Genomic DNA, 132,971 nt, shown 5'->3' on the forward strand with positions numbered 1-132,971 from the left:
GATAAAAGAATTGCTGTTTCTAAACAACTCATTTGAGTACCTTGGAAACATCCAATAACCGTGAGTTGCTAAATTTAAACTGGATGTGGGTGAAGCAAATATAAAAGATTGAACAAATATTATAAAGATCTAAAAGCATTATTTTCAGAGAGCTTCATAAATGTCTTAAAATTCTAGTTCCCTTGTAAAAAAAAAACCACAGCTAGAATTCACAGAGGATTTGTTGGGGGCCAGAAAGCCCATGTGGATTACCATCAGTAGACTCCTCCTTGGAAAAGAGAGATTGCCAATTGGTGTGCACCTGGGTATTTTAAAATAGGATAAATTAATATGATACTAATATATTATTCTTCATGATTCCCAGCCTTAAATAGTTTTTTGATCAACTCACTATATATAGGTCTCTTATGTGAATGATAAGAAAGCTTTTTTATGTATTAGACACTAAAACATCATTTCTAAAAAAAAAATCAATAAAATTACATTTATATGTAAGTATAAGTATGTATGCCTTTATGTGTAAGGCATGTGGTTTTATAACATATTTATTTTTATCATATAGAGAGAGATATAAGAATAGTGATTTTCATGATGTTTTTAGTACTTACCTAGAACATTCCATCCTTAATGTATTGAATCTGGCTCACATTCGATTTTAGTACAGGTGGATACTGGAATGAAACAGACTTTCTAGGTGAGAATTACAGGTTCTAAATTATATGTCCCAGAGGAAAGAGCACTATATACAGATAAAAACTCCTTGTCAGCTTCAAGGTTTTTCTGTCTTAAGTGGAGCTCTCAGGCCTTTGATTCCACATATGTTTTGATACATTCCAATGCCATAGCATAGGCTTGACCAACACAAAAACTTATACCATGGTGGAAGAATTCTTTGGTAATTTTTAACATGACATTTTCAAGGTCTGTAAAACAGATTCTTGCAGAGTTGACTATGACCTCTAATACTCACATCCTAGTCCTTGAATCTAACTTTAGAAATCCAAGTGTATTAAAAGCTGTCACCACAAATGGCAAAAAGCTCATAAAACTTGGTTTACTTCCCAAAGTAAATTTATCCTCTAAAGTTTTGTTATTTTGGAACTGTGGATTGTGTAAACTTCTGCTTAAACAATCAAACAGCTTACGATCTTCACTGATTTACTGAAATCCATCCAAGAATCCAGGACATCTTTTGGTTAAGTTAAACAGAAAGCAACAGCTGCTTCTTGAGCAGAGGGAAAAAAAAAAATCCCTCCTGAAAAAGAGGAGTAAGGGAGGGGGAGAAGAAGAGGAAAAAGAAAGTAACCAAATGATGGAAACAGAAATGTGTTTGCTTTTACCTTAGAGGGTGCTGTCAGCCAGTCAGGTACTCTAACATCTATGGTTTTAATTGCAAATCTTTTGGTTAAGATTTGAATCCTAAATCTTAAAATTAAGAAGGGTGAAGTACACTATCTTTCCTTTATCTTTCTACTGTTTGGTATTCAAATACAATTTGCCATAATAAAAATCCACAACGTTCTGTGTTAACTTGGTTGTCCCATTTAGAATCTGTTTCAAATACTTAAAATGGTTAGCAAGATAAAAGGTTTGAATTACATATTTTATAAGAACCATAATCCAAGGTAAATGCAATGTACTACTGGAATTGGCAGTTCTGACTCAATGTCTGCTAGTTTGTTGTAGTGGCTTTGTTCCTACACATTTTCATGTCTCCACACCAGCCAATAAAAATTTTGGAAATCCATTCCCTCCCTTTTAGACTGATTTTGCGCTTTTGCTCAGTGAAGAACTATTGAAGAGAGAACTTGAGGAGAATTCATTGTTACAGTTTCATGTCACCCTGAATTGTAATTAGTAAGATAAAGTTCAGAGGCACACGAATATTTGCTAAGTCTTAAGACACTTCTGAAATTGTTCATTTTCTCTGTGATTAAAACAAATGAGGCACTGGTATTAAGAAGCGCCCTGGGTCCTTAGGGTTGGCTTGTTTTATTTGTTTTCACCTGAAAGAAAAGTCTTTCAACTGCCAAGTGTCCTTTACTAATTGTCTTCTTTGTCACCATTCCGTTGGAAAAATATCTCTATCAATAAAAAAGGATAAACTATTAGAAGTTATAATATTGGCTTTTGGCTATTGGCTATTGGCTTTTCTGATTATCACTACTCGGTATTTTGACTTCTATACAGAATAATAACAAGTATAAAATCTCAGCATATGAAAAGGCTATTTAGAAAGGAAATACAATGTTCAGTAAATAATACCTTATGATACCAGTCTTGTGTGTTTCCACTGCCTCAGAGGTTTTATCTGTGCATCTTAAACTGTAAAATTCTAAGTCTGAAAATTTCCCTCTCCACATGCTGTTTTGGGGTTGTTTACTTAGTTCAATTGATGCAATGTCCTTATCTAAGAAATATACTTTTATGAGTTTTGGGAAGCATTTGGCTCAGTCAGTTAAGTGTTCAGCTCTTGATTTCAGCTCAGGTCACTATCTCGGGGGTCCTGGGATCAAGCCCTGACTCGGGCTCTGTGATGAGCGTGGAGCCTGCTTAAGATTCTCTCCTTCCTTCTCTCTCTACCTATCCCCATGCTCAAGCACACGTGCTCTGTCTCTCTCTCTCTGAAAAAAAAAAAAAAGAAAAAGAAAAAGAACGATGTATACTTTTGTGAGTTTCATTCATAATGTAAAATTTTTGTATGTTACTTTTAAAATATTTTAGTATTAAAATGATATCTTCCCTTATTTCAAACTTGAAATTTTGTCTGTATCATGTTTGAATATTTAAAAAAAAAAAAAAAACAGTAGAAAACCACGGACTATGAGTTCAATTGGCTTGACATCTAATCCTAGATCAGTCATTTCTTAGCCAAATCACTTGTCCTCTTCTAGCTTCTGGTTTTTTCTCTTGTAAGATGATGGTGCCAAAACACTCAGAGTATTCTCCGAGGTCTTAATCCCATGATTCTCTGACACTCCAGGACTCCATGTGTCATTTCAGATCTTTTGTGATATTATCACTATTTTAAAAGTAGCTTTAAGGATAATGAAGGCATTGAAGACATTTTTAAAAACTTTTCTACAAATTTATGTGAATGAATTAAATACATTTTTAAAAAGTCTTTCAGAAATTACAGCATAAGCACTTACTGCAAGTTAGTTTGTCAGGTAGCACCTCATTTGCCTGCCTTTTCAATGCATTTGCAGAACTGTGTAATAATTCCAGAGTGCCATATAAAGAAACTGGGCACTTTTGCAATACTCCATAATTAAAAGATAGCTGTACTAGTTGGTGGTCCAATTCCTACAACAGTCCTGAAAGGCATTTGCTTTCATCTACTAACTGGCTACCATGGTGGTAACAGATGACTTTTAAACAGCTGTCACAAGCTGAAAACAAAACAAAATAAAAAAGCCACCCTCCCACACTATGTACAGACAGCTTGCCAATAGCTGAAACAAATCCTAAGATCATTTTAACAAACAACCTCGCCTCCCATTTTTTTTCCTTTTTTTTTTTTTTTTTTTTTTTTGGTTATTGTTACAATTAAATAGAAACTCATAAAACTCAGACAAGCTGGTTTCATGTTTCTTGCAGACCTGAACTGCCTACATTTTCTAATGGGATCACAGCAATTAGTGGTTTCCAGATGCATTTAAAATGTGTTAAGTGCCTGCAGGAATTGGCTTTTAACACACACAAGTCTTCAAATGCTTCAATCTCAAGAATCTACTATAAGCCCCACGAGGTACTATGAAGCCTATATAATGTTTGAACAAAGTTGGGTGCTTACACTGCAATTAATGGGAAATTTAAAAAATTCTGTGTCTTACATACAGTTTTCTTTTTACTTCCTTCTTCTCTTTTAACGGTCACATCACCAGTTCCCTTATTATCCGAAAATCATAGAAATAATGATCAACTTTCATTAGAGAAAAATCTAGAATGAATGGTGTTCTGAGAAGAAAGTTCTTGGTGTCCTTGGGTCATTAGGACTCCTGGAAAACTCATTCCTGGACTGTGGCTAATTGAACCCCAAACATGTCAGTCTGACAACTTTAACAGTTGATGACTCGTCCGTTGAAATGTCCAGCTTTCTTTTACTTGCTCCTGGACAATTTCTCCCTGTCATGAGGCTCTTCTACAACCGAAAGACTGAGTCTTTATGTTTATACCTAGTGTTTTACCTTTGGTTGAAACTAGGCAGAAGGCGACTTTGTGGTCTGTTTTCTCATAACTGGCAGTGCTGAAAATAAGACATGAGAATAAAAACATGGCTTTTGATGAAAAATATATTGAACAGGTGGTTTTCTTCTCTAGTCACTGACATGGTTACCTTCCCTTGAGACCCATCCAAGCCTCACGTCCTTCATATTTTTTTTTTCTTTTAGATTCCATGTGGACGACACATAAACAAAAATGAGAAACACGAAGAGAAACTGGTAATGTTCACCAATCAGCTGGAGGATTCTGAAAGGTAATATGACATTTGATTCAGAGGATATATGCCTATAATAATAATGTTCTAACTGAGCACTTCTGCCATCAGACACAGATGATGAGTCCACCAAAAGTGGATGAGAACCTAACCGGATCAAACCACATAGGGTAGATAAGAAAAAGAGGGGGGATAACAATGTGGATTACTTGAATATATTTTCTTTCGTTGCTCTCTCGGGGGCAAGAATCTATGGTAGGTCATGGAATTTTTTGTTTATTTTTTTAAGTATTTGGTAAATTTACCTTGGCAAGTTTGGACCTTAAGATAATTTCTCTTGAATAGCAGAAATTAGCTCCTAGAAAACAACTCTAGTTCATTAATAACATGAAGTGATCATTATATCTTCTCTCCTGAGTTAATAACTCCTTAGCTGAGGGATAGGGTGAGAAATTTACTACATCAAAAATTCCCATCCTCTGTCACTTTCCATATTCTCTCAACCCTTTATAGATTTTCTCAAGCTTTCTATTCATTGACCCACATAGATTTTTATTTGACTTTTTATATGGCACCTATTAGGTGCAAGATATTTTGCTTGCTACTTGCAGAAGATGAGTCAGATACTGACCCTATCATCTAGCTTGCTTGCTGTCCAGAAGTGAAAAACCAGACACATACCTCAGTATATTATACCTTCAGCATTTGCCTCATAAGTAAGGCCTATATACACTTCTCTGAGAAATCAGGGGAAGGTGAGAATCCTAGTTGTGGCCATAAAAAGATGCCAGAAGAAGGAGTTGTCTGGCCTGACTTCTAGCAAAAGAAGATGGGAAAAAAGATGAAAAAGAGAAGGAAGAAGTGTTTCAGGCTCAAGGCAGAATGTGTACAAAAATGTCCTCACAGGAAAATGAGGACTTGTGTAGGGACCAGTAAGCAGTTCATTCTGGCTTCCACATCTGGCATGTAATACAAAACACATCTTGAGTGAGAGACTAAATAGCCAGCAACTTTCTCTGTCTATAAAGTGTTTCTCTGTCTATAAAGACAAAACTTCTTTCAAGTTAAAGTTAAAGAAATAATAAAACTCAGGTTCATAAGCCGGTGTTTCTCAAATTAGTGTTCTCATAACCTGTAGGTCTGGAGACACGTGTTCAGGGTTCTTGGTCTGTGAAAAGCTACTCAAGAAAAGAGGTCCATATGTCTTCCAGTATGGGAATCATGACCCCATATGAGGGGAGGGAATTTTGAACAGGGCATTGACAATAGGGTAATCTGGCAACAGTGCTTACAATTGGCAAGGAGGATGATTAGAAGCTTGAATAAATATGGAAATGTCAATTCCTCCCATTCCTCTCAACCAGTGTCTATAACAAGCATGTTAGTCTTTAACTGTATAAGTTTAGCATCTTAATTTGTACTACTCTTTGTTATTCTATAACTGTGCTGTGTGTATAAGTCTTCTCTGATAGATTTAATCTATCTTATCAGTCTTCTCTGATAAAATTTAATCTATCTCAAGAGAAAGAACTCAACATACAGCAGTATAACCCACCATAGGTCCACAATAAGCACTGATCTATTTCATATAGAATTTTATCAAACGTAAGTAAAATACAAAATGTACATCACAGAAGTACTCTGGGGATTAACCAATTATACTGACAACTCTAAGATACTAGAGATATTACAGAAGCATAGAATACAACCTACAATGTTGAGTGATTTCTAGGAAAGCTGATACCTTACTCTCCTTTGATAGAAGAGGTCCATGTTTGCCATATTTTACCAATTTAAAAGAGAAAGAAGAAAAGTGAGGAAAAGAAAGAAAGAAGGAGGGGAAAGAGATGGAAAGAAGGCAGTCAAATCCATTGTTCCTGTGTTTTGAAGATATGTATATCCTTAGCATATCCACTCTGAAGAGGTAGAGATTAACCTCCTCACCTCCCCCCACACCATTGTCTTCATGTGGAGAATTATAAGGACTCCATGGGTTCCTGGGTCTTACTCTGTTACCTCCTCCTGCAATGCACAGGCATGTTCAGATTCTCTCCATTTACTAACGATGAAAATTACACAGAATTTAGTAGTAACGTATTTTTTTCTCAGTAGTAAAAAAAAAAAAAAAAATGTGTATTTCTGAGAGAAAGGGGGGGTAGGTCTTTAACAGTAATTTGAAATGTTCAAGAGATAGTTTTCAAGTTAACCTTTCAAGGTGTATATGACTCAGGGTCCAGAAGAAGTGTGAATGGATGAGGCAGATAACTGCAGGCTGCGTCTCTGTCTCAGGGGAGGTGAGAAGGAAAGAAGGAAAAAGGGAGATGAGAAGCAACAGGGCAGCAACAGCAGTGCTAATGCTGAGTCATCGTTCCCTTCCGCTTTCCTAACCCGACTCCCTTCTAATTGAACCGTTTTAGGCTCTCCAGGGGTAAAATTTGCCATCTCTTCAAGTACTACGTGGTGATACTATGGATGTCATACCAAACTTCTTTGCAAAGTAGAAGTAAATAGTAGAGGTTTTTATGGATCCCAGGGAAGGATTATCAAAGTAAATACAGTATTTTATAGTTTTTTATCTCCCTTTAATAGGATCTCAAAGCATCTTTGTTTTGGAGTACTCTCATAATGCTAGCTCCTCATCTTAATTTTTCTAAGGTAAATGTTTGTCTGTCTTAAAGTTTATTTTAAGAAATGTGAGTATTTTTAAAATGAATTATGTGTTCAGAAAGTTATAACTTAGCAAGGAAAACTACTATGATTCATTATAGCCTCGTGTAGAGGTAATCTCAGAAGAATAAAATGAATGTTAAATTCTCATGAATTGCCTCTTTTACCTGGCATTAAACTTATTCATGATGGCACTCTTTCAGCCTATTATTAAACATGATTGAATACAATCTCAGTCATTCATTGCCTTCCCAGCACGATGTACAGGTTTTAGATGCACTTAAGGAGCTTCTGTGAAGTTCAGAGAACTCAAATGCCATTATGCAAAACATTGGTGTACTTTAAGAAAATAAAGCAAAGAGACTCAATTACTACTAAATTTGTGGTTCAGGGGGGAAATGTAACTAGCCAGTCTGTTAGCTTTTCGATTAAAAAAGACAAATAACCCCCCCAAAAAATAATAAAAATAAAAATAAAGCAATAGTTGCTGGGGTTTTGGTTGGTTTTTTTTTTGTTGTTGTTGTTGTTGTTGTTGTTGTTGTTTTTAACCATATGAATAGTATACTCCCCTCCAGATGCAGTATTTGGCAGCCAAACAGCTGCTGGCTATTAAATATCCCTTAAAATTCCATTTTTTGCTCATAAAGGGAAGAGAAGTACAGGGACATTTATGGGGTGACAGGCAGATGTTTTTGTTAGAGCAAGACTATGTATTTGGTAAGAGAAAGCTAAAGTGATCTCTTTCATGATATCATAGCATTTTTACAATTCTTTTGGCTTCTTTGTTTTTAACTTCCTTCTTACCTGACCCTGAATTAAACTATTTTGGAAAGGCAGAACAAAAGACCGCTTGCACAGTTGCCGTCCACATTGAAGAGAGGTTAGTGGTACCATCTACTTTCTCAGAGAGACGTAAACTATTTTCTGTCCCCTCAGATTGTTTCATCAGGTAGAAGAGAAATGATTTTGAAGTGTTGAGTATTTTTAATGACTCACAGAACATCACAGGTCATCATAATTTTTTTTCTCATAAATTTTGCTAATTCTTAGTCATGCTTTAAGTAGTTTCAATATTAAAGTTCATGAAACAAATTTGTCAGTTTTTCATAAATTATAGATATTCAAACTAGTAAACATCAAAGTCATATTGGATTTCTGGACAGTATCTCAATTATGTGTTTATGTGTAACATTAAATAAAACTAATTTTTTACTAGATGTATAAATTCACAGATATTTAAGACTAGGGGCTTTTGGAAAACTTGTGTTTTCAGCCAGACTCTATAAAGCACATTTAGGAAAAGCTTCTTCCATGTAAACAACCCCCACGGGATGAAAACAGACATTTCATTTTCTGAGGCCTCGCTTACACAGAATGCCTAAACAGATATCCATAGTATGTCTTCTGTTCTGTTTTTGACACTTTATGCCTGCATAAACTCTTTGATTCAATGCAACAAGCACTTGAGAAATTCCTACTATGTGCTAAGAAGTGCTGGGGAGATGCTGGTGGAAAGAACACCAAATTAGAATTCCCCAAAGAATCTACTGAGTGAAATAAGTCAAGCAGAGAGAGTCAATTATCATATGGCTTCACTTACTTGTGGAGCATAAGAAATAACACGGAGGGCATTGGGAGATGAACAGGAGAAGTGAGTTGGGGGAAATCGGAGGGGGAGACAAACCATGAGAGACTGTGGACTCTGAGAAACAAACTGAGGGTTTTGGAGGGGAGGGGGGCGGGGATTGGGTGAGCCTGGTGGTGGGTATTAAGGAGGGCACGTATTGCATGGAGCACTGGGTGTGGCGCATAAACAATGAATTTTGGAACACTGAGAAAAAAATTAAATTAGATTTAAAAAAAAAAAAGAATCTACTTATTAGTTATCTGGGAAGGACGGCTTCTGCTTCTCAGCATGAAATGTGTGTATTCAGAGGCTGTCTCTGCCAGCTTTTACCTCAACAGAAATGTCTTTGATATTAACTGTGGAGGGACAGAGCTTGCTGAGCAGGTCACAAATAACAAGCAGTTAGCTGAATGAGCTGTATATTAGTCTTCTTTTTCTGTGTGTGCCAACTCTTCGAGTTGCCTTTTTTGCTAAAGGCTTCAGAATTTAAGCTCAAGGCATCTCCTCCAATGTGCTAATTAAATCCACAGATCCTTCTAAGGTGGTACAGTCAGTTTCCATGGATCAAACTTGACACAGTTTGAGCTGAATAACATGATGGAAGATACTGCATTAGCAAAACTCTGGTTTTCAGGGCAATTTGGAAATAACAAATTCACGACTCTCTTTGTGCTGTTTGGACAGGAAGTCACGTAAATATACTATGTGATGAAATAATGAAAAAAATAAAGGAACTCAAATTTGGAAAATTCACTTTATGTTGGTCTAGATCTTTCTCTCTTAATCTTTAATATAAATTGAAAACTTAAATGCCCTCAGCAAATCAGGTTTTTTCAACCTCTGGTAGGTTTCTACTTCGAAAACTCTCTATGTCTATTCAAACATAGGTTTACTTTAGAGAGTAGACAAGTTATGAGCAGAATTTGATATAAATTTTTATTCCCCACTTTTAATCATTTATATCATTTACTAATTTTTATTTTGATACAGTACTCTGGCTGTCGCTTTATATTCGGAATATACTGCTCTGTTAGGATTGCAATTACTTACTTCATACATCACCTCGTTTTCCAAGGCAACTAGACTAGAGATTTCACATCCAGAAAATATTTCTAAGATAGAGACATCTGCTTTCCAAAACAATTACTTCCATTGCTTTAACCATGTAAGTTCCATTATTCTCTTTATATTACCAGATCAGTGTTTTCCGTTGTTGTAGAAAATACCAGCACATTAAAAAACAAAATAAAACATATTTTTTAAAGATTTATTTATTTATTTATTTGAGATGGGGAGGGGCAGAGGGAGAGAGAGAGAGAGAGAAAGAATCCTCAAACAGACCCCCTACTGAGTGTGGAGCCCTACCAGGGCTGGATTCCAGGTCCCTGAGTTCTGAGCCAAAAAATCAAGAGCCGGCTGCTTAACCCACTGAGCAACCCAGGTGCCCCAAAATAAAACTTATTTTAAGATTGAAACCATTTGGCTTGCTTTGCCTTTAAAAAAAATGTTTCATTTTACTTTTTACCATATCACCCTTTATATTAGAGCACAAACAAGAAAGGAAACATAAATATTAGCAGCAAAACTTAAGTTTCACAGCTTTTCCTGTCATTATTAATACTTGAAATACTGGAATACGACACCGTTGGGGTGCTATTATTCATAATCAGACTTAAATTTGTTTACTAAGACTTGGAAAGTCTTTTCACATCTATATCTAAATTTGGAGTAGTTTAAAAGGGTACATGGAAAAGTAAGCTTTGGTGTGTGATTCTTGGTTTCTTCTAGTGGTTTCCATATCTTATCTGCTGAATGGTTAGTTGCTTTGTATAGGAAAAGAGCTGGTCACAATGTATAGCACATGGTACGTGCCCTGAAAACATTTGCAAAATGGGGGGATACAGTGGAGATTAATTTAGCCTGCAAGGTTGCTCTACTCTTATGCTAAGAAGAACCATTTTCTGGTCATTACAAATTAACCTGCCACCATGCCATCTTCTTAGCCTCCTTGTCTTTCTCTTTCTTTTTGAAGTTAGTTTTTGTTTTCTAATTACAACATTAAAACATTAGCTCTAAGTCAGTTCTTTCTGTGTATGGCAACTTTCAGAGTTCCTGTATTTATGCAAAACATCTTCATGTTTAAAATACAGATGGAAAAAGAAAAAAAGAAAAGAAAAATTGGGTTTAAACCCACTATCCCAAATAGCTCCTGATAGAATTTTACAGATGTCTCTCTGTCTCTCCATTTTTTTCTTTAAAAATAGGACCAGAGGGGTGCCTGGGTGACTCAGTGGGTTAAGCCTCTGCCTTCGGCTCAGGTCATGATCTCAGGATCCTGGGATTGAGCCCCAGATCGGGCTCTCTGCTCAGCAGGGAGCCTGCTTCTCCCTCTCTCTTTGCCTGCTGCTCTGCCTACTTGTGGTCTCTCTCTCTGTCAAACAAATAAATAAAATAAAATAAAGGACCATAGCCAAAGGTTTTTTTGAAACTCTTTTTAGTAGGTGTATTATAAATATTTTCCCAAGTAAATATTTATCTCAATATATCTAGTTATATAATGTTTCAATATTTATTTATTCCCTGTTTGAGACATTAGGTTGAATTCAATCTTTTACTATCAGGAAAAAAAAATGCTACAACAAGTACACTTGTATTTAAAATTTTTGTGTACATTCACTTTTGTTTTTTTGAGTAAATTCCTTTTTTTTTTTCTTTGTTTTTTTTTTGGAGAGAGAGAGAGAGAGAGCAGAGGGAGGGACAGAGGGAGAGAGAATCTCAAGCAGACCTCCTGCTGAGCATGGAGCCCAACCTGGGGCTTGATCTCAAGGACCTTGGAATCATAATCTGAGCCAAATAAATCGAGAGTCTGAGGCTTAATTGACTGAGCCACCCAGGCACTCCTTTGGGTCAATTCCTAAAAGTGGATTATTGACTGAAAATTTAGAAAAACTTAAGGCTTTTGATATGTACTGCACAATTCTCTCAAGAAAAATAACACACACCAGTTTACCTTCTCTGCAGGAACAAAGAGAGTGATTTCTTCTACAGTATTGTTATTGCTCCAAATATTATTCACTGTTGGACCAAATACCTTACTATGGTCAAAATTTCTTCCCTAAGAATATTATCCTTTTCTTCAGTTAGAAGTTGCTCTCTTACTTGACTTGGTTGGCTTTCTAGATGTCCTCACTAAATCAAATAACCTACCTATGATATTTTCTCTACAGTAAATCCCAGCAGACCCTGTTTTTTAACACCCTCAGTTCTTGAATGCCATTCAGCTCTCCAACCTGGAATTTTCCTTACCACCTCAGAATTTCCAATCGTTGCTTCTTTTTTGGCCATTCCGTTTTTCTAGTGAGGATTTTCCCAAATGTGTAGTCTTGGGACACATGACTGGTTAATAGGTATTTAGAGCAAAAGTGAGGGAAATGATCTCAGGCTACTACAGTTGACCCGGTAGATTTTCGCGCAGCCTCTCACCCCCACCCCTCCGTATTCTCCTCTGTGCCTTCTGTCCCTGAATCCAGAGGCTTTGGTTTTATCTTCCCAAAAGAATCAGCCTCTGGCCACACAAGGGATGTTAAAGACAGTTGCCAGGCTGCAAACGTCCACGTGGGAAGAGACCTCAGGGATTCAAATGTTCCAAAATCAGACACCAAATCAATCCCCTTGTTTTCAACTTTTTCCTCACTCCTTTCAAAAGCTTAGCCTCTCAAGGACTCTTTGGGGCAAATTGTCCTCACTTCCTGGTGGCTTTCTCTCTTTAAAGAGACGGGTTTTATTTTTTTTTTAATTTATTTTTTATTTATTTACAGCATAACAGTATTCATTATTTTTCACCACACCCAGTGCTCCATGCAATCCGTGTCCTCTATAATACCCACCACCTGGTAACCCAACCTCCCACCCCCCCGCCACTTCAAACCCCTCGGATTGTTTGTTAGAGTCCATAGTATCTCATGATTCACCTCCCCTTCCAATTTCCCACAACTCTCTCCTCCTCCCTAACTCCCTATATCCTCCATGCTATTTGTTATGCTCCACAAATAAGTGAAACCATATGATAATTGACTCTCTCTGCTTGACTTATTTCACTCAGCATAATCTCTTCCAGTCCCGTCCATGTTGCTACAAAAGTTGGGTATTCATCCTTTCTGATGGAGGCATAATACTCCATAGTGTATATGGACCACATCTTCCTTATCCATTCGTCCGTTGAAGGGCATCTTGGTTCTTTCCACCGCTTGGCGACCGTGGCCATTGCTTCTATGAACATTGGGGTACAGATGGCCCTTTAAAGACGGGTTTTAACTTCCTGTGTCCCAGTAATGCAATTTCAACCTCTGCTTTTCTTCTTTGAGAAACTGATTGAGAAAAATCTCATCTACTGGTGTCTCCTCTCCCAATTCTCCTTGTCATTGTGGGTTAATAGAGTTTCAAGAATTCATTTGTTGGGATCTTAACAGAGCTCCAAGAAAAGAGTTTAATTGGTATGTATAATCTACCTTTTTTTTTTTTTAACATTTTATTTATTTGAGAGAAAGAGAGAGAGCATGAGCAGGGGGAGGGGAAGAGGGAGAAACAGACGCCCACTGAGCATGGAGCCTGACACAGGGCAACATCCCAGGACCCTGAGATCATGATCTGAGCTGAAATCAAGAATCTGCTGCTTAACCAACTGAGCCACCTAGGTACCTCTGTACTATCTACCTTATTGATATAATGCTTATCTGATTGCCACAGAAATAGAGTATGTTCAAGATCAATTTTAAGAATTAGTTTATAGGGGCACCTGGATGGCTGAGTCAGTTAAGCATCGTTTCAGCTTAGGTCATGACCTCAAGGTTATTATCTCAGGGTCTGGAGTTCGAGCCCTGCACTGGGCTCTGGGCTCAGTGTGGAGTGGACTTCAGAGTCCTTCCTCCTCCCTTCTGTTCCACATCTGCATTTCCCCCTGCTCATGCTCTCTCTATAAATATATACATATATTTATATTTATAAGTGAGCCCAGTGTTTAGGTACCATCTGAGGTTTAATGTTTTCTGACATTTTCAAATTAATGATCAGAAATAGGTGAACTATCAAGTGTACTCACTTCCAACTAATTTCCTAGAGTGTTAACTTGTCTCATTTAATGCTTCGAGTCTGAATTTTGCCTCACTGATTTCAAACCCAGCATTTTCCTTGCCTTCATTCGTCTGCTATGTCTTAGCCCAGTCCTTTCCTTCTGGCCTCTCAGAATCACTTGTTTTTGGAGTGTCTGTTCTTCAGCAAAGATTTGTTTTGCTTTGTAAGCCACACTGAAAATCCTGTTTATTAAATAGCCAAGTTAATCCCATTTACATTTGTTGATATTACCAGCATGTTTGCTCTCAATTCTGTCTTATTACTTGATGTCAGTATTAATATTAGATTTACTTTATTTCCTCCTCTTCTTAATCTGTTGATTTTGCTAATTTTTATTACTTACTTTTGCATTTACGGAAGCTTGTATTTAATTTTAGTAGTTGATTAACTAGCTAATAACTCTTTAAATTCCCTTTATCTTTTTTCCCCCTTAATTAGGCTTCTATGATTTGTTAGACTTAAATGATATTATTTGACTTCTACCTATAATCTATGCAGCAATCAATGAACTTATTCTAGTTTCTACTTTTTCTCTTCTCCAGTTTTTTTCAGCTACTTTTACTTTGTCAAAACACACACAATTTACATAAGACTTTTTCATACTTGTTCTTACCTTTGTTTGAATCCTGGATGCATTCTTAGATCTATTATTTTAATACTCATCAACAGTCCATTTGCCAAGATTTCCTTTAGTTTTGATACATATAAAACAGTTTCGCTGGATACAAAATTCTTTATTCATACTTCCCTAAATAAAAAAAGTCATTTTTTGTCATGTTTTTGTTATGTTTCGTTCAAGAAACTTTCATAAGTTTCTTGGTTTTTTGTTTGGAATTTTTTCCAATTCTTTAAAAGTAAACAGTTTTGCTAGACTCTGTCTTATAATTTCCAAGGCATAAATTATAACAATAATATTAAGATTTTATTTTTTTCTTTGGCTATAGTTTTAATAGTAGTTCTACTCCATTGTTTTATTTTTCTTATTGAGGAAAATCCAATGTATATATGATCTGTTTTGTTGTTCTATACCTAGTACTTCTTTCTGATCCTTTCATTTTAGTTGTGTTCCCTTACTCTAAATCTCTTATTAGACTTGCACACGTCTATTCTCCCTAGGATACTTTGTAATTTGGGCTTCATGGGTGAAATTATTTTTCTTTTTCTTCAATTTCTTTCTTGAATTTGATCATATCTCAATTTTTTTTAAAGATTTTTTATTTATTTATTTTACAGAGATCACAAGTAAGCAGAGAGGCAGGCAGAGAGAGAAAGAGAGAGAGAGAGAGGAGGAAGCAGGCTCCCTGCCGAGCAGAGATCCCGATGTGGGGATTGATTCCAGGACCCTGAGATCATGACCCAAGCCGAAGGTAGAGGCTTTAACCCACTGAGCCACCTAGGAGCCCCAATCATATCTCATTTTAAATTGTGCTTTTTGTTCACTTCTGTCCTGAGTTTTCTGAATTTATGATTTAAGGTTGTCTTTTACATCTATGAATACTCATTTAGAGATGTTTAAATTGTTGAGGCATGTGTTTTATTGCAGTTTTCCTCTGTTTCCTGTTTCTTTTTATTAAAGAATATTTCCATCAGCTAAACTCCTTTAATTCTCATTTTCTATTTTTTTTCTTTCAGTTTTTAATGGGCACATCCCATGATCCTGAACTGAGGATAGGAGTTGTTTCTTTGTAGATATGATGAGTGTGTATTACTAGGTTTCTTAGTTCAAGAGAACCCTCTTCTGCTGATAAAGATAAATGATTTTCCTTTGGTAGTTGGTGTATTCCTGGTTGTTGTATATTCTGATTTTATTTCCATGGGGTTCAGTTCCACAGCTTGTTTACTTATATCCTTTCACCACCAAATTCCACAGGGCTTTTCTCATCCTCCCCTCCTCAGTCATGCCTTCCCAAGGTTGCCACTGTTCAAGAGACCTTGGCTTTCCAGACTCCAGAATGGTGAGAAATACGTTTCTCCTGTTTAAGTAACCCAATCTGCAGTATTTTGTTATGGAAGCCCGAGCACCTGAGATACTTATTTATGCTGCAGGTGCTTGTTATGGATTTTATTTCCCATTTTGCTGATCTGTAAGGATTTGGGAGCATGTGTGGAGCAATTTGGATTAGCAGCTGCTAATATATAATAGGTATTTAGAAGTCCAGGTAATTTGTATTCTTTAGAGAACCATAATAACTTTTAGTAGCAATCCTACGATTACCAAACCTAGCTCAATTCAAGACTATTAGAAATTAGAACATTTCTAAGGAATTATTTCATCTCTATATAATGGTAATCATTGTTTAATTATTATATGGTGTAATTTATTAGGAGATGGTGAAACCCCTTATCATCAATGGCCCAGGGTCACTCACACCTATCTCTTTGTGCAAACTTGAGAGCAGAAGTTCTTATTTACTGACAAGTAAAGGGCATCCACTATTTCAATCTCACCATTTAAAAACTGTATTGTGGTTCAGAATGTGGTTTCTTGAGTCAGACTGCCTGAGTTCGAATCTCACATTTTAAGTAAATTACTTAATCTCTCTAAAATTTTCATTTTCTCATCTTCCCAATGGGGATAATCATAGTTCTGAGGATTAAATAAGATAATACATATAGAACTTCTGACACATAATAAGCATTCAATTGCCATGCAGATCTATTTAAAACAACCAATTACAACCAAATTAGGCTATGGTATATTTCTAACTTTGCTTAGAAATATTTTCAAATTTCAGTAATTTTCTTAGAAGCAGTCATGTAAGATTAGGTATAGTTATATGTAATATGAAAATTTGTTACTGGCTTATCTCTTACAATAACAAATGTATTATAAGAAACATCTAAGACAGTTCTTGGCCCATAATGAACTTCAATACATATTTGTTGAGGGAGTAAATAAAAATCACCTAACAAAATGATTAACAGTTATTTATCTCACCCCACTTGGGATCAAAGAATAGATGATCCTGATTCTTCTGCAGTTATTTTATGGAGACTCAGAGGTAGAAATAAGTATGTGTGAGATTTGTCATAATTTTATTGATCTGAATTTATAAGACTAATCTGGAGACTTATCTCCTCTGGGCTCACTAATCTTTCTATCATTATAAAGAATTTGGAATTATTATAAGCATTATTTATACCCATTGTGACATCTTTCTTTTCAATAGCAAATGAGTGGTTTTTGCACACCAGATTTTCCAAAGCCAACTGGGTATTTGGCAATTTAATTCAATTCTGACACCAGCTCCCTTGAGTTAGCAGAGATGCCACAAGTTAGTGGTTTAGTACTGCAAAACTGAGCCTACTTTGAACTCCAGTCACAAGCTCCAGGGGCCACCTCTGCTTCTGACTGACCAGCTATAAATTTGGGGGTTCTATAATTCCCTCCTCAGGTTCAATAATTCATTATAATGGCTCACAGGACTCAAGCAAATATTTTAATTACATTTACCGGGTTATTATAAAGCATAGAACTCAGGAACAGCCAAAAGGAAGAGACACATAGGTAAGGTATGGGGAGGTATGCCCTCTCTGGAACACCAGACTGAAGCTCTCTAAGAGTCCCATCCTGAGTCACCTCATTAACAAATTAAGTGTGGCCAGAAGGAGCCCCAATTGATTAATAAGACACTCTCATCACTCAGGAAATTCCAAGGGTGTTAGGGGTTCTGCCAAGAACAAGGGACAAAAACCAATATATATATATATACATATATATATGTATATATATATATTTGTTTTGTTGTTGTTGTTGTTGTTTGTTTGTTGTCTTGAGATATATATATATATATATATATATCAAGACTTTATTTATTTGAAAAAGAAAGAGAAAAAGAGAGAGAGAGCAAAGCAGGGGCAGGGGCATAGGGAGAGGGAAAAAAAGACTCCCCACTGAGCAGGGACCCTGATGTGGGGTTCCCTCCCAGGACCCTAGGATCATGACCTGAGCTGTTTGCGGACTTAATGGACTGCTGCTTAACCGACTGAACCACACAGGCACCCCAAGACCAAGTATATTTTTTATTAGATGACACCCATTTTTTTGTTCCTTTACTCTGGGTGGTAAACTATGCCCCAAATCTGCATGTTTGGGGCACCTGGGTGGCTCAGTCTCCAAGCTTCTGCCTTCAGTTCAGGTCATGATACCAGCGTCCTGGGATCAAGCCCCACATCAGGCTCCCTGCTCAGTGGGAAGCCTGTGTCTCCCTCTTCCACCCACCCTGCTTGTGTTCCCTCTCTCACTGTGTCTCTCTCTGTCAAATAAATAAATAAAATCTTAAAAAAAGAAAGAAACTGCATGTTTGTTATTGTTTTCATTGACTAATATCTTAACTCAGTATTAGAGCAGTTAAATAAAACACTTAAAAACTACCTGACTTATGAAATAGTGTAAAGAGGAAGATTTAAAGGAATATAGCACTTACATAGAATTCGTTGCTTAAGCCATGGACATTTAACTATCATAAGTCATGTATTAGTGTATCCTGGTTTCGACCAAACTTCAGTAGATTTAACCTTAATTAAATTTTCTGATTTTTCTGAGACTTATAAATTGCTCTTTGTGATTTTAGAAGTTCTTGCTTTGTAATGATCGAACTCTAATATCTTCTTTATATTCTAGATTAAAATACATCATTGACCATTGTTTTTTATTCATATTGTGCTTGTTTTTCTTTATACTTTTGAACACATCTCTGAACATTCAGGGTCATTTTCAATTGTCAGTAGTTAACGATGCTAAAAAAGAGAAAAAAAAAAACAAAAACCCAGACCACATTCACAAAGATATTCTCACTAATATACCCTCCATGACTGTTCTTTTCCAACAAGATTTTCCTCTACCTGACCACCTTGTTTTGTTCTTAGCTCTTTGCCCTTTGGAGTCAATACTTAAATCTATTTGTACTATGAGTCAAAATGTCAAGAGGCAACCCCATAAATACAAAATTAAACAGTTCTATAGCTCAGGGGCTTCGTATAAGAAAAAACCTAGAGTAGGTCCAAGCCTCATATTTCAGCACCTTTAAATAAATTTGTATTTAAAAGATCAAAATACTCAGTCATGTGTCTATGATAAAATGTTCTGACAATAATGAATAATTTGCATTATTATCTTAGTATATGTGCTGCCGAAGCGAGCACAATAATTTGCATTATTATCTTTAAGAAAAAAGTCAAACATGATTACACTTAACTTACCTGCAAATCAGGCAATAACCACAACTTCCTTACTGTGTTAAGGTGAGAATTATATTTGGTCAAGTCTTATTCATTTGCTTACTCAACATATCTACAGAAATGTCTTTGTAGAGATGTCTAAAAGATACCTGAAACAAGAGGCTCAAAAAAAAACAAAAACAAAAAACCCTCCTTCTGTAAGTATCCCAAATTGCTCCTCCCTCAGTCTTCCGTCTCTCAATAAAGGGCAACTCCATTTTTTTGGTTGCTTATTCTCTGTCTCTCTTCCCCTTCTCCTTTCCTGTCCTACTGGTTAAATTCAAATTACACCCAGAATCCAATCTTTTCTCTCCACTTCCCCACTAACACGCTGTCCAAACCATTTGTGCCTCTATCTGGAGCACCACAATTATTTTCTAAATGGGTTTGTGCCTTTTCCCTTACCTCCTTAAACCAAGCAACCAAGGGATTGTTTCAAAATAAATCACATCATTTCACCCCTTTGCTCAAAAACCTCATCTCCTCAGAATAAAAGCCAAGACTCTTTTTCTTTAGTTGAAGTGTAGTTACATTAGTTTCAGGTGTACAACATAGATATTCGACATTGTTATGCTCACCAGGAAAAAGCCATGTTTTTTTAATGCTCACCACACAAGCCCTCTTTGAGCTGACTCCCTTTTATTTCTAGTATTATGAGCTACAGTCCCCCTCCTAGCTCCAGTCATATCTTCCTCCTTGCTATTTGAGGACATATCAGATAAGCTCTAGCCTTAGAATCTTGGCACTGGCTACCTCGACAGGAAATAACTGTTTGCCCAGTAAGTTACATGGCTCACTCCCACACCTCCTGCAAGGCTTGCCCAAATGTCCCCTTCTCAATGAGCTCTGCCTTTGATCACCTATATAAAAGTGCAATTCTTACCTCCTCAAGCTAATACCCATAGTCCTAATCCCATTTATATTGCTTTGTGTTTTTTCTGTAACTCCTATACCTGTGAAAATGCCCACTAAACAAGGAACTAGTGCAGATGGGAAAGGAGAAACACACATAAGGAAAGTCAGTCAAGAACCAGAAAAAACAATTATAGAATAGAACAAGCAAATAAATAATAACCATATTGAAATATGATCAACATCACTGATAATTAGGAAAACAAATTAAAATAACACTGAGATATCCATTTCGGCAAAGATATTAATACATATAGAGCTGACTTCATTGCACGAAAATAAGAAGTCTTACACATAGATGACATAAATGAAAATTACTATAACCAATTATTAAAGAAGCATTATTAAAAGTTTGAACATTCAGGGATTAAGTGTCAGGCTTCGGCTCAGGTCATTATCTCGAGGTCCTGGGATTAAACCCCGTGTCTGGCTCCCTGCTCCGTGAGGAGTCTGCTTCTCTCTCTCCCTCTGATTATATCCCCCTGCTTGTAGTCTGTCTCTTTCAAATAAATAATGATAATCTTTAAAAAAAAAAAAAAAAAGTGTGACTATTCATACTCTTTGACCCAAGAATCTAACTTTAATAGATAAAAAAAGTATCATATATAAGTATCAGTATATAAGAGTATACCTAGACAAACACTTCTTTTTTAAAAAAATATTTTATTTATTTCTTCAAGAGAAAGCCCAAGGAGGTGGTGGGGCAGAGGGTGAGAGAAAGGCAGGCTTCCCACTGAACAGGAAGCCTTTGGGGCTTCATCTCAGGATCCCCAGGATTATGACCTGAGTCCAAAACAGAAGCTTATCTGACTGAACCACCCAGGCAACCCTAGACAAATATTTCTATTACAGATTGATTCTAGTGAAATTAAAAAAAAAATAGAAACAACTAGCTTTTCCATTATAGGTGAGTAAATAAATTTGGTCCATTTATAATTTTCAAGTAATATTTGGCCATTAAAAATCATTGGTTAACACTATATGTATGAACCTGAAAAAAATTTCAAAGTGGTACAAAATAACCAAATAATTAGCACAATGATGTGTAATATGAGTATATTGTTATTTTAAAAAAGAAAGGAAGAAAATACATAAATTTAATAAATAAATATCATATACACTTACATATTTGTTAGAGCCTAGGAAAAAACATGGAATACTTGTGTTAATATTAATTATTATAGTAAGGTAGAACTCAGGGAAGGATACAAAAATTATTAACTTTTTCTTTTTGTCTTCACTAATGTCTGCTTGTTAAAATGCATGCACTTTTATAGCATAAAAATATCCAATAAAAAAAGTGTATTACTTGAAAATGCGTAGCCCAATACTTTAATCAATATGTAATAAATCTACATATCATACCACATTCTCAAAAAGAAAAATGATGACATTTTTAAATCAAGCATGTGCTTTCAACATTGAGTTGATCTAGGATATTTCCTTTGATTTCCATATGAAGAAAATGAGATCCTCATGCACATAGCAGTTTCTTGGTATCTGGCCACTGAATAAATGAATAGATGAGTTAGTTACTAAGCAAAGAAGAAGCTAAGTACTTGCCCAAATAACAGGTAGGTAGGGGCAGAGGTACATCCGGAATCCAGACCTTCCAATTCTGGGTCCAGAGCTCTTTCCATGACCACGTAGGCTTGGACGAGCAGCAGGGAGAAAGATGTATTGCCTGAAGCAGTGATAGACTTATCCGAAGATTTATAAATATTCTACCTCTAAATTCGCCTAAGGCAAAAATCATAACAAGGAACGATTAACTACGTTTTCCTCTAAGAAAGCTAGTGACATTTTGTTTTGGGTTTTTGCTTTGGTGTTTTGTTTTCTGAAGCATGCAAAATAGTGCTTAGAAATTAATTTTAAACACATGAGACAGAAAACAATACCTAATAACCAGATGTTCTACTCTGGAGCCTGCTGTTCTGTCAGAAGCAAGCCCGTGACCACACGCCATCTTGCATGGTTTCTTTTGTGGGGCCTCCTGTGGTCCTTTCCAAGCACTAAATAAAGCATTAATATGGCTACCCTGTTCTCTTTTGTGGAACATTTGATTAGCACCTTTTCTGGACTTTCCTCACACCCCAAAACTTCCTCTCTTGCCCCCTACTCATTCAGGCTCATCTGAAGCATCCCCTGACGTAGCTTAGAGTCCATTCATAAATTAACCATAGTTACTACAGCCACCAAATTTCCCCCTTGACCTTCAACTCCTACTCTTTTCCCCAACACACAGTTCCACTTTTACTAATATTCAGAGTCTGTTACCAAAAAGTGACCTTTACTTTCACTCCCACCTAGCAGATCCAAAGAACAGTTTCACTTTGTGACAATCTCCTCTGGGTTCGTTCTACCTAAGATACACGATTTTCCAGTACAGTTCTGCTTTCTCTTTTGAGTCTGAGCAGAGAACTTGGAATGGCCAACGAGACTGGAGTTCCAGAAATCCAATGGATGAAAAGAAACAAAAAGCTCTCTAAGGGAATAGAAACAAAACAAACAAACACACACTCACACACACAAAATCTGTTTAAGAAAGGCTAGCCAGTGTGCCTGTTTGCTGGCAGTAATTCCCTGGTCATTAAATCAATCATGCCCTGAGCGTCAGCCAGAGCTCTCTTTTGAATTAGAGTTCTGTCATAGGCAAAGGAATTTTCAGATGGGCAATTCACTGGTGGTTACCAAAAGCGCCGTGGGAGCTGGAAGCCTGCTGGTCAGGGCATGTGTGCTCAGGGATCCCTTTATGCATCCAGAGACCGCCAGTGGCTCTGCAGCTGCCAACTGTCAAAACTGTGTGTAAAGATGAAAAACGTTGCTCAGAAGCGTGGAAAATCCCCTCAGCCTGACAAGTTCTAACTAGGTACAGTTTTGAGAAATTGGGTCTAAATAAAGCCTGCTGAGGGCCCTACTATAATGTTTTTGAGAAATCTTGGACTGTAAAGTGTCCTATTCTTAATTTAAGATTATGCAAAGGGGATTTGTAATTTTCATAATGTCGTTGTTGTAAAAATTCTTCTGCAGTCATCCTAGTCACCCTTCGCCAGTGCTTGGTACTCTCAGGTGTGATCGGTGTTACCTGTTGGGTGAGAACTGGCACAAGGAAGTTCTTCCCCTCGTCTGTATCCATGTGGGGCTAGTAAAGGAGCCGAAGCAAAGTGGTCGCAACGCCTCAACATACAAACAGAAGAGATGCCTATGTCACCCCAGGTAAGGGCTCTGCCTCTGACTGCCTTTTCGGAGAGTGGACACGGTTGCCTGGGCACCACCAGCCCATGGAGTGCCTTCGTGTAATTGAGAAACAGGTGCTCCTCCTTCTGGGAATAAGCAGCCCAGTGCAGAGCTCTTAGAGAGGCAAGTGGAGAACCAGGGAGATCCCAGCCTTCCCTGCCCCCTCAGTCGGGGCTCTGATGCAGCAACCAGAACCATGCACCCTGTAAGTGACCCTGACAAGTTCCCTGCCCCAGAGTCACCTCAGAAGGATTGAGTTCCCCTAGCTTCCTTTCCTTGAAACATTCTTCTCAAGGCGTCTCAGTCTGGCACACACCATCCGTTCCAGCTGAGTGTGGGAGAATTGGGGAGATAAAAATCAGTTCAGTTATAAATTTAATCTCACATCTCTCAACTTGTCGTGGGTTGAAACATTTAATCGATGGTTGCCGGTGACATTTTCTAATCCATTTGACGCCTAGACTAGCTCCTGACCGGGACATGTGGAGTTCTGTGGGTTCCCCGGCCAGCACAGGGGAGCAACATTCTTTCCTCAAAGGCTTCCCGCTCCCCTTCTTTTACTCTTAAATAAAAACTGCTGTCAATAGCTACCACAAATATTTTACTCAACTCCTCCTAGCTCTTGCCCTGCATGTTCCCTGAGGTTATGCATGGAGTGGGGAGGAAGGGGCCATCCCCATGAGCTCTTCCCAGTTTTCTTGTCCTCCACAGGGTCTCTTGATTTTCTTTCTTTGTTTTGCTTTTGGCTCAAATGTCTATCTCCTTGCCCTCATCCTTGCCCAGTGCTTTCACCTGGGGCTGCGGTGGTGTGTCCTGGCGTTCTCAGAGTATTTTATTTTTTTGGAGCGTTTCACCAAATCCCCTCTCAGGTTTTCTACAATTTTTTGTCTCTAGCTGTCATAGAGGATTTGTACCCTTTTCAAAAGAATTTTTGGAAAGTTTTACAGGTTAAAGATATTATGTTTCTTAGGAACCTCCCTAATTCTTCATTTTTATTTAAAAAACTTAAATACTTAAGAGTTTTGTGTATATTTTATGACATAAACTCTAGGGTCTTAGTGCAGACCTTAGTCGCTTTTGAGAGGGGTTGTTCTCATAGCATATTCCATGATTTTGTTAACATTCTTCTTGAAACTACTTATGTTTTTCAAACAGGTATACTAAAATTTTAATTATTTGAAAGTAATTAATCTTCTGATCAGTATTCCTGATCCTCACTGGATCTTCTGAGCCATGTTTATTAAGCAAATTCACTATAAATTTGTTTGGAGGTCAGGTAATTATTGTTATTTTTATGAAATTCTGGAATGTAATCTCCGCAACAGCAGAGATTTTCTTCTTCTTTTTTTTTTTTTAAGATTATTTATTTATTGGACAGAGAAGGAGAGATCACAAATAGACAGAGAGGCAGGCAGAGGGGGAGGTGGGGAAGCAGGCCCCCTGATGAGCAGAGTGTCTGATGCAGGGCTCCATCCCAGGACCCTGAGACTATGACCTGAGCCAAAGGCAGAGGCTTAACCACTGAGCCACCCAGGTGCCCCTTTTTTTCTTTTTTGTTCATTGATATAATGTGCCAACCAGCAAGAAGAGCGTCTGGCACATAGTAGGTGTTCAATAATTATTTGCTGAATGGATGAGTGATAAAATCTAATCATTCTCTTTTTATTTTGCTTTTTTACCTCTGTAAAGCTGTGAAGATGATTTCATAAGCAAACAATATGTTTTGGGTTATATTTTCTCTGAATGTAGTTCCTTACAATGAAAGTCATATACCACTTTTCATAGCTACCCATAAACTTAGTATCTTTCCTGTAGTTTATTGTTTTTCCTTTAGCATTTTGGTTTGAAAGGTTTTAAAAATGTCATTGTCATTGCTTCCTTTTTCTTTCCTATAATTTACCAAAAAAACCCAAAACCAAAAAACAAACAAAAAAAATGAAATCTTTCCTAACCTAGATCCTTAAGAGAAACCAAATATTTATACTGAACCAGAAATATATCTAGTACCTACATCCTTCAGTTCTTTTTTAGAACCCCTTTTTAAAAACACGACAAAATATTTTTATTGCTACTCAATTTTTAAAATTGCTTTTGTCTACTTGCAATCTTAGTGAAGTTTTCCCATGTGTGTTTATTCAGTGAAGCAAGATCTGTCCTTAGGGAAAGGTTTCTTTCTATGACTCAAATTTATTTTCATACTAGTGGATCTGTATCATGAAATTCTACGGCTCGCAGATAAGGCCTTTGACTTTCTAATATGGCTCTTCATATTAATTAAATTATTACTAGAAATCCTCACATCTCTTTCTTGATGGCGACCATATTTTGAGGAAGATTCCTAAATTTGCCCTCAAATTCCTTCAGAATCTTTGGGTGAATCCCTTTTTTTTTTTTTTTTTTAATGTGTAGCTGTGTCATAAGACTTAGAATAGATCCTACATGTGCTTGAGCTTGGACTTAGGTGTTAAGAAACACCCAAAGTCTTTAACAGGAAAGTCAAAAACCAAGTTTCTTAACTCTGAACAGTCACCTGTTCTTCTATTTTTTTAAGTTTTTATTTTAATTCCAGTTAGTTAACATACAGTATTTTTTTAGTTCCAGATGTACGATATAGTGATTCAACACTCCATACATCAGCTTTTACATTGCCCTGATAGTTTCACTCTCTTCTGTTTTTTTCCTGTCTTTGGGGTTTAAATACACTGTATTTTATTAACGTTTATTAAGCTCCATAATTTAAGCCAAGTTGGCTCATGTTTATTCTTGAATATTTTAAATTGAATTCCTGTCCTGCCTACGGATGTCTTTACTAAAGGAAAGGCCTTTAGTACTCTAATGATACATTAATCAGAAAAAGCAAAATATGAAAGTTAATATACCCTTAGCCCCAATTTTAAAAATACATATGTGTATCTAAAGAAAATATTTATTCAAATTTTCTGCATTAAAGTTGTATTCTTATAATTATCGTAAAAATATTTATTACAAAAGATTAAAATACTTGTTATTCCTATTTATTCAGCATATTTGAGACTTGACATTGTTAGATATTCATACTTACATTTAGCATGAATATATATCTTTAAGCAATTAATTTTTTTATCTGCAAAACTAAATTCTTTTCTCTGCATATTTATGATTTCATTTTTCTGAAAATAGTCTGACCAATGTTGTGGTTTTCCAAATCTCACTGGAATTATGAATCTAGTTTTTTTGTGTTATGCTCTCCATGACATAGTCAACCACACAAAACTATTTCCTGTACCAGTCCTGATTTTTCTGTTCTTCAGGACCTAATCTTGCATGTGAACCTTTCTTTTATACGTGTCTTCTTCTTTCAAATGATACTTGCTATGGGGGTGGGGGAACAAATTTTGAAAAGATCTACCTTTACCAGTGTCACTATGATCTTTCTAATGCTTTACCTTTGGCAGTGAACACATAATCCTTGCTCAGTGGAATGCAAGAGTTAAGAGGGTAAATGATCTCATCTCTGGGAACCTCAGTTTCCTCAACTGTAAGACGGGGAGGCAGCTCCGACCTCAAGAGGGACTTTGGATTGAATGAGATAAAGCACATACAGTGTTCAGTACAGTTCCGGACTCAGTAAATGCTGCCATCCCCATGACTAGCCTGGATGGGCAGGCTATGTTTGTCATATTTCAACAAGTGTCCCTGAGTGAGGGTGAATGTCCTGTCTTTAGTAGAAGGCTACTGTTTCCCACCCCTCCTGTCATCACTTCTCAAAACAATGTCACCTTCCCCACCTGTTGGTCCCTGTTTTCACTACAGAATGCTACCTGGCCTTTGAAGATGCTCCTTTTTCCACTGGATATCTGAAATACCAGTTATATGGGAGGTTCACTAGGTTGCCATATATTCTGATCTACCCAATTTTAGTAATTCCTGTTCTAGTATTGTGTGTGTGTGTGTGTGTGTGTGTGTGTGGTTGCACTTACACAAATACTGCATTGCTTTAATGTCAATCTTGTAAAGATGTATTAAGAACAAAAATTAATTTTATACCAAATAATAAAATTATTTTGCTTTGCTGGTTTCTTTCATAATCATGACCTTTGAAAATTCACTCTTAATTCAGTGGTTTGATATTTTGTAAAAACAAAGAGAAGCCAGTGGTTGTTTTTTTTTTTTTTCTCATTTCACCTACAAATAAATAATCCATTCTCTACACTCAGAAATGACTATATAAGATTTGTATAGTGTTAGAGCTTTTGCATCTAAAAATAATATGGTGATAGGGGCGCCTGGGTGGCTCAGTGGGTTAAGCCTCTGCCTTCGGCTCAAGTCATGATCTCAGGGTCCTGGGATTGAGCCCCACAACGGGCTCTCTGCTCAGCAGGGAGCCTGCCTCCCCCTCTCTCTCTGCCTGCCTCTCTGCCTACTTATGATCTCTCTCTCTAACAAATAAATAAAATCTTTAAAAAAATAAAAATAAAACAGTGATAAAAACTCATTATAAACATCTGTGATGTTCTCCAATGTCAAAGGTCTCATCCTTGTATAAAAAAATTGTAATTATTGAAAGGAAAAATAATTCCCTTTATGCACATTCCTTTCTTTATGAAACGCATCCAAAATGATGAGGACACTCTTGGTTGATTTTGAAGGATAATGGACCTTACACAAAGAAATTTTACGGAAATATTTGTGGAATCAAATGAGAAAAAAATGCCTTTCTAAGACTTTTGTTTTTTCTAGTGTGTATGGATTTTAGCACTAACCCACATTTCCAAAAGTAAGTTTCCACAATATGAGTTCAACAGAGCCTATATATTTATTGTAAGTCCACAAGGAGGTGAAATGCCAGCTATTACAGAGCAAAGGTGAAGACATTCAAAGTTTGGGGTTTTGTTTGGTATTTTGTGTGTTTTTTTCCTAACTGGGTTTTAAATACTATGGTGAAAATAGCTCATTTGTTTTTCTGGAATGGCTAGAAAAGACCATCAAACTAATATGATTCATACAAATGTTCTTCCTCTGTATTCTTTTACAAAACACTTAATCATCTTGCTTTGTTTTGGTTTGCACTAATTTCACAAATCTCAAAGAAGATTTATTGGCCTGTGTCTTAGTGTCCACTGCATAATGAAATGCTAATTTCATTTTATAAAATGATTTCAACATTGAGCATAAGATAATTTATGTGTCAAATCAGATTTTATTTTGTAGGTTTAATATTTAAGTACTTTTTTTTTTTTTAAGATTTTATTTATTTATTTGTCAGAGAGAGAGGGAGAGAGAGCGAGCACAGGCAGACAGAGTGGCAGGCAGAGTCAGAGGGAGAAGCAGGCTCCCTGCCGAGCCAGGAGCCTGGTGTGGGACTCCATCCCAGGACGCTGGGATCATGACCTGAGCCGAAGGCAGCTGCTTAACCAACTGAGCCACCCAGGCGTCCCTTAAGTACTTTTTTACTTTGAAATAATTTCAAACTAAAAATTTCTAAGTGTACAAAGATCTTTTTACTCCTGGGCCATTCAGAAAAAAATTACCCCTGGATGATTTAGTTGGCATTTCCTACAACCAAGAACACTTTTCTGTGTAATCACAAAATAATCCCCTATCCACGAGGACAACCTTTACCTCTACCCTCTGAGGCTCAGTATCCGGGGTCTGCTAATTTACCTGACAAAGGCTGCTTAACAAAAGAAAAGTAATATACACGTACTAATGTTTTTATTTGCACAGGAGTTCACAAGAAAACAGGTGAAACTTAAAGAAGCAGTTAGATTCGGGAGCCTATAGATACTTCTTAACAAAGGAAAGAGGTGTGAGCATCAAGGGAAGATAAATTGTAGGGAAATGAATAGGAAATATATGGGGGGACCGTTGGATGATAAAGATCATTTCAGTCAGTGTGTTTATTTATTAATTTCCATGCTGGCTCTCCATTTCTGTGGATAAAAGTCTCTCTTCCCATCCTGGTAGAGGAGAGGGGTGAAATTTATGCCACCGTCACAAAGGAAAATGCATGCTCTGCTTTTAGGGAGATCAGGGAGGACCGAGAGGTCTTCCTGTATTTGTCTACTCATAATTGCCCTCAGCTTCAAATCATCCTATGTTAAAGTGAAATAAAAAGCTACACGTCAAAATCAGAAAGTGAACCAAACTGATACAATACTACCACCTAACCCTCAGACCCATTTCATTTTTTGCCAATTTTCTGGTTCATACCCTTCATAGAAAACAAACCAAAAAAAAGGATGCAATCCAAGATCACACACTGCATTTATTTTTCATGAGTTTAAGCCTCTTTCAGTCTGAGATAGTTCCCCAGTCTTTGCTTGACATTCATGATGTGACACTTTATAGGCCTGATATTCAGTAGAATGTTTCTCAGTTAGCTTTTGTCTAATGTCCCTCATAGTTAGATGCAGATTATGCATTTGGGGCAGGAATATCACAAATGTGAAGCTGTGTGTTTTTAATGCATCCCATCCGATGGTCACAGTTTAAATTTTTCTCATTACTGGTAATTTTAACCCTTATCATTTGGACTAAGGTGATGCCTATCAACATTCTCCAAAGTGAAGTTATTCTTTAGTATTTCCTCCAGTATTCACTAAGTATTGGGGTGGGAGATCCCATGCAATTATGTAAATATTCTATTCTTCATCAAAATTTGAGCCACTACTGTTAGCATCCATTGATATTTCTCAATTTGAATTGTTACTGTGATGGCTGTCAAATATTGATTTTCTTTTTTTTTTTTAAAGGAATATAAAACTAAATATTGATTTTCTAATACCATAGTTTCTTTTACATTTATTAGTAGGCATTCCAATGTAAAGAAAATATTTCTTTTGTTCCCATTTCTGTTCATTTTAAAATTTGTGTATGTATAAATTAGTGAGTTCCTATTTTATTTAATGAGACATAATGCATTCTTATCATTATTTATTTTAATGCTAAAATTGTCCCATTTGTTTTTTTAAAGATTTTATTTATTTATTTATTTATTTGTTTATCTGAGACTGAGAGAGAGAGAGAGAGAGAGAGAGAGAAAGCCAGGGAAGAAGCAGAGGGAAAGTGATAAGCAGACTCCGAGTAGAGTGCAAGAGCTAGATGCGGGGCTTGATCCCTTGACCCTGAGCTCATGACTTGAGCCAAAATCAGTTCAGCCGACTGAGCCACTAGGCATCCCTAAAATTGTCCCTTTTTTTTTTTTTTAAGATTTTATTTATTTGTCTGAGAATAAGAGCACAAGCAGCGGGGAGGAGAAGGCTGAGGGAGAAACAGACTTCCCACTGAGCAAGGAGCTTCATGCCAGACTCCATCCCAGAATCTGAGATCATGACCTGAGCCAAAGACACTTGACCCACTGAGCCACCCAGGTGTCCTAAAATTACTCCATTTTAACCAGTCTTCTGAATACTTATAATTTTTGGCACAAGAAGATACTCTAGGTTCATCAATTTCACATTCATATGAACATTGCAAAGACAAAAAAAAGGTAAATAGAGACTATTGCTCCCTTTAATAAACCAACTAACCATTATAGGAGGAAATCTATTTGGTGTAAGTCTATTTACATGAGTGTTAAACAATGATTGCAACATAAAACAAAACAAAACTTTACTAAAAATTGAATACAATTTTTATTAGGACTTTAAAAAGAAAATAAACAGACGTAAGCTACAATTATCACACATGTGTACACTACACATCTCTCCTCTCTCCCTCTTCTGTAAAATTCAAAATGAAAATGTGAGCAACCTCAGAAACTAGTTTCTACCTGAACTGAATGCAGAGTGCCCTCTAGAGGCTTTATTCAATCAACACAGTCTTTCCAACAGAGGAGGAACCTACTTAAATTTCTGTACGTTTTCAGACACAGTTCTCAGAAGATCCATAGGATTACCCCACACATGATAATAGCTGACCATGTGATAATTCAGCCTATTAGGTACCGCCTTAAGAAAACATGCAAGGGAGCTAACAAAAAGTCGTCAGGTACCTGATGAGTTAGACAAAAGAATTGGAAACGTGCTGTCAGAAGATACCAGAAGACATTAAATTCTCATATGTCAGTTTGCGACCTTTGGAAAAACTGTTATGAAATATCCCCAAATTTCTGACACGACAAATGTCTTCATAACTTATTCCATCACTTCCTTAATGTCCGTAGACAGACCAGTGTGGATTCCGATGAGCAAGCTGCCTCACTTGCCAGTTTTCACTTGGCTCTGCATCTCTGTATGCTGTAGGCCACTCCAAATCCACAGATGGCTCATAAATTAAAACCAAGAATGGCAACCATGCTTTAATGAAACTCCAAAACAGATGTGAAAAAAAAATCACATTTAAGCAGATATAGTTTACATAAGTATCATTTAATGATCATTTAGAAAGATCATCTATTCTAAAATTTTTATAAAGCTCTGGAATTTAGTGTCTAAATTACTTAATACCTCAGGTATTGACATTAAAAGCATCTCTCGCCATCTTTGATATAATTTAAAAGAATTTGAATGAAATCATTTCACTAATAGCTGCTTCTTTAAAATAGAAAGTCCTTTCAAATATTTGTCCCAATGAAGTTCAGCTTTAGCAACAGTGATTTAAGAGAATAGTTTTAAGGTGATACTGCTTTGTTGTTTGATGGTAACACTTAGCTAAACACATGGTCAAGAAACATCATTTGAGGTACAAGAGGAGGTATTATAATTAATTAGATATGACTCAAAATTTAGTCTTTCAGTCTTCCTAGTCACAAGTTGATGTTGTGTAGAGATTTGAGAGATACTTTTTTAGAAGTTAAAGGAAAACCACAGTCAACACAAGAATGTGGTTACATCAGATGAAAATCCCAGGCCTAACTTACCTCTTTTGTTTTTTGATATGGACTCAACTGTAAAATACACCAAAATATTCCTGTTGAAATTCTTATTTATAAGGGAGGTAAATTCTTTCTTCTGCCCATTTTAGGGCTTGGCTGGGGCTCTGTAATGAAAGTTTACAAGAGAAAAATATACAAATGTTTCTGTGATATGGGAGCCCTTCTGTGGAAATGAAGAGCCAAAGAAATAGCGAAACCTAAATGCTTTTCTACTAGGTTGAACAAAGAGAAGGTTTTGTGGAAATGTAAAATATATAGCGAAGCTAAAGCAAAATCAGAATTATTTTAACAAGGTCTGTTTGTGGAGAATTCGCTCAGTCTTCCTGGCCTGGGTAATAGGAATGTTTCTTTTCCCGTAGTAGAGGGAGGGCATCTTTCAAAAGGAGTCTTATCTCAGTTTTCGGGAAGAAAAGGGGAGATCCGTATTCCTTCCATCTGCTGTTTTCCAAGTGACTTTAGTTCAAAAACAATCCTCATGCTGGAGTGGCATATTTTGGAACGGGATATTCTGCCACCGTTCAACATGAACCAAAAAAATATGATTTTTCTGTGCGTGAATATCTAGTTTAATTTGTTCTCTTCCAGATGTTCATCAAGAAGTCAATATGAGAATATTCATACTCCAGAACAATATTTCAAAAGCACTGACTAGGTAATGCAAATGGTAGAGTAAGTGCCAAGGTCTTCTTGTCTCGAAAAGCAAGGCTTAACTTGCTTTTCATAATGGTGCTTAGGGACAAAGTTTCCTATCACCTCAATCTTTAAGATTATTCACTTTTTATAGTCTGCTTCTTGAAGAGAACGAAACTTTAAACAAACAAACAAACAACCCTAATGATAGTATCCCATATTAAAACAAAAATAACAACAAAAATACCAAGGACTCTTTGCTTGCCTCCCCTCCCCCCACCATCAGTCCAAAAACCTGTGAAGCTGTGATCTTCCTGCAGCCTTGTCCAAGAGGGCATTTTGTGTTATTTATAACTCTGTGATAAATGATAGGCAGAATAGCAATGTTTGTTTGACTTCTTTCTCTTCTTCCTTTCCCACTTCTTGGATCCTTGCTCCCTAGGGTAGAAAAACTCACATCTCAACACAGAGCGCTCTTCATGATGAGATCTAGTGTGGTATCATTTTCCTCTCGTCAAAACTGAGAGAGTGTTAGTAAAGAATTGTGCTTAATACTTGCTTTTGAACCCTTATTTATGTTTCTTCTCAAGCGTTGATGTGACTGTGAGTTTAATTAATTAACTGGAAATTGCCACTCAGAAATATCTCCTGAGCCCTGCCTACTGATGCCTGAAACTACACTTTGTAGCAAAAAGTTGTGTCACTTTCACGGTATTCATAGCTGTAAGTCTTTGTCAGCTCCTTTTCTCAGAGGCAAATGTATTGACATGAGGAGGGAAAAAATAACATAGGTATCGTCATGGAGAAAAACACTCTAAAAAGGACAGAGGGACAGCCTATACATGACTTTTAATAAAAGCTTCTTCAGGACTACCTTCTATCTTTGCTGACTTAAGATCTAGTTGTTCTTAACTATTTGTTCTCTAGTGCAATATTTAATAATCCTGGCATGGATCTGTATGTAGATGGATAAGCAAGCTAAATCTGTCCTTGCCTCCAGAAGCATATAATCGAATGGAGAATACATGTAAGTAAGCAAACACACAATTACAATAAAGCGTAATAAGCTTTGTAATGGGAGAAAGGCAGGTTGTGATGGAAATACAGAGTTGGACTATCCCCTGCAATCTACGATTCAGTTTCCCTCCCATATTTAAGGTGAGAACCGTAGGGTGGCTAACATTAAGCCAAGCAAGGAGGCCAGTGTATGCACGTATTAGAATATTTCCCGAGGCTATATCCTATCTCTGTCCTTCTGCCCTTGTGAAAGAGAGGGCTTCACCTGTACAGAACAGCTCCAGTGAAGAGCCAACTCAGTAGGGTAACTGTTAGGAGGATGTGGTTTCTACATAGCTTTGCTCACTGGTGCCCTTCCGTGGCCTGACCAGCACTTGCCGCAGCTCTGTATCTCTTCTCCAACCTGGCTTCTCTGTGCGCATGCTCCTCGTGGGTGCAGCCCAGGAGCTCTGTCTTGGGTAGGAGGTGCATTAGTTCAGCAACCTGGCACATTTCGAAAGCAGGGAGGAGATAGGTAGGGATCTAGCCAGGAATGCAATTTGAGGGCTATAACAGACTCCATGTTTCTAAGAAATAACCCCGTCCTCTGGACTTCAGTATCAGGCATACCAAGACCACTTTTAGACAGTATTTAAATTATTAAACCACATTACCTTGAGTAAAACTTTAGAAATATTCATTCTTGCCTTAAGCCAATGCTACTTTAAAAACTCTCTGAGTAATCATTTTCTCTTCTACTACCTTCTTAAGCCACAACTGTTGAAGTTCTCAACTAAAATAATTAAAACACTGTGACTTATTCATTTAGCACACATATACATATTACAAAGTAATATATTACATATCACATATTACATATTATAATACACATATTACAGAGTAATTTGTTTCTCTCCACATTGGCCAGGACCATACTCAGAGTACTAATATAATAACAAAAAGTAAAACCTAAAAAGTTACTCTTTGATTATACTCTTTTAGACAACACTTCTCATTCCTGGGTCACCAAAGATTACAATTCCCAGGCTTTGAACATCTGGAAGCATTTCCATTAGAGAAGACCCACTATCGACTTTTCCTTGTCTTATATTTGCAAATGTGCTTTGTTCTTCAAATTCTTCCCTAAAAGGTCTTGGCTTAGGAGGTAAGATCAAAGCACAAAATGTGACCTTGGCAGCAGGCTGGGAGGAAATGTGGACATTTGAAGTGGGCGAGTATATGTGGAGGAAGGAAGAACATTAGTGTCCTTAATTCTTGCCCTGGCTTTGCAATCCATCGCTTAACCCCTCTGTGCCTCATTTGTGTGTGTTCTACTGCAGGAGATGAATGAAATGAATTTCAGGTTATTTCCAAGATTGTAGTTATTTGTTTTGTCTATTGAGTAAAATAATGTTCTTCAGGAATTTACACTACTGGCCAATACCAATGATGCAACCGTAGCAAATAACCATCAAAACCAAGTCTGGTGGATCTGGATTGCACGCTCACCATGAGTCATTATAAACAACTAGAAACTTGATGACTTTGAAGTATAGATATCCAGTGATATTAACGTCAATACACAAAAAGTTGAAAACAGGATCATCATACAGCGTAAAGTGAACTTCTGTTCATGGTTTTAATTCAACTCATTAATTAATGATACCCCAGAAGATAAGAAGACACATTCAAAGAGCATTTGAGGAGCTGGGTAGTTATAGGCAATTTGATGAAGGAATGTTAGAATAAGATGCTAAGATATTAGTTAATGCCCTACAAAGCAGGAACCCATAACCTTCGGGATTATCTTTTCTAACAGAGAGGTTTCTACAAATGAAAAATGTCTAAGCTCTAATCAAATAGTAAAATTTAAATAATGAAATAATCCTTGGATAAGCTTATTATTAAACCATGGCATTCAAAGACATGCTCTATACTTTGTTTAACTGGATAATTTTTTTAAGGCCTCTGTACTGGAGACTTTTGAATGTGTAAAAGAAGTCTGAGGGCTCCAAATATGCCTATTTGGTATATAGTTCACTTCTTTCCCTATTTTCTGTGGTTGCTCACTGGGCAAATCATTTTTTCCTCGTGGCAGTCTAGGGAAAATCAGCTCACACATCATACATAATTTAGGGAAACTTTTTTTTTTTTTTTAAGCTTCATTGTCATACTAGATTAACTTACTATCCTACTGGTAAAATCTGATTCATATTAATACCATTTCTATTTACTTTTCTATGTTGGTTTGTTTTTGCATGTGAAAGGTAGGAATGAGGGATAATAATTCAGGAGATTTATATTCATGTGATTTTAAAATAAACTATGAATAAGTCAGAGTCCAATGGGGATTTACTAGACTTCATTGAATTCAGTCAGGCTCACCTCAGAGAACTCTGAGCTTAACAATATTATCTCTGTAATTCTCTGTTCACTTGTGATTTAGCAGGGAAGCCAAGTCAAATAAAAATTTTAGTAAGAGTGTTTGAGTCAAAGAGACATTTATGAATTTCTGTACTTTCTTCATGGTAAAAAAGAAATTAAAGTGTACTCTTAGAGAAAACCATGCTGGCATTTGATTTTTTACAATGTTCACTCATGACAATAATTTAAGTCGGGTCAGTAACTTTTGGCTTTTTGGGGGAAGTCCAGAACTTGATAAAAACTATAGATCTTTCCTTTAGAGGGAGACAATGAGCATATAATGCATCTATTATTTCATATTCAATTTTATTTGGGATGATTCGTGTACCACCTGCCTCTCATCTATGCACCCTGGTCAAGAACCCACAGCTTAGAAAAAAGGAGTCACATTGAAGATAGATCATAGGTGAGACCCCTGATCCTCATACCTTGTCTCCTAAAGCTCTCCTAACATCTGACTTTGTAAATCAGCTTCATTTCACTTTAGACCCCAGTAGGTTGTTTTCTTTGAAGCTGAAGCAGACACAGTCAGCAAGATGGAAAACCTCAACTCAATTATTTGGGGATAACATAGCACTCTTACAGTCTTGCTGTGTTGACAATTCACACCATAGAGTGAAATGTCCTGGGCTCCAGAGTGCATCCTTATCCTGCCCCTTATAATGAGAGACCTTAAGAAAGGTTTTTTATTATTGTTGTTTTTTAAGATTTTATTTATTTGAAAGAGAGAGAGCGTGCCCACACGTGAGTGGGAGGGAGGGGGAGAGGCAGAAAATCTCAAGCAGAGTCTGCACTGAGTATAGAACCAGAAGTGGGGCTCAATCTCAAGACCATGAAATCATAACCCTGAGATCATGACCCGAAATGAAACCAGGAGTCAGACACTCAACTGACTACCACCCAACTACTCCAGCATTTCTTTCCTAAGGCTCAATTTTCCCATGAAAAATAGTAGTGATTAAGAAATAGGGACTGGAGGGGCGCCTGGGTGGCTCAGTGGGTTAAGCCGCTGCCTTCAGCTCAGGTCATGATCTCAGGGTCCTGGGATCTAGCCCCGCATCGGGCTCTCTGCTCAGCAGGGAGCCTGCTTCCTCCTCTCTCTCTGCCTGCCTCTCCATCTACTTGTGATTTCTCTCTGTCAAATAAATACATAAAATCTTAAAAAAAAAAAAAAAAGAAAAAAGAAATAGGGACTGGAGTATATGTAGGTCATTGGAATCATAAACCTCAATCTGATCAGTGGGGTAGAAGTAGAAACAGGAAACAGATCCAAAAGTGAGGATAATATATACCCAGTAAAACTCACGCAGGATCATGTAGGCTTTGTTCTATTTGTATATAAAAATTTGGTAGAGTGTTATTCTTTTTAACACAACTCTGGACCTAGAGTTGAAATGTTATATTAAAACTATAACTATGGTGCATGATCATCATTACTTAATGATCTAAAGAGAAAAGCAGAGTTTATCAACTTTAATTGATTCTTCCTCTCAACTATCACATTGTTGAGCCTAACAGAAAGAAATAAACCTTGTTAAGTACTGTTTTGTTTTGTTTTTTTTTTTTGAGAATAAATCTAAGGCCAGTTGAAATTCATGAACTAAAACAAATTTCACTAATAAATGATTTTATCTAACAAATTCTTATATTAAAGAATAATCTAAGAGATTTGCTAAGAATGTTGTAAACCCAAATAGCAACATGGCTATCTTTTATCCAAGGTGTGACTAAACTTTTTGCTTACCTTGTGAATCAAATTGGATTTTCGTGTGTGTTTTCTAAATTATTTTTCTTTTCAGCAATATGCTAAATGTATTTTTCTTACTTTCCAAGCTCGTTTGTTAGAGCATTTGGTAGCTGGGCAGCACCCTCAGAATGAAAAGAGTGCTCTCAATTATAGAGCACCTACAGCAGGGCTAGCCCTGGGCTAACCCTTGTACATGTTATCACTAATCCTACCGACAGTCTTACAATGTAACAGTATTTCTCTCTTCTTATAAACCACACCAAAAATGTTCAGAGAAGCTAAGGGACTCTCAAGGTCCCATCATTAGGTTCAACTCTTAAGGCTTATACTCTACTTTCCACTGCATCTAATGCTTCTTTCAGAGGCTTCGACTGTACCTTCTGAGGTATACTCATTATAGTGACAACAATGGCCATAACAATGCCACTGAGAAATAAGCTCAAGTCCTCACTGCGGTAAGCTCTCTGGAGTCCCACCCCTTCCTGTGTTCTTTCAGTTCCCAGGTGGGGTCCTGAGCACTCAAGCCCTGTCCCTGCCACAGTGGTCAACACTGAGACCCACCAGCTCCATATACATGACCAGGGGCTCCTTGCCTCTGGTCACCACCACATGGTTCTCTTCCTTTTTGCTGTCATTTCTCCTCTTCCTGTAGCACAAAGTCACCACATGGAGGCTCATTCTTCACCAAGTCCACCTTGGGGACCACCACCCTCATAAGACCCTCTGTCTTTGGCTATTATTCTGAGCCCCACACTCAAGAGAGAGAACAAGGTCCCTGCTCAGAAGCAAAACATTTACTCACTTGTCCAAATCAAAAAGGAAGTGGTGGCTGTTGGCATCTAACCATGTTCACCATTAAAGTTGAGACAGTGTGAGAATCAACACCATGTGATTGTTTCTGTGAAAAGTGAGTACCCTGCAATAGTGAATACTCAATGAATTATCGCTGAACATTGAAGAATGCACATAATGCAAGTATAGAAGAACAAGGCAGGGGAACCTGGGTGGCTTGGTCAGTGAACCATCAAACTCTTGATCTCAGCTTTGGTCTTGATCTCAAGGTTGTGAGTTCAAGTCCCAGCATGGAGCCTACTTAAAAAACAAAAAAATAAACAAATGAACAAAATACAAGGCAGCCATGAAGACAGTAATAACTGAGCTCAAGCGTTCATTAGAAAGCAACTCTTAGGGTTTGAAGTGGCGGGGGGGTGGGAGGTTGGGGTACCAGGTGGTGGGTATTATAGAGGGCACAGCTTGCATGGAGCACTGGGTGTGGTGAAAAAATAATGAATACTGTTTTTCTGAAAATAAATAAATTGGAAAAAAAAAAAAAAAGAAAGCAACTCTTAGTGTTTCCTTGCTTCATGATTTATGTCTCAACTTTATCAGTCTTATGAGTTTGAGGTTATTCACATACATTTTAAATAAGCATTATAATTTAGTGGCTAGATTTAAGGTTAGGTGTTGTGAGTTAAATTTTATCACAGAGTCACATTTATTTAATGACAGATATTTATTGAGTTCGTATTATGTGCCAAGGAGCAGAGCAGCTGAATAAAATCAAAGGCCCTTCTTTTCTGGGGCATATATGGGAACTCTGTGGGTGTCAGAGGGAACAGAAAATACATAAAAAATCAAAATAATAGAAAATTCTAAGAAGATAATGAAACAGAATTAAGGGATAGTAGTGATAGGTATGAAAAAGCTATTTCAGATGCATTAGTCAGAAGAGGTTTTCTTGTTAAAGTGATTTTTGAGGCAGAACCTGAGTGGCAGTGGGGAGCAGGTTTTGTGGAAGTAATAGCAAACACCAAGTCCCCAGAGTGGGCTTTGTGCTAGCATGTTCTGTACCCTGTGATGGGGCAAGCATGGAAGGTTTAAAAAAAAAAAAAAAAAAAAAAAAAAAAACAGGTAGGAGGGGAAGAGAAAATGAGCTCAGAAACATAGCAAGGGAGCTAGATCATCTTGGGGCTGGGTGATAATGGGTCATACCAAAATGGTGATCCTGTCTGGGGTTTGAAAGGGCTTAGGAACATGTTTGCCACAGAGGGATGTTGTGACAGAAAGTATTGTGAGCTGGTGATAGGCAATTCTGGTTCAGATTTGGTCTGAAAGCTGCCTCAGGGGCTTAACCTTTGGTTTAGTTCAATCCCAAGGCTATTTGGGACTCTAATATGAAGGATTTGAGGGAGTTTTCAAAGGAATTTTGCTACTCTTTTCAGAGGGTTGTGGGAAACAATTGCAGACTCAATGTCATGCATATGTAACAGTTTGGGCCATGAAGAATTTTACCCTAGACCCAGTCGCTTGTAATGTACAATGACATCATATGTGGGGCATGAGGTGCAAGTTCACAGCCTGAGAGAAAAAATAAATATAAACATGAAGGTCAGGGTGCCTGGGTGGGTCAGTCATTAAGCGTCTGCCTCCAGCCCAGCTCATGATTTCAGGGTCCTGGGATTGAGCCCCACATCAGGCTCTCTGCTCCTCAGGAAACCTGCTTCTCCCTCCCCAATCCCCCTACTTGTGTTTCCTCCCTCGCCAGGTCTCTCTCTCTCTCTCTCTGTCAAATAAATAAATAAATAAAATCTTTTAAAAGAAAAAATAAATACAAAGGTCAAGATCTATTATTTAGGGATTTTATATCACAGATAACAGAAACCAAGCAAAGCTAGATTATATATAAAAACAAAAAGACAGAGATAATTCACTATAAGGACATGGAATGGTTCCCAGAATATAAGGGTGGGAAGGCAATTATGCCTTAGAAAAGGATTATTCAGAAATAGAAAATTGTCAAGACTCTTTCAATCTCCCAGCCCTGAATTTTCCTACCCAGAGCCCTCTCTGCACACAGAGGAGAATCTCTTGGCTGGGATCAGTTGTTTTCTCTTGGTTCAATCAGTTACAACCAAAGAAGTGAGGTAAAGAAGTGAGGTCAAGAAGTGTCAGCAGGCATGACTGTCAGAGTCTGCTCCTAAGAGTCACTCCCAAAGAAGGTGGCAGGTTGGGCAGACAAGCCAAGTAACCTCTTCCACATCGGTCTACACCTAGGTCATCAACTGATGCATTTATTTTATGTGAAGACTATTTGCAAAAGTACTCCTAAAAGATTTCCTGCCCCAATCTAAGGGTAATTTTTAACCATTAAGAAATTATAAGGCAGGGGAAAATATATAAATATATATAATATATATGTATATAAAGAAGAATCAATGTATACATTTTTCTTGTGAATTGTGTTTTTAGTGAGAATTTTTCTCTATCACATAACATGGGACAGATAAGACAGAAAGATAAACTTAAGTCAGAAATTTTGGTTTAGGTGCATCTGGGTGGCTCAGTCAGTTAAGCATCTGCCTTCAGCTCAGGTCATGATCCCAGGGTCCTGATATGGAATCCCACACTGGGCTCCCTTCTCAATGGGGATCCTGCCTCTCTCTCTGCCTTCCACTCCCCCTGCTTGTGCTCTCTCTCTCTCTGTCAAATAAATAAAATTTAAAAAAAAAAAAGAAAATCTAGTTTAAATCTTGGTGTTATTAACTAATGGTCATGGCAAGGTGAGCAATTCGTTCTAGTTCTCATAAATGATAACCATTGGACTAGATTCTTTTTAAGGTAATTAATCTTTGACTCTAATATATTATTTCCATTTGGTAGCAAATAATTGCTTAGGCATATGTTCTCAGGTTAATTGCAAACATATATCAAGAATGGTTAAGAAACAGGCTTTACATCATCATTGATAATAACCAAGACATGGAAACTACCTAACTGTCCATCAGTGATGAATAGATAAAGAAGTCGTGGTGGGAATGTGTGTGTGTGTGTGTGTGTGTGTGTATAATTTTTTTAAAGATTTCATTTATTTATTTGAGAGAGAGAGAGAGAGAGAAGAAAAGAGAGAGCCCAAGTAAGGAAGAGTGGGAAGGCAGGGAGACTGGTGTGGGGCTTGATCCCAGGACCCTAAGATCATGAACTGAGCTAAAGGCAGACGCTTAACCAACTGAGCCATTCAGCTGCCCCATACAATAGAATATCATTCAGTCAGGAAAGGAAACACAACTATTTGTGACAACATGGATGGACCTTAAAAGCATTATGCTAAATGAAATAAGTCAGACAGAGAAAGACAAATACTGTATGTACTATGTGATCTCACTTATATGTGGAATCTAACAACAAAACAAAACAAAATAAAACAAAAAAACACAATATGGGAAAACCCCCACCAAACTCTCAGAAAAAGAGATCAGATTTGTGGTTACCAGAGCAGGTGGGGGAGTGCCAACTGGAGGAAGGTGGTCAAAAGATACGAATATGCAGTTATAAGATAAGGACTAGAGATGCCATGTACAGTATGATGACTAGAGCTAACACTGCTGTAGGATATATGGGAAAGTTGTTAAGAGAGTAGATCATAAGAGTTCTCACCACAAGGAGAAATGTTTCTTTCTTTTCTTTTTATTGTATTTATATGAGAAGATGAATATTAGCTGACCCTATCTCGGTAATCATTTCACAATATATGTAAATCAAACCATCATACTTTAACTTATACAGTAATCTATGACAATTATTGCTCAACATAACTGGAAGGAACAAATAAAAAATAAAATAGTAAAAAAATTTAAAAAAAATAGTAATAAAACATATGCACAGGCACATGCACATACAGAGGCTATAGAATCCTATAGATTTGAGTTTTCTCTTGGCCCTGCCAGCATCTGACTTTGCATAAATTCGTAAGTTGGTTAATTTCCTAAATCCAAGTTTGGTTAACTGTAAAATGTGGGTATGGGTGATACTTCAATGGACTCCTATGCCACTGAGTAAGAAACTGTAGGTCACCCGGTTCACTGTAAGTGCTCAGTTCTGGTCATTGTTATCAGACTGTGAAAATGCCTAAATTTGTCTACATCTTACTTTATCATTTTGTATAAATGTGCAAGAAAGTGAAAATTAAACTCCCGTGTTCCTTGAAGTGTTCTAATGGCATGGACTAATACAAAATGAGATCAGAGATTGGGAGACTCTAGAAAGGTACTGTATACCTCCATGCCATTGAAAACTCATTGTACCCTAAAATAATTTTTAATTGGCTTTATAAAATGTGCCTTTCCCATTCCCCCCTGCGCAGATGTGAAAGCATGGAATTGGACAATAAAATCCGAGATCTGATTGAGAGGAATGCTTCTCCCGATCTTAAAGGGGCGACCCTGGGAGCCACACCAAGTCACAGAAATTCATGTTCCCTAAAGGTAAGAAACCACCTTTTTTTTCTACGTTTTCTCAAAACACTCTTCAACAGTGTGTTCACCCAGAAGAATTTATGGGGACAGTCCCCAAATCATTTACAGTAATGTACTTCCTTGATGACTGAGAGGATAAAGTCAACCACTATAAAACCTCTCTTACACAGTCACTTCCTGTTACTGAGGAAACCCTTCAGCAGAAACACTTTCCCATTTAAAGTGTGATGCCAGGCAGGCAAGTGTTGCTGCAGGGAAGTAAGGAAAAGCTCAGGCTATGAAAAAGAATGTCAAATACAGCAACATCTCTTTTTGGGGGGAGTTAAGTCACCCAATTTGTGTAAACATTCTTACATTGGATTACTAAAATCAGTACAATTCATTGTCTTTTTTTAACATTTAAAAAAAATTTTAAAGATTTTATTTATTTGAGAGAAAGAGAGAGAGAGAGCGCACAAGCAGGCAGAGTGAAAGAGGGAGAAGGAGAAGCAGACTCTCCACTGAGCAAGGAACCCAATGCAGGGCTCCCTCCCAGGACCCTGGGATCATAACCTGAGCTGAAGGCAGACGCTTAACTGACTGAGCCACCCAGGCACTCTACATTGTCTGTTTTTTAAAAGAAAAAACAGGCTTTCCAAATAAAAGGAGTTGTCCAACTATGAATTTCTTCTTGTTTCAGGATACTTTTGTATGGTGCTTCACAGAAGCAAATAAAATTCAAGGGTAAGGTCAGGTTAGGAATCTTGAGGATGACTTTCTTGAATTGCATCATAAATGACCACACGAACTCAAGCTCTGTAGCCCTCCTGATTAGAAACCATCTCTAATGATCTTTTCAACTATAAAAATCATACAGAGATTTTTATAGCTTGGATCTCATAGACAAATATTTAATTATGCACCTAAGTTGCTTTCATACACTTATATCTTTTTCTCTTAAAGGAGACCCTGGAATTAAATAAGGTTTAAACTCTGGACCTCAGTGAAATCTCTTGGCCCACCACTCCCAGAGAACATCTCTTAGCATTTGAGATCTGTGTGTCTCTTTTTCTCATACAGACACACACACACACACACACACACACACAGTTCGTTGAACCTACCTGTTTTCTCTTTAAAAATATGCTGCAGATACACCTCTACCTCTTTTTTCATTCATTTAATAAATATAGAATTGTGTGTGTTTGGTATCTACATACTTTTTCCTGTTTAGAAACTCACCTTTTCCTGACAAAACAGTATCTTTTTTTTTTTTCGAGATTTACTTATTTATTTTAGAGAGAGAAAGAGAGAGTGCACAAGTCAGGGGGAGGCGCAGAGTGAAAGAGAAAATCTCAAGCAGACTCCTCACTAAGCACGAAACTGGGCTGTGGGGCTCGATTTCACAATCCTGAGATCATGATCTGAGCCGAAATCAAGAGTCGGACACTTAACCCACTGAACCACCCAGGCGCCCCAAGTAGTATCTATTTTTAAAGAAAGAAATGAGTGTCTGTGGATGGTTAGAGCCATGGAAGGCTTATTTCTCCTTTTCTCATCTCACCTCTTCCTCTGAACCCTCATACATACCATTTCTAACTCCCAGTTAGGATTTTCCTCCTTCATGGAAATGTATGCTTTTCTCAAGTAGCTTTCTTGTCTACGTTATGACGAGAGTTTGAATCCCCCTCCAGTACCCTGATCCTCATATGTTTTGATTATCAGCCCCTGAGACCCATTTGCTCATGGCTGACTTCCTCCCAACTCTGTTCATTTTGTCCTCTGGATTTCTCCTCTTATGGTAAAGACCTCTTCTACATCCTCATCGTCATCCTCTTGGTAATTAGTTCCCCCTATTTGGGGAACTTACCCAAAACTTGTTATCCTTCTTTAACATACTGCTTCTCCCATCAATTCCCTGATGAAATTTGCTCATTTTCCTACACACCACACATCCAGGCAAAGGGCTGCAGATTCCAAGCTGATGGTTTGCTTTGCTGTGTTCTTTCTGTTTGTTTGTTTGTTTGTTTTTGGGGTTTTTTTGTTTGTTTTTGTTTTTTCCTTGAGAAGTATGAGATCTGGAGAAAAACATCTGGAGAAAGTGAAAAGGTGAAAGGTGAGATCCAGTATTTAAGGAATTTGCAGAAGGTATGGCACGAACAGTGGGAGATGAAAGAGAGGAATAAAATTGCATTGAGTTGCTGAATAGCTGTGAGGACAGAGCTGAACTTGTCCTATCACCACTCGGTGATAGGACAAATCCCTCCATGGCATTTGGGCTCCTGTATCTTCAGTAACTCCATCACCTCTCACCAGCTTAAAATATGCTTAGCACTCCTCCACTTTTAAGCATGTGTGAGATCCCATATTATTTTATGGATAATGTTCTAACTTATTCTTGCGCATCATATCCAAGCTTATTGATCGGGACATTCAAAACTTTTCAGCCCCTTATCACATCACTAATAAGCTCTGCCCTGAAAAACCCAATGGTCATTTTGCATCTGATTTTTCACTTGCTCTCTCATGCATTTGATGCTATTTCCTAATTCAACCTTTTAAAACAGCTATAAAATCATCAACAGCTATAAAATCAATCTCTCATTACCCCTCCCTCTCCAATACATACAACTTTTTTTCTCCAATCTTCCCTTTTCATTCACCTTCACTGGCTTCACTTACATAATGTGCCTGTGTTGTATTAGTGTTACCCAGGGATCTATACGTAGTCCTTGGCTCATTAAACTACAAAATATATGCCAGTGACTCCACACACATATAGCTTCCTAAACTTGGAGTTCTTTTCTTCATGTACATCAATTTCACTCAGTAGTTGCAAAATGAATTCAACATATTTCCTGTTAAAACTGCTTGCTTTTTCCTCTCTACATTTCCTGCACTAATGAATGGATCATTTTTTTTATCCAGTTATCCAAACTCGGGTATAATCCAGGGCTACCAAGCTGTCCAAACCCAGGAGGCATTCATAGAATAATGCCAGTCTTCACCCTGGACCCTCAAGTTCTTACCTCTTTTACCTTGGTAAAATCTTTGGACTTCATTTTTTTTTTCCCTTCACCCTTTCTACTGTGCCATGGTTTGGATATTCATTATCTCTTGCTTAGACTATCCCCAGGAGATGCCTAGTCGCCCTTCTTAAGTTTTATTCCACATTAATTCATATTTACCAATATGGATCTTGCTAATGTGCAAATCCTTAGAACTTAAAAGTAGACCATCTTACCTACATCATAAAGTCTAAATGCCTTGGCTTAATACATAAAATCCTCCAGGGTCTAGTCCCTACTTATATTTAGAATAAAACAATAGGGAGAGAATCTAGTATTTGTAGGTCAACTACCATGATAGGTATGGAGGTATTTTATATTATGTTTGATATCTATAACAACACTTAAATATGGCTATCTTTATCCTCATTTTCCAGATTCCCTTTTTGTGGCTCCATGGTGTGAGGTAGGAGCTTCATAGTAGGTTCTGGGAGTGGGGAAACTCTTTCTTGTGGCTTTTGCCCCACTTTTATCTTCTTAAACAGTGATGCAGACCCAGAAGGGAATATACTTCTCCCATTTCATAAAGGGGAAACTGAGGCATTGAGGAACAGACTTTTGGACATGGTTCTAGCAGCTTCCATCTAAGCCATTTCAGGTTCCCAGTGCTCCTATCACCTTCTTGTCATTCTCTGGTCTAAGAGACCAGACAAAGAAAAAGCAAAACAAAACAACAACAACAACAACAAACTGTGCTTTCACTCTCTCTTTGAGAAAAGTTTCCCAGGAACAACCCCTGGGAGTCTCTCTGCATCCCAACAGACTTCAAACACATCTTCCTCAGTTGTTGTCTGAAGGTATCTTCAAAAATTTCATTGCTTGAATGAACACAGTTTAGTTTCCAGTTGGAATCTCAGCTGAATTACTATTTATCCAAAAGAACTGTACAGGAGGGAATCCTACATTCAAAACAAAACAAAAACTTTTGCATTCTCACTGAGATATCTATAGGACTGAAAGAAGTATATGAAAATTTATTTTTGGTGTAAGACAAGGGTAGCCAATGACAGTGAGACTATGGAGGGTGTCTCTCATTTTCCACTGAATGAAGTAACCATAAGATCAGTAAGATCCTTTCCAGGAGCAGAAAATAAATTTCTTTATAACTTAAGAGATAGGAAAAAGTGTAGCTGAATGAAAGAAATGATTTAATGAAAGGCCCCAAGACATATGTCAAGTTCCCTTTTTCGCTCAAGAAAATGAACAGACTGACTCATTGCTGTGAGGAAACAGAAAAACATTATTGATGAACATGAGGAACTCCATAAGTATAAGAGCATTTTTTAATATTTGGGAGAGTTGAAATAGACAGTTGGTGAGCAAAGAGCATTGAAGGTCTTGTAGGCAAAAGAAAAATAATTGCCTAAGTGATGGGTGTCTGAGTGGCTCAAACTCTTGGTTTCAGCTCAGGTCATGATCTCGTGGGTCATCATCTCATGGGACATGATTTCCTAGATCATTAGATCAAGCCCCAGGTGGGGCTCCATGCTCAGCAGAGAGTCTGCTTAAGATTCTGTCCCTCTCCCAACTAACATGCATGCATGCACTGTCTCTCTCTCCCTTTCTCTCTCAAGTAAATAAATAAATATCTAAAACAAAATGATCTAAGTGAGAATAATATTCATATTCCAAAATTAATGTTAAAAATAGAAGTGACACTAAACCAAGACATGACCCTAACACTATAAGAAAATTAATGTATGAATATTCTTTTGTGACCCTGTAATTGTCAGTCTTAAAATACAATAGAAAGGGGGAGGAGAATTGAAATGCATTTGTCCAAAAAATATAGAAATAAATTCTTGTAATTTATTGTAACTCTTGGAAATAAAAATGCAATTTGGGAGTAAGAAGAAAAGCTATCCAAATTTTTAAAAGATCCACTAGAATTGAATTTGTTTAAGAAGTTTGTCTTGTCTTTGGATTCGTCTTCCTTTTCCTCTTTTTTTTTTTTTCTTCTGTTTTTAAATAAGAGGCAGCACCTGAAATTGGTTTTCAGTAATTTTGGCACAAGCTGAGGAAGGATTTCCCGGTAACTAAGAATAAATTCTAGAACTGGACATTCTTCCCAAAATAAAAGGCCCTGGGAAAGTTCTTTTGATGATTCAGAGAGCAATATAAACTTATGACTCTTGGAAAGATTATAAAAGAAAAACTTCCTACAAAGTACAGTAAGTTGACACACGTTTTCTGTAACCACATTGTTGAAAAAAAAAGTTTCCCTTTCCTTATTTCCCTTTTTTTAAAGCTAAACTAGTATTCTTTATCAAAATGCAATTTTGAAGATCAAAATATTTTCTCATTTGTAAAATGGATAATGATAAAAATATAAAGTAAGTGAAAATGTGAAAGCAGTTTGTAAGTATAAAGGGTTAAATGAGCGTTATTGCCATCATCACCATCATCATCTTCTTCTTCTTCATTATTTTTATGCTAGTAGGATGATCTTGAGCTCCCCCAATCTTTTTTTTTATTTTTCTCAAATAATAACTAGCTGCTTCTTTGAATCCCATTATCTAATTTCAGCAGTGATAGCTGTGTAATTTTTTTTAATGTATTATTTATTTGAGGGGGGGAGGGTCACAGGGAGAGGGAGACAGAGAATCTCAAGCAGGTTCCTCACTAAATGTGGTACCTGATGTGGGGCTGGATCTTAGAATCCTGAGATAATGACCTGAACCCAAACCAAGAGTCAGACACTTAATGGACTGAGCCATCCAGGCACCCCTCCAAGCATTATCTTTATATACATATGCTTTTTCTTAATTATACATACTTATAATTTATACTTAAAAAATAGCATCCACATTTATGCATATGATGTTGGTATGTATTATATCAGGAAGGAAGTAATCTCTTTTACCTGAAATGTCCAAGCTAATTACTTGTGGATTATGAAATGACACAGAAGCATTTCCATCCTCAATGGAGTGGTCCCTTGGATCTTCAGATTTATATTCAAAAACCAGAACATATGTGAAAGACCTGTCTGTTTTATTCATCTTTATATCTATAGTTAGCACAGTACCCAATCCATAACCCATAATCAAGAAATAGTTGTTATAAGAATGCATACATGAATGAAGATGAGGAAACACATGAGCAAAGTATGAGAAAAATAAAGTGATCTGCACTGATATAGCATGATAAGAAATTAATGTTCTCACTGAGAAGAGAAAAAAATTTAATTCAAGTAGGATTATAGGATTTGGAAGCTAAATTTCTCTTTGCAGATGACTAGTTATTCATAGTAGAAGTTAATCTCTAGGCAAGTGGTGGTGGAAACTGGTAAGATTTTGTTTGGATATAATCTCCAAGGTCAAGCCAATACATATCTAGCCCTCAAGAAAGCTCAATGACCTTGAAACTTTCCTGAATTCTATTCCTTAATGGCTTGGGCTCCTGAATGATGTTTTGTCCAATAATTTTCAGCTGTGTTATTTGTATCTTGCCCATATAGATAAAAGGTTCTTCACGGGGAATAAACATGGGGGGTTAAGTGAACTCTGGTAAGGGTTCAGCTACCCACATGTCATACAATGACCATGGCCATGTCACTTAACATCTCTGAATTTCAACTTAATCCTATTATCATCAAAGATAACTCTCCTGACAACCTCATAGAGTTGTTATAAAGTTCAAATTAAAGCAAATATAATGTTCCAAACCACAGAACTCATGTATGCAAAATATGTATATTTTTGCTTTCTGAACTGAACTTAGTTTCAGTCTAGGACCCCATCCTGTCTCTTACAAGATAAAGTAATCTGCTTGGCTACAGAGAATGTCAGCCACTTCATTGTTTTCTCTGGCAACTGACATTGCAGGCCTTCTCTCAACTCCCTCCTTCTCCCCATAATGGCACATAAGGTCTGTGCAGCCAATTTTGTGAAGTAATCAAGGTGGAGGAGGATTGTCAGAAATAGCAAATAAAAATGTCTTGTATTTTCTGGCAAGTTTAGGGTGAAAGCATTTAGGCTACAAAAAATCCACCATCCTACAATGCCCTTGGCACTAATGTAAGCTCCTCCTTATGGTCTTTTCATTGGCCCATATCCTTGGTGGCAGTCATTGAAGCTTACACCGTGCTCATTTCACCTCTTATCCTCGGGGCTATATATATGGTAAATACTGCGAACTTCTCAGTTAACCACTTTTTCATTCTTCTCAGAAATGTAGGAAATAATCTGGCTCTGCTTCCACAGCCCTTTGGTGTTGAGCTGTCTCAAGACCTAGACATGCCACAAAGTCTCAGCTGGGTACCATGGTGGTATGGAGAAATTCTTTTCAGGACTGGCCCTTTCTCCAGACTTAACCCAGGGGATGAGGCTGAAACTGTCTCTGTTCTTAGCCACAATCTGAGCACTTGGATAGATGATGGATGAGTCCGTAGAAGTAGGGGAGTGGAGCTCCATTTCTTCCCGAGCCCTCACAATCACCCAGATACTCTTACTCCCTGATCTTTTCTCATTTTCCCTCAGGCCATGAAACCTTGAAATCTATTCTTCAGTGAGGGGGTAGGAGTGGAAGAGATAAGGAAAAGGTTATATTGACTTCTCAACTACCATCTTTTCTATCAGTTCTTAATGGCAAAAGGTTTATGCCGGGATTCTGTCTTTTTCTCAAGCATTTTATTCTGAAAGTTTCAAATATATAGCCAAGTTGAAAGGATTTTATGATATACACTGGTATATCCACCACCTAAATGTTGCCACCAACCTTTTACTATACTTATTTACCACGCATCTCTCTACCTATTCACCCCTCTTTGTATGCATTAATCTGTGTTATTTTTTGAGGCATTTCAAAATAAACTGCACAAGAGGAATTCATCTTTAAAAAGCTTTTAAAGATAATTTTCAGAGAAAAAAAATAGCTTTTGCAATTCAAAGTTTTGGTCTTCAATATGGTCCCTAGAGTTTGGAGAGTCTATTTTGAAAACCAAAGTTTAGGTACATCTTGGTGACTCAGTCAGTTAAGTGTCTGCCTTTGGCTGAGGCCATGCTCCTGGGGTCTGGGAACTGAGTCCTGGCATAGAGCTTTTTGCTCAGTGGGGAACCTGCTTCTCTCTCTGCCTGCTGCTTCCCCCACTTGTGCTCTCTCTCTCTCTGACAAGCAAATAAATAAAATCTTAAACAACAACAACAACAAAAGAAAATCAAAGGTTGAACAGGGACCGTTTTTCTCTTTGCATTTAATGGCAAACTTAATCAGCCCTGGAGGCAGAAGATATCATTAACCAAGCAGAGAAAGGATTAGTTACAGAAAACAAAGAGCAGCGCCTATTTGGAGGGATCATGAGTTAATCAAGATATTAACTTATCTCAAAAGATGTGATAAAGCCCTGTGCAAATGTAGGAAATGTTATTGAAGACCACATTTATGCCTTTTAAAAATTCCCACATAGCATGTACAAGTATTTATATTGCTTATTATTAAATAGTAACCAAGATTAAGAGAAAAAAAACCTTAAATGGGGATTTATATGGAGGCAAATATATAGAGAGATCATATAACTAAAATAGAGAAGGATAAAATATTTACCTATAAAATGAATAAAAAGAAAATACACAGAAATGGAACAGTTTTTGTTTTTTTTTTAATGGTTGATGCCCCTACTCGATCTTTTTTGATTTGGAGGCAGAATATATGGCTTTGTGTGACTGCGGTCATTCTCCTCCGGGCTGTATTCTTAGAAGTGGAGGTGTGCTATAATTTCCTACTGAAGACTCATGCATAAACAGATACATTCAATAAAAATGGATGGTTTCACTACTCTGGAGTCTGAAGGTACTATGTTAGTACCCAACGTTCAAGTGAGAAATATTGACCCTACCTTCAAGAAGCTTCCAGCCTCTCAGAAGGGAAAGGTACATAAAATTAATGACTATTTTACTGTAAATGCTCGAGTTGATACCTCACAAAGCACCCTGGCATCACCAAGGAGGAAATAACTAATGGCTGTGAAGAACCAGGGCTGCCTTCACAGGGAGGGCTGATGGTCCAGCTGTCTCAGATTCCAGGCTGCTCTGTGCTGTGCTGAAAAACCTTCAGATGTGGAAGTCTCATAGAGTCTGCAGCTGCATAAAGACTGCAGACTAACCAGCAGAAACCACTTTGCCCTAGGATGTATCTGATATGCACCAAACACTAAAAGTATATAGAGAGAACAGACTTCAAGCAAGTCTCAACTGCCAGAAAGAATTGCTTCAGAGTCAGAAGCTGGAAGGACAAAACCAAACCCCATCCCCCATGATGTTATGGAATTTGGGACACCTCCCTCACCTAACTCTCCTAGTCCAAACCCAAATTTGGGGTCTGAAGGAGAGGTGGTTTCCTAGTTTGGAGGCTAAGAAGTTGAAGGCTTTGATCCTTAGATCTTTTATAATCTCTTCTGAAGATAGCTGATTCAGGAACATTCTTGATTTAATTTTGGGTAGCAAGGAGACTATGTGTGTCTGAGCATTATGTGTCCTTGAGTAGGCACTAAAATAATTGGCATGATCTTAGATTTGAGAAACATGGAATGAACACAACAGACAAAAATTATTATCATGAAGTTTACATTCTAATGGTGGGAAGCCACAAAGAAGAAAAATCTATATTGTATTATACATAGCGGTATGGAAAAATCCGGCAGGGAAGGTAGATAGATAGAAAGTGCTGGGAGGGAAGGCAACTTTAAATCAGGAGGTCAAGTAGGAATTCAAGAAACAGCGGACATTTAAGCAATCACCTGTTGAAGGTGAAGGGGTGAACCCAGTGGATATTAGGGGAAAGGTAGTTCTTGGCAGGGAGAACAAGGAATGTGCCTGCCAGGTTCATGGAGCAGCAGTGAGGACAGGACACAGGGCAGAGCGAGCAGAAGGAAGAACAGTGAGAAGTCAGAAAAGTGCAGGTGAGGCCTTGTGGGCCCCTCTGTGGAGTTCTACTTTCACTCTGAGTGTTCTGTGCAGAGAGGTGTCATGAAATGACATATTTTTAAAGATTCACAATAGCTCCTATATTGATAATAGACGGGGGGAGGCGCAAGAGGAGAAGCACAGAGGCTGTTAGGTTATTGCGTCTATGGCATGAGCGTGGCTTGATCACTTCAGAGCTGCTAAGCACCTTGCCCAGGTTCACATAACTAGTAAACGTGGAAGCAGGATATGACACAGAGACAGATTTCAGCCACGACTGGACATTCTTTGAAACTGTGTACGTGAATAAAGTCAGGACACAAACACTAAAATTCCCATTTTGAAAAAGTTATCAAAAGGTACATTTACTTCACCTTTGCTGCTCTCGTTGAACTGGGAAGCCTCTAGGCTCTTGGGCCCATGCGGGGCTCTCCTTTCTGGTATACTTTCAAAATGTCTACAGAATGTTCTGATAAATTGGATACAGGTTGGAGGGAAAGAGGAATCAAATATGTCAACTCTAAGATTTGTAACATGGAGCATGAAAGGTGCCATTGAATGTGATGGGCAAGACAAGTTTTATGTGGAAGACCAGGAAATGGGTTTTATACCCAGTGGAGAAAGAGATGCATCCAAATAGAGATGACAAGTGCATGATTAATATCGGAGTGAGGCTGCTTCATTCTGTGTGCCCTAGACGAAGTGATGGTTAAATTGTTGAATATTTGAAATATTATTTTTCATTATATCTATAAGGAGGTATTGCAGTTGTGGTACATAATGTGTATATCCAGGTTTCTTTTTATGAAAAAGATATTTTGATCATGTAAAATTCCTTTTCTCAAGGGTCTTCAGTGGCCCCTTATGGCCTATGCAATAAAGTCAGAATTTTTGGCTATGAAATGTAAAGCCTTTCACAATTTGATCCAAATCAATGTTAGATGAGCTCTACTTTGGTTATATTGGGCTTGTTAGAATCCTTCATACTTGGGTCTGTCCACCTCCATTCTGTTTATGTTGCTCACATTATAGCAGTGTACCTCAGCTTCCACCACCTATCAAAATCCTACCCACCCTTCAAGACCCAGCTGAAACTGAAGCTCCTTCCATAACAATTAAGGCTGAGAATGAGCTCTCTCTCCTCTGAATTCTCACAGACAGGTGTGTGTGCACACACACATATGTGTATATACATTAATTTCATTAGAAGCAGGGACCTTTGCTTATTTCCCTTTGGCATCCACTCAGAGTCAAGTGAAATCTAAATGATTGATAGCCCTTCTTTTTCTCATATTATTTGTTGTACAAATAATATGATCGATATCCCTACCTTTAAGATCATATTATTATTAATATCTAAACTTTTGTATGTTTTACCAAAGATAGCAAGGGGGACACAATTGTGCCCCAAGGAGGAAAACACTATTACAATTGTCATTTTACAAATGAGGAAGTTGAGGGATGCCTGGATGGCTCAGTCTGTTAAACATTTGCCTTCGGCTCAGGTCATGATCCTGGGGTCCTGGGATTGAGTCCCACCCACATCAGGTTCCTTGCTTAAAGGGGAACCTAATTGTGCCCTTTGTCTCTTTCTCTTTCACTCTCTAACAAATAAATAAAATCTTTTAAAAAAATTTAAAAAAAAAAAGGAACAAGTGGAAGTTGAGCTCAGAGGCCTTAAGGATCATGCCCAGAGTCACAAGTGGTGAATGGAAAAGCCAAGTTATAAGTGCAAATGAACGGACTCCAGTCAGACCTTTGCATTCCCCGTTGAGGCTCTCAGTCCTTCCTGGATAGCACACTCACTTAAAAATTTGTGCAACAGGTTCAGGAAGCAAAATAGGGTTTCAACCTTCATTCTAAAAGGATAGTTAAAAAAAAATGTTTATTTTACCTGATAAAGAATGCCTCGAAGCATTTATAGAAATGTGATGATCTCTCTTAGAATAGTTTTGAGAGAATTATCATCAACTCACATGATAGTTGCAAACCAGTGACTGGTAGTTCCTTGGTCCTTTTTCTTCACCATATCTCTTTTTGTTCATTCTTTTCCTCTATGTAATATTTTAGTCACTTGAGAAATGAGGACTCTTCAGATTCCACTTAGAAACATGGAATGACATGTCTTTTCCTCTGAGGGTTATTGCAGCTAGTAAGACTTGTCAGGAAACAAAGTCTGACTACAAGCCAGACTCTGACATGGTGCATGTGAGAAGGCTGGAGGTGAGGTAAGGAGGGCATGTGTAACAGAATAGATCTAGCTTATTTCTCAGGCTGCTGTAGTGCAAGTTCCTTTTTTCTCAAACCAAACTGGGGGCTCTCCGGAAGAGCCGTTGTTAATTCATGAGTTACCACACTGTTCTCTGGAGCTAACTGAAAATCCGTTTGCTGTTAAACTGCATAGCAGAAGAGGCAAAGGAATTGTGATGAAAAATGCAAAGGCAGAGGACTTCCAATCCACAGAGCCATCATGCCATGTTGTGCTATAACGATGAGTGTGCATTGGGAGAACTATACAAAGGAGACCCAAAAGTCACCAAGGCCAAGGACAGTACTTTCTGGCAAGAAATGTCCTTTCCAACCACCCCTCTAGGCTAATGTTAGCATATCCACTGGTTTTATTATTACCAAGAACACAGATGAGGCTGAAGTGAACCTTGAACAATATACATATAACTATTGTAGGGGAGGAGGATTGGGAAAAAATATTTTCACATTATAGTTTGTTTTCTTCATTTTTGATGAGCGGGTTTTAGTGTTAATGAAGTGTCAGTCTCCAGGGAATCTCTGCTTATATCCCTTAAAATCAGATCATATGTGAAATCTGAACAATTTGATTCCCACCTGCATTTTTGGATATTGCCTTAAGGAAACATCACTCTATTTCACTAGAGTGCACCCCTAGGACAGACCAAGAAACCAGGAGAAAACAAAACCATGTACATATACATATAGACAGCAAAAAATCTATAAATTTGTCATGTAGATATACCTCAATTTATTCATTCAGCAGAATGTGTTGAACACATGCTGTGTGTCACGGTGCTGTAGGCACAGAGGCAACCATGGAACCATGCAAATAAACTATCTTAAATACTAAGTAAGGGCTCTGCTTGGTTGGTAAAAGGAGGTCAAATAAGATCATGGGCAAGAGAAGCATTAGCCAGGTTTTCCAGGTCAATTAGTTGGAGCGGGCCCAGAGGAGGGAATGTTCTGGGTAGAGAAAGCAACATGTATTAGACATATGGCTTATTTCAGGAAATGAAGGGGATTCAGAATGGCTGGAGCACAGTAAGAGCTGGGAAGTGATGGAAGATATGAAGAGAAAAAGGACAGCCAAATTTGGGCACCCACTATTCTCTTTTAAAGAGTTTGAATTTCAGGAGTTTTAGGATTTACCCCACATATAAGAGCCCATCCCATAGGAAGGTGTAAAGGAAAATGTAAATTAAGTGATTGACTATAAATTCTTTCTTTTGCTTTCTATATTCTTGGCTGGTTTTTTGCTCCCTCTCCTCCAAGCCCAGAATGAGGTCTTCTGCTCTACCATGACACATTTGTGTAGCTCCAAGCATCCATCTTTTCACGCTTTTATCGCCATGACCCAGGATTCCATTACCTCAATGTCCAGTAAAAGGATACGTCAACTAGTTAACACTAAGATATTAGTGACAAAATGACAACAACAACAAAAACAAAACAAAACATTGAACTGCAAATGAATCATGGAGAAAATCTGGACTTGATCTATGGAAAAGATAGTCTTAAACTTGAGAACCGAGTTTAAGCTTTCTGCCAATATAAAAGATAAGCTTTGCAAACAATAGCCAGGTTTTGTTGTAATGGATTTTCTCTTTTAGTCCCATAGGAATTAGTAGCACTTACAGAATTGCGAATGACTCATTAGGTACAACATGGCTCAGTGCACAGTTAGAAGGCATTGCCAGAAAATCTGGCCTTAAGGGAAGCAAGTAACCGAGTTGTCAAAAAGTCAACAGTTACCTAATTCTCTGGGAAATACAATGAAGTTATAGAAGTTTGGCTACTGAGGCAAGACTTGGTTTGCCCAGGCTTTCTGTGGTAACTTCCTCCTCCAGTGGGAGAAACTGCCAGTAAAGGAAGAATGACAATTTACTTACCATAGGCAAGGCTAATAGGCTTGTCTTAGTCACAGCCTGCCTCCTTGAGACATCCTGGGAAATCCCTATCGAGAAGAGAAGAAAAGTTAAAATCACAGATGCTGTGCCGATGACCTTATTCTGTGTAAATCGTATACGGATTCACTTCTCTTCATTTTTAATGAAATCTATGACTGTTATTTTCTGTCATGAGTTAACTGTGTTGTCTTTTTAAAATTGTACATATTTGATCTCACTTTAAAAAATACACAGGAAACATTTTCTTTCTCTTTATCTCTCTGTCTTCCAAGACCTCAGGAAAAACAGCTTCCACGGCACATCTTGCACAGGGAACAACTAGAATGAGTGCTGCAGAAGGTTCTATGGAGCATGCAGAGGTAAGAACACATTTCTAGGGGATGAGTTGTCCATCTCTAGCATCAACTGCATTTCCTATGGTTCATGAGCCAATGATGAAAAAGAGTAGAAATGGCTAGTTTGTTTTCTTTAGGTACTATCTGCTACATATTTTTAATCAATGTTATTTAACAAAGGAAAAGTATCTGGGTGACCCTAGCATTTCCTTTGGTTCCTCTGAGCTACATTTCTTCTTGTACTGGTTTACAAAGTCCTTTCAGTGGTCTCCTGTGGACTCCATATTTTACCCTTGTTTTAGAGAAATTTGGTTCAATGTTAAATTAAAAAAAACAATATTCGTATAGTTGGAAATAAAAGAGTATGTATGTACAATTAATACCATAATTTTGTTGGGTTACTGGTTACTGTAACAGAGACTTACTACATGAATGAATGAGTGAAAATGCTCTCTTAAAGTTCTTTTTAGAACTTTTTAGAACTTTGGTTCTTTTTAGTTCTTTAGAACTTTTTAGAACTAGTTTTTTAGAAGAATTTTTAGAACTTTAGAACTTTACTACTAGTGTAGAATCAAACCAAGTGATTTAGATATTTAGATAGTTAATTTAGCAGTGTCAGAATTTGAGTATCTTAGAAGCTCTTTTGGGTGTTATGGTGAATGAGAGAGAAATGCCCAGATACTTTAAGCACAGATTACACTAGACAAGGAATAATTGTTTTGTAAGTGGTCCCTTAGTAGAAGCAATGACTGAAAATCTTTGTATTTATTGAAACATCAGATACCTTCATAAGTAACTGGAAAGCAAAGCAAATACAAATGGAAATTTCTCCCAAAATTTTGTGTTTGATTGACTTTGCTTTGTTTTAATACATACCTGAGACATATGAACCATGGTAACATGTTGATTAATTTCCAGAGAAACCTCTGGTAATATATTTATGGCATGTAAGAAATTCTTATTACTGTGCTTTCTCTCTCTCTTACAGATTTAGGATCTAGTTTTTCAGTAACTCTTATTTATAAAATAAAAACTAAAGTCCAAATGTTTTATAATTTCTTTGCAGAGAAAATTATATATGACAAAAAAAATACACACTATATAATTACTTTTAATCTGGATTCCCAGAAGCCTGGGTCATACAAATGTTTGCTGGTGGCAGAAGTTTGGTTTTTTTGTCTATATCACAAATAGAGAGGAGATTTTTTGAGGACCCCAGATCTATGCCTCCAGGCATAGTCTGGAACAGGAGAAACTTGAACTTTAGTATGAATCACTATAACCTCTGAAATTAATTTAAAATAGAAATGGATAAGTAGGCTGAGCACAGAGGGTTTTTAGGGCAGTGAAACTATTCTGTATGATACTGTAACATCATTATACATTTGTTCACATTGACAGAATGGGCAACACCAAGAATGAACCCTGATGTAAACTATGAATTTTGGTGATGTGTCAGTAGAGGTTTGTCAATTGTAAGAAAAACACTGCTCTGGTGGGAGTTGTTGATAACGTGTGCATAGGTATGGGAGCAGCAGGCATATGGGAAATCTCTTTACCTTCCACTAGATTTTGCTGTGAACCTGAAAATTCTCTAAAAACTAGTTTATTAAGAAGAAAATGGAGTGCTATACTCCCCTTTCAGAAATTCTGTTTCAGCGTTCATGATGCCCTATGTTTAGCAAGCTCCCAACAGTGACTTTTATCTGTTCTTGTACTAAGAACCACTGGTTTGGAATCTGGTCTCACTGACTGTCTGCTTTGCCGAGTTCAGGATACCCTAAATACAGTTTACTCATGGCACTTTCCAAATCAAATGTACCTAATAGTCTGTTCTGAAGCAGAAAGAGTCTAGACTTCCTAAAAAAGGGAAAGCCCAGTTATAAGACCAATGTATTGTCACCTGGACTTTGATGTTCCTTTTGGAACTCCGCCAAATCAGCTTCTTGAGGTCAGACACAAGCATGGTAATTCTAAACTTATTGACCCCCCCGCCGAAGAATATCTCTTTTTAAATGTGGCCCTAATTGTTCATGGGTCTGAATAAGAAGAAGCTAAGAAAACTAAGAACAGTGTCTATAGAGATATAAAGTATCATCTAGCCCTAAAACATCGAGTGAGATACAGATAAGTAGAGAAAAGATAGAAAAAGTTTTATAAATCATTTCTAATGAAAAAAATCCTGGAAGTCCCATGATGATTGTAAAAGAACACATCCTATAAATATTTTTGGCAAAGGCTGACACATGTTGAAAATATTTAATTGTTCATGAATATCTGTAATCAATTTCCAAAACTACTGAGTCTAAAACTGAATAGCAGACTTTGGACTGTCCTCATCACCAGATTCGTTGTATTGTTTATATGACTTGGAGATGAGATGGTAACAAGACTATTGAGTTAGTATAGAGAAAACAGCACTTAAGTGAACTTTGTTGGTGGTCCATTTAGACAGATGGCCCACAGTTTCCAGAGCTTTTGTTCTTTCTTTAAATAAATACCCCCAATGCTGGGTGGGTGGGGAAGAGCTGAAAAGAAAGGTGGTTAACTTTTTTGCTGTGCCAATGATTTGTTATCTATCTCAACTTATAACCTATTGGCTTTATTCAAAAGGCTGGTGAAAATTGCAAAATATCAGATAATCTATGCTAACCTTTCTATAACATAATTGTATGATGGACACTGAGGTAGCTAATTCATTATGATCTCAGAATCAGTTTGCTGCCTTTTAGTTATGTGTATTGGTCTTTTTTTCTTGATGATTCTATCATTCCTCTGACTTTTGCCAGGGTTACTCTTCAGATACGGACACATCTACAGAAATGACTTTTTAGAAATATTTATTACTTACTATAAATATCCAGTGCTCGCTTCGGCAGCACATATATTTAATATAAATATCCAAAATGTGTCTATGAAACCTACCTGATTTCTATAAGAATTATTATTATTTTTGTTTGGAAAGGGGTTGAAATCAAAACTCATGAAATCCTAATTTCTTATTTCCCTATTGTATAGATACATTTGTAATGTATTAGAGAATTATTTTGTCAATTACTTCACATAAAGGAACCTGAAACATAATATAAACAGGTCTCTATGATGGACTATGGTGTGAGGGATGATACCTCTAGAATAAGATATTTTTATGAATCACCACAGGAGAGCTGGGCAAATGCATGGAGTTTGTGAAGGATAACATTTCCCCAACTTATGTTGTAGACTATTTTGTTTCACTCTTTTTTCTTTTCTTTTTTTTTTTTTTTTAGTATGATCAATCATCAAGCAGAAAGAACTTGACAAATTCTCTTGAACAAAAGATAAGGTGTTTGGAAAAACAGAGAAAAGAGGTAATTTAGAAATATTAGGTGAAGCAACATGTAACATGATTTAATGCTAAGAATAAAATAGAATGTATATCTAGAGTCTTTTATTTTTGTTATTGGATCACAATAGTTCTAGGATATTGAAAAGTGTTATTTTGAGAGCGAGTGCTTTTTTCTTAATCACTTTTATTTCTCTTACTCACGCTCTCAGTTTTTGTGTAGAAGAGTAAAAAATGACAGTCATAAATCCCATTACTATAATCTTAATTTTCTCAAAACTTAAATGTTTCATCCACGTGGACTATGTGAGCTTATCAACTATGCCATTATGCCTTACAACCTGACACACCTTGAGACTCAAACTGTCGCAGGCTTTAAGTGTAATTGATTTAGGTTCTATGACTTTATGAGCTGGGCATCCAACCACATAGGGGTTAAGGAGCAATATCATAAAAAAAAATGTTTCTTTCTAAAATGCCATTAGGGATGTAATGGATGTTATTTTGAGTTCTGTTTTTCTCAGTTTAATGAATGTTAGAAACTCTTTATTCTTCTTGACAGAGAAGTGAAAAGTATAACAATTTTAGCCCTGTGTATGTTGTCAATTTTTAAATTACTTTTCTAAACAATTAGACATGTTATATGCTTCATGTCTTCTCTGTGGTTCCCTCTACTCCTTGTTGATACTACATAAAATATTGAAACCTTCTGGAAAATTACTGAACGATAGCAGAGCAATGTTACCATAGCATATAAATGTTAATCCTTAAAATGCCAACAGAGCAGATACCCTTATAGAGTAATATTATATAGTCCATACTAAATACCCATATCTATTTCCAGCATAAGATTTACCTAGTGATTGCCTGTTGGGATTAGGTATTTTGTTTTATAACTGGGAGAATATCTTGCTTCTTTTTAGTCATTGTGACTATCCTCTTGATCTCTGTCCCATATTGACAGTGTTGGATTTCTCTTAATGTAGGAAATTACAGACTTCCCTTACAAGAAAACTAAAACACAGGTCATAGTGTTTTTTCTTCCTTTTATCTAGCATATAATTTTAAAGCTTCCAAATTGCAGCCTAAATTATTTCTAAATATTGTCTTACAATAAAACCATTATTCCTTGAAAATCTGTACTTTGAAAAAGGTGATATTATCCATTCACTGAGTATACTTTACAAATCATGTGTTGATTTTAAAAAGCACAATATTGTAAGTACATGTGATCAGTTAATATAAGTTGGAATTTGTTAACATAAATTCTGCTTTTTAAAAGCTGTAAGAAATATTTCATTGTAATAATCAATGTAAGCACATAGAAAAATATGGAAAGGTTTGAAAAAAGACCCTTCATATATTAATAAATTTTACAGAAAACCATCAATGCTCACATATTTTTCCTGGATTTTGATTGGGCTAAACAAAGATGAAAATTCAAATAACTAAGCAAAGTGGAAAGTTGCTAATAAGTGGTTCAGCTGACAAGTCAAGATAGACAGAAGACTTAATATTTTTTCATACATGAGCCACTTGTGAAAACAGGAAAAGTGTGCTCATTTAAGTCATCGCAGCCCTATCAGTACTTGGTGAAAGGATTACTGTCTTCACCCATGGCTTGCAAGATCTTAGTACCCCCCAAAAAGTGATTTTATTTTGGCCAAATTTCCAAATGGGCAAAAATCCATATTGATTAGCTAAATTTTAATAATTTCAGCTCCTGGAAGTCAACCAGCAATGGGATCAGCAATTCAGAAGTATGAAGGAGCTATATGAAAGAAAGGTAAACACCTCCCTGTTTAGTATTGTTTAAATCAATAAGCAGTGGGACCAAATCTATGAAGATTCTCACTGATTTCAGCTGAAGGAGATTCGTGACCAGCCAACTGTTGAAAAATGATGGGGGCGGGGGGGGGGGTGCTGAGTGTATTATTGGCCTCTTGGTACTGAAGATTAATGAAGGATATCAGTGAATTCTCTTGCGCATGGCAATACAAAAAACAAAGTACTAAAAATAGCCTCTCGAGGTGTCTCTAGAGTTCTTATGCACACATTTATCATAGCTCACAGAATATCGTAGCAGGAATGAATACACAAGGTTATAGGTGAGGTGACAGATGGTTTAAGGTTCATACTGTTTTTTGCAAGGCTAGTTCTCTACTTCTTTAATTAGATAGCATAAGCTCTTTCCACAGATAAAGAAATAAACAGCGGTAACAGTGAAAGTGTGAGGGGAAGTGGTGCATTCCCTTTCCCCCCTAAAGTATGTTCTCTGTCGAAGAATCTTTAGTTTGGGTGAGAAATTTTTGGAGGGATCAACTTATCATTTTAAATTATTTCACGTTCAAAAAGAGGGAAAGGGAGAAAGTAAATTTCCCTGAATAATTCAGAATTAAGAAACCGGACCACGATGAGGAACATAGCAGTATTGCTCTTCTCCACTTTGATAGGCATAAGTATTAAATTTAGTTAGTGCACGATTATGTTCCACGACATATGAGGCCACGGTCAGGTCAGCTTATTATAGTCAGTCTGGGACAGCTTTTGTGTCCCCAGATTTTAAAGAACACGATCCCAGAGAAAATGTCTAAGCTGCTCAGGAAGAATGGCACGCAGGTTTATGAAGACCGGGGGTTAACAACGGGCCTCTCTGATGAAGCACCCTTTCCTAAAGCTTCTCAACTGGACCGGCGTCACTCTGAGGGCTGATTCGGCCTTTCGTAGGGGGTCCAACATTGCACGTTACTGATGAGTTAAAAGCCATTGTTTTTCTCTGGTGTAGACATATTCACTTACCCCCTATCCCTCCATGCCGCCCTCTTCAAGTCAGGAAAGGGTCCATTTTGAGAGACAGGAATAGAATGACAGGCCCGGAAGTGTCCCCTCACCCTAAGGTCCAAATCTTTATTCCCTCGGAAGTGGTGTGGTTTGGAGAAAAGAGGGAAGGGGCTGAATTCTGTTGCAGGGGTTTGCCACCCCCCCCCACCCCGCCCAGAGGAAGTCCTTTTTTTAGATGCACTTGTCCTGATCTCTGCGAAGGGGTGGGGGGCGGGCGGGGGGGAGTAGAGCTTCTCCCCTTAGGGGCCCGCCCAGGAGTGGGGCGTGTCTGTCCCCAAGTGCACTCGGTGGGAATAAATCCGGGAGGGGGGAGGAGGGTGTGAGTTTCAGAAGCGGTTTCTGCGACGCTCTGTGAACGACTTCCTCAGGTCGCCGAGCTGAAAACGAAACTGGACGCCGCCGAAAGATTTCTCAGCGCGCAGGAGGAGGAGCGGCAACAGAGTCAGAGAGAGAGCGACAAGCGGCTCGAGCTGACCCGCGAACGGCTGCGGCGCCAGGAGGTGGGCGGGGCTTGCGGGGCGGACCTCCCCCGCGCCGCGGCGGGGAGTAGCCGGACCCCACACCTGTGTGCGAGGGCGGAGGGCTTGTGCGAGTCCCCAGAGGCGCAGAGCCGGGCAGTTCTCCGCAATCAGAACCAGGGACATGCCCCGCTCGCTTCCTCCTTTGTTGACCAAATGGGCTTGCGGTCCTGTGTCGGTAGAGCACAGATCTACCGGCAGAGAGAACTGATCTGAGATTTGGAGCTGTCTTTCTAGCGCATTTCGGCCTAGAAGATGAATTTTGCTCTTTCGATTTTACTCACATATATTATTATTAGTGTTAATAATAATAGGACAGTACTTTGTATTTGTACAGCTGCTTTTCAGCTTACAGAGTTTTACAAATAAGCATGGCTTTTATCATCATAAAATTAGGACGTTTTAAAAAGCGGCCTCACCTTCATGATCTCACTTAACAAGTTCTTCTCATCCCTGAGGAAAATATTATTTTTGCATTTTAAAGACAAAAGAGCTGAGATGTGAAGAGGATGCGTGACTTGCCAACCTTGCCAGCCCAGTACTTGGGAAAATGAGAGTTGGACCCCGTCTCCAGATTCTAATTCTCCATTATTTCCTGCAGAATGCAAGGCGGTGGTCATGAAGGCGAAAAGTTTCTCCTAAAATACTCTTGGTTTTGAGGCTAGTGGATATTGTAGAAAATGGGAGGAAAACCTTAAGTTCTAATGGACTCTCATTTTTTAATGTATGTTAACAAAAAACAAGAACTGTAAATATTCTAAGGTGAAGTCTTGTGACTGATTCTGTGAGGCATTGGCTGTATTTTAACAAATGCACCAATCTTAACGCAGTGTCTAAAATCAGTGCAGACATTCCTCGGTGTAGGTTTCCTATTTTGGGAAGGGTGTCTCTGTCTCAGTGAGAAGAAAACAAGGTTTAGCAAGTCCTTCTGGTCCTGGAGCAATACCTTACTTTTCCATTTAGACCCTGACCAACCGGGAATCGTGGCAATTGTTCCTTCATGCAGTTGGAACCATATTCTAGTGAAGTCCTTTTCTTCTAAATTATGCCAAGTTAGAAAGCGATTGATTCATTTTCTAAGCGTATATGAGCTCATTCTAGTTAAAGCAAATAGAAAGGTTTTCACTAAAAAACAAAAACAAACAAAAAGAATAACCTAAAGTAGATATCTTAAATCTCATTATTATCTTGGGAAATATTAATAACTAAAAGAGCATACTTTACCCTACGTATTAGCTCTCTCCTCATCTTGATTTACCTAAATTCTGAAATATTTATTTTATTAGGTTAAAATCTGAATGCCATTAAGAATCTAATTCACTCCAGAAAAAGTTTACTATCTAAAATAAAAATTAAGAATTAGAAGACAGATGTTGTCTGAATCCAGAGCCAGCTAGCGTCAAAGCAACAAACCTTGCTTCAGTTGTTTAAACCACAGGACATCTTGAAGGTTATCTTGAACAGGGAGGAGTGATGGCAGTTGGACTAATTGATCTCTACCTTTTTTTATCTTTTTTTTAAACCTCTACCTTTTAAAAGTAATAATCACAATAATACAGTGCTCTAAATAATTATCTGTAGTGAAGGCTCTCATTGGCCTGAAGTTGTATCCTCTTCTCCCCCTTTTCAGAATGATGCAGGCAGGATTGGGTTTTGAGATATTTTGTATTTTTGTTGCAATGATTTTTTATCTTTTTTGGAGTTTAATTACTTTCACTAAGTTGCTTAACTATCACTTTGTAATAGTACATGGGAACTAGCTTATTCTGTGGACCCATGTGACCCTTAAAAATGAGGATTGGGCATTTTGAGCTTTTTGGCATCATAAAACTTAATAGCACTGAGTAATAAAGAAAGATTTTCTCAATCCGAACCCTGTCCTCCACTCAAAGAATATTGCTTAAATGGATCAATTAAATGAAAATCTAGCAGATTTTCAAATTTTCAGTTGTATTTCAGAAGTATTCCTACAATATTATGTCCTCTGAATTTTATTGATTTCAATTTTTTTTTCTTTCTGTTTACTTCAGAAGGAAAAGGAGAGCCTACACGAAGAATTACACGAATTGAAGAAAGAAAATAAGTTCTTGAAGGAAAAAAATGCTCTTGTGAACAAGAAGAAGGAACATTATGAGTGTGAAATAAAACGCCTCAATAAGGTATTAGCTGGGACAAGCTGGGGAGATGGAAGGGGAGGTCCCTGTATAAAGAGCACATTTTTACCTGAGAGTCACAAAAAAATCCTTGCTGCAGTGTTGTTCCCAGTCCTGGGAGCTTGCACAGAACTTCTCTGTAATTTTCTCAGTCACTCCTGTCTGCATCTTTCAGCCATACTTGACTAAGAAGGCTTTAAGAAATTAGTGTCCCTACAAAGAATCATCATGAAAAAGAGAAACAAGGAGAAATTTTAGAAGACAGAAAGAACTTTTTTTTTTTTTTTTTTAGTTCAAAGAACCATATTAAGCGAGTGTGTTTTGTGAACAATAGCATACCTCTTGGTCAACCGCAAAAGTTTCCTGAGGAAACAGGCTGCTCTTTAAAATCATCACTATGGAACTGGCTGTGATGCAGAGTCTATGGAATCATGCTAAATGCCAGACCCAAGGCTGAGATGGTGGCTTTCCTGATAAGAAGCCTAAAACTCACTTTTAATTGGGGTATGGGGTCCCGATGGGGGCCAGGAGGCTGGAGGGGCAAGTCTATTAGAAAAACACAAGTGGTTAAATGCCTTTGCTTCAACTTAGCTATTCCAAGGGGCTACCTGTGAATTGCTTACCAAAGGATGACTGGGGAGAGTTTGTGCATTTGTGTGTCTGTGTGTCTTCGAGAGCTAGCAGCTTCATTTTCCTGGGAAAGGGATTGCTAACTTGCTCAAGAAAACAAATCCTTTGCTGTTGATTTTTCAGAGAGCCACATCAGATGTGGACCATAGGAATACTTTTAGTACATGTTTGAGTCAAGATATTCATCTCTGAAGTTAGCGATTTCATTTTTTTAAGATTTTTTTTTATTTATTTGACAGAGATTACAAGTAAGCAGAGGCAGGCAGAGAGAGAGAGGAGGAAGCAGGCTCCCCGCTGAGCAGAAAGCCTGATGCGGGATTCTATCCCAGGACCCTGGGATCATTACCTGAGCTGAAGACAGACACTTAACCGACTCAGCCACCCAGGCACCCAGGCACCCCTCAAGTTAGATATTTCTTAACCAAAATAACAGAAATTGCCTTCTTAAACAAGAGTAGGAGATTGGCCTTGAAAATGTACCCAGTGCCTGTATTTTGAACTGTGCGTCTTGTGGTTAACTAGTGTTGAGAGGATCATTTAAAGATCCCCCAAGTGTTAAGTTTGTGCCTGTACAGTTGACAGGATGTTTTACAAATGTGCTGCTATACTCTATCTGCTTGTGAGATCAGTTACTGATCAGAAGATGGGAAAGTTGTGACTAACTTCCTGAACAATGTACTTCTCTATCCTCTAAGAGAGGAAAACGATGTTCAGAGATAAAAATTTAGGGCAAATGAATTTTCCCTTTTATTCTCTGTTGGAAATCCTCCACAGATGAATTAGAGGAACTAACACTGAGATTATATTTGAAATATTTCCCATTTGTGATATATTGTTTGATAGGTTTTCTTCTGTTCTCTAATTCATTTCTGTAAGTGTTGGCACAAGAACATAAATGCTGTTGAAATTAGAACAGCCAAGAACTCTGTTTTTTGCTCATGTCTATGTGTACCCTTCATTTTTGTGTATCTGTATCTATAGTCAACAGAAATGTTTTAAAAGTCAGTAAAGAATTTTAACCCTTAGGATTATAATAAAATTGAGAAAGTAAGAACAATTACTTTGAGTAAAATTCAGGCCTTAAACAGATGTCATCTTCTCACTGAGAAGATTTTTCTGGCCATTTTAATTAAAAATACATACCCCACATCTGATATTTCCTATTTTAACGTTTCTTTGTAATTTATTGCTATCTCATGTATGTTCAGTGTCTCCTATTATCAAATTTGTTTCCTGTCTCCTGATCTTAACTGTAAGCTCCATGAAGGAGGAGTTTTGCTGAACTGGCTTCTCGATCAGGCTAGCAGGCACAGTACTAGGGCTCATGATACTTATAGTGGCCTATTAATATGTTTAATTTCCCTTAAAATCAGGAGAAAAAATGGACTTCAGGTTGAAAAAAGTTTTCATATTAATATTATTACATTCATCTTTATAAGAATGCAGTTATAAAACACAATATTAGTATGTATTATTTGGAGACAAGGACTCACAAATACAACTGTCATAGTATGGCCTAAGCTTTTCTGTTTTGTTTTGTTTTGTTTTTTACGGCTGTAATCTGAATGCCAGCAATAGGGACTTGCTCACAGTGTGTTCATAGATATTTATTGAATGGATGAATTAATTAAATAATTTAGCTAGTACATAATACGTTCAATAGCCAAATCTGGCCCTGAGTTTCCTGCTTTAGCAGGCATAATGCAATACTTATGACTAGTGGGGAAAAAATAAAAATAAAAGGGCACTTCAAGCCAGAAAACATTTTTTCTGCCACATCTATACCATAAGATGTCATTAAAAAAAAACATAGATATACAATGATAAGCTATGAGGTTTTTTCCCTCATTTAATCATGTATTAGGGTCTAATGAAAAGTGTAAGATATTACTATTCATTTTTACACTATAGATTTGACTTGGCTTTTCTTTTCTTTTCTTTCCTCTCCTTTCCTTTCCTTTCCTTTTCTCTTCTTTCCTTACCACTGTAATAAATAGAAGTTACTCAAAATGTTGATTTGGGTAGCTGATTGTGCATACCATCCAACACAGCATGGAATTTGGGGCCCAACCTCCTTGCACAAGCAGACCGCCTACCAACCCATTCACTCAGCAGAAATTTGTAGCATGTCAGTTTAGTAATTAACATATGGTTTTCAGAAGTTCACACAACTGTGTGTACTCAATTCAACTTATTTGCTTTGAAGGAAATACCCAAGGGCATTGTTTTCTTTGAGTTCTTAAAGAGAAGCCAGATGTTTAACCAAAGTGAGAGAAATTACCTGAGGCTAATCAGCCAGTGCCACCCATGGGCAAAATTGATTTGTCCAACATCTCACCATCATGAGATGGGTAGATCTGTTTAGTTTGCCTATGCTGATAGTAAATTACTGTTCTAGAGTAGGTTACAGGTGTTTGTTCAAGGAAGCTGGAAAACCCCAAGGTGGAATAAATGTTGATTAAACTCACCTTTCGTTTATGACTCATTTGTAAAATTTCTAGGAGCCTGAATAGCATGAAAGGTAGACCAGGAAATTCAAATATAACAAGACCCACAAAAATAATCTCTTCATAGGGGTAGGATATGAAATCAGCATTTTTGATTTAAGTCTTATTAGGCTCATTTCATCCTAGATTCTCACCATTACTACTAACACATTTTAAAAAATTTTAATTAATATGATACTTCCTAAAACTCTGTAGCTTAGCAACAAATTCTAACAAAACATAAATTATTAAATGACATTTGTTGTTTTTTTAAGTTCTTGGAGGAAGAAAGAAGTTCTCGTTTCTCTTACGATTTCCTGAAAAATGATACTTACAGTCAGGCTAGACAGTATCCATAGGGTTAAAAGACATTCTATTAGGAAATTCTTAGCCTGTCTACACACATTTAAGATAGTAACTGCTTTTCTTTTCCAATCTTCATAACCATAATGTACAGTAATGCAGGAAAGTAGTTACTAATAGTATGACCAAACGCACATCATTGAAGCTACCAAAGCAGTTTAGAGGAATTGAAATCTTGGAACTCTGAAAGTGAAACTTTTCTGTTTGTATAAAGGACTCATTTGATAATGAGCAAGTAGTCATTTTGTATGTGAGCTCCCAGACCACACCAGGATGAGGCGTGTTGTGTCTCAGTTTTCACGGCTATTTATTGAACCTGTCACGAACCGAGGTCTTCAGAATAGAGGTGATGTCTTTTATATGATTTGACAAAGTATAGTAAATGTAAGAGATCATGGGCTAGTGAATAATGATGGTAATCTTGTTGGCAATTCTAAGTGTCTCTTGTTGCTTTCACCTCCTCACCAGTGAAACCACTAAGTTGGGCTGAGTGTAAAGAAAGCATGGAGCACTTGGGTGGTTCAGTCGGTTAAGCATCCAACTCTTGGTTTGGGCTCAGGTCATGATCTCAGGGTTATGAGATAAAGCCTTGTGTTGGGCTCCACACTGAGCATGGAACCTGTTTGAAAGTCTCTCTTTCTTTTCTCTCTGCCCTCCCTGCCCCATATCTTGCACACTTTTGTGCTCTCTCTAGGAAAGAAAAAAAAGAAGAAGAAAGAAAGGAAGGAAGAAGAGTACTCTTTGTACCCTGCAGTGGGTTAATGAATTTTTTTTTTAAGATTTTATTTATTCGTTTGACAGAGAGAGAGAGATCACAAGTAGGCAGAAAGGCAGGAAAAAAGGTGGGGGGAAGCAGGCTCCCTGCTGAGCAGAGAGCCTGATGCGGGGCTCGATCCCAGGACCCTGAGATCATGACCTGAGCTGAAGGCAGAGGCTTTAACCTACTGACCACCCAGGTGCCCCTAATGAATGTTTTATTAGAGAATAAATATGACTGTGGGTAGGGCAGGGCACGGTATACTGAGGACGACAGGGCAGAAGAGCAGCAAAAAAGTAGATCTAAGGAATATAGATCTGCATGGGTTAACGTTTCCTTGGGTGTCACTCTCTTCTCTCGGGGGCAGGGCTGGATAGAATATTACAATATTACTCATGATGTCATCTGGGACCAGCAGCATCAGCTTTTGAGGAATGCAGATTCTCAGACTCTCTCCCCACATCTACTGATTCAGGAACTCCGGGGATAGTGCCCAGAGATGGGCATGTTTGCTACCCCTCCAGGTAGCAATGATCCTGATGCTCTCTAAACTTTGAGCATTATTGATAAAGTATGTGTTTGACTGAAGCAGAAAATCTTAAGGAAGGTTATAGATATTTTCTTTTCATGGTTGGCTTGCTGGCAGGGAGATGCCCAACATCAATATCAAAAGCCCTTCTAAATAAAAATGACAGTTGAATAACATAAGCATCATCATGGAGAAAAGACAGAGATTCTGAAAAAAAAAATTGTATGCTAAAAAAGGAGAGAGAAGAAAAGTTATTCAGTCGGAAAGGTAGCATCAGAAATGAAGTTCTGTCTTGCAGGGGTCATTTGAGATCATTGTAACAATTATAGAGGAATTCATAAGATATGGTAACTCTTAGCTCAATCGCGTACTTATCACACAGGCTCTTCAAGATGCCTTGAAAATCGAGTGTTCTGCATTTTCAGAGGACTGTTTGGGAAAGTCTGCAATGGAGTGCAGGCATGAGGAGATGCGAACAGAAATGGAAGTTCTCAAACAGCAGGTGAGAAGTTGAAAGTGGCGCAATCATGTAGCAAACACAGGGCCCATTGTTTATGCTCCTTTGGACATTTTTGGAAATCTTTCTATTCAAAACGTGTCCAAAGTCTTCGCATTTATTTTCATTAGAATTATCTAATTTTAAAGCTTGATAAGAGAATATATATCAGCTAGCCCAAGTCACACTTTATAAGAGGGGAATTGAGTTTCAAATGGGTGAAATGGTTTATCCAAGATCATACAGTTAAAAGAAGGGCTTCCTAATTAACCTTTTGGTGAGATTTTATTAGCACTGATCTAGAGAGTTTCACGTGGACACAAATTATTTTGAAAACACTACCACCGCAAACCTTGGACCTTTTCAGAAAATGCTTGCAGCCAGGCTGTTATTCTGAGCTGTTGGCCTCCAGGCCTTTGAACAACACAAGCAGTGTTAAATACTCTGCACTGATCATAAGCACTGAAGAGCCAGCTCTGCTCACCGACAGCTGCATGTGGATGGCACCACCTAGCAATTTATTGATACACAAGGCCCTCCTCCTCCCCACTCACCCAGCCTCAACCCCACGTGACCAAGTGGACAGAAGAGTAAAGGTGTTAGCTTCTACATGTATCAGCAACATAGGGCTATAGGCACAGAGTACTGCCTGAGTGATTTGGATCTAAATTTAGTTCAGCCAGCTGGAGCTGGCTTAGCTGAGGGGCCACCCATGCATATCATATCTCTTCTCCTGTAAGAGGTTAAATAAACTAATGAAGATAAAGTTCATGGAACAGTTCATGGCGATGTCAGTAAATATAGGATACATATAGGAATCCTATCTCTGAAGCACACATTGTCAGTAATATATTAGCGGTGGGGGAGAGGATGTGATAGAACAAAGGGCTGGGAAGTATGTCCCTGGAACTGATTTGTTGGCTGTTTTGCTCTGAACAAGGCCAACTCCAAGGATTGTTGATACAATACACGAAAGAATGAAGCAACTGCGTTCTTGTTGTTTATCATTATCACTTCCTAAGAAGTAGCCTATCTGTAAATCTAGAAAATTCTAGATCTTGCTCTTGATCGTAAAGTTGCATTTTCTCTTCTTTTAAACCATTTGAATATTCGGCCCCATTACATTCAGGATCAAATACATGGTTTAAAAATAAACCTATGAAGAGAATAAGGGTAGTTTTTGGAGTGTTAAAGCTCTGCCAAATTCTCAACCCCTAAAGTACCATTGCCACTAGCCAGGATTCCTCTGAAAAAAACTACTTCTTATGTTCAGACACTTGAATCATCTTTGATGCTCTCATATAATGGATCCCACATGCGAGAGAGTCACTCTTACACATGCATAGAATTTGCAGCAATGGTTTAGCTCATATTGGATGCAGACAATGACAGGTATCCTTTTTTTCATTATCCCCAAGAGGTCCAGAATCCATCTCCTTAGTTTTTGAGTGGCTCTTTTTGCTAACTTTATGCATACACATTTTAACTGTGCACATTTTTAATTGGACACCCACAATCACTATATCATCAGGTGTCACGTGATACACTAAAGGATTTCAATTCACAAAGAAGCTGAGCTAGAATCTTGGCCACCTGGCTGCAGTGATGACATCGCTATCAGTGTTGTGTTTGATAAAGAGTGTTCAGTTCTGATTAGACGAGCTTCTCCCATTTCAAATGCCTCTGGTAATTGTTTACAGAGCATTAGTTTGACTCTGTCTGGAACTGAGCCTCAGATCTTAACCCAAACCCAAACCAAAACAAAATGTCAGCTTAGCTTTGTGTAGTTCCCTTGCAATGCTTCTGGTGGAGGAAACCTTAAAAATTAAATGTGTATATCTGCATCTAGATCTGTATAACATGTTTATTTTTTTCCTTTTTTGCCTATTACATGTTGTTCTATTGTTATCAACTTTAATAAGCCTCTAGTTAAAACATGGTACATTATTCATGGTGAAGGTGCAGAGTGCATTGGTATTAATAGACAAAAATCTAGCTACTAGGTTCCCTTGGAAGTTGTAATTTAACTCATTGTCTTAAAGAAATTCCTTTGCCTCATTCCCTAAGCTTCATTTATTTTTATAGTTCCACATGCTAGTCTCCAAACCATCAGTTAACACTATGCCAGTTAAAAACAATAATGATCAAATCTGTTTTTCTTTTGGTTTGATTTTCTGGAATATGTGGAATATTTCTTGCAAAGCATTCCACTAAAATATTACTACTTTTTAAAAAAATGACATATCCCCCAAATTACTGAGGCCAATTGTGAATACCTTTTAACAATCATACTTGGCTCTTTCACATACATGAGCCTTTAATTTCTATTGCATATTCAATTTACTATTTATATTTGGAAACTGGCACGCCAATATTTAGTGGCTTCACTTAACAGCTATTGCCAGTAAACTGTCTTTTAGAACTTCAAACACTATTCCTACATCAAAGCCTTGTGTTGGGGATGGATGGCTTGCTCCAAAATAGAGATATTTAACACTAGGCAAGAGGAATGCTTATCACAATAAGGAAATAATGCAGTGAATAATGGGTGAGGGGAATATTTTTTTCAAAATATCCATGTTGTTACTTTACTTCTGAATTCCTGACACATACTCAAGGAGGAAAAAGTTGAGAACTGTCATTCTAAAAAAAGCAAGAGATAAAATTATGGCCAGATCCATTAGGATGGAATCTCATCATGAAGAAATAGTCATGAAAAGAGGATAGGAATTACTCAGATTGGACAAACCCAGATAGCACCTCTTCTGAAATCATTTTAATAGTTTAGAGAAAAGGCTGCCAACAGTAACAACAAGTCAATATTTCCTAGGTGCAAATATATGAAGAAGATTTCAAAAAGGAGCGATCAGACCGAGAAAGACTTAATCAAGAGAAAGAGGAGCTGCAGCAAATTAATCGAACTTCTCAATCCCAGTTGAACAGGCTGAATTCTCAGGTATAAGTCAAAACAAGATAATCTTTGCCAGCACATGTGTGTGGCTTTTTTCTTTTTTTCATTAAAAATATTCAAGACTTTGGCTTCTGTTAATTGACATTGATTTTCTTTGAGAGGTAAGCACCTGGGATGAAATCATTCTTAAACAATCTTGTAAAGAGATGAAAATGACTGGCGATTTCTTTTAACTTAAATCTATTAAGGAGTTACCTAAGAAATTGGATTCCAAAGTCTTTTATAAAATTCAATTCTTTTGATCTCTTTCTCATAATATTTATCTTGGTAGAAAGGGAGTTGAACTACTTAATACTCAAAATTCAAATCCAAAGCACTCCAGCATCGTGAATTTGTTTCTACACTCTTGTCATTTTCTTTGATGGGTCATATTGGAATGTTCCTGTCTTCCAGAAACATACATATTTCTAAAAGTTATTTATAGATATAAAATACAGTGAAATTGAGAATTTTATTCAGTAGGTTCCCCGATTAAATGTAACTGGATCACTCTCAAGGAAGCCACATAATGGTAGTTTATTGGAATAGAATATATTAAATGTAAACGTATTATAATTAAATGTAATAGGATATATTAGAAGTAGACTCAGGAAGTGGCATGATGAGTAAATATTGATGTTAATGAGGAAAATGTAGCTAACACAACTTTGGCTTAAGAAAATGAACCACAGAATTTTTGATTTGCAAAATCATCCAGTGCTTTTCAGTAAATAGGAAATTGTTGTGGGATATACTGTGACAGCTTCAGAGCTGCAGGATTCTTAGTCTCAAAAGAAATGTTTAACTATTTGTCATCCTCTTCTTCCAAATACAAAGTGTACTGTGAATTAAACTCGATTTCTTTTGTGACATATTTTCAAGGATTCATTTGGAATTCTTAATCTTACATGCAAAAATTATTTGACCAAACCATTTTCTAAGAAATTTTAAAAAAATAAAATAGTCGTTAAAGTATAATAAAATGCTTTTCTGAAAATGATTCACACACCTTACTTTATACAAACGAGGAGCGAGGAAATGTTCTGATGACTCTCGGTGAGGAAATCACTCTTGATTTGTATCTCTTATGTGCAAAGCTCCGTTAATTTCTTCTAAGTTGTCACTGCACTAATTATTTTACTTCCAGCCAGATTTTAATTTGCTCATTCTACTATATTAAATTCAGATTGATGATAAATCTGTGTCTAAGATTGGCAATGTCTTTGCCATTGTAGACATTCTAGTGCTTCCAGGAACACATAACAATCTAAATAGAGACTATAATCCACAAATAATTTTTATTTCTCTATCATCTGTAAACTAACTTTTAATTGATATCAGCAAAATAATGCATTGTCTACATAGAGTATGGTATAATTGTATTGATAAACTAAGGGATAATCTTTATGACACCTTAAAATTACCAAAATTTTTCTTTAAATGATGATAGTCCAAGCATTTATTTTTCATTTTTTTAAAGATTTATTTATTTAGGACCCTTGGTGTTTCATTCAGTTAAGCTACTGCCTTCAGCTTGGGTCGTGATCCCATGGTCCTGGGATTAAGACCCACATCAGGCTCCCTGTTTGGTGGGGGGCCTGCTTCTCCCTCTCCCTCTGCTGCTCCCCCTGCCTGTGTTCTCCTGCTTGCTTTCTGTCAAATAAATAAATAAAATCATTTAAAAAAATAAGGATTTATTTCAGAGGGAGAGAGAGCTCTCGTGCATGCATGAGTTGAGGGAGGGGTGGAGGTAGAGGAAGAGGCAGAGAATCTCAAGCAGATACCTCCTGGGCACGAGCCTGACACAGGGCTCCATCCCATGATCCTGAGATCATGACCTGAGCTGAATTCAAGGGTCAGACACTTAACCAATGAAGCCACTCAGGCACCCCGAACCATTTATTTTTCAAAAGTCTCATTCACTCTAGTCAAAGATATAGTAGATGGCTTAACAAACTATGTTTAATGTATTAACAGCAAATCGAATGCCATGATATAATAGAATTGGCATGATGTTATTTGAATAGCGTATTATCTGTGTCCAAAAAAGGAATTCTTAGGTCAAATTATTCTGGCACTAGTTTCCTGTGTACCAGAGTTTATTCATTCTATCGCTAAGGATGTTTTAAGCCAATGACTAGTAAAATGGGAGTGTGGTAAAGAGCAAGATACTTAGAGATACTTAGGAGTAGGAGCAGGGGTAGAATCTTCATGTCTGTCCCTGCTTTGACAATCAGGAATGACACCGAGCAAGTTCTCCAACTTTTCTGCGCTTCCTTTTCTTCACCTGTAAAATGACAAAGTTGAACCAGATGGGTTCTAAAATATTTCTTATAATTCTAAAACCTCTGTCTCTAAAAGTAAGTTTCTAAATCTCTTAGTGTACTCACCTGTGAGATATATGGATGATGGTTTCCACCACCTCCTGACTTCACAAAGTTGTTCTCAGGGTGAAATGAAAAAAAAAAAAAAAAACAAACAAACACTATACAAAAACATCTAGTTTGGGTCATGCCTCACAGGTTTTTCACAAAATGATTTTAGTCTGTTGGCAGGGGGAGTTTTTAAACAGAGTCAGTTAGTTACATAATTAACATGCCACATTTAGTCCCTTGTAATTTAATTTTGATGCTTTCTTTCTCCAAGGCATTTGTTATATACTGTGAGGAACTAAAAGAATGATCCTTGCTATTAAAGACTGACAATATAATGAGGGAGACATATATAGTCTATTCGTATGGATTCCTTATAGTCTATCCTTGTGGATTTCTGATAGTCCTTAAGGATTCCATATTGGTGTATCTGCCTGCTCACTGAAATGTATCTGTCACCCCAAAAATCAATACTGGTGCCACCTAAGTCCATTTGTGAATATGTACAGAGCAGAAAAAAACTTGAGTCACCTTGCACACTTGTTCCCAGTTGAGGTCCAACAAGGCCTTGCCTCCTTGTTTCGGCTCTCAGACTATAACAGTTGTCTTTTTTGTGGTTTATTTTGTCCCACATGTTCTCATTTTTGTCCTTTTTGTTGGTTATTGCTTTGCTTAAAATGCCCCCCACAGAGTGCTGAAAAGACATGTTAGACATGCTCGTTCAGGGAATAACATGATACTATAGGCCAAGAGTTCAATGTTAATGGACCAATAATCTATATTTAATAAGATGCCTTTAGCAGAAACACACATAAAACAAGATTCTGTACTGATCAGTCAACAAAAATGGTCTGACCAGAAGCTCGTAGGAACCTAACCCTGCATTTCCCGAGAAGCAGTGGTTGCATTCGCCACTTCATGTTCATGGTGACTTTACAGAACATAACTCCTGTGGGTTATGAAAACTGATTGTACACAGTACCCATTGGACTATAAAAAGTCACATGGAAAATGTATAATGCTAAATGGGAGGACAAAGGAAGGAGAGTGGCAGGACTTGGAACAGTATCATTCAGTGGGGATATATGCCTTACATGGATGAGGAACAGGGTGTGTGGGGATGACAAGAGCATGACTAACGAGTCAAACAAAAACGGCTTTCTCTAGTTGTGTCGGATGTTGAAAAACTCCAGGGTGGGTAACTCTGCTGGGCCTTAAATAGGGAGAAGCCATAAAGTACAGCAGTGCGACATTGGACAAGTTCCTCAGTATCTCAGAGCCCCGTGTCCTCATCTGTAGAACAGGGATAGTAACACTGAGTATCACATAGAGGCATTGGGAGGAATCAGTGAGTTATTACATGTAAAGCCGTAGATCAGTGTCCGGCACGGAGGAAGTGCGTGCACAACTTCTAGCATTGACTGTGGTAGCTCTTGAGTGTACAGCAGACCGATTCCAATTCTGCAATAAGCCGTGGAAGCTGTTTCTGTGTCTATCTCTTCCTTCCTCTATCTCTTCCTATCTCTTCCTTCTTCTCTACATTTATGTCTGTATATCAGAATATCAACCTAAAACTGAGAATGACAGTTGTTTCAACAAATTGAAATAACAATTTAAAATGATTCCACTTTCCAGACTTTACTTGGGTTTTCAAGATAGAATCAACGCGGGTCTGGAAAATCCAAAACGTGACTGTTTTCAATGCATGACTGCTGTATCAGTGCTTCACTCCTGGGGCTTCTGAGCAGATCTTGACAGCTGGGTCAAGAGTAACTTTAGAATGAACCATGTGGACTCTTTCGATAAACAAATGCCTTTGTTTTGTCTGTAGATAAAGGCTTGTCAGATGGAGAAAGAAAAACTCGAAAAGCAATTAAAACAGGTACGTCACTCCTTAACCTGAATTCACCAATCTTCTGATTGTAGTTGAAATGGCAACATTAAGTTCTGCCCCCACATTTATTCCTGGGCACAGCAGTTCCTCATGGTTGCAATTAAAGATGTATTCAGGCTCTGCTCAGATGTTCAAGAACAACCCAGGCTTTGCTTTAGGGACTAAAATGCCAATGGATAGATAATGCTTACATTCCACCAAAGCCTCTCAGCCCTAACACTCATGAAAAACACATGCTTTCCAGAACATGTTACCAGTAGCACATGCCTTAGCACATAGAAATCTATGGGGATTTTTTCATAGACCCATGAACACCTGGTAAGTATATTTCCTAGGTGTTTCTTGCAGTTGCGTACTCAGTGTACAGTGGAAAATTACATCAAAGGTTTGTGCCTCTTTGAGAAAATACAATATCTTCTTGGCACGGAAGTGTTCTGTCCTATTGGTTCTCTAGTAGGCTTCAGGGATGACTATTATTTCTCTTAATTCTTAATTTCCTCTTTGGACTTCCATTATGCTGTAGGAGTCTTGTTAAAACTTCTTTTATGGCTTCAATGGCTGGTTCTTCTTAAGTGAGGACTCTCTGTGAAGATTACTCAGACACATAAAGTTCAGTCTATACCATTTAAGCATTTCTGATGTCTTCAACATCAGAAGCTAATCATCTTCCCTGGGTGCCTCATTGCTGTCAGCCCAGAGGTCACATCCGTGCTCCCACTAGGTTGAGTTGGGAACTAGAAAGAGTTCGAAGGAACCTTAAGATTTCAGCCAAACCTGGGGTTGTATAAAGCAAGTGTCAGTGTGACTCCCCAGTTTCACCCACGTCAAGTGAACCAACGACATTATCCTCCCCCAGATGTTGTTCCCGATGTGTAACTGCGGCTTGAATTCCCACGGGCAGGATCCATGCGCACCAGCAGGCCCTGGAGCTGCACGGGATCAACAGAAGCCCCCAGTAAGTAAGAGCTTGTGTCTCAACACACGAATGCTTATATTACCTAGTAGGTGCCAGTATTTTTTTTTTTTTTCCTGGTAGAAATGCTGTCTGTCTCTATAATTTGGACACACACTCTTGTCCACAGAAAGAGCCTCTTTTTATCTTGGCCTCTAAATTAGAGGGTTACAGTGGTCACGGTACACTCTACACTTTTTGGGACACGGAATCCATAGGACACATGTGGATACAAATAAATTCACTGAATGGCATCAAATTGAGCTGTAATTCATTGAACAAACACACAACATTTTATAAAGGCCATTTTAAATGACATACCTGACTCTTCCAAAAGAGGGCTTTTGTGCATAAAGAGAACCAAAATGAATATAGCAAGTCTGAGAGATGCCTTTTTCAGTTGTAAACTTATACTGAACTACTGGATATGGCTACATCTGTGCAATATAGTCTTTGACATTTTCCAATTAAAATTCTTAAAGGATCCCAGAAAAAGTGACCCACTTAAGTTGCTCTCTGTGGCTGTGTCTAGCCAGGCAAAATGAAATGAACTGTGGAGCAATTATTTGTGAGTTGAATTGATTTGGACAGTCAACCTGAATAAACCAGAACCAAAGCATCCTTCCTTCCCTTCTCCATAGCACTATTCCCCCTACCCTCCCCCACCATCTGGACGCTGGTCTCTACTCTGTGTTTTGGCTACATAGACACTGTCTTTATGCAGGAAAAAAAAAAAATTATGCATTTTCTGCATTTTGGAAATGCTCAGACAACTCCCCTCCCCCTTACTTTGTGTTAACTGTGTTTTTAATTATGCAAAGAATCTTGAGATTTTAACTGGGATTTTCCTGGCAGAGCACTTACGGAGAGCATGAATCTCTTGCTTGCCATACTTTTGTATTTGAGTGTGACTCAAAGTCCTTTTCCCAAGGGAGGAGGTAATGACTCTTTGGGTGGCAGAGGCATGTCAGAATTTAATGAGCATCCCTTCTTTGACCCTGGTGTGACACACAGCACACTGCTGAGAATTGGGTTGTTTTTGTGTTATCGCCCGTTGTCACTTCTATCTGCTCACCCTGCCCCATTTCCTTTTTTCTTTACCTGTCTGCTTACTTTTCAATCTTTACCAGAAACACTTCTGGGAATTTCCAAACACAGCTATCATTCCTTAAACTTTTGTCTTTCAGAATGTAGAAGTAAATTAATATTGTGGGAAACATAAAGAGATAGGAGTTCACTTTGGATTGAGCTCCTACAGGTGCGGGAATTGGAGAAATATTCTTGTGAAAGGTTAACAATAAAACCAATGAGTCATGCAAGTTTATCTAGAAGTAAAAATGACTGTTTTCTTCAAATACTCATTTATGAAAAGAAGACAAAAATTCACCTATTATAAAATCTCATCAGACTTGCCCGATCAATTATAAGAGGCAAGGTAGTCCAGACCATGTAAAATTATCACCAAATAAAGTCTTGTATTTGAAAAAGATTCCAAGCCATGTATAATGGCCTACATTATCAGGCAGTGTTCAGTCAAACAGAATCTTGGTGTAACAGTAGAATTTCACTCCTGGAGTTCATTTTAAAAGAAGAGTTCATGTTTTATGCTTATTTCTAAGCCTGAATTAAAGGACAAGCAGTAGTGTTTGTAAAATTACAGTATATTTGCCTTCTTTTGGCAACTCTCCTGGAATCTAAAACCGAGGCTCACGTCAATTTTCCTATGTGTTCTTTGAGACATCTAAAAATAAACGAGGAGATAAAAAACAGAGGTGATCTCATTTCCTCTTTTAGCTTTTTCGTGGACCAAAATGAGCCAAGAGCCTAGGTGTCTGAGTGGGGGTAAAGTGGGGTCAGACTATACTAAATGCAGAGTTTCTTAGTGTCTTGTCAGATAATTGAGCTTTAAGGCAACTTTCAGTGGTCTGGCAGCCCCTGCAAATTCTCCCTGTTGGCTTATCGGTAGAGACATTTTCAGGAGTTATTTCAGGAGGTAATTAATTAAGAGCACAAAAGATCTGTATTCTGTGTGTCTTGGGAGGTGGGGAGTAGGAGGCAGGGGTGAGCACTGGGAGCAGGAAGACAGACCATCCTCATGGGCAGGGAAGGCTGGGTTGCTCTGTTCTGAGTGGCTAACTATAGAGGTACTCCATCTTGGATTTCTCTCCCTCTGACTTGGAACTCTATCTTGAATTTCGGGTCAGTAGTTTATGATTTACTCAAAGCAGTTTGTTTGACATGTTTCCCAATGTCCAATATGTAGGTGTTCTTAACTGGTGAAGCCTAGAAGAAAATCCCACAAGAAAAATCCAAGTCTACCCTCACCTCTTACCCCCTTTCTAATCTAAACTCTCTGAACGATCTAGAGAGTACTTTTCATGGAGGAACAGTACGAAGAGAAAGATCAGCCCTGCTTCATTGTCCTGAGCCTCTGTAAGCGCTCTCCTCACTGAATGGCTTAGATTTCTTCCTTGTACCCCAAAACACTAAACTTGTCATTGTTCTCTTGGTCTCTCTGTTGTCTCCCGTGTGAGTGCTTTAAGCGCAGTATTTATTGATGGTAAACTGCTTTGTTTTATTTATGGACTGTAGTAAGTTTTACCGAAGTATTTATACTTCTGCAGATATCCCAAACACATCTGCTTTAAAAAAAAAAAAAAAAGAAAAAATGCCACAACCCCAAAGTAGAAGGAACTCTGGCCAACACAAAGTGGATTTGGGGCGGGGGGCGGGGGTTGGGAGATGGGGATAGTGATGAAGGAGGTAAGAGAAATAAGCAAGATTGGCAACAGGTTTGGATAGAAAGGACTTTTGTGCTGCCTACGTAATAAAAGCCACATAGTATAATTATATTTTTAATATGCCACTATGTTTTGTTTGAAGTCCATATTGCTATAATAATGTTTTATTGTTCCACACAGCCAGACTATCAGTGGTATGCTCCTGACCAGTTTCCGCCAGATGTGCAGCACAAGGCAGATGGTAAGACCACAGCTGTATTGAGCATTCTTTCATGTTTACATTTTAATGGGATCTTTTTGGGATGTTTACTCAACATACATTCGTTCGTACTCGAGGAGGGCCTTCTATAAAGTCGTGTTGAATACACAACTCTAATTTGATGCACCTGGGGTTAACTTGAACTCCTTCAGAAACAGAAAATGTTCGAATGCAGAAATGTAGGAATCTCAGTTCTGGCTTCTGCTCCTATTCCAGGCTCGGAGTCAGTATTCCATCTGGGGCTAGAAATGAAAACTTCAAGTGGAGCTATACTGTAACAACAACAACAAAGCTCTGGGATTCCACTACAAAGGGCAGATGCACATCCACTATTCCAGGTTGAGTTTGCTAGACAGATGTTTTAAATGTCACTGGCAGACAGAGGAAACCAAAGGCTCAGAACTGTGTTCCCGAGTGACTAAATGTCAGACTCCAAGTTTAGGCCAAGGTAGCCCACAACACCCACCTCTAAGTGTGCTGGGGAAAAAAAAACAAAACAAAACAAAACAAAAAACACTAAAAAGTCACCTATCAAGTACTCACAATGGAAAACTCTTTTATCTTATTTTTCTCTGGTTGACCGTTCTCCTCTTCTTTCCAGAATATACCACACTTTCTCCTGCTTGTTTCTGTGCTCTCATGAGATCACTCAGGATCGGGCTGTATAAACTGGGCTATAACTGTAATCCCACCTCTATTCTCATCACAAGTCAGCCATGCCTGGTACGTGTTTAAAAATCTCAAATGACACACACCTGTGACCCTACATTCTTAATTACCAGAGATTTTAATCTATCTAGAAAGGCTGACTATGAGCCATATTCCAATTTCAGGCCATACTTGAAGCTTGATCTCATTTAGTTCAGATCTGAGATCATAGAATTCTAGATTTTACTATAAGGAGCCCATTATGGAGTAGAAATAGAATGCCAGGGATAACACATGTGGTTTTGTAGATTGTGTACTTGACAAGGCCAAGTTCTGTAAATGGAGCTTCCTAGAGTTGCACAATACACAACCTGGACAGGTGTCCGCAGCAGCACTAGGAGTGGCAAGGGCCATAGCTTATAGCAGCTTTATAGAGAAGAAAGAAAAAAAGTGAGAACTCTATAAAAGAATGTCTAGGTATGTATCAGAAAACTGTAGGACTCTTTTTTTCTTCTCTTTCTACTATGAATACAACCATTGGTTTTAATGAAGTTCTTGGGTTCCAGTCATAATAGAGAGCTTTTATTAGAAAGACATACTATTAACCATAATGGTTGTTGCATAATGTCTGTGTTTTTGAAATCCATTGTTGTATAATAGCTGAGCTGCCACCCAATTATAATTTTCCACTTCATATTATATTGGTCTGAAATGAATATTAAAGATATTTTCTCCCTGAATTGGAGTTTAACCACTAGAAAATACAATTATGCAGTAGAGAATTCAGTAATATCATAAAGCCATTTTTGTATCACTAATAGATTCTTCTTGGACCAGTGTAATAGAAGCTAATAATTATATAAGGTAGAAGTGAATTGTGATGACCTTCAGAAACTAAATTAAATATGTAAAAATAGAATGTTATAGGCAGTATGTAAGACCTAATGATTTTTGTCTGTTGGGAAGAAACATAATGAAGTTTGTGTTGCGTAAACATGCTGTGTCAGAGTCTACAGATGTAAAATTACAGTAAAATATAAACCTCTATTATGTAGCAGCCTGAGTATTTTTAAGGACATTGCATTAATATTCACAGCAATGCTATAAAATAGGTTTTATTATATTGTACCATTTTACAGATGGGGAAACTGAGGCTTGGAGAATTAAAGTAGCATGCCTATATCACACTGTTGGTGAAATTTAGTCCTGGGATTAGATTCCAGTCGTATAGGACTTCAAAAAACCTGTGCTTTGAATCACATCCTATAGTGCCCTCAAAAACCTACCTCTCTCACTATATTAGAGTTTTCTATAATGACAGATACAAAATGAGAATGGGGATTTAACTTGCGTAATTATAGAACTTAAATCTAACCCCAATAATCTTTTCTTCCTATGAAGCCATAACATGTGTTATTTGTACTACTCATTTGGTATTTTGAATATCACAGGTAAAAGACAAGGTATTATGTAAGATTAAGTATGTAATAAATGTGTTATGAATCAATTCATGCTTGGTCAGCCCTTGTCGAAACTGATGGGATGTGTTGCTGTTTGAACCCTTTCCTTCTCCATACCAGCCCAGCTCTGCAGACGACTGTGGCTTGTCTGCAGCAGGGAAGAGGGCTGATCAGGGATAGGGAACCACTGGAGAAATAAATTCCTTCCTCAGGAATCTACCTGTTTTTGATTTCTATTTCTCCTCTTCTAGCTTTCAAAGCTGATGCTATCTCAAGGTTCAAGCCAGTTCAAAAAATTGGCAAAAACTCTAAAATCACCCTTGTCAAAAAAATCCCTCGTGTGCCATTATTTAACTTCAGGGGTGGTTCTTATTATTTTTTATTTCATTTAATTGGAAAGCTCCTTTTGACTCGTAGATCCAACTCAATTGCTCAGAATTCTTAAAAGTAACTTTGTGGTATCGTTAAATAGGAGTTTGAAAAAGTTTTTGTTAAGCAGACATTTTTGTTATGCTATTACTCATTGTCTTATTACTTGGCTAATATGTTTATCTTTCACTATTCACAAATACACTGCTAGTCAGCACACCCTGTGTTTTGGGCTATAAATACCCAAACTCAAACAATCAAGAAAAAAATGAGTGGAAAAATTAGGCTCTGTTTCTGGTAAATTATAAACAGAAAGTATTTTTAAAACTCTTATAAATTTTTATTCATTTAATAAGTACGGAAGTTTTCTACTTGTATTTCAGTGAAAATAACCCTTTCAGAAATATGGATATTCAAATGAATATTAACCTGTGTGCGTGCTTTGTACATTGTCCTAGTTCTCAGTTTTTATTAATTTCCTATGACTCCCAACAAATTTTACTTTTCTGACCCTAGTATATATAGCACATTGTAGTTTGATCCTAGTATCTATCCTTATAATTCCTCTTACGGGAATCTGACCTGAAATAGTGGCTCTGACATCTACACGTGGAAGCGTTTGCAGAACAGTAGTAGCCTTTTAGGTAATGAATGATTCAATTGCTATGATCACTAGATCCTCCTTTAACATTCCCTGAGGCATGAATACATGGAGAGCTTCGTGCTTCAGGCTCACTATTTAAACGTCATGAATCAAGCGTAGAAACTATTATAGTCTATCCTCCTATTAGCAAATATAGCTAGAAGGGTAGATGAAATTTAAAATGCTCACATTCCAACCAGGACAGAGTGGCCCAGGAGGACCTGAGCTGTGGCCCATCCCCTTTACTTCCCACCTTTCCACTGGGAAGGATCTTGAGTGTGAACTTGCCTACAGCCCAGTTGGCACGTAGGTATGTCCCTCATTACACTACAAACAGCGTAGCATAATGAGGGACTTCAGGCCTGGGCTTCAGGCCACATGAGGCTGAGAAGCAGAAACAGGGTCACTTGGGCAGGAATTTTGAGGTTCCTCATGTAGGTACGCAGAACTTGTTCTAGAAGGAGGCAGATTTACAATGGGGAAGAAGGTGGCTGGAGGAGGGCCAGAGCAGGGTCCTCTAAAAGTGGGAACCGAATGAAGGGCTTCCTGGCCAAAGAAGAAAGTCAGTAGGTACTGAGTACTATCATACAGTCTTTGGGTCACTGTATTTCCAGCTTTGCTCTCAGTTACATTCTTTGGTTATTTTTTTTTAAAGATTTTATTTATTTATTTGACAGAGACAGCAAGTGAGAAAGAACACAAGAAAGGGAGTGGGAGAGGGAGAGGCAGGCTTCCTGTTGAGCAGGGAGCTTGATGTAGGACCCAATCCCAAGACCCTGGGATTATGACCTGAACCAAGGCAGATATTTAACGACTGAGCTACCCAGTCGCCCCATTTTCTGGTCATTTTAGAATGCTTTGCAGACACATTGGAAATTAACTCTTCTTACAAAAACTCAAGATTTAAATAAAGGTTTTTAAGGCATTTAAGACTTACTTGGCTTTCTCTCTTCACATTACTAAATAATTGCATTTTTATATATCAAAGTCTATAGATGTTAAGGAGTTACTGTTTCTGTTAAGAAACATATGATTTTATGCAGAACATTTTAATCTCATTTCATCTATTAGAATGGGATGCAAAATGACTTCCATGTTTCTAGAGCAATTATGGTATTTTAGAGTTAGTATAACCTTGAAAACATGTTTTTTGTTTCTTTCTTTGTGAAATGTCGAAAGACTGTGTTTTCTAACTATAACACATGCCAGTCTCTTCTGTACCTTCCAAATTTTTCATATGCTGCAGAGCTGAACTTTGTCTAATGAGCTAGAACTCAATTCTTACATGTTTGGAAAGACATGAAGTGTAGGCACGTGAGATTGTGTTGTGAGCAAACATAATTATTTCTTTATGATATAAAAGATCAAAGCCCAACTATTATAATTGGTCTTTACTAATGTCTAGTAATAACTAATTAACTGAATACTGACTGAATTCCTTTCCTAGGGCTACCATAACAAAGCACCAAATACTAGATGGCTTAAAACAGCAGAAATTTTATCCTCTCGTACTCTGGAGGCTAGAAGTCTGAGATCCAGGTGTTGGCAGGGTCATGCTCCCTCCAGAACCCCTAGGGAAGGTTCCTTCCTTGCCTCTTCCTGCTTCCAGTAGCTCTAGAAGTTCCTTGGCTTTGGCAGCATAACTCCAATCTCAGCCTCACTCTTCACATGGCCCTCTTCCTTCTTGTCTGGGTCTGTGTCCAAATTTTCATCTACTTATAAGAACTCCAGTCATATTGGATGAGGCTAATCCAGTATTATCTCATATTAATCTGATTATGTGTACAAAGTCCTATTCCAAATAAGGTCACATGCAAAGGTACCAGGGGTTAAGACATACACATTTGGGGGGGGGGGGGACACAACTCAACCCATAACATTGGCCATGTGCCAGAAACTATTTTAGGCATTGTATATATTTATATATTATTTCATCAAAACCTTAGAGCAACGCTATGGAATGAGTACTACTGTTGTTCCTGTTTTAAAATTGTGGAAACCAAGAAACAGATAATGTCTCTCGTCCAAGACCACGTAGCTGGTTATTGGCTAGGACATAGACAAGCCAGGAAGTCTGCCTCCAAAGCCCACACTGTAACCACCAAGTAATATGGACAACTCCATGCTACACATTAAAATATAATAGTGTCATCATTTAGATCTATTCTATTTAAATAAATTCTAATGGATCTATCCTGAAAGCCAGAATCTGAAATTCTCAGTTTGTGTATTTTATAACTGTCTTTATAACTGAAAATTACAGATAATTTTACATCAGTAAAATGGCTGGATTAGTTGGATTTTTTGCAGTGGTATGAAGAGATATAGGAATCAGCAATAATAGTAGAAGTACTTAAGAGATGTAAGAAAGAGAAGAAACTTGGACACTATACTTGTGTGATTTTCAATACAGATGGATAAAATACTAAGAATATTTTTCTTTTATAAAATATACTTAATTATCTTACCAGCAGTTAATAAAAATAATCAGAATTTAGAGACAAATAGTTTTATGTCTATTTCTGGATTTTTAGAAAGAATTGCAGGAGAAATGCTTCCTCACCTTATGATGCCATAAAGGTCGTCTTAATGGTAAACTAAGTGGTTTTGCTAAGGGATATTAAATAAAGTTTAAATGTATAATTATATGTACAGGAACATATTAAAACACAGGTGGTAAATACATTCCTATGCAGACATTGATTTATAAGCAAAGACTAAACATTCTGATTAACATCTTATATAGATAAACATAGATAGGTAGATAGAACCTAGATGAGAAAAATGCCCACAATAAGCTTAGACTAGTCACAGTTCCACTAGGTAAATAAAATTGCAATATTTGTCTTAAATGGAAGATAAAAATCTATAGGGAAACAAGGTTTCTATTACATGTCGCATCCCAGCTGGGAAGAATGTCTACTTACCTACGTTTCCGTACTGTTGATGCGTGAGCACACACGTTCTGAGGTGAGTGAGCATGTAGAGAGCAGAGTCCTCCTTTAACCTCTCTGCTGCTCTGGGGCACCTCCCCTTGTAGGGGACTTTAGATTCAGCCGATCCTTGATGTAGAGTCAGACATGGCCTCTGCCACCAAGATCTGTAGGTCCTGTTCAGATCACTTCAGCATAATGGGAATTAAACCTGCACTCTTGTGAACATAAAAGCATAGAGTGTAACACATACCATTAATAAATAATAAGGCACACAATCGGTTACTGGAACTCTTTATCAACCAGTAAGGCAAAGCAGATTGTGTTTGCACTATGAGAACCCATGTTTCCCTGGTGGCATTTCTCTTGCCCTGCCATTCGAACCGTGGAGCCAAGTCCGATGACAGAAGTCTCTTCCCACATTCACTGTATAGGCACATTCTGTCTTCCATTCAAGAAACTGAAGACCTGTTTTTTTTTCTTTTGTTCACATTTCCATTCTGCCATGGGTCCTCTCAGGGGTCACAACCTCTCTCTGCTAAAACATGGGAATACTGATTTCACCTCTGTATCTATTTCACGGGAGTGCTATAAAAACTATAGAGAAATTAATTTTTCTTAATGTTTTAAGATATCTAGGGGTAGGTATCATAAATGGATTAAATCTAAACTTTAGACTGGTAAGACCAGTGGATTATACTTCTGGGTCCAAATTCATGCTCTCACCATATTAGATACCTTTTTAGTGAAATGGGCACCATTCTTAGAGGAGTATTTTATTTAAGCCTGGAAAGAAACAGTTAGTTAGTTTGAAAGTTTGTTTATTTGAAATACCAAGTACAGGGCAACAAGTGTAGAACATTTAACATGTTCTCAGTTGTTATCATGAATAAGAAAATACCTTATTTCTTGAAATTTGTATGTATTTTTTGGTCACCCTGAGTAGTCTCTTTGATTTTGTCTTCCCTATAGTGCTCATTTGTGGTATTCTATTCTAGTCTCACTGAAATATACCACGTTTTTCATATTGGTCTTCACGGTACATTAACACATCTTAAGTACAGTGATCTTTTCTATCACTCTGACAATAATGTACCCTTTGCCATACTTAAAGTAGTTTATGTGGTAGTTATCTTCCCTGGGCTAAGCACTGAACCTAATAGTAACAAATACGACTTACTTTCCTAAGCAAATGCTTGAGCTACCAAAATGCCAACAGAGATAAGAAGTAGTACAGAATATTCCTCTTCAGGCATGAGTAGAACTAGGCCACAGCTGATTTCACAAAGTGGTAAGCATATGTCAATGCTTAAAATAATAACCCTCCATTTCCCGCCTCTTGATTTTTCAGTGTAAACTTGTGGGAGCTCATGAATAAAATATTTCTCGCTTTATCTTTTTTTTTTTTTTTTTTTTTTTGGCCAGCCTCAAAGTTTATGATAGCCCTGAGCCAGAAGAAGAGAAATAAATTAATTTTTAATTTTTAATCTGAAACATTTCTCTGTTTTTCATAGGTTTCTCCTCAGAAAAGAAAGTCAATCAGTAGAAGCACACACAAGTAGAGGAACATTCGGGCCAGAGGGAGAGCTTGGCTGACGACCCTCATTTTTCTTTTTACTGGTGGCTTATGTTGACACAACTGCACATCCTCTACTCCATGATTCGTGCGTGGTAGTGTTTCCCTTTGGCACGGAGAGAGGAAAAGACTTGGGACAGCTAAGATCCTGATCAAGTCTGAGAAGCCAGCATTACACGACCAAATGCAATGTCCAGTTTCCTCGAAATGAGATTTGGCAGCTGGATTATGCACCATTCTTTGAAACTCTCTTCGGCATATTGTTGTTGGACTTACAGAGGCTGATCTCATGATTTCAGCAACTCCACTTTTGGTACAGTGATATCCTATGTTGATTGAAATATATATTCCCTGGGGGAAGAGTTACTGCAGTTATAAATTTGTAACATTGCTCCCATGATTTCTGTCGGGGCTTGGTTCTTTAGCCAGCGTGACTAGGTACTGTGCTCGTCATTATTGGTCTTGGTGAACCTATGAATAGGACTGAAGACATGTATAGACCTCCTTAAACTAAGTGGATGGTTCAGTCTGAATAAAATGGTAACCTTGAAACTATGCTTTGAACAGATCATTCCCATAAGGCAGATGGAGAAATTGTGAGCTTCCTTCATTCTTCGGTGGGATAGTTTATGAAAGACAAAACTCCACTGTGATGTTGATGGCTTCGCTGTGTTCATATGTACTACAGTAGTAGTTTGGAGACACATGGATTTAGGGTGGAATCTGTTTTTATTTCCCATGGATTTGAGTAACTATTGATGAATAACACGTCTGACTCCTCAAACCTATAAAATTGAGAAATGAATGTATCCAGATTCTATTGTAATTAAATTTTACCGTGGCATGACAGATGTCTAAAGACTAAGCAGATTTAAAAGTATTACGTTCATCCATTTAATAAGGTTTCTGCTAGGACCAACTGGAGGTCCTCTTTGTGAGGAGATGTAGAACAGAAGTGTGAGACCCACGGATATATGTAATCCTAGAAGCACCTAAAGAAAACTAGGAGCATCTGCTGAAGCCTCAGTCAAATGAAACCGTCCGACATACTGCTGAAACTCTGAAACTCTTTGGCTCCAGCTTCCAGAAGTTAAACTACTTAATTACAGCTCAGACTCTTAATTCCTGAATATACTCGCAGCTTTGTGTAATGGGAAGGTGAACCAGCCTTAGAAAGTTAAATACTTTCAGCCGGGTCTGGCGACTAGGAAGATAATTCCTGAGAAAGAATTATCCTTCCCTTACATTAATTCTCCTAAGCTTTGTTTTTGCTGCTACTTATTAAAGAGACTAAAGAGACAAATCATCCTTGAGCAATTCTTCAGCATAAGTGAATCAGAAAAACAATGGGGTTTATAAGTCAGTTTCATCAAAGCTTTTTTTTTTTTTTAAATTTCCATTTCCTCAGATTTGTGGAATAGTCATTTCAATAACACCTTTTAGTGGTAGATTAAGTTTGCCAACTGAGATGTGCCTATAGGAATAAAAACTGAACATATACGCAAAAAGTACCCTTTGATAGCCTCATTCTAGGTTAATCCAACAGCAATAAAACATGATTTAACCATCCTATTACTATTACTGAAGTCATCCTATTATTAATTAGCAAGTTGGCAAACATTGGCAAGATTATGCAAATGCTAATGTAATGGGAAAAACTCCAATTTAAGTGAGACCTAATTTAATTTGAATTCCCAGTGGGTGCCCGCAAATGTGGGAAGAGGACCCCTTGCCCAGAGTGCAACAAAAGAGAATTTCTACAAGAAGACAGATTTCTACAGCCCCGGCCCAAGAGCCAGTCAGTCCCTCCTGTGTTCCTCTTTCCAAATCATTTGTTTGGGGACTTCTTTCTCAGCTCATGCTTCATCCTCAGCTGTGGCCCTTGCTTCATTATCACACACAATTTCTGGAAATTAGGTGAGGAATAGCTGTGTCCCTTTGTAGGAGAGGAAGTCCTACCACACAGTCTATTTCATCGAGGAAATGGAAGACAAGGGCACATTTTAAGTTTTTGACTAGCATGGAGAATTTAACCTTGAAGGTATCACATGAAGAAAATGGTGTATTCACCTTGTCTTGGTTGTGACATGAAGTAAAAAAAAAAAAAACAAAAACCTTCCTTCAGACCTTCAGGTCTGGTTAAGTCTGGGAGTTAGGCCAGCCTCTGTTGCTACCATCGTTTTTTTTTTTTTTTTAACTCCATTTTTCTGACAGAAAGGATATTTTGGACTAAATTGCTAATATGAAGCATGAACATACTTCCAGGTGATTTTCTTTATTTACTGAGCTCTATCCCTTAATGTTCAAGTGCATTATATGGTGGAAGTATGGGTCTGAATGGTCGCTTTCATGTATTAATACTTTTACTGTAGCTCAGTCATAAGTGAAATCATATCTTAAAAAGACATATGACCTCCCAACTCAATAATTCAATTTTACAAAAATTTTTTTAAATTAAAAAAAAAAAACAAACAAACATGGAGTGCTTCACCAATTCATGTGTCATCTTTGCTCAGGGGCCATGCCAATCTTCTCTGTATCATTCTAATTTTAGTATATGTGCTGCCTAAGTCAGCACAACAATTATTAGATGAATACCCACTTGTTTTCCAAAATGTCTAGGCAACAGCAAACATCAGCCCATTCCTTTCTTGGTTTCCAAATAACCATTCCTTTCACCCCCAACCCCCCGGAATAACACCTGGGTATGCTTTAGGAAAGTTACCCTTTCCTCATTGGATCCAGTATGATCTAAAGTGCCCTGGCCTGTTCTAGTCAAGAGGCAACCATGTGATCCAAACCAGGCTAACTGGACACCCTGTTGCTGAAATTTGAACTTCAAGCCCACATAGTCCTGGGGAGGCCATGGTCCTTACATTTGATCATGTTCTGCAAGTTTCATATATTTGATGTGAGTAACCCGGTGTCTCTCCAATCAATTCTTGAAGTCAGAGTTTCTCTAGTTTGAAACAAAAGAACCTTAAATTACACATGTGAGAGTTAAAGCTCAGAGACTGTCAAGGATATTGTGAGGAACACATATGTATGTTACACACGCACATTTTTAATGATATATTTTAAAGTGGAAAATAAGCCTTGTAATAATATAATCAGATAAGTTAATTCAAATGTTATGCTTGCCAGTCTTACAAAATATTACCTTGGATCATTGCGCAGTATATTTTAATATCTTTAAAGTGGAAAACACCATAATAAAAAATAAAATACAAAAGCCCCTTAGGAAAAGCCCCCTAGGAAAATATTTTAACTAGGCAAACTTGGGAAAAGTTCCAATGAAATAAAACCACCAAAGCCCAAGTCTAACTTCCTTATTTCTTTTTCTGAAGTGCTAACTTGCATGTAACTGATCATTTACATTTTCATAGGTTGTTAATAAATAAATTATAGGAAATAGGATTCTTTTGTGTAAGAACAATACCAAATGAATTCTCCTTTAACATCTCAGTGGGATGATGGTTTTTTTCTCAGCAAAGTTAAACTCACATTATAAAATTCCCATTATTCTGTAGCAGAATGTTAATTCAAATGCAGAGTAGTTCCTTAATGAGAAGTTAAGATAAAATTCCTGAATGCTTCAAAATCAGTACAGTTTTATTTATATTTGATCAATTCTAAACATATCCTAATTCCCATCTTGATCAAATATCTATTTTGGATGTTATCATTTGTCAATGTCATTTACTAGAAATTTGTTTTGTTTTTGTAAAAATGTGTGTGCAGTGATGGCACATGCAAAAGCAACAGAGACACTTTCTATTCTTTCTATTGTCTAAAGAGAATTATTCTAGCAGCTGTAGGCAGGAGGATCTGAAGCCAGGGAGAGTGAATCTCCTTTTAATTTCCAACATATTTTTTGGCCTTTCAGTGTCTTCAGAAGTATCATATTTTTACACAAAGCACAGAAGAGAGTCAGAATTTGGCAATTTATACTGAGCAAGATATTAACATATTCAAGTGCTCTAGCAAAATTTTATAAGTTTTCCTTTTTACAAAAATGTATTCTTTCAATAATCAGAAGAATCTAGAATTATTTCCTCTGAAAGGACAAGTAGCCTTTAATTCATTTTTTTCTAGCTCGATAAGGTTCTAGAAGTTTGACAAAAATCCATCTTTCCCTTAAGGCATTAAAGGTTAGTCTCAGAATATAGATTCATTATTAAGAAAACTTACAAAATTAAAATGTATTTTTTTTTAAATACAGGAAGCAGAGAGCCAATGTTCTGAATTAAATTAATTTCTTTTTTTCCCAGTTTCATCATGTTTTCCTAAAGAAAATGATCATTAACACTATTCTGCAAACTTTTAACTTTCCTTTGGACATTCTTTCTTGCTTCAGCACCAGATAATTTAACATCTATTTCCTTCACCTCCTCCACCAACTAGGGAGACAGGATGTGCGAAATTGCTTTCCAGTCAAATGAAAAAAAAATCAAGTAAAAATAAGTTTTTATGGGTTTTTTTGTTTGTTTTTTGTTGTTTACCAACAGAAGGAGTCAAGGTAGCTTAAGACCTTTTATCCTAAATCCTTCAAGAGATCCACTTTTATCAGAAAGAATGTAATGAGTGGGTATGGCAACATTTTATAGAAAGAGTGTGGTATTTGGAGTCAGGCACAGATTCTGCGCCTGGTTGTACCAGCTGTGAATATGAACAAGGGTGCCTAAACTAGTGAACCTTGGTTTCCATAACTGAAAAAGGACAACAAGAAAACAGTCTCAGAAGATGTTTGTAAAAACCAATTCATATCACACATGTCACGTTTCTCCCTAGGTGGTGGTTGGGATTTGTTAGCTTCCTTCTGCTTATTGTGATAGTGGAAGAAATTTCTCTTGGGTAACATTTCCCAAAGTGTGCTTGGTAGGTGGGAAAGTGATTTTAACCCAGCTGTGCAGGAGAGGATTCCCCATCTCCGTGAATGTAAGATGTGTTTTGTCCAACTCCACTTTTACTGTGGGACACTTCTCTTATCTCTTCATGTCACATTGCAAATTGCAAAAGGTATATCGTGGATTGTTCTCACCGTGTTAAGATGTTATGTTATGTTGATAAGGAGAACATACATAGAATTAACACAAAAATCCGATGCCACTCAAGATGAATCTCTGCAAGATAGAGGCATAAAATTCCAAACTCTCTACTAAATTTAGATATATTAGGCTTATTAAAAGTTAGACCAAACACGGAAAAGGTTATGATACTACATATCATTAAGATTAGCTTCTTGTGGGGTGGGACAGGGTAGAAGGACAAAAAAAAGGAGGTATACACCTTGATGGGATGGACAGGTGCAGATGATGGGAGGAAGTCCAGCCCCATGAATGGGTGTGATATGCCAAATAAAAGGTGACTCATACAAGGGAAGATCAGTTTGGATGGAAGTCCCAGAAAAACCAACAAGGAGTAACAATGGTGTTCACAGTGAACATGACTGAAAATGGATCAAAGCATGCAGATTGAAGGATTATCCTGATCCAGAAAGAGTGAAACAAAATAGAATATATGGACACATTCTGAAAAAGTTGTACTATAAAGATACGGTAATAATCATAAATTTAAAAATAATCCTCATACAGGTTTCCAAGCAAAAAAAATCAGTCGGTCTACAAAGGAACAATAGAGGGACACCAGCCAATCCTGGACAATGCAACATACAGGAAGATAATGGAGTAGCACTTGTCTTTTTTTCTTTACATTATACTCTTATTTTTCATTTACCTTTTCACTCATCTTTCAAGTATCAATGTAAATCACATACTGAATGTATAGAAATAATACACTGAAATTATATTAAATTTTATATAAGTTGCTCTATAATGCTCTAGCAACTTATTATAAGGCAATTATAAATGCTTCATTTCTGGGTCTCCCGGGTGGCTCAGTCAGTTGAGCATCCGACTCTTGATTTCAGCCCATCATGATCACAGAGTCGTGAGATCGAGCCCCACGTCAGGCTCTTTGCTTGGCTGGGGTCTGCTTGAGATTCTCTCTCCTCCCCCTTAACCCTCCCTGTCTGCATTCTCTCTGTCAAATAAATAAATCTTTAAAAAATTAAGAAATAAATATCATTTCTTAGTAATAAATATTTTCACTTTAAAAAATATATTTAAGTTTTATCGTATCTATGGCTTGTTAGAATGCAGCAATGATAATGCAAGGAACCTCTCTGTCCTAGAGTTTATCTTCCAGTTTTGCAAATCTGAATGGTTCATTACTTTTATAATATACAGGTCACAGTTCAAAGCCAAAGACTAACTGAGTAAGAAGTGTTTATCTTTTAAATCTGAGAGCATTTTACATTTTGGCCATTGCACAAAATCCTTTTTGTAATTTTTATTCTATCTTGTAATTCAGAAGAAATTCAGGTAAAACTCAGATTTCATGTTTATCTCCCTTAAAAAAACAAATCATATCATGGAAGGAGAAACTGAATCACACTGTGGATATAGAGTTACCAACCTAGCAGAATTACAGCTTTTTATATAATTTTCTAGTTTGTAGGGTCCTGATGAAGCCAAACTTACATATGCCACTTTATGTAGGGGAATTTTGGACATTTTAGTTAATATTCTAGAGTCAGCCATCTTCAAGCACATTCTTGATATTAATGTCTGCAAGGCACCTCCAGTTTCCAAAAGACAATTAAATTGTTGATTGGTTTCATCAAGTTCCTAATTAGGTTATTTCAAAAGTAGAAGTATGGGGTGTGTGGGTGGCTCAGTAGTTAAACTTCTGCCTTTGGCACAGGTCATGATCCCAGGGTCCTGAATCGAGTCTTGCATCAGGCTCCCTGCTCAGTGGGAGCCCTGCTTCTACCTCTCCCACTCCCCTTGCTTGTGTTCCTCTCTTGCTATCTCTCTCTGTGTCAAATAAATAAATAAAATCTTTTAAAAAAATTAAAAGTATAAATATTCCATATATACACCTGAAGCTATTAAAATAATAGGAAATTGGTGGTAAATAGCATAAAATCTAAATGTTTTTTCTTTATAATCTGTGAAGACAGCATATCTATATTAAGTATTACATATATTTCTTAAGTAGAGCACTAAATAGACGATGAAAATATTCTAACAAATGTAAAAATGAAAGAAGAACTGAGCTTTAGATAAAACTATTTTTTTCTTCTGGTAACTTTCTGAAAGTCCTTTTGTACCAGTGAACGTGCCACCTGGTACCTTTCAGATTCTTTTTTATTTTTTTAAGATTTATTTATTTTAGGGAGAGAGACAGAGCCAGTAGGGGGAGAAGCAGAGGTAAAGAGAAAGGGAGAGAACCTCAAGCAGACTCCTAGCTGTGCAAGGCTCTATCCCAGGACCCTGAGTTCATGACCTGATTGGAAATCAATAGTCAACAGTCTAACTGAATGAGTCACCCAGGAACCCCATTTCAGATTCTTTATAAGGGATATCCAAATTGTTTGCTAAGGATGTTACATGTCACTCGTAAAAGTTAGAAATAGTCATGCCAGTGTGGCTTTTGCATGTTCTTGGACAGAGGATTGCTAGAATCAGATGGAGAACTCAGAGTGTAGTGAGCTTAAAAAAAATTCTCCTTGCATTCTCATCTAAGCTCCCCTTCACAGTCTTCTGATTTCACTAGTCTCTAGGAGTAACGGGAAAGGAGCTGGCAGACCGAGAGAAGATGGAGGGTTAATAGGTGAGTTCAAGGAAGGGTGACATCAACGAACACCCATCATCGGACACATCCATGACCAAACCAATGAGCATCACTTAGTTGAGAATCCCAGGAACATTACAGCCAGAAGTGCCAATGTCTTTGAAGCCTTGAGGTCCTCTGATAAATCAGCACCTAGGACAAGCTACGTGGTAACTATCAACAAGGCCAGCCACAGATGGCGAAATGCTATCTGAATGGCTCATGGAATGAGTCATCATGTTCTTAGCACAGAGTTCACACCCTAAGAAGTTTCTCTGTTCTTTACTAGCATAAGGTCAGCTTTGAGAACCCACAGGAAAAAAATGGCTATCTTTGCTCTGCTGTACTGGCATTCACCAAAATCACTGGATTTTCTTCTTTTACCCTTTACAAGCTTTCTTAAGAAAAATAGTTGCCTTTTTTCTTCACTTTTTCATCTACTAACAGTTACTGTCTTTGATTTTTTGAGGATGATACTTGACTGAGGACCTTCTCATATTGACCCAGCATCAGCCATGTTGAGCCATGTGGCCCTTTCCTCAGAGGGTGAGGACTGTATTCCTAAGCTTTCTAGATGGCTGAGAGCACCTCTCTGAGCCAGACCAGCTGTCAAAAGTCAGAGAGGATCCTTATAAAATATTGAAAAGAAAATATTGTGACCCAGTATACTTGCCAAAATCTTGTACCATGAGCTCCTATATACAGGAGCTCAGAAAATATATCACCCATGTGAAAGTCTGAAAAAAAATTGTTTTGAAGATACTTTGTAGCTAAAGAATATATCCTAGATGGATTAAATAGTAAAAAGAAAAATATGAAACCCTAAAAGCAGTATTTACCAAAATGGAAGAAACAACAACTAAAACCAACTTATTCAATCTATAAAACGCACTATAACTATGTAAATATACATGAGGAAACATGTATGTAAACATAAACCATAAAAACCATAAAAATCATAAATACCATATGTGGTATTTACATATAACATATAGTTGACTATTTTTAAAACAATATAAATATGTAAACACTTACAAGAAATACATATGTCCATCAAATATGATGGACAATTATCTGAAAGTCTAATGTATAAATAGTTTTAATAAATCTTTAAAAACACATTTATTTAATAAATATTTGTTAAGGAATTACATTCTATGCCATCTAAAATGAGCCTGGAATTTTAATGTATTACTAGTGAGAATGTAAATTAGTTCAACTTTTCTGGAAAGCAGTTTATGCCATGTATCATGTGTTTTAAGAACTCTCCAGTCTTTGATCCCATAAAGTCCTCTTCTAAGAATCTAAAGAGTCGGTAATGTAATGAAAGGTCTACACGAGAGTTGTTAAATAAATTAAGAAACATGTAAGAGCCATTTATCATTATTAAAATTATTGGGGCACCTGGGTGCCTCAGTGGGTTAAAGCCTCTGCCTTCAGCTCAGGTCATGATCCCAGGGTCTTGGGATCGAGCCCCGCATCATCAGGCTCTCTGCTTAGCAAAGAGCCTGCTTCCCTCCCTTCCTCTCTCTCTGCCTGCCTCTCTGTCTGCTTGTGATCTCTGTCTGTCAAATAAATAAATAAAATCTTTTTAAAAAATAAAAATAAAATAAAATAATTTACAAAACTTTAACATATTTGAATGTTTATTTAGCTCTAAGTAAAGAAAAATCACCATTTTAAAAAATGTACTTAGGTTCATAACTCATTATCTGCAATTCTGAAATTTAGAAAGTCCAAGTAATAAAAATTATTTTGTAACTCATTTAATAGCAAAATATGACCTGAATTCATATAAGGCTATTTATAGTCCTTATTTATCCTATTTACTGTAAACTTCAAAATTTAATATTAATGTATTTGATTGAAGGGTCCTACCCTAGCCCACACTGGGGATATTATGTAATATATAGTTTATATCATATTATCTTTACATAGCTAATCAATTCTCAATTCTCAAGCATATTTTGGTTCAGGTAAAATTTCGGGTAAGAGATTGAAGACCTATGTACAGTCTCAACTAAATATATCTATATCTATATAAATATATATATATATATATCCATCTTTGTATTTATTTTTCATCCTATCTAGATGGATAGATGGATGGAAGGGAGGAAGGGAGAGAGGGAGGAAGGAAGGAAGGAGGGAAGGGAAGGGTGAGGAAGAGTGCAGGTATGAAAAAGAAGGATTTTTCTAAAATAGTAGTTATCTATGAACAGTGGGACTGTGGGTGATTTTATTTTCTTTTTAATGTTCTGAATTTTATAAAATAAGCAAGATTTTAGAACAAAGAAAAATTTTTAAAATACAGAAAATTATTTTGGGAGTATTTTATATTACAAGCTCTTCATGGAAAACACAAAGATAAATTTCTTAACCAATTTCTGTTTGAATTATCACAAATTTAAAAATAGTGAGGGATATAGTAATAGATACTCAGTATAAAAATACATGTATCTATATATAGTTAATATTGAATTTTAATTTAGGTTGTGTTTCTGTAATCATGTAAATATACACACACATACATTATATATGTACAGTTTTCTCTCATGAGATCTACCTTGTCCATTTAAAAAGGCAAAAGGCAACATCTCTCATGCTCTAGATTTTCTCTCATGCTCTTTTTCTCCCCAATCGTGCTTACTACCTTCTAACATAGTATATTTACTAATTTATCATGTTTATCACTCCTGCTAGAACATTAACTCACAAGGGCTTGGATCTTTTCTCTGTTTTGTTCACAAATGTATCTCAAGCACCCAGAAGAGTGCCTGGAACATATTAGGCATTCAGTGCATATTTGCTGAATTAATTAAGATATATATAATTCCAAAATATCCAATAACAAAGAGAACAACATGCATTTTAGTAATTCATAGACTGTCAGACTTCTCAGAATCATATTATCTGAAAGGAGCTTGAGTGCTCTTCAGTATAGATAAATATGGCTTAGCTGAATATGGTTTTAGGACATTACTCACTTTCTAAAGGTTTTCCACTGAAGAACCTCTAATGGCAAAGCAAAAATGAAAATGTTGACAACACAGACACTTTCTGGAAGATTTCCATCATCGGTAAGAAAAATTTATGACAATGTTGCCGTTGGGGTATCTATTTGTTTTCATATATAAACATTGACTAAAATTGAGATGTCAGAAAGATGTGCCATACATATTCTGTGACTCCACTCTATATTCCAGACATTCCATATTTCTTAAGGAATATGCATTCTGTAGTTTTAAGGCTTGAGAAAATAGTTTCTTCCTATTTTAAAATCTTAAGAACTTATTTCTAATGATGTTAGACTGCAATATCATACGTCGTCAATAGGTGCCACCACTTCACAGAATTTACCAGAATGAGCAAATTTTTTAGTTCAATGTCCATAAGTTAATTAGTACATTTAAAAAGGAGTATCATAAATGTAGAAGATGCATTGAATAGCTTTATTTAAAATAGAATATTTTCCAATGGGAATCTAAGAGAAGTAAAGTTGCATAGATAAATACTACCAAAAAAGCTTTGTGAAATTTCATAAACTCCATGGAGGATAATGGATGCATCTTAGGAAAGCACCCATTATTTTCCTTATGTTCCTGGAGTTTAGGATACTAAACTTGCTATTACGATAGATTATGCCACATTCAAACTTGAATTTTTTTTAAATAAAAAGATATGATTGTTTCCAAACATGTTTAAATCACTCTCTTTTTCATTTCAAAATTTTATTTAAATTCTAGTTAGTTGTCATGTATGTTTGTAAAATTGGTTTCAGGTATAGAATTTAGTGGTCCATCACTTACATATAACTCAGCGCTCATCTAAAAAGTGCCCACCTTAATACCATCACCCATCTAGCAACCCCCTGCCCACCTCCCTCCATCAACCCTCAGTTTATTCTCTATAGTTAAAAGTCTCTTATGGCTTGATTTCCTCTCTTTTTTTTTTCCCTTCTCTTGTGTTCACCTGTTTTGTTTTTTAAATTCCACATATGAGTGAAATCATGATATTTGTCTTTCTTTGACTTATTTTGCTTAGCATAATACATCTTAGTTCCATCCATGTCATTGCAAATGACAGGATTTCATTCTTTTGATGGCTGAATAGTATTCCATTGTGTGAGTATATATACTTTATATATATATGTGTGTGTGTGTATATTTTATATATATATACATATATATACATATATGTATATATATATGGTTATATGCATTTCCATCATTTGGCTATTGTTGATAATGCTGTTATAAACATTGGGATGCTTGTGCCCTTCCGAATCAGTATTTTTGTATCCTTTAGTTAAATACCTAGTAGTGTAATTACTGGATCACAGGGTAGTTCTACTTTTAACTTTTTGAGGAATCTCCATACTGTTTCCAGAGTGGCTAACACATACTTGGAAAGATGCTCACCATCACTCATCATCTGGGAAATATAAATCAAAACTATTTGTGCAAGATACCACCTTGCACCTGTCAGAGTGGCTAAAATTAACAACACAGGAAACTAACAGATGTTGGCGAGGATTGGGGAAAGGTGAACCCTCTTACACTTTTTTAAAGAAAAAAGTAATAATGGCAAAATGTGGTGGAAAACACACGGGATTTGGAGTTAGAAAGATGTAGGTTCGATCCCAGCCTTTCCACTTACTACTTGGACAATCTTAAACAATTTACTTGACCTTTTCTTTTTTTTTAAACTCAGGGTTGGTATATCTTAATCACAAGGCTTACACATCTGACAGAGTTTGTGGAAGATTAATAATGCATATAAATCACCTGATACATAGGAGGCATTCAAAAGTTAGTAGTTATTAGCTGCAGTCATGTTTCAGCAAAGCCTCAGAAACTACATTATTACCATGGCATAAATATGGTGGTGTTGAATGTTATTATTAATAGTTGTAATATTAAGTTATAATATTAATTTTAATGGTTTCTAATCCACTATGAATCTAACATTTAAGAGGTAAATTTATTTCCATATCAGATCAACTTCCATTTAGCTTTTCTATTCTCTCGTTGGAAACTGAATATGTACTTAGATTTAACTAATCTGGTGACCAAACAAGGTAGGAAAAAAGACTCATTCCAAATATCGGACACAAAGGCACTTAAAGCAATGGACCTCCATGGCCCTGTGCATGTATTTCTGCTCCTGCTCTCAGAACACCCCAAGTTAGGCCATACCATTATTGTAGGTCAAAGTTCAAGGGTTGAAGAAATGAAGTAAAAGAACATCCCCTTCCTCAATCCCACCCTTGACATGATAAACAACTTCAGCCTAGTGTCCCTTATAGAATTTGTCCCAGGCCCAGAGAACCAGAAAACAAAAGACTGCAGAGGTGACATCCTCACATAAAACGACCTCAGAAACTTCGGGTCAGGCTTGGACCTGACCAAGGAGAATAGAAAGGACGCCCTGCTACTGAGGGTATCATTCCCGACATGCTCTATGCCACTGCCGCCATCTGCAGAGCACATCCTGACAAGTGGCTGATCATGGACTATATACAGCGTGAGCATGGGTGAAGCACTGCCCAACAGTGATGTCTGCATGAGTTTGCCAGGGCTGCTGCAAAGTGCCACACACTGGGTGGCTTCAGTGACAGAAGCTTCTCGTCCCACAGGTCCAGTGGCTGGTGATCTGAGATCAAGGTGCCAGCAAGGTTGTCTGTTCTGAGGGATGTGAGGAAGGATCTGGTCCTTGCCTATCCCCTAGTTTATGGTGGTTAATTGACCATTTGGGGGTGTTCTTTGGCTTATAGAAATATCAGTTCATTTTTGTCTTTATCTTCACATGGTCTTCTCCCGTGTGCATGTTTGTGTTCAAATTTCTCTTTTTTTATAAGGACATTAGTCGTACTGGATCAGTGGTTCACCCAACTCCAGCGTGAGTTCATCCTAAGTATAATTATATCTGCAATGACCCCATTTCTGAATAAAATTGTATTGTGGGGTACTAGGGTTAAGACTTTAACATATAAATTTCAAGAGGGTGCAATTCAACGCATAACAGTGTCACTTTAGAAATGGCTCCAAGATACCCTGATTCTATGGTCTGAAGGTTTGTGTCCCTTTCCAAATTCCTATGTTGAAAACCTGAAGTCGATAGTGATGGTATTAGGGCCTTTGGAAGGTGATAAAGTCATGAGAGCAAAGTCCTCATGAATGGGATTTGTGCCTTCACAAGAGGCTCCAGAGAGCTAGCTTGCCTTTCTATCATGTGAGGACCCAGAGAGAAAGAGGTAGAAGTTATACAACTCAGAAGAAGGGTCTCACCAGAACACACCTCTGTTGGCACACAAATCCTGGATTTCAGCCTCCAAACTATGAAAAATAAATTCCATGTGGCACTGACTGAAGATAAGGAGAAAATCTACCTTAAAGATGCCAAAGTTAGGGCTAGAACTCTTATTTGGCAAGTTGGAGAGCTAGCGTTGAGTAATGGCAATAGATATTCTGAAAGAGTCAGCCATCTTGCTTTAATGAAAGAAACAACTTCTGTAGAGAATCCCTTCACGGCAACAAAAATGAAGCCAGAAAAATGGCAATCACCATCACTGTGTCATTTCTGGCCTCCAGGACTCTCATCTTGCAGTTTTTGTCTTCAGGTTCTCTCCCATTTGTTTCACAGTACTTTTCAACACATTATTTGGTTGAAAAGAGAAAAACAAATTCATGCATGATATCCTCAGGCTTTCCTAATGAAAATGGTCTTGCAATAATGACCATCCGGTTTTGAATTGGGTCTTTTTCTTGGACTTACTTAGGATGAACACATTTTCTAAAAGAGAAGCAGGATGACTGTAGGGACCAGGTCTTCCTCCACGGTGGAGAAGCCGGAATATTCACAAAAGCTGAGAGCATAAGGGTGCTGAGCACTTGATGAGTGCTTAAAATAACACCAGCTGCTTGACTGAAGTGGGCTCGGAGTAGATCTTTCCGGATCAGTCCATCTGGGATTTGCGCTTACCTGGCTCTAGCCCACATGCAGAGTGAAGAATGGCGACCATGCAAAGACTTGCATCGTGGGAAGAGGGCTAATCGAGGTGCCTTTGTGTGTACAGTGAAATAGCACTCAACACTGGTCTTAAGTGTTTTGCATTTATATGGGCACATTCAAGACATCATTCCACACCAGCCTAGCATGTAACTAGAAGGGGAACAAACACATTTTTTCCAGTATGACAGAGCCATAACTAAAGGGTGCCATGGAGGCTATGTCACATTGATCTCAGCTAGTCTTTATTTTACCATCTGGCTCCTTTTCTAGGGCTCCCTCAAAAGGGATACCCCTAACTAACCCATCAGGGCCTTCTCTCCCATACATCAGTCCATGTAGAAACAACAAAGGAAGTCAATTGTGCTGATTTTCTGTGTAAGGCCCCATACCAGGCTTGTTAGCAGAAGCCTCCTCCTTCACCCAGCCTGACTGGCCTCCCCTGCGCAGTCAGGAGTCTTCATTTAAGTCCCTTTTAATGAGAGGAGCGGCTGGAACTCAATAGGCCCAACCTTCCTCTTAAAGGGACTGAGCCCCACCCTCCCACCACAGCTACTTCCAACAGCATTCCTAATAAGACTCTGTAATGTTTCCTATGATACTTATTCAGCGTCTCCACATTTTTATTTTCGGAACCAACAGTGCTATTTTTCAGAGTAAGTGTTACGTTAAACTTGTCCATTTGAAATAGGACCCTATCACCTACTGCTTTCCCAAATTACCTTGTAGAATGAAGGCCACACATTAATAGGCCGGTTTCTATACGTAATATATAGTAGTGAAGGCTTGGTCGCTCACGGATGAATATTGGAAACCCCTTCACCAGTTCGAGCTTATTCCATAGGAGATCTAATCTACTTATCATTTCATTGGGTTAAACCTGTTCACTGAGGAGATGTGTTCAGCAGTCAAAGAAAGAAAAACAGTGTCTAACAGCTACTTCAGTTTCCAATTATTTCGGTGATTTATTTGGAGCCGAGGAAGCCACTTAATCTAAGAATGCTTAAATAATGCACGGGTAAGCTGTAGCTTGCTGAATCTCAGTGGTAGTTCTTTTGATTTAGGATTCGTGCGGGTTCCCAGACCTGCTTGTGGACATCACCAGGAAGTCTATTCTGTGCTGGTCTCTTTGTGCTTGTCTCCAGCCGACAGTGTTCTTCAAACACAGTGGCGTGTTCAAACATATATATATAGTGCAGAGTGTGCTCTGATTGGTGACTGGAGCAAATACATGGCCTCAGATTTACTTGTAAGAAATCTTTTTAATCATCTAATAGAAAATTCAAAACAAACGTTTGTATTTTTCATGTCCTCCACTTACTTGGCATGACCCAATCATCTTGCCTAAAATGATAATCAACTCTCTCCCACGGAGGTAAAATTTATCAAACACTCCCATATTGCACATGTCGTCTTGCGTGTGAAATCTTTGGGAAGCAGTCTGGGCAGAATTGGCGCGATCTCTTCACGGCAGCATGAGAGGGGCTCCAATTTCCTCAAGTGTTGTCTTAACCCAGGGCCTTGACCACAATACTTCAGGAGCCCTCTAAAAGCTGTGACTTTTGCCATTTACACACTGATTTCCTCATTGTAAGAAATGATGTTATTAATGTTTACAGACAGTGGTTCTCAAAGCGTGGTCCCCAGACCAGCTGCATCCGCATCTGCTGGGCACTTGTTTGTTAGAAACACAAATTCTTGGGTCATACCCCAGAGGTTGAATCAGAAATTCCAGGAATGGGAGTCTACCAATTTTTTTGAACAATCCCTCCAGGGGTCTGGTGCATGCTGAGCTCTCATGGGTGAGATACTTAGCAGATGGCAGATTTTACCTGCACATGAAGTAGATAACGTAAGGAGTCTCTTGTTCTTGAAAGTCTTAATAAAGCAATGCACAGAAGACATTATATCAGCTTTTTTCAGCCTTTTGCCTTTATTCTAGAAATGGTGAAATTTCAATATTTTGTTTTCACCCAAATCCATTTTTAGCACATGAATCATATTCTCTGACACCATAAGCCCTGTTGAAAAGATGGGGGTGAAAAATTCTAGGCCGTGGGAACACCAGAGATAATGACAGCAGGCCTGGTACCCCCAAAAGGACCCGCAGGCTATGGGCCTTTTTTAATATTTTAAACATACAAATATCCATGTGCAGGATTTTCTCTCTCTTCATTATTGAAGCTAAATCTCTCATTCAGAATGGGTTTTGCCCAAGGACTTTGGTCTCCTAATAGGCTTTCCTCTCAAAGCAAAGTTTCTTTAATCCTCTCAGGTCAACTCTAAATACAGCCACTCTAATCATCTTTTCTGTTGTTGTTTATGGACTTGAAATGCCAGCCATTCCTTTGATCTTTTCACATGAGTCCCCAAGTTCAGGTCTGGAGCCTGCATGTCCTGTGGTCATCTTCAGGCAATTTGGTCCTGTGTGGTCTTCTCTGTTCGTTGACTATCTTCACCTAAGCTATTATTTTATAAGTGTCCTTCGACTGGTCCTTTGGGTCCCATATCTATTTAATATCTGGCAGCATCGCCTGTAAGTAGGTAAGCTAAAGAGCTGTCCACAATGACAGGGTAGATCCAAGACAGGGTGAGATGAGGACAGTCCCCTTGTGGATAAGGCATTTTAACACAGCATCTGTGTGTGAAAGAGGATTGAGGTTGCTGAGGAGAATAGACCATTGGTAGAAGTCGGCTTGGCCAAAATGGCGCCATGGCTTCACCATTGTTCATGTGTTCTGAGTGTTCCGACCCACCTCCAATTCCACCTCCTACTCCCTGCTTTGCACATCACTTCCACCCTTGGCACACCCTATGCCTCTGTGCAAGCTACAAAAGAAAGTGATCCCTTTGAGCAGACCAATGATGAAAAGATACACAGGACTAGCTGTTTTCTTTGTAAAAAATTCCAATCAATTCAAAAACTCATGCTTGAAAAGGTCTTTTCTTATTGTGACTGAAATAATGTGCCCTTTCCTCTTGTGCAGTGGTTTTGCTTACTCTTAGTTAAATAATAAAATTTGTTTATTAAAATATTTAAGCCCCCTGTGATTTGCCAAGGGCAGCATTTGCTTCTGTTTCTAGATCTACTTGGGAACAGGGTAAGGAATGAAGATGGCTGAATGTTTGAGATGCTAATCCAGTCAGCAGCAGGAGTCTAAGGATACTGGAAAGTTGGCCTTATATGGGTGAAACTCCAGAGCAAGAATGTGTGAAACTTGCAGAAAATGGTCCCAGCACTTCCCTGTCCAGACAACTGCCTCTCAAGTCACCCAAAGGCCTTTTTTATTAGACTTATGGCCCTTAGTTTCCCCTTCCAGGGCCCTCTTCAGCACAGCATGTGGAGGATTAGCTCATACATCTCTACAAGTATTCTACCATAGACCAACAATACCCTAAGAAACAAGGTTTTTTTACTTGTTTTAGTCCACTAGGGCCATCATGGTAAAACACATCAGAAATTCATTTTCTCATAGTTTTGAAGATGAATGTGTCCATATGTTTGATTTCTTCTTGGTTTGCTGATGGCCACCTTCTCCTTGTGGCCTCACATTGTCCTGCCTCTGGTTTGTGAGCATCCCTGGTGTCTCTTTGTGTGTCCAAATTTTCTCTGCTTTTAAGGATACCAGATTAGATTAGGGTCCACTATAGTGACCTCAATTTAAATTAATCACCTCTTTAAAAATCTTATCTCCACATACATTCATATTCGGAGGTACTTACTGGAGGTCAGGTCTTCACCTTATGAATTGAGGGGGAAGGGAAACATAATTCAGCCCATAATGCAGCCAAAAGCAATATACCATGTCTCCTGTTCCTGGATTGAGTTGGAAGCAGGTTCAGCTATTAATTAAGGATCTTAACGGGCAAATCAATACACTTTATAAGGTAGGTTGATGCCCTATTTATTTCTTTTTTCCCTTTGATTATCTGTACTCAGACTTGGCTGAATCCTTGGATCCCGGCTCAGTCCCCAAAATTTTCAAGCTCTATCCTCTGACTTTTCTGGATATGTTACAAGTGCATAGTTTGCTGCAGTCCACTGCTTCTAATTTTATTTGAAATCTTTGACCATTCCTCAAAACTCTTTCATGGTCAATAAAGTCTTTTATGTTTTTGTTTGTTTGTTTGTTCTTTTCTTTTTTTTTTCTTTTTTTCTTTTTTCTTTTTTCTTTTTTTTTCCTAGAGAGAGAGTAGGCAAGCAGGGTGGGTGATGCCGTGGGGCTAAGGGAGAGCAAGAGAGAGAGAATCTTAAGCAGGGTCCACACTCAGCATGGCACCCTACACAGGGTTGGATCTCACAATCATAAGATCATGACCTGAGACAAAATCAAGCTTAACCAACTGAGCCACCCAGGTGCTCTTCTCTTTCATCTTAATTATAGTAAAATACACATAACATAAAATTTACCATCTTAACATTTTTAAGTATTGAGTGTCATTAAGGACATCCACAATGCTGTATAACCATTACCACTCTCTATTTCCAGAATTGTTTCTTTTAACCCAAACTGTACTCATTAAACAATAATTTCCTGTATCTCCCCATTCCCCAGCCTCTGGTAACCTTGATTCTGCTTTCAGTATTTGTGAATCTGCCTATTCTAGGTTCCTCAATAAGTAGAATCATATAATATTTGTCCTTTTGTATCTGGCTTAATTCACATCATGTTTTCAAAGTTCATACCTATTGTAGGTATGAAGCCAGAACTTCAGTCCTTAAAAAAAAAAGAAAGAAAGAAAGTACTTCACTCGTTTTAAAGGCTGAATAACATTCCATTGTATGTACATTCCACATTTGTTTATACATTCACCTGCTGATGGACACTTAGATCGTTTCCACCTTTTGGCTATTATGAATAATGCTGCTGTGAATAGTAAAACTTTTTCTGAATAGAGTACTGCAGTGGTTTCAACCGCTTTCCTTGAATTTCCATTAGTTTCCTATATCAGCATTTCATTTGAGGGTGAAAATAATAGTTTCTTTGGTAAAGCAGAGCAAACTAAGGATTTGGAGTGAGACAGGAAACGCCATTCTGCCTCCTATTTTCTGCGTGAATTTGGGAGAGTAATGTAATTCCTATAGGCCTCTGTTAAATGGATCAATGTAATTAATAATCCATTTATCTATTAAATGGATCAATGTAATAATTTCTGTTGCCCAGAGTATGAAATGAAGAAGACAACATATGGAAGTACCTGCTAGAATGTTTGGTGCCAAGTAAGGTAAGAGTGACTGGTAGTCATTGGTTTTCTTTCCAAATGGCTCCATACTCCAGTCCTTACATTTCTAAACTAACCTAGCTGCTTCCTTTATCCCATTGCCACAGGTTGGAGCTTTGTTCCCACTTTTTTCTCTCATCGCTCTTAAGAGTTTGATTTCAGTCTCTTGCATAGATCACAATAACACTCCTTAATTTTCTAACCTGTTTACCATTTCATTAAAAGGTCTAGCCAGCTCATTTACCTTCAAGTCTAGTTTATAAATTCCATAATAGAGAAAGATCATTAGAGAATACATTATAGAGATTCAAGACCATTCATGTCTGTCTGAATTATTTTGAGGCTCATATACTGAAAAGTACTTCTGTCGTATCAAAGACAGTTGGTAAGACTCCCTCCATCCTGGTGAAAGGGCAACGATAGTTAACTTCTGAGACCCAGAGGGAAGACTTCCAAGGACCAAAGCCCTGAACCACTGTTTTACAATTGCAAAGTGGCGTTTTGTCATCACACAAATATATGGGAATCCCAGGAGGGCTACAAACTCACATGCCAAAATTGAGAAAAACCTCAGGAGGCCCTGGGATTGGTTCCAATGTGAACAAAAGAGGTACAGAAACACTACTTAACCTAAGACTACCTTGGTGCTCAGTTTGTCTGCTCTGGGTTGAGCCAGTCATAGTGAAGTCATAGAAGGGATAAAAGGGAGCCAGAAATGCCCTGCCTTAATGCAAAGAGCCTTGCACCTGAAAATACAATCTGCACATTTTAAAAGATTTACTCGGACCTTAATCATCTTAATTTTTAAACCAAGCTAAAAGTAAATAATGATTCAATCAACTGTTTTGGTTTTTTTAAATGAAATTCATGATAGGTCTATTCACAGCCATTCCCAGAAGAGTCAGGTTTTAAGTTCAGCAGGAAAACAATGACAAGAACTGTGACTTCAGGCTCACTTTATTCCAAGAGCTTCAACGTTTACTCTTAGGCCTTCAGTCAGCTTTTGGAGATCATGGAACTAACTAGAAGTGACACTGCCAGATCAATTAAAAAACCCAACGATGTTAATACTTAGGAATACGTCCAGATGATTAATATTTGAATGAATCATCTAAATAAATTGGATATTTTGCTATTGTGTTGCAAATTAAGCCATTCTCAGAGGTCAAGTTTTTATATGCCCAGTGGTTTGTAGCGTCAATGATATTGGTAGGCAGACCCTCTCGTGCCCTAGGACTAAAGCAGGGGTTGGTATCCCAGGTGCTAGAAAGGGACCAGCACCCTACCTAAAGCGGAAGCCAATAAATGCTGTTGCTGAAATGAATCAATTAATGAATGATTTCCATTGTTTTACGTTTGAAAGCTCTTGTACCAAACTGATCTCAGTCACTCCAGTGCTATCGAGCTCAGTCCTGTACAGTGTTTAAATGAGTCCAGGCTTTGCTGGATTTCTCTTGTGTTCTTCAACACAGGAGAGTGTTTTCTTTACAAGTAGACATTTTTGTTTTCCAATGTAATATTTGGTTTCTAGTTCATTGTTTGTGGGTTTAAGGTTTTAAAACAAAGTATCTCTGATATTCTTCCAGTTATTTTCTTCTAATGCTGATCTTGTTAAAAGGGAAAACAAAGAAAACTGAACATTTGGAATCAAAGGTTTGTTGCTAAGTAAAATGTCCACTAGATGGAACTATTGTTTCAAAAGAATGAGAGCAATGCCTAGAAAAGAGCCCATTTCTAAAAACTTTCTCACTGAAAGTTACATCATAAAAACTGATAATGCCCGTTCTTTAGGGTTTTTTTAACTGTTTTTTTAACAAAAACGACATTAGCATTTAAAATGAATGCCGTTTGACAGCTTAGCTCTGAAAACCTTTGCATCTGTAAGACTTTTTTAGTTAAGATATCTCAATACTGAGTTCTTTTTTTTTTTTTTTAATATTTTCTCATATATTTCACAGGTTTAATGAAAATATCTTGGTTGTAAAATCTGTCTTAAAATAAGAAGTCTGGAAACTTGCTTAATGAGTCAGAAATAATTCACAGAGCTTAAATAAAAACCCTAAAGCTAAAGGGCTTGCAAAAATATATATATATATATAAAAACCCCTCAAGTGTGGGAACACACACACACACACACACACACAGATTAAATGCAAGTGTCTATTAGGTATGTCTGTCAAGTATTGTGCATTCACATACTCTTGTCCAGATTACACAACTGTATTTAAAGGACCTATTTTACTATTTGCTAATGCAAATGGCATAGTAAAGTTGCAAATTATTTTTCCACTCCTGTTTGCAGTTGCTGACATGAATATAAAAATTCTCTTTATTAACTGAAATGTGTCATGATTTGCCCTTAGTTTAGCATACTTAAGGCAGCTTCCAAAGCATTTTTGTTGTTTTCTTACTACAATTTTTAGGACTAATATTTTTAAAGCATTTGCTTAATGTCGTATGGCATATTATGTGTTATATTTAAACATAGCTTTTTGGGTTAATTATTAACTTCTCTTTAAGAAGTGTAATTTGGAGGAAGCCAAGTTATGCCATAGAAAAGCATTTTAGTTTGAGGCTTCAAACCTCCAACCTAATGACAAGCTTCCTCTACATGGCACCCCATAAGTGTAATACTTTCAACAATTGATAAAGAGAAATCAATCAGTCCCTCCACAAACTCTTTATAATCAGAAATATCAAAGACTGGTTATTTCATACAGCAAGCCTGAGTCACCATGATGTCATTGAAAATACTTTGGTTCTTTTTTCTCTAGGAAGGCAGAAGGAAGTTTTTTAAAAAATTAAACTCAAATAGTTAGAATACTTTCTTAAAGGGTGTTTCAAGACCCTCACCACTGAACAATATCTTTAACGTCTTAAGAGTAAATATTCTTCCTTGGATAATTTACTTGACAGTAAAATTTAGCAAAGAAATGAAGGTTCTCAAAAACTTATATAGTAATTTAATATCCTTCATTTAAACCATTCATCAAAATGAAGTTTCAAATATTAGGTTTTGATTATTATATGCACAAATACAAAAACAGGTCACACTTCGTTAAATTTACTTTTGAAACATTTAGAAGCTTATTTTCCAGTCCTAAGACTAGCAAACTAAATTCACTTATGAGGGGATTGTGGGCCAGTTTGTTTTAGAAATGACTGCACGCCGTTGATGTTTGGTTTAAATAGTAGACATAGAGCTGAAGGCAGCCTCCTCATATGATTTCTAGTTATAAGTTCAAAACCACACACCCTTGATTCCAGTGTTTGAATAACTGCATTCCCTTACCTGTTCAACCTTACGATCACCCCTTCATTTGTTAATCAATATTTCTCAAATTCCTAATATACCTCTTTTAGCATTCGATGTTTTGCATGTCTTTATTTTTAGTATGCTGTCATACCTTTCCAATATGATTTCCAAATATTCTACTTTTTAAATACTAAAATAAATATATCTTCTGTAATTTCCCACCACTCACTGAAAACAAGTCCAACTTGGGTCTGATGTGAGTGGCTTTCTTCAACAGAGTTCCTACTTATATTTTGAGATTTATCACCTACTATGCCATGTACCTTACATTTCACTCAAATATTATCTACTCATTGTTCTCTAAACACTGCCTTCACTTTATTGACATTTCCCTTTCCTTAAACTCTTCTCTTGCTAGCTAAGTGTCTACACCTCTGAGTTTCTTGCATACTTCCAGACGTATCTTGGATTTTACTTCCTCTATGAGGTTCTAATCCATCCCAAATCAGAAGCAACTTTTTCAGTCTCTGAGCTACCATTCATTGCCTTAAGTCATTCATGTCATGTATCACTTTCTCCTTAATAACAGGTTTATTTGCATATGTTTTATCTCCTTCCTCTAACCTGAGAGAGGACCAGATCCTGGCAAATTCATCTTTGTGTCTTGAAAGCTCTTACTACACTATCCGTTGTTACCCAACCATCGACTATCATCATTCCTTTCTCCTGCTACTTGGAGGGGATTGCTCTTTGTGGTAGAGGCTAATGCTTCCACCACCATCTCATACCCTCCCTCCCACTTTTTAGGGATCTCCTGCCACTGGCTATTCTCTTCTTTGCTGTCTTCTTTCCAATGGCATATAATTATGCTTAAGTCTTTCCTAAGGCTTCTTTTCAACCTCATACACACTTTCAACTAACACTCTCTCTTCTCTCCCTAAACGTCAGACTTCTTGAGAGGCTTTTCTACACATGCTGTCCCCATGACTACAGCCCCCACTCAGTTCTGAACCCTATGTGATCTGGCTTCCATCCCCACCACTCAGGTGAAAATGTTCCCACAGGAGAAACTGGTGAACTTCTGGTTCCTAAATCCAATGGATACTTCTCAAACCCTTCTTCATTTGGCCACTCTAGATCACCTAACACTATGGGCCATTCTTTCCTCATTCAAGTGCCCTTTTACCTTGGATTTCTGTGACATTTTATGTTTCTGGATTTCCTCTTGTGTCTTAACCCATCTCTTAAAATGTGGGCTTCAGTCAGTGTGCTGTCCTTGGCCTTCTGTTCTAAGTCTACATACTTTTCCTGAATGGTCATCTAATCCACAGCCTCAGAGGCTAGATTGGTGATTTGTGTATCTTTGTCTGACCTCCATCTTAGTCTTTTCTTCTGTGCTTTATACTTTCATAAAGTCTGCTGGATTTTTCTGCTTGAATGGTCCATATGCACCCAAAGTACATGTTCTAAGACAAACTCATCAAATTTTCTCCTTCATCCAAATCTATTGCTTATTTTTTGTTCCTCATCTCATTGAAAAGCAGTACCAGTTATCAAGCTTCTCAAGCCAGAAACCAAAGAAACTTCCCTGGATTCTTCCTCTCTTTTATTCCAAAAACTCTATCAAACACTAAGCCATACTAATTCTACCAAGTATAAAACTTTTGAATATGGCTCCTCTTATCCAATCTCTCTCCCATTACCCTGGTTAAGACAACCATAATTTCTCACCTGGATTTTTACCATGTCTTCTAACTCACTCTGCCTCTAGTCTTAGTTTCCGACAATGCATTTTCCACACTGAAGGTTCAGTAAACCTGACAAATACAAATCTGATTATCTCCCCTGGTTAAACACATCAATCACTGTAATGACTCCTAGAACAAAATCCTACTTCCTCAAAATCGTTAACAATAGTGTCCATAACCTGAGCACTGCTCACTTCTCTGGCCTCATTTGTCGTCATACCCCTTCAAACCCAACATTCCAACTCTTCTAAGGTCTCCGAGTTCCATCAATATACCATGCTCTCTCACCTCGGGCCCTTTACACGTTCTGTTCCTTATGTCTAGATCACCCTTATTCTTACCTCTTAACCTCTTCAAAAGGTTAATTCCTTCCCATCTATCAAGACTTTCACCTTATACATCTCTTCCCCCAGAACATCTCCATTTACCTACCACACCTGGGTCGTACCTCCAATAGCATCTTACACTTTATAGATTATACTTAATTGTTCTTGCCTATTTAAAAAACACTGGTATGCTCAGAAATTGATATGTAGGGACAGTGTCCATTTTTTGTACTGTCCTAACCATAGCACCTGATATGGTACCTGGAACAGGCAGTGAATAATACATATTGAAGCGATTATAGGTGCTTAATAATGTATATATGTACGAATTCTGAAAAGTAATCAAACCTACCACGCTGGGGAGAAAAAGGCCATCCGTGGTTGGTTAATAGTTTTTGTGGGTGTGTGTTGCGTTATTTGTTGTTGTTGCTGTTGTTGTTGTTTGCCATATGACTATAACTAGAAAACAATGGTGATTTCATCTAAGAGGTCAACTAGATGGTCATACACATAAGCTCCATCACGGACTAGTAGGGCAATTCTATCAACCTATACTTTGACAAGTACATAGATGGGCAACTCCTACACAGGTTGCCATATCATAACATGTGGGTCATCCTATCATAATCAACAATGACCTCTAAGAGGATCAAAATAAATGAATTGGCTACAAGGCAGTCTGTACATCCCATAAATTCAAACCCAGCCTGTGTATGCATTTATATATTGTAAGATTTGTACTAAAGAAGCAATCTGTACAGGTTATACTGAATTACTGGAGAAATCACTTTACTTTGCGCTGGATGATTCTAACCATTCACAAATTAAAAGTGAATTCTTCAGCACATAGATTCACATGAAATCTAACATTTTTAACTATTTAAAATAGCTAACTGTATAAAAGAAATAAATAAGTAACAGTGTGTTTTAATCCTAGAAAGTATTCAATACTTAATTTGCAATAGCTGGACAAGAAAGGGTCATCTTTCTCAATTCTCTCACTGTATAGATGAGGAGAAAGGAGTCCCAAGAGGTCAGATTTCATCGTCCAGGTCACAGCACCACATAGGAGCAAATCCCCATCCTGTTAGTAGGATCACAGTGACAACCACTGTCACACCTTCCTACACGGGGCTCTTTCCATCACACTGTACAATTGCTGACCTCCCTCTTTTCCCTTCATTTGTACCTCGTGTGAACGCCCTCCTCCTGGCTCAGAATTTCTAAGTCTTGCAACATTGAGATATGTATTGCATGCAATGACATATGTTGTCTAGCTGGGTTTGTAAAGAAATACTATTGCTACTAACAATAAAATCTTATCTGAAACCACAATGAAAAAAAAAACACACAGATAAGATCAATGGATAAGTTTTCCATTTAAATCTTCACACTGTGCAATTTAAGTCTCCATTGTGGAATCCCTGAAGCCTTTTCAAAGGTTGAAAACATCTAGAGAGCAGAGTTGGAAAACTACTCTCGCCTGAGGGAAGTGGGTATTTGGCAACAGGAGTTCTGGATTCTGCCATTCTCCTTGAGCTTGAAGAGAGCCTGCTAACATAGCAATTTGGCATTCTTATGTGCCCTTAATAGTGTTGAGGGTTGTTGTGTTGTGTTTTGTTTTGTTTTTATCACAAGCAAGCACTAAATAATTACCACAATAAAATATTAATACAACTCAGAGTTCATCCAAGACAAAATAATAGAAATTGGGGGAAGAGGGGCTCTCATTCTTTCTTTTCTTTCTTTGTAGCCTTATGTGCAGTCATTCAACATTTTTAAAATTATCTGTTTGTTTGTTTGTTTGGCAGTCTTTTCCCCTGAGGGGCCTTGGTTCCCAGCATCTCGGCTATTACTCCTGCCACTTAGAGACCTGACCTTGGGTGAACCAACAGACAAATTTTTCTTTTTATTAACATAGTTTATGTTTCAGGCACTGGCCAGCCATAAAAACATTCACACATGTCATCTGCAATGCGTCACTTTCCCCCTATCCATGACTCCAAGTCCACTCCATATTTCAATTTCTAAGTCATTCTTCAATGCTTATTTTGCATCTTAGATCTCTCATGAAGCCCTGTCCAACACACCCAAAGGAGACTGAGATCACTTCATCCTTTTTACCCCATGCATTTTGCTCAGACTCCTTTTATCATATTTGGGTTCATCACACAGCTTTCCCAGTACTTGTCTTCTCTCTGCTCTGCCATCTACTCCTCTCCACAATGCTCACTTCTGGTTTTTTAAAGATTTATTTATTTATTTGACAGAGAGAAAGAGCGCATGAAGAGGGGAGGGGAGGAGCAAGGGGAAAGAGAGAAGCAGACTCCCCACTGAGCGGTGAGCGCAATGCGGGACTGGATACCAGGGACCCAGGGATCTGAGGCAAGTGGAAGGCAGATGCTCAAACCAACTGAGCCACCCAAGCGCCCTGCACACTTCTATTTCTAAGACAGTTGTGGTGTCACTTACCTATGCATCTACCAGAGCAACTAGTCCAGTGCTTTGAAAACAGAATGGGCTTTAGGAAAGACAAAATCCTAGCCTAAAGACAAATCCTAGCTTTATATATTTTTTTAACCTCATCTGTTGGTGATATAACTTTTCTGTATCTCAATTTCCCCAACAAAAAAATGGGGAGAAGAGCTATTTATAATACTTTGGCTAAGACAGCAAATAATACATGTAAATTCCTCAGCCCTGAACTAGTAAAGGAGGCATATCATTATTTACTACATCATTGGTTTAATTCACATAGTATGGCGCTTTGATCTGCTTTCTGGCCTGTAGGTTACTGTGGTTGCAGTAGCAGTCTTCCCTCCAGGCATTGATGGATACGTGGCCCAGAGATTGGCCTATAAACTGTGGTTTATAAAGGCAGATTTTTTTTTTCTATCCAATCTGTTTTTTTAATCCTTTGCACACCTAAGTCAGTGCAATATGATGGAAAGAACAATTTAGAGCAAGAAACTCTTGCTTTTAACCTAAGCTTTAACTGACTGCATGATGCTGAGGAAGTCAGACATTTGCATTAGTTAAGATGAGGAGAATCCTGCCATATTTACTTCACAGGCTTTTTGCAAGGAGCAGGGAGAATTAAGGAAGTTGGAGCCATATGAAAACTGTAGAGAGCAATACACATATGAATTAAACTTTTTTTTTTGAATAGGCAATGTAAACCTTGCATAAAAATACAAATTCACAGTGACAGGCAAGTCCTCTCCCAGTCTTGTTTCCAGCCACTAGGATCTCTCATTCAGGACAAAAGACGTCTTCAGTTTTTAATTTATACTCCCACAGATATTATATTTATATGAAATTTATCATATAAGTTTTAATAAACTCTTCCAACTGCCCCCCATACCTTCCTCCAACCTAAGGTTCCACTTAACACCTTTAAAGCCAGCAACACCCAGGACTGACACCTACAATTGGCCTACTTGTTCTGTTAACTGTATTTACTACTAAGAGTCACTCAGTCACTGAGAAAAACTCTGTCACAAGTCTGAAAAGACCATCAATTCTTGGCACACGATCCCCACAGGGAGCACAGGGCCCAGTGAAGCCCAAAGCTGCTACCTCTTCTGTTCAGAACACTAACAACTTAAATGGTCCCTATTCTCACACATTCCTACTGAAGCTGCAATCCACTGGAAATCAATTGTTTTACTTCTCTTCTACATGCCCTTGCTTAACTTAGATGTATATGAAATGATTTATTTGGATTATCCCCTCTATTCGCTTGAAACAAGTATACCTGAAACCATCCCAGTCTTTGGCTGACACATATGTGATATACCTCCAACCATATTCACAAGATTATTGTGCTGATGAGCTGATTTAGGTGTCCCTATTACATAGTATGGCGCTTGTTCTGTAGTTTTCATATCAGAGGGTCTCCCTAATCTTAACCTACTCCAAAGGTGGTAAACCCTGAAACTTCTTCAGGATTGTATTCTTTAAAGCCTTCTGGGAGGTGGTACATCCTGAACTGCAAAGATCATGCCTCCAATGATCAGGATTACCGTTATATTGTTATTTTATCCTCTATGTTACCCTTCAGTCATTACCTTTCAGTCACATTCCTGACAAAATTTCTTCAATAAGAATGGAGCCAATATAAAAATTTGAATTTCTGGGGCACCTGGGTGGCTCAGTGGGTTAAAGCCTCTGCGTTCAGCTCAGGTCATGATCCCAGGGTCCTGGGATCGAGCCCCACACTGGGCTCTCTGCTCAGCAGGGAGCCTGCCTCTCTGCCTACTTGTGATCTCTAGGGTCAAATAAATAAATAAATAAAAATCTTTAAAAAAATTTTTTGAATTTCTTTTCAACCAAGTAATAATATGTGTCAGTCAAGGTCCATCAGAAAACAGAAATCAGATCTGAGAGAATTTAATATAGCCAAATATGAAAGAATTGGAAAGGGCACACTAAGGGCAAAAAAAAAAAAAAAAAAAAAAGGTGGGCGGGGTGACACCTACGACTCAGAGAGGTAACAAAAGAGAAAGCAGTGGGCTCCTATGGGTACAAAGGGAAGAGGTGAAATTCTCAAAGCCAAAAGCCTGGAGTTGAAGTGGGGAGGCACGCCAAGCTATGGAAATGCCCACTCTGAGGGCAGGCCCAATCAGGCTCACGCTGCCCTCATTGACAGATGGGAGAGAACCCACCTGGCCTGCGAACCCGGACTGAATCCGGACCCCCAGTCCCTGAGGACCCGCGGCGCTGGTGTCCCTGAGGGGATGTCACAAGGCTGCCTCTATGGGCTAGGAACACCGCTACCTAGGACCAAGGGTTGCTACTGCAAAATCTGGCCACTGCCAAGGCGGGGCGGGGGCTGGGGGGTGAGGGGGTTGCTCGGGCAGGAAGTGGTCTGGGTGAGGCAGGGAGGCACAGGAAGGAAAGCAGCAGGGGAGTAAAACAGGAAGCACTGAGGAAGGAATGCGCTCCTTCTCTCCTCTTCAGCCTTGCATGATCCCCCCATCACCAAGCCGCTGGCAAAGCAGAAGTGGGTTATGCAGGGTCCCAGCCTCAACACCACAAAACAGGGGAGGGAGAGGGAGGTGGGTACAAAATGGAGTGAAAAGAATTTAATACCAGACACAAAATGATACATATGCAACATACACCCATATATTTGAAAGGGAGCCTCATATATGTTTAGACTTCAGGAAAAGCATCATTTCCAAGCCCTAGCAATAAGGTAAAAAAATGAAAGCTCTCTCATTGTTTTAGGAAGATTTGTGAACTTTCCACTGCTTCTTAAATATTGATCAATGGAATGTGTAAATTACTCTCTTCTCCACTTTTGAGGTAACAATAATATTCTAGAGGTGTTCAATAAAACACTACAATATTACTCTTGGTTAAGAATTAAATGCAATGTAAATCCTTTCTCCATCTCCACTCCAAAGTGGAACTATTCTTCTACCTTAAATGAATGTTTGTTTCTTTAAATGCTTGATTTAGATGTTTCACCCACAGAAAGATGTCATATAAAAACAAGCCACTTCGTTTTTCCTTTAGGTTAAAATAAGTTAGCCTTTAATTTGGTTCTTCCCATTCATATTAGAAAAATGATTTTCTAATTCGGTGGAACAAAGATAGTGCAAGAAACCTGCAATACACCTGGAGGGGTGCGTATTTACGTGAGTGTGTGTATTTATGTCAAACAGGATTTATGAGACTCGGCATCCCAAAATAAGAGCAAGAATTAGAATAAAACTGTCCATCCATAAAAACAAAAACAAACAAAAAAACTGTCCATCCATTCCTCTCCTACTTGACCTAATCCTGTAAAAGTCAGCCCCCAAAATATCCCCAAAAACATGAAAATGAATTTCCAGATTCATATCACCTCTTTTGAATTATGTTGATGACTCTGTTTTTTGAGCCTGTGATTGAGTCGAGATGGATTAGAAATGGCCACAAATTCTTTACAGTTCATCCCATCAAGGAATAGAGTCTACTTCCTCATTTCTAGACTCCGCGCTGGCTTTGTGAGGTGCTTTTATCAACAGAATGAGGCAGAAGTGACAGTGTGAGAGAGACCTCCATTCCAGATGTCAAAGGGCCTTTTCCTCACTTCTGCCCCTTTTCTTCCAGGCCTTGGGGTTCACTGCCTATTGTTTTCCTATATTTCCTGTCTCCTTAGGATCTTTCAGGAACTTCCCAACACTGTGGATTAGACAAGATTCCTCCTGCTTTCTTCTCAGCCTAGGACTATCTCATTTCCCATGCATGCAAAGAATGGCATGAGATATTACTTTAGACTGGTTCCATGACAAATATTTTATTTATTTAATGTGTATGAGAAAAGAAGAACATAACCAGTATATGAAACAGATATTACTGTTTAGTTTGCTAATTTCCCTTTTAAATAAGCTATTTAGTAAAAAAGAAGGTCTGCAGTTTAAACAAATCAAGTAATAGTAGAAGTTATGTTTAAATACAGAAAACTATGGGGAAATTCTGCTTTAAGGCATATTGGCTCAATCCCACTTGTTGCAAATATACAATCTAAATTACTTTCTCTCCTTTTCCTAAGAGGACTCTTCTACCTTTAAGATCTTCCCTGCTTCAGGTTTCTATCCCTTTCCCTTTCACTCAGATGGAAAACAAGCTCTTCTTTGAAGCTTTCCTAACTGGTAAGGAGATGGAAATTCTTGAAATATGGTACCTTGTCCACACCCACCACCAGTAAATGTCATTGTCCCTACTTCATTTTGTTTTCCATTGTATAAATACTGGCACTCCGATGTCACTCTAGATTTCGTTCTCAGTTACTCTAGATTTGGTGCTAGATTTTTTTCTTCTTGGATTTCTCCACTCCTCTGATACATTCGCTCTTTATTTTCTTGCCTTCTTTACCTATTAAATCTTCTGCCTCTGAGCCCTCTACTACTGTCCTTCACCTTAACCATTTTGTTACCCGACTTTACTTTCTCCTGACTCTCTATTTTAAACTCTTAATCACTACCTCTTCTTCTCTTCACTCCTCCCTCTGCTCTACCCCTATTTCCCCTTTCTTCTCCTACATGTGTCTTGTGGGACTTGCCTCAAAATAGAGAGGAAGAGCAACTAGGAGGCTCATAAATGTGTTTGTTCATGCAAAGATAGAGTCAGACATTTTAGCACTTTTGAAGGTCTTTCTGTACTTGGATTCTGTTGGATTTATATCACTTATTCCCTTAAGAACTTTCTCAGTCAAATTACGAACATTCCGGTCTAGAATTGATTGGATATAAGATTATCTTTAGTTATTGAATGAGACTCAGTGTTTAACACAAATTACATATTCCTCATAGGTCAGTGTGCAATTTTCCACATAGATAAGGTCATTGAGAAGTTCTTTCAAAATCAGAATGATATTCCTATGTTTTGACAGATGCACAAATGAGTTTTTTGGAGTTTAGTATTTCAAGTGACCTCTGAATTTCCAACCTATTTGAATGTTCATGATGTTATTTTCTTCTAATTGCAGAAAAATGCTCAACCCCTCCGCTGCAGTTTCTTCACAATGGGAATTCCCTCCGATTTTGACTGAGCACTGTCAGGTTTAGGAACTGAAACGGATACAGCGCCACTATGATTATCATGTTAAGAGAGATATATGTACTTAGAATACAGACAGCTACTGACAAAAGACTAGGAAGACAAAAGAGAAAAATTCAAGGTTTTATATTGTTTATATTCTATGGGGAAAAATGTCATATAAGGACTAATCTGAAGAATGAAGATTATTTAGGTTAAATTACCTAAATTTACATAAGCAAAAATCAGAATTTTTCTTTAGAACACCAGGAGTTTTCAGAGTCACATCGGGAGTCCATTGGAATGAAAGCTGTTTTCCCAAAATAATTCCAGTGATTCAATTACAATTTATTATCCAGAAAAAATGGCTTAACTCCTTTTACATGACCCGAAATAATGCAATCTTTTTCTTCAATAGAGCATAATGAGAGTTGAGAAGTTATGCTCAGAAAATGAGAACCGCCTCTGTTTCTCATTACCTTGAACATACAGATTTTCAATTTTACAGAGTAGTGATTCATATTTGATCTAGTTTTACAACAGAATCTGATTTGGCACACTGAAGGAAATATTAATACATTTCTTTCCTAGACATGGTGTTTAAAACGAGAAATGTGACAAAATCCAGCCTTAACTGCTCTAATCCAATATGGAATTTAGTGTATCTGAGTCTGATAACACACACAAAGAAGCTTAATGGAATTTTTAAATAATGCTATCCTATTCAAGAAAAGTTTTATTTTCTCAAAGGGAACATATTTATAAGAAATAGCTGAAAATGGATGTGGATATAACTGGAGTTGACTTGTTCTTTAATTTTTTAGTTCATTCCCCACATTTGGGAGGCACCACCTCGAATCTATTCCAAAAAGGGAGAGGACAATGTCATAGAAGAAAGTGCTGACTGGGTTCCAATTTCTTCTTGGCAAGAAATACAACAAATTCTGACAGCCTCAGTAGCCACATCTCTAAAATGGGCAACATGATAATACCTCTGGAAGAAGGCTCTTGGGAGACTAGTGAGCAGTAACAGTAGAGGCATATAGACACCACTCAGTTAATACAAGGTTTAGACAGTCAAAGGGTTAATGAGGAGAGACCTTTTCTTTTTTTCTTTTTAAGTAATTGAGCTCTAGGGTTAACAAATCACTAGTAATGAAAACTGGTTGAATCAAAGGTATGTAAATCACATGTCTATTTTTTCTTATGAGTTGCACATGTTAAAATTTTAAAAATTTTATTAGGCCTCCTATCCATCCCATTTTTCATAGACAAGCTCATTTGCTAAGTACCCTTAGGGAAGGTCCTACACTGTGTCAGTTGGATGGAGTTTAAATGGTTGTCTAGTGAAAGGGTCAGGCAGCTAACTCAGTCTGGACTACTCCACCTCCATCTGGTTTAATCTTCTAGACTTGGGACCTGAGAAGTTTGTGACCAGAACTGATAAACTGGGAAACTTTTGTGAAGAGCATGTGTGGTTGCATTTGCTCTTATGGAATGCCAACAAGGAGCCACCAGATCAAATGCTATGGTGAGACCCTCTTCTAAAAACCGCCTATTAACCTGACAGCACCAAAAGGAGAAAAATGAATCTGAAAATAGTTGCCACAAAAGGCTCCAAATAATACATCAGCTTGGAAAGTTGGTTAAGTGTAGAGGCTTTGGACCAGACCCCAGCCTGGCCACTTGTGCCTCTAACTCTTCTTCCTCAGCTGGGAAATATGGAAAATTATGTCCTTTTCACTGGCTACTTTAAAGAATAGACTAGAAAAAATTTATAAAGGGAAGGGTACTAGGTAGAGTACATTTTGTCAAACACAAATCACTCATTTTGGTCATCCTAATGAGCAGGTTCTGAATGTTCCTTTCATGTTATTTTTTTTTTCACTTAAAAAATAGCCTTCTGATTAGGTAGAGGCAAATGATTTATGTAAATTGAATTTAAATATAAGGTGAATTGAATCCAGGGAGTAAGAACTGCCAATTATTTAGTATGTATTCTTGTATCAGGCACTTTACATATTTAAAACAGTCTAATTCTGACAACAACCCTATCAGAGACATTTTATTATCCCCATTTTACAGATAAGAAAACAGAGCCTCAGAGGGATCAGATAATTTTCCAAGTTCACACAGTGACAGTTATTAAGAGGCAATGTAGGAAATCATACCCAAGACCTCTGACCCAGAAGCCTCTGTTTTTTCCACTCTTTCTCATGCCATTCAGCCTCACAAATAAATATTTGTCTGCCAGATCCTGAGGATATTTGAGGATAAATACTGGCACTCCGATGTCACTCTAGATTTCTAAAAAGACAGAAGGTACCCATTTCTTTCAGCCCTTTTTTTACTCCAGATTTTCTCATCTATTTTTGTGTGCATAGACCTTTAGTATCCTTACAATGTTGCTGCAAGCTGAGGCTTGAGCTGTTTGTCACTGCTATGTAATTGATCTGGTGCAGGGTGCTGAAAACAGCAATCCGTGCTGATTTGGTCAAACAGCCTGGACCAATGAACAGTGATAGGACACCACAGGGTGAGACTCAATGTCATCAGTAGATTCTTTCTTCTAGAACATAGGAGGTTCTCAGGAAATGTTTTCTGGACTGACATTAAAAAAATTTTAGTTTTTCCAGTACATAGCTAATAAAGTGTAATATATCAGAAATGTTCCTTTTCCTAATTGATATATTAAAATATATATTGAAATGCAAGGGTATATTGAAATGCATGCATGAATAGATATATACTTTGAAGTGAGACAAATAGGGGATTTTTTGTAAGAGGAGCTCATTTACTATGATCAAAAGAATGTGTCTTTTACAAACCAGGAGTGTTTTTAAGTGTAGCAAACGGTGCTTGCTTTAATGTTTTATTTATTTAAGTCTTCCTCATTGCCAAGAGGATCAAGACCAAACCTCTTCTAACATGGCCACTCCAATCTGTCCAACCTATGTATCTCATTTTTCTGTATTAATTCCATTAGCCAAATCCATCCTAGCCAAACTGTACTCTTCCCTGCCTCTTAATGCCTCTTGGTATTTCCTTCCTCTGATCCTTTGCCGAAGACATTCTGTGACTTCGATACTCTCACCCTCTTCTCCATCAATCCAAGCCTTTCCCAAGGCGAGTAAGTTCTATATTATGATGTTTATTACTCCCTTGGCAATTATCCCTTGGTGTCTGATGTTGTGACCGAAATTTGAAAACTAACTTATTTGGCATTATTGTGCTATAAGCTCTCTAAGGGCAGGGCTCACTTCTGTCTTTTTAATAACATACCCTCAGGATCTGGCAGATAAATATTTATTAAATGTCTAAGGAAAGGAAAGAAAAAAGTCTGAACTCTTCTTGCAGAGTTGTCCTGGGCAAATATTATTCTATGTATTTTTTAGTATCTCTTTCGGTGGTGACCACAGTGCCTTGAACAAAGTAAGAATAAATTTTCTTTTCCATGTACTAAATTAATCTTTGAAAATCCATGCAAAACTATGTTTGAGGTTTTTAATAAAATTTCAAATTCTTTTTAGTCCAGTATGCTTTTATAAGATAATGGTGATTCTGATTTAAGTTAATATATTTAAATGTATCATAGCAATTTTTAAATATACCATTTTACTTCTCAAACAAACTAAAACTCCAAGAAATTATGTTGATCATATCTATACCTTTATAATTAAAGTGATTTAATTAAGGCAATTTTCTCTAGTAATGGCTTCTTTGTAACATTCCCTATATATGTCACTTCCTAAAGTAACTTAAGTCCCCAATAGGTAACATTCCCTCGATACGTTCTTTCTGTTCTTTCTTCCTTCGAACCGTCATTGACTCCACAGCCCTGTTCTGTAGCCCAAGATAACTGATTTATCTTTTGGGTCTCTACTTAGATGTTACTTTCTTCGAGAATATTTTCCTGAGGTTCCATTCCCACCTTCCTCATAGGCATGCACAGAATACCGCCCCCACTCCCCTTATTATATCACATGGTAATTAGCTAATTCTTCACTAGACTACAGCTTCTGGAGAACAAGGGCCCTGTCTATTCTTTTATTCCAGCAGCTAGCATAATGGCATATAGTAGGTGCTTTACAAATATTTATTACATGAATGAATGCCCTCAGGAAGAATGAAAGGTGACTTGGGCTTAACGTTTCAACTTTTTACATTGGTTCAGTGTGTGAGAGTCATGAAATTAGAAGTAATCATTAATTTCCAAGGAACTTTAGAGAACCACTTCAAGAATTGTGTAAAAACCTTTGCCATGGAGAGGGCAGGTGGGGTGGGAAAGGGATTGAAACTGAGCCAACAGACAAAAGAATGCCCAGTACTGGGAGGCCTGGGTGGCTCAGTTGGTTGGATGACTGCCTTTGGCTCAGGTCATGATCCCAGAGTCCTGGGATCGAGTCCTGCATTGGGCTCCCAGCTCCATGGGGAGTCTGCTTCTCCCTCTAACCTTCTCCTTGCTCATGTTGTCTCTGTCTCTCTCTCTCTCAAAAAAAAAAAAAAAAAAATGCCCAGTACTGATTCAGTGATATGGGCAGGACTAGGATACTATTCTGTCCAAGCTCCAGGATTTGTACGATGGTTTCCACCAGTTCTTTTGTCCCAGTCCCCAGAGTGGAAATGTTAACCACAACACTCTGCGAAGTTACATATATGTATAGAAACTGTCCGTGTATGTGTAAAATAAGAAATATGTTGTACAGATACAATTAAGCAGTGGCCAATCGGTAGGCAGAATACTCTAATAGTATCAATGACTTTCAGTCTATTTGATCTTTCCAACAGTCATCTTTCAGTCTATTGATAATCTATTTTCATGATCGAGCCTATTCTATATGACAGGGGTACTCAGGAACACTTTATAGTCTTAAAATTATTGAGGATCCCAAGGAGCTTTGGTTTATGTGGGTTATTGCTATCAGTATTCATTATGTTAGAAATTAAAACATAAATTTTAAAAATATTCATAGATTTATTTTAAAATAACTGTGGTATATCTGCTACAAGTTAACATTTCTTTCTGAAAATAACTATATATTCCAAAGAAAATAATTTAGTGAGAAAAGTGGCATTGTTTTACATTTTTGCAAGCCTCTTTAATGTCTGGCTTAGTAGAAGACAGCTGGATTCTCATATCACTTCTATATTCAATCTGTATTGCAATATGTTGTTTTATTTGAAGTAGATGAAGAATATCCCGTTTTACACAGACATGTAGTTGGAAAATGAAGCAGCATTTTAATAACACTTTTAATAATTCTGGATATTCTTCTTTGATGCTACACCAAAATTCTACAAGTGGTAGTTTCTTAAATCTTCTAATTGCAGTGTGAAATATGAAACTGTGTCACTTAATTTTTCATACTCCATTATATTAAAATTCTTCGACCCATCTTGTACTTTGAATGGTTCTTTAACTTTGTGAATGATTTTATAACATCATCCGTCTTGGTCATTTGGAAAATACTGGTTCACTGAGTCTTGTAGAGCTTCCAAATGTCAATATATTTCATTGTACAATATCAAAAACATATTAATTAAAATGATGACAATCTTAGTACAAAAGGCTTTGAATATAAGAAAGCTACCAAGCTCATGGTGGCAGAGACAAGTTTTCTAAGTTCTTTATTTTTTACTTGCAAGCCCATATTTTTCATTGAAAATAAATACTTCCAGTTGTTAACCTTGAAGTGACAGGCTCACTTAATTTGTTTAGAAAAAAAAATTTGCAAAACATCCAAGTGTAAATAACCATAGCTTGTCTGTCAGTTGTTCTTTCAAGTAAAAATATGTCTCATGGAAAAAAGCAGCTAATTTAGCTCACAACCCAATTACCCAAGGGTTTTAATTCACGACTAACACTGGATGCCACAGAAGAATTTTATGTGTGCCTCCCATTTTGCCACACAGAATATTAAAAGGACAGAGTGAAGGGTTGAAACTTAATAAAAATGAATAAGTTTTATTGCTTCATCAAAGACATTCTTAAGTGAAAGTGACATTTGTGGCAGTGGAGACTACAACTACTAGGAAGCTTGATTCCACTGTCCTGATCCATGCTAAGGTGATAGCAGTTTTAACCATCACTGTTTTTGTACTCTTAGTGCAAATGTCAACAAAGTAAAAAAAATAATAATAATAACATCTTAGAACTAATATAATAATAGCTTTGGCCTTGCAGAACTCCCTGAAAGGTTTCAGGAACCCCCAAGGGATCTATGGACCATACTTTGAGGACTGCTGCTTTAAGACACAGGCTTGTACAAGGAGTTCTCTTACACAGACTTTAATTATATTTGTAGTTTTATAATCATTTTGGGCTTTCCTCTCCAATTAAATAAAAATAAATGTCATAATCTAAAAGTAACCTCATAAACAAATAAATCTCTGCCAGACACTGAATACGGCATACGACCTCATCCTCACAAAACATCTGTAAGTCAGCTATAATTTGTTCCATTTTTATACTTGAAAAACAAAACAATACACTGAAGCTCAGTGAGGCTAACCTATTTATCCCATAGCAAATAATTACCTGAGTCTAGAATTAAATACAAGTCTGTCTGACTAAATAATGCCTTCTAATATGACATATCACTCAAGTCTGAGGATATTTAATACATATATATATTTTTAGAAGACAGGTATATTGATATATGCAAATCCTGATGTTCAAAACAGAAATATTTTTAGGGACTTTCATAAAAACAACCTTCACAGAGTTCTTCTAGAACTTGTCACATAGATTTGGTCTGTCATGAATTGTCTGTGTTAATGATAAGTCACTTTCACACCTTTTGGACTCCGTTTCTTTCTAATGGCAATTTTAAAGCACTATCTCAATCTCCGGTTTATTCAAGCTCCCCACTAATTCTGTGAAATTCATGGGCCAGGTAGGGTGCCCTGTGCATACATACTGAGGAGGGAACTGACCCTCAAAGAACTTCATAGACTTCTCAGCCTTTCCCTTTCCAACTGTTTTTCCCTCAGTATCATCCAATTAAGACCAAGTGTCTCGCGTAAGAAAGCAAACAAAAATACAACTTCTACACAAGTGCTTTTCTTATAATTTTTTTCTCCTTCCCCTCAAGGCCAAACTGTTAGGTAAAAGAGCTGGTGTTCTCTGTCCCCATGATCCCACGTTCTCTACCTGCTATGATCTGGATCCTTCAAACACATAAATTATAAACTACAGTTGCTTAGGTGAAGATCACTGACACATTTGTAAGGAGTAGTAGTTGCTTCTCAGGCTGGCTGTCTTGATCATTCTGCCACATTCTGCACTGGTCAACAGTCCCTTCCTCTCTTGGCTTCATCAGCCTTGCTCTCTCCTAGTTTCCTCGTCTTTCTCTAGTCTTCAACTCTTTCTTTTGCAGGTTCCTCTTCTTCCATCTATCCCTACGTGAATGGAACATTGGTGCTCTGCCATGTTCCATCCTGTCTCTCCCTGGCTATTTTCATCTTCTCCCTGGCTTTAAGAAATACCTGAAGGCTGATGATTCCTGATGGATCCTCCATTTTGGATTTCTCTCTCCGGAACACTCCTTCCAACAGCTTACACAGTGCTGGAGCTCAGCTATCCCACATTTGCACCCAACTCAAGAAGTTTCAAACAGAACTCATTACATTCCTTCCAAAACTGCTCCTTTCTATATGTTTTTTCTCTTGGCAAATAGCATCACCTCCTGCCTTCTTGCCCCAACCAGAAATCTCCATGTCAGTCTAGACTACTCCTATTCCCCATTATCCTCAATATAAACCATTACGTCTTGTCTGTTCTATTTCCTAAATATCTCTAGAGCTGTCCCAACCTCCAGTTGGCACTTCCATTGCCTTAGTTGAAACCTAAATTTTTCTCTAGAAATAACCTCCTCACTGCCATCTCTCTTCTATTTGTCTTCCACAACAATAGCAGCCATAACTTTTTAAAACTCTTACTGAATGACAGTTAGAAACCTTAAAAGCTGTCCTTGCATAAAGCCCTTAGTGTTTCCCAGCCATGCACCACCTTCAGGAGAGTTTTGGCTCTTTGGGCCTGTAGAGCCTGGTGTGTCCTGGCCATGCTTACTTCGAGCCCCAATCCATCACACCTACCTTCTCCCAGCTCCCAGGACACACCAAGTACTTTAACACCTAACCTCCTCACTTGCTCTTCTCTGTGGAATGCCCTTCCCTTCCCCATCCTTATCTGCCTGGCATTCTCTTCTTCGTCCTTCAGAAAACTCTACACTAAAATCTCTATCCATAATACCCACCACCCAATGTGGTGGGTATTATGGAGGGCATGCCTTGCACGGAGCACTGGATGTGATGCAAAAACAATGAATTCTGTTACGCTGAAAAGAAATTAAAAAAAAAAAAGAGTACCTTCCAAAGAATAATTAGCTGTTCCCTTTCCAATGCTCCTACACAGAAATGTACCCAACAGGTACATTTATTATAGTGATAATTCCACTTTCATGTATGCCTCTGTCTTCCCACCAGGCTGTGAGCTCCTTAAAGTCAGCAGGCACTGTGTTTTACCTTGAAATCACAGCACAAAGATATACATAGTACACAGTAGACACTTAATAAATGTTTGCTAATGAATGCCTAATGACCAGCTCTGGGTCATTAAATGCTGCAGTCATTTCTCCTGATCTGAGCAGAGACCAAGAGATCCCCTTTTCCCATCTCATTGTCTCATATCCTAAATAAATAAATATACAAGTTTGCACAGTGATATCAACATCTTTTTTAGCTTAAATATTCTATGGGTTTTACAAAACTACTTTGTGGACTATAAACAGGTTCATAAATCCATCTACAGCGGTATTCTGACCTAGGAGCCACAAAACTTCGGGAGCCCTCTGTGATCAGGTATTTAACAAAAAGACCATAGTTGTTCATAGGACCTCCGTAAGGCTGATTTTCATCTTCTTTATCTTCATTTATTTGCGGTAATCACAAGAGGGCAAGTATTTTTCATGCTTTCAATACTAACACTCGGAGAACTTAAAATTCGAGAGTATAAAAACCAGGTTTGCTGGAAACTAGGTTCGCATTTGGGAAAATGAGATCACTAAATCACTCAGTACTCCCCCTCCATCCCCCGCCTTTTTTCGATGCCCTGGCCAGGTTGCTAATTAGGTAACTTCTTATCATAATTACCTAGTCAGCCTTAATGGCTTCACACACTCTGCTCCGTCTCTCACTGGTCCTGTAGGGCCGCTTTTCAATTGTTAAAACAGCTGCTGAGTTTCAAGCCGGAGGAGGCTCGGTGTGCGCCGAGGGGGAAGCGCTCCCTGAGTGAAGGCTGTGGTAGGCAGGCGGTCGGGTGAAAAGTGGGACATGAATGCACAGTTTGCACACTCTGCTTTCCGCCTCCAACCTTCTGGATTTAGCTCGTCTTTTCACTCCCCCCTCCCCATCAACCGCAGAGTTCCCCCTTATTGTGCACCCGGGTCTCCCTGACAGTGCGATGGCCCCGCGTACGCCTCTCCCTAGATTTTGTGGCTTTGGGGGGTCTCGGTGGGCCTCCCTCTCCTTCCCCGCGACCGGCGGGGCGGTAAGGACGGCGGTGTGTCCCCTGCGATGCCGCCTGCGAGGGTCCCTGTTTGGGGAGTCGTGGGTCGTGGAGTGTGTGTGTGTGTTTGTGTGTGTGTGTGAGTGTGTTTGCGCGCGCGCGCGGTGGCGCGCAGCGGGAGGGAGGGAGGAACTGATGGGGGGAGGCATCGGGCAG

The 132,971-nt window shown here is 37.7% G+C and overlaps 1 protein-coding gene and 1 non-coding gene across 3 annotated transcripts; one reads left to right on the forward strand and one right to left on the reverse strand.

The window, feature by feature from the left end:
- Positions 1-23,162: 23,162 nt before the first annotated feature.
- Positions 23,163-91,285, forward strand: TNIP3 (TNFAIP3 interacting protein 3). 2 transcript variants are annotated; one of them, XM_044224086.1, is made up of 13 exons: positions 23,163-23,213; positions 43,029-43,149; positions 57,519-57,605; positions 60,851-60,931; positions 62,627-62,692; positions 64,116-64,247; positions 66,296-66,424; positions 71,566-71,685; positions 74,510-74,635; positions 78,833-78,883; positions 79,797-79,850; positions 82,769-82,829; positions 90,415-91,285. In XM_044224086.1, exons 2-13 carry the CDS (start codon positions 43,039-43,041, stop codon positions 90,444-90,446), a joined length of 1,050 nt encoding a protein of 349 aa, XP_044080021.1. In that variant the 5' UTR covers positions 23,163-23,213; positions 43,029-43,038; the 3' UTR covers positions 90,447-91,285. The 2 variants fall into 2 exon arrangements, with proteins under 2 accessions (XP_044080021.1, XP_044080022.1); XM_044224087.1 differs by lacking the exon at positions 78,833-78,883 and having other exon boundaries at positions 79,752-79,850.
- Positions 91,286-92,947: 1,662 nt separating this feature from the next.
- On the reverse strand, positions 92,948-93,054 carry LOC122890692. Its single transcript, XR_006381142.1, has one exon. It is a non-coding gene; the product is annotated as a U6 spliceosomal RNA (small nuclear RNA).
- Positions 93,055-132,971: the final 39,917 nt, after the last annotated feature.

This window comes from Neovison vison, chromosome 11 (assembly GCF_020171115.1).
Source record: "Neovison vison isolate M4711 chromosome 11, ASM_NN_V1, whole genome shotgun sequence".
Lineage (NCBI taxonomy): Eukaryota > Metazoa > Chordata > Mammalia > Carnivora > Mustelidae > Neogale > Neogale vison.

Coding starts and splice junctions, on each gene's coding strand:
- TNIP3 (XM_044224086.1), top strand. CDS start 43,039: ATGGAATTGGACAATAAAATCCGAGATCTGATTGAGAGGAATGCTTCT. Junction 43,150..57,518: donor GAAATTCATGTTCCCTAAAG/GTAAGAAACCAC, acceptor CTGTCTTCCAAG/ACCTCAGGAAAAACAGCTTC. Junction 71,686..74,509: donor TGGAAGTTCTCAAACAGCAG/GTGAGAAGTTGA, acceptor AATATTTCCTAG/GTGCAAATATATGAAGAAGA.